Below are 140,683 nucleotides of genomic sequence, written 5' to 3' on the forward strand. Positions count from 1 at the left end.
TGCATCAAGGACTGAGGCTTCTGTATATGGATTGCTTGCTCTACCATTACCACATGCTGCACCCCTTGAAATAGCTTTTTTGCTTTTTGCCATTATTAAGATAAACTTCATCACCTAAATCATCTGTCATTAATTACTGATAAGTGAAGTGATATAAGGAAGGATTGCTTTCTGTTTACTCACAGATTTCAGTTATTTTGTTGACTCTATCCCTTTTTGCATCATCCTGTTTTGCATTTCTCCCTTTTTCATTACACTTTTTTACACATTACTTCATTTCTGGACTAATTTGTGTTGATCTTTCTGTGAGTGGGAATTACTTGGGTTGTTACAAACATCTAATGTAAATTTTGTCAGTAGGACCATTTGAAATGTATTTACTGAGGAGAAAAATGTTTAATAATTGTTTTTCTTGCTATAGCTGGTTAAAATGTCTTTTTTTGTGCACAGTAAACAACCTGTTGAGTTGGAAGTTTATGGCAAAGGCCACCTCGGGGGGGGGTTACTCCTTGCTTGACTCAGTTTGAAAGCAGAGCATTGAAACAATATCCAGAAAGGATTGAATTATTGGTTTCAGGCATTAAATTACATTAGGCTATAATGTGACCTATCACCTTGTTGGGGATGTGAAATAGTTTAGTTCAGACAGGCACAAGGAACCCGTCTCATCATATGTTTTTGTCATGAATCTCAAAATTTGTGAAAGATTTCAGAAGTAAAAAACCATGATAGACCTTTTGTTCGAAATACACATTTGCAGTGCTTAATAGTCTGTGTGCATCATTTGTAATTTGGAGTGATGTTTGAAATAACCTAACATGAAGGAATTACCCAGGTGGACTATTCAGGTTCACATAAAGCATTTGTTTGTCACGGTGTCCTCGGCCACATGTGTCTCCTGGGAGGGACCATTCCCTCAGTCTATATACAGACCCAGATTTAAACTGTGGTGATATGACTTGAACACAGATAAATGTTATCAAGAAGCAAAGTATCTTGCTGAAAACGCGAAGGTCTGATTTGCTCCATCAGTATATCTAAAATAAATAACTTGCAGGAGCCTTGCCGCAAAGGCTGACATACTCTACATGTCGGGAAAATGTTGCCTCCTTTGGTAAAGATGTGTTAAAAAAAAAAAAAGGAAAACAAATAAATATTTTATTGTAGCATCAAAATCTCAAACACTTTTTTAAATCCAACCTTTAATTTAAGTAAATTTACTGAGTGAGGAATAAAATCCCATGTTAAGAAATAATTGTTTCAGAAGTGATCAGTGGCACAGTTATTCAGACCCTTTGTGTTAATACTTCAGGCAACCCAAAAGTACAGCACAACGCATTCACAGTTACGGGCCATTGGCTGTTCTTCCTTCCATGCTCTCTAACAACAGGCCCACAGCATTATAGATCCTCCACGTGTTTGTCCTTTGTTTCACATCAAACCCACCTACAGTGTGTGTGGCCAAAAAGCTTAATCTTAGTTTCATCCGACCAAACCCCGTACTTCCATTTAAGATCTGCATAGAGTTTAGCAAACTGTACATGTGCCTGTTAATGACGGAGGGATGGAAAAGGCTTCTTCCTGGCATGCCTCCCGTATAGGCAGGATGTCTTGTAGTTGACATCTAATGACTGTGATGGAGACTCATGTCCCCAAGATGTCTCTTATTGCTGTAGTTCTTTAACCTTGAGTTATGGTGATTTATTTTTGCTTCTCTTAAAGTCGTGCTCACAATGCATGGTGGCAATATAAACTTAGGTCCTTGTTCCACCTAGTGGTCAGTGGCTGCTTGACAAGTAATATATAGAGTAAAATGCTTTCCATTACATTTACTTTAAATGGATTGTTAGGGCTTTCATGACACAGGTGATATGAAAAAAATCAATTATATCTTAACATTGGATTCTTTCCCCATTGAATAAAGGCACTCAAATCAAAGTTTGGATATTTTTCCGTTGGAGATTACTCTGCTGTGTTAAAATATTCATTTATTTTAATTCATTTTTCAAACTTATTTACCGGGGGAGGCAATAAATCTGTCTATACCCTTAATATTAATGCTTTGTGTAACTCATGATCTAAAACCACTCAGTCCACCATCTTGTACACCATTTAACATGTATGTGTTAACTTTGGTGCAGTTTAAGATGTTGGCTTGATTGTAAAACTCTAAGGTAAAAATAAAAGTGTGTTCATTAGGTTATTTATTATTGTTATTATTACAATAGTATTATCAGAAACAGAATGAAAGTTTCATTTAAATTAGAGTAAACCCAGAAGACCTAATTGCAGAATAAAATAATATTGGCACACTGGAACATTATTTTGCCTTGTGATTTGCAACCCCTTAAAGAAAGAGTCTGAAAATGATGCAAAGCTTCTAGTTTAAGTTAAATGTCTCTCTTGCCTTGTTATCTTCAGTGCTCTGCGACGTTCTGTTGTCACCATTTTTCTTAAATAATCTCAAGATGTGTTAGCAGATAGATGGCAGGCTTCTGGTAGTCATCAGCTTGCTCATTGACTATAATGGCCTAACTTAAAGACTATTACCATCATCATGATATTGTTTACATCTGTGGTTGGGACTTCACATCCCCAACATTTCCTTCATGTCAGGTTCAGTATGCACCATCCTTGAGACACTTGCAGAGACACTACTTCTTCTCAGTGCAGGCACAATGCTGGTACATAAGAGCCTACTGTCACACTTTTTAGGGAAATGAGAGCTCCCTCCTCCCCAGCCAGTGTAACCATACCCATCCCGAGCCACACACACACCACACTCTCGCAAAGGGAAGCGTCTAAAGTCACGGGAACAGTGACATAAAACACCATGTGTAATATTTTGCAACATGAGTATCATTCCAATAAAGTTTTACTTGTAAAATCTCCCTTGAACATGCGTGTCTTTACTGAATGGTGTGTGTGTGTGGGGGTGTGTGTGTTGTAGGTAAACATCCTCTGGCACAGATGCTATGGGGGAGAACGCTCCCTTGCCATTCCGTGGACTTGGTCAATTCCCGTCAGCTTTTCAGGGGTACGAAGCAGATCCATCGGCTGCAGGAAATTTCAACTACAAGTCCAGGGGTTCCTATGCAGTATGGAAAAGTCTGGAATTTGATTTCAGTATTTTCCAAGCCGGGATAAGTGTAGAAAAATACAGGTCCTTCTCCAAATATTAGCATATTGTGATAAAGTTCATTATTTTCCATAATGTCATGATGAAAATTTAACATTCATATATTTTAGATTCATTGCACACTTACTGAAATATTTCATGTCTTTTATTGTCTTAATACGGATTATTTTAGCATACAGCTCATGAAAACTCAAAATTCCTATCTCACAAAATTAGCATATTTCATCCGACCAATAAAAGAAAATGTTTTTAATACAAAAAACATCAACCTTCAAATAATCATGTACAGTTATGCACTCAATACTTGGTCGGGAATCCTTTGGTAGAAATGACTGCTTCAATGTGGCGTGGCATGGAGGCAATCAGCCTGTGGCACTGCTGAGGTCTTATGGAGGCCCAGGATGCTTCGATAGCGGCCTTTAGCTCATCCAGAGTGTTGGGTCTTGAAGTCTCTCAACGTTCTCTTCACAATATCCCACAGATTCTCTATGGGGTTCAGGTCAGGAGAGTTGGCAGGCCAATTGAGCACAGTGATACCATGGTCAGTAAATCATTTACCAGTGGTTTTGGCACTGTGAGCAGGTGCCAGGTCGTGCTGAAAAATTAAATCTTCATCTCCATAAAGCTTTTCAGCAGATGGAAGCATGAAGTGCTCCAAAATCTCCTGATAGCTAGCTGCATTGACCCTGCCCTTGATAAAACACAGTGGACCAACACCAGCAGCTGACACAGCACCCCAGACCATCACTGACTGTGGGTACTTGACACTGGACTTCTGGCATTTTGGCATTTCCTTCTCCCCAGTCTTCCTCCAGACTCTGGCACCTTGATTTCTGAATGACATGCAGAATTTGTTTTCATCCGAAAAAAGTACTTTGGACCACTGAGCAACAGTCCAGTGCTGCTTCTCTGTAGCCCAGGTCTGGGGAATGCGGCACCTGTAGCCCATTTCCTGCACACGCCTGTGCACAGTGGCTCTGGATGTTTCTACTCCAGACTCAGTCCATTGCTTCCGCAGGTCCTCCAAGGTCTGGAATCGGCCCTTCTCCACAATCTTCCTCAGGGTCCGGTCACCTCTTCTCGTTGTGCAGCGTTTTTCTGCCACACTTTTTCCTTCCCACAAACTTCCCACTGAGGTGCCTTGATACAGCACTCTGGGAACAGCCTATTCGTTCAGAAATGTCTTTCTGTGTCTTACCCTCTTGCTTGAGGGTGTCAATAGTGGCCTTCTGGACAGCAGTCAGGTCGGCAGTCTTACCCATGATTGGGATTTTGAGTGATGAACAAGGCTGGGAGTTTTAAAGGCCTCAGGAATCTTTTGCAGGTTTTTAGAGTTAACTCGTTGATTCAGATGATTAGGTTCATAGCTCGTTTAGAGACCCTTTTAATGATATGCTAATTTTGTGAGATAGGAATTTTGGGTTTTCATGAGCTGTATGCCAAAATCATCCGTATTAAGACAATAAAAGACCTGAAATATTTCAGTTAGTGTGCAATGAATCTAAAATATATGAATGTTAAATTTTCATCATGACATTATAGAAAATAATTAACTTTATCACAATATGCTAATATTTTAAGAAGGACCTGTAAGTATGGAATTAAATTAGCATTTTATGCCCTATGTCATTGTCTTAAAATTGTGTCCTTCCATTGGTCGTTCTTTGTGTAATTCTTTCATTCATTCCTGATCAACTTCATCATGTCCTTCTTCCCTTCCCCATGACCGTCTTTCTTTCCTGCCATTCTTGTTTCCTTCCTCAGGACCATCTTTCCACCCTCCCTGATGTCCTTTCCTCGTTACTTCCTTTGTTCCTTGTGGTATGTAGGATACACTCTGTGCCCTTAGTTGTATCTCACCTTGTGTCTTTTGTTCCTTCCATCTGTCCTTCCATAATTGTGCTACCTCCCTTCTTTGCTTCCTTCCTTTCTTCTTTCCTTTCCTGTGTACTGCCTCAGTTTCTTCTTGACCCTTCTATTCTTTGTTTCCTTCCTTTTTCACTTTCTTGTCTCCTCCCTATCTATACTTCCCTGGCCTTCCTTCTGTAATCTTCCTTCTCTCCTCACTCCTTCGTGCACTTTCTCCTTAGTTTCCACCTTCCTTATGGTTTCTGTTTTTTGCAGATTTCATATATTAAGCCTTTTTGCTGCAGTAATATCTGCTATAAATTCATAGTGAACTGTAGTATTTTATATTTTACAATAAAAACAAGAATGGAGACCCAGAAAGTTAAGTCTGGACTTGAAGAACTTGATATTTATATGAAAAAATGTGTAGGAACCATGTGTCAGTTGGGAACCACCAGAAGGACATTTGTAGTTGCTTTAATGCAATTCAATTCAAAAATACTTTATTAATCCCAAAGGGAAAATAAATGTTGTTGTAGTTCATATTATGAAGGTTTCTTCAAAGAGTCGTTATAGATGCTGATGGCTGTGGGCAGGAAGGATCTCCTGTAGCGCTCCGTCTTAACAGCAGATCTGAAGAAGCCTCTGACTGAAGACACTCTGTTGTTGTAGAAGAGTCTCATGAAGAGGATGCTCAGGGTTCTCCATAATGTTCTTCATTTTATGAAGGATCTGTCTTTCCACAATGATCTCCAGAGGTTCCAGAGGAGTCCCCAGAACAGAGCCAGCCTTCTTTATCAGCTTGTTGAGCTTTTTAAAGTCCCTGGTTCTGATGCTGCTTCCCCAGCAGATGATGGTAGAAGAGATCACACTCTCCACAACAGACTTATAGAAGATATGCAGCATCTTGCTGCAAACACTGAAGGACCTAAACTTCCTCAAGAAGTACAGTCTGCTCTGTCCCTTCTTGTAGATGGCTTCACAGTTGCATCTCCACTCTAGTCTGTTGTCCAGGTGAACACCGAGGTATTTATACTCCTCCACCACCTCCACTTCTCCCATGATAGAAATAGTTTTTGACTTATTCCTGTTTCTCTTAAAATCTACAATCATCTCCTTTGTTTTAGTCACGTTCAAAATGAGATGATTGTTTCCACACCATGCCACAAAGCGGTCCACCACCTTCCTGTACTCAGCTTCTTGTCCATCTCTGATCCACCCCACAACTGCAGAATCATCCAAGTATTTTTGCAGATGACAACCAATTATTAACAACCAATGATTTAAAGCAATCTGTGAGGAAATGTGGTTTTAAGTCTCCAATGAATGTTATCTACCAATAAGAGGTCATATCTCTACTGTTTCTGAGTCGGTCTGCCCCTTTTGCCAACCCCATTTCATCCCTACAAGTTGCCTTTCCAAACTCCATGTAATGTAAACAAACTATTTTGTACCAATGTACTTCCCACACCCACTTCCTGTATGATTTTCTTTGTAGTTTGATAGTCTGTGGAGACTATTCTGTATCAGTTCGTTCTTTTTCATTTTAATCCTGTTAAGCATATATTCTGCGCTTGGAAACCCTGTTTAGAAAATTTAAATATTAACTAAGTTAAAAAAAAGCCCGACCCCCAAATTAAGTTCTTCTTCGGGCCTCATACAACCTTAGGCCGACTCTGTTTCTTAAAGTCTACATCCATAAGTCCTCATGAAAATGCTTAAATACATGAGTACAGAATGGTTTCTTTACTCTTACGAAATACTGAAGGGGCAAATGGACCAGCAGGCACGTTTTGGACTTTTTGGGGTCAGTCATTCATCATCACCACCGCCTGCGGTATGAAGCCGCCTCTGCATTTCTATAAATGCTCGGTCGGATTCATCAAAACCTCTCATGGTCTCTAAAATTCACAAAGCTTCTGTGTTTCTTTGTGCTGTGATGGATCGGCTCGCTGTATATCGCCAACAAAGAGAGTACAGACACAAGGCGAGATAGTTCCGCCTTAAAAGCTGTTTGCATCTGTTTTGTGGGACGGAGGCGCCATCTTCAGTCCACCTTAAGCGCACAATGTGGCCAACGAACGCTGGCTTACCAGCCGTCTATGGCAAGCCGTTAGTGTAAATATTATATGCCTTTGACATCTCCCCTAATTGTTGTCTACTACTTTGCAGCAGCAGTAGTTAGACATTTTCCCACTTATTATTTTTGCTACATTTGTTACTTTGTGACTTAAAAGCAAAACAAAAGCACACTGCTAGTGGAATGTGTAACAGTAACAATATATACAACAATATTTCATGAAAAATAGAATTCATAGAGAATCTTATGGAGAAGTTTGAAGTATACATACACCAACTATGCCTTTGAATAATTTAGGCAATGCCAGATGTTGATTTATAGGCTTCTCGATGGTGAATTCCCAACATTTGGGTTATATTGAGACACGCCTGTGGATGCATTTTAAGGCAATACCAAGATTGTTCAGACAAGACATCAGGTAAGGAATATGGGACCCTAAAGAGTACAATTTCCAGATGTCTAAATACGCCACATTTAAGTGCTAAGTATAAACACCACGGGAATGTGTCTAGCCAACATTCAGTTCAAGAAGAAGACAGGTTCTGTATCACAGAGATAAAACTGTTTTAGTATCAACTCCACAACACATCCGAAAGACCTTGAGAAGATACTGGCTGAAACTGGTAAGAGAGCATCATCCACGGGGAAGCAAGTCTTGTACCGGCATGGGCTGAAAGACCACTCAGAGAGGAAGACGGCATCACTCTAAAAGCAACATTAAAAGCCAGATTACAGTTTTCATAGGCACTTGGATAAATACCTTAATTTTTAAGGACATTTCCTATGATCTGTCATAACTGGGGTGGAGATGCAGATCAGGAGGTTCAGACCCTTTTGGTGAGTGAAAGTTCTTTAATAATGTAAACTGAAAACTTACAGACAAAACATCAAACATGAAACAGGGTAGCAATCAGTCTGGGCATGACAACCAGTAGGAACCAGTAGTGAGCAATGAAAACCGTATTGTATAAATACTGTGGTAGGGTGGCGAATGTACCAATAAATGAGGAAGGCAAATCAGGGGGAATATGGTGACAAGGGACGTAGGACAAACTGAGAGAGAGAGGCTAATTAACACACTGATGAAGAGGGAGTTCAGGGAAGTAACAGAATCATAAGTGAACAGAAATAAGTAAATAATGGAACTACCTAAACAACATATACAGAGTGGAACCTGATCTACAAGGACATACAAACTAAAACATCTAACATGGGATTCCAAGAAAGTAATCTAAACACAAGAATGAATGATGAATCTAATTACTATGAATGAACTGAAATAACATCAACAGAAGAATGTTAGTGGAGAAAAGTATATGGCCATGATGCCAATCTTTACATTTGCAGGAAAAGTAAGATTGCAAGCCTGAGAACACCATTCTAACAGTACAGTATATGGATAGCAGCATCATGTTGTAGGGGTGTTTTGCTGCAGGAGAGGCTGGAAGAATTTGCAAAACACATGGCATCATGAGGAAAACACTATATACAAATATGAAAGCAATATCTCAAGATATCAGCTAAGGAGTTAAAGGTTGGGCCGGAAATAGGGTCTTACCAAATGGACGATCCAAAGCATGCAACGGTTTCACTGTTTTGGAGAATCATTAGAAGCCCCTCATCTCAGTTTCACTGAAAACATGTGGGGGGAGCTGAAAATGTGTCTATTTGGTCTACAAACCTGCCTCAGTTACAACAGCTCTGCCTGGAGGAATGGTCCAAACCTCCAGAAAACTAATATGCGAAGCTTGTGGAAGAACACCCAAAACATTTGACCCAAGTCATACAGTTTTAGAGGCATTTCTACTAAATACTATTGAAATTTATGTAAACCTTCAAATCTTAAGAAGGTTAACAACATTTCTAGAAATTATTTCTTTACTTATTAAAAAGAAATTATGCTGGCAAACATAACTGACCTAAAACAGGAGAAGATTAAAATGATTTAATGTCAGATAGTAAGAATAAAAGTGAGATATGTTTGGAGATATGTTGGCAGATGGATGAATTTGGAGGCTGAAGAGGGCCAAATTTCTATAAATAAAAACCTCATGAAGGGTATCACAATTATTTCAATTATTTATTTTTATCAAATACAAGCTGTTCAACTGTATTTCTATTTAAATATATAAATCTATATGTTTATTTTCTGTATAGGATGTGCAATATGATGTTTTGTTGTCTGGTCTGCCTGCACTAAATATTGTATAATATACATTTTGAATGAAAACTGTTGTGTTCTTTGAAGGGTATTTTGTTGCTTAAGTTGTTCCTAGGGCTGCACGGTGGTGCAGTTGGTAGCACTGTTACCTTGCAGCAAGAAGTTCCTGGGTTCAATTCCTGGCCAGGGGTCTTTCTGCATGGAGTTTACATGTTCTCCCTGTGCATGTGTGGGTTCTCACTGGGTACTCTGGCTTTGTCCCACAGTCCAAAGACATGCCTGTTAGGTTAATTGGTCTCTCTAAATTGCCCTTAGGTGTATGAATGAGTTTGTGTGTTTCCCTGTGATGGACTGGTGACCTGTCCAGGGTGTACCCTGCCTCTTGCCCATAGGCTGCTGGAGATAGGCACCAGCTCCCCTGCGACCCACTATGGAAGAAGTGGTATTGAAAATGACTGACTGACTTGTTCCTATTGGACAGCGGTGTCCAAAGTGATTTTGTGTGGGCCACCGACTGCAATAATGATACAAATTTGCCCCTTCTTATAGCACAGGCTATTGATGCGGATTGTGACTTTATTTTCCTTTTTTAAACTTTAATAAAAATAGTAGGCATTTTCAAAGAAAGAGTGACCCAAATCCTGTTCTTCTTGCCGAGAATAGGATACGTTTGTTTACTTTTTCTATCGAGCCCAAAAGAATTTGCTAACTGCATGTCTTTCTTTTAATAACACAAAACCCTTTTTTAAGTTTTGGATTTACAATGATTTACCCTTTCATACAAAACATCTGACTGTTTTATTTATTCAAATGAAATAATGCATGCTTCATTTTTTTGTTCTGCAGGGGAAAAAAAATCTAAATGTAGTTTGTGTGTGATTTTATAAAAAAAAAAAAAGTTTTATTGACCTACCAGCACTTTTGACTTGATGATTTTGGCCCACTTAACAAAAGGTTTGGACACCCCTGCTTTAGGATATGCAGCCTGTACAATCGCGCTGGGGGACCTACAAATAGGTGCATTTACATTTTGTTATTTGCAATGTTCAATATTGCGCCCTTTCCTCGGGAGCAAATAGGCAAATTAAATAACATTTATAAACCAGTGGATGTAAAAAAAATTAACTACCCTGACATAGTCGTCGATTAGTGTGTTAAAAAGCCTTCTTGTAGGACTTCTACTCTCACTAGTTGGACAAAGGTGCCATTAGCAGGTAAAACGCGCTATTACCTAGTGTGATTCTTAACTAGTACAGCCCAATATTAGTCTACCGAGAAATTCTGATCTCAAATGCATGGATTATTTACAACAACGGCTTGCCACAGCCTTCCGTCCTCAGTTCTCCAGCCAGAGAGGGAGGTGGGGAGGGGGGTACCGCCGCACTTTGGCTTCCCAGCTCTGACACAGCGTCATCGGTGAAACAAGCACACGCACTCTCGGGCCGAGCCCCGTCCGCTCCCACAAAGGAGAGAAGATGTCCGAGCCCAACAAGTACCGAGAGTGGATCCTGGAAACTATCGACTCGCTCCGTTCGAGGAAAGCACGTCCGGATCTGGAAAGGATTTGTCGAATGGTACGGAGGCGACACGGGTCAGACCCAGATCGAACCAGGACGGAGCTGGAAAAACTCATCCAGGAGCAGACGGTGCTCAAAGTTAGCTACAAGGGATCCATATCGTACCGAAACGCGGCCAAGGTGCAGAGGAAAAGCAGAAAAAGGAGTGAGTTCAGCGGCGACGTTGGCGCGGATGCGCCGAGGGAGCGGACCAAACCCAATCATCCGAACAACAACGGCGACAGCGCGCACAGCTTCACCGACCCAGAGGAGGGCGAGGAGGAGCCGGATCCCCGCGCTGAAACATTAACCAGCAGCCGAAACCAGAAGCTCCAGCCTTCCACCAGCCCGGGTAGCGGAAACGGGTGCCTCAGTTGTGGCGCAACAACGAGCTGCGCTGTCGAGAGCGGCTGTGGAGAGGAGAAAGCAAGTGCACCGAGAGACAAGGGATTAGGACAGCAGGGAGAGGGTGGCTGCCTGCCGCCCGGAGACAGCCACGGAACAGGAGACCAGAGTGAAGATGTTCCATCCAGCGGAGGAAAGAAGCCCGATTTATCCGGAGCTGACACTCGGAGCCAAACTTACTCTGGGAGCGACAGCCAAGCCCAGACACAGAGGCAGACCGAGTCTAGCCAGCCTAAACTTCGACTCGAAGGAGGGTGCACCAAAACAGCGCACCGCCACGCCAACTCCGAGCTGCGCGACAACCTGGCGGCTCTCTCCGAGAAAGCCCACCGAGGAGGGGGCTCCGCCGCCGCGACCCGAGGCCACATGAAGCCGCTGGGCTTGAAGGAGATTCTGGGCTACCTGAGCAGCCAGGAGCGGCTGTCGGAGGAAAAACTGACCCGAGGCAAAGTCAAAGTGGTGATGGAGAGAGAGGTGGAGAGGGGCATGTTGCGCAGGACGCGCTGCGGGAACATCACTCTTCCTCTGCGGGGGATGGAGCTGGAGGAGCCCGAGTCGTCCGCTGACAGACTTGCGAGAGGCGCACTGCAGGACAAACACGCAGTGAAAAAGGTGGGCAACTTATTATTTCTAACACGTCTGTCCCGTCTGTCGCCACAAAGCGAACAGAGCGGCGCAGCCTCGCTGGGCTCTCTCATAAATTAATGACCAGTGTTTAAAACCACACGCCTGGCACCATGACGCGCTGGGCTTAGGTTGATAAATATTTACATTATTCTTTAATTGAACCTGTCCGTAATTGAGGGTTCTCCAAACTCAGGATTATTTAGTTGGTTTTCAGTGTCGGTTAATTTTCACTTCGATGCGTATTTTTTTTTTTTGCGCTGCATCTGCCCGATCCTGTGCTTGTAGGTCGGCTTTCTGCACAAAAGGTGCGGGCTGCACGACGCTGAAGTTAGCGTCCGATTCGGTGGTTGACTAAAGGGTTATTCAACAACTTGCAGCTACTTAGCATGGTCAAACTCAAATTGTGTTCATTTATGCTCATTATATGTTCTATAAAATACGGTTTGCAGTATGTGAATATTTTAGTCAATTTGTGAATAATATAATATAAAATGCGCTTTTGGGGGTTGGGGGGGGGTTCTTAAAACAAGGCATTGTGGTTCATCTTGAAAACTATACCAGTTAGATCTAGATCAAACCTAGACTTAATTATTCTACAGTAATGTCAGATTATATAAAACTCAAACTTCAATTTGAAAATTTTTACAAAATTTACAAAAGGTTCTAAAGGCTTGGCTTGTCCTGGTGGTGTAGCTTTAACTCAATTTTAGTTTGTTTTTCTCTGCCGGGCTTTGAACATATTTTCAATTAGCTGGGGGTTTTAGGGAAAAGTCAAAAAAAAAAAGAGAATTTTTTTTTCCTGTGGCTTTTTTAGGCGAGACCATCTAAGATTGAGCTCACATTAACAAAAACTAAACCAAACCTAATTGAATTACTCCACACCAAGGACAGATTATAAAAAATATTCTGAACACTGAATCCTTTATTCAGTTTGTGAAATGTGTTCAGGCTTTTTGTTTTTTGCACTTAACATTTAGTCCATCTTAAAAAGTGACTCCACCTAGAGCAGCTAATTAATGTGGCATAGCTGGACAATGATGAATTATATAACAGCTCTAGACAGGCTTAACTTTTAATTAACGCAGTTTTTAAGATTGACCCTATCCAAGATGGCCTCAAGCTTAACGAATGCTTTGCAAATCAACTTTTTTAATTGTTAGCAAATTCAGTAACATGACATGACCGGCCACAACGGCAGAAGTCAGTTTGCGTAACAAGTGTGACATGCAAAGCAAAGAAGGCACACGCAGTGCCGAATTAATGCATGATATTTCAGAATTTGTCTGAAGAAAATGTTGCAAAGTAGAATCTGATGCAGGTGATAAAATGTTAAGGATGGTGCACAACAAGTTTGCTGGCATTTAAAGCACTGGCTGGATATGAAAAGCCTGCATGAGGACTACAACACAGAGATAAGACTTAAGTGAATGCTGCCATTTGTAAGAGTCATAGACCCCAGGTAGGGAGGTCAGAAAGCCAAGAAAAGCCATCCATCCATTTTCTATACCCGCTCCGTCCGTACAAGGTCGCGGTGGGAGCTGGTGCCTATCTCCAGCGGTCTACGGGCGCGAGGCGTGGTATACCCTGGACAGGTCACCAGTCCATCGTAAGGGTACAAGCCTTGAAATGCAAAATTTATTTTAGTTTGAATAAAGGATTCAGAAATCACAACCTTGGATTGCCTTGTATTTAGCTCCATGCATCTTCCCCACAGCATGATGCAGCCACCACCATGTTTTACTAAGGGAATAAAGTATTCAAGATTGGTTTTTTTTCTACAACGTGACATTACTGTGGAATAATTTCTTTAGGTTAGACCTGCAAACATGGTGTAGTTTTGTAAGATGGAGCCAATCTTAGGTGGTCCCAACACTGCTTCTCTGACTGAGTTTTTGCAAATTGAATACATTTTTCACAAATCACAAACTGTGTCTTATAGAACAGGCAAAGATAAAAGAATGATCTAATTCAAGGTTGACCGTGTTGAATATTTTGGACTCCCACCTAGAGCGTATCGTTAAATGCAGCGGAATGGCCCTTTAGACAGGCCGAATCAGATGCGAACTTCAGCGTTGTGCGGGCTACACGCACCGAAGAGCGGGCGGCTCCCAGGACGAGCAGCAGGAAGAGAACCGCAGCGTGCTGAGAGCTGTCCCAGTCTCTCAGCTCGTTTCCAGATTGTGTCCCGATGTCCACCCTCCAGGTTTCTCTCTGTGGGAAGTTTATTTGGAACGGAGCGCGCCGTGCGTCCGGGCAGGCCGCACGGTAGGCGACGTCTGTGGAAAACTTGAGCGGTGCCGCTGCCGCGCAGTGAGGCCGGCGGAGGGACTCAGCATCGACTTTATTGGTGTTTTTTTCTCCTCCCCTCCGTGCCTCATTAAAACCTTTCTGTGGCCCCTGACAGCGCACTCTCCTCCCCCATTTTCTCTTCCCGTGGGCGCAAACTTGACTGGACTAGAGTAGGCGGCTCGTTATTTCTAAAATGCGCCCGTTTTCGAGCGATTTCCCTCCACTTTCCTCCGATTTTTGCAAAGAGGAAATGTTTATAACTTGTATTACAGTCCTCACCTCCAGCCTGCCCGGAGAGCGAGCCTATGGAAATTGGCGGAGAGGAAGAGGAGGAACCGGGAGGAGAGAAGGAAGAGAAAGATGATGATCCCGGGAGTTCTGATGAGGACGGAGGACCTTCTCCGGTAGCCATGACAACGGATGCCGGACTTACTGAGAAAAACAGAGAAGATGCAGGTTTTCAGAGAGAGCTGAAGGAGGAGAGCCCCCAGCAGCAGCGGCAGGATGGAAAAGGTGCGTGTAGATGTTAAGCTACCTTCAGTTTGGGTTCCTTTCATGTCCTCAAATAAGGGTTTAAAAAAGTATTCATACTTCTTGAAAGTTTTCACTTGAAAGTTGCCACGTTACAGCCACAGATTTCAATGTATTTTATTGAGATTTCAGTGTGACTGACCAACATAAATAGTGAATGATTGTGAAATATAGAAGGTCTATGCGCTTCTATTCAGCCCTTCAGAGTCATCACTTTGTAGAACATTTTGCTGCAACTACAGCTCCACGTCTTTGACATTATCAGCTTTGTGCATCTAGACACAAAATCTCAGTCCAACTGGAAGGAGAAGGTCTGAGTCCTGCCACATTTTCTCTGTGGATTTAGGTCTGGACTTTGACTGGACCATTTAACAGATGGATATTATTTGTTCTAAACCATTCCAGTGTAGTTCTGATTGTATGTTTAGGGTCACTAACCCTAAAGTCATTTGCAGCCTCTAACATGTGTCCTTCTAGTATTTCCCTGTATTTAGCTCCATTCATCTCCGACCAGCCTGCCTGGCCTACTGCAGAAAGCGTCCCACAGCATGATACTGCTACCACAATTCTTTACTATGGTAATAGGTTGTTCTGGGGCATTTGCCATAGTTTTCTGCCACCAATAGAGTTTTGCATGCAGGACAAAAAGAACAAGTTTGCTGTCATCTGACCAGAGGACATTATTTTCAATCTTTTTATGTCTGCCGTGTTCTCATGACTTTCTGTCAACAGTGGCTTTCTTCCTGCCTCTTTTCCACAAAGGGCAAATTAATAGAATGCCAACTAATAATTGTCTCACCGACAGATTGTCCCGTCTGAGCAACAGATCTCTGCAGCTCCTCCAGAGTTGCCATGGGCATCTTGGCTGCTTCTCTGATCAATTTTAGAAAATGATCTACATATCGTTTTCCTTAAACTTCACAATAATTCACTACTCTGTGTTGGTCTTTCACATAAAATACATCGAAGCACATATAATGGGACATAATGTGATAAAGTACAAGAGGCACGCACACTTTTTTAAGGCAAAACAAACATTGTTTTAAAATGTTTGAATTTATGCCAAAACTTTTTTTCTCTCAGGTTTTCTTTTGAAAAGTAAACAGTATAGCTTTAAAATGTATTTCTGTATGTTTGCACTTTGAATCCATACTCTTCCTTCTTTATCTCATTCCATCTTGCTTTAGCTGCTCGTTCCTCAGGGACGTCTGGGCTTGATTTTCCTCCAGAGTCCCCGTCTCCCCCTGCTGACAGAGCCTCCTGGTCTGAGAGTAACGGTGCGTGCTTGGAGGAGGGAGCTTTTGCCTCGGATCATCTGGTGAGTGCATTCAAACAAATATCCCTCCTATTTGCTTGTATTGCTGGTGGATTATTTTTTTATGAAAACAAGGTAGCTTAGCTTATGACTTCAATCAAACCAATGTAATTTAGTGTTCAAATTATTGTGTTTTGCAACATATTGTAAAAATGTTGGTGTTGGTGTTTTTTGCAGACATGCAGGTGGAATTCAGAACTGAGAGTAACATTTGTCAGTTAAACAAGTTCAATTAATGATTAAGAGAGCTTGGTTGCTATCTTTAGTCTCTCTGCAGGAGATGAAACTTTTGGCCAAGTATTAAATGGAAATTAGGAAAAAATTACTCAGGGCAGCAGATTGCTTAACCCATTGGCTCCACGCTTGCCAGCAATCTCAGTTGGATTTAGGGTTGAACTTTGATTCAATCATTCGAACATATGATTAGCATAACAGACCAGCTTCCCTGTCACTACTTAAGAAAAGCACCTCCCAGCAATATGTTACCACCACCATGGTTTGCTGTGGAGGTGGTGTTGAAAGTAAATGGCAGCGAAATTCTGGCCTCCATAGGATTTTGCTTATAGGCCAAAAAGTTCAACTCTGGTTTGTTATGACCAGAACACCTTCTTCCACATGTTTGATAAGTCCCCTACCTGGCTTGTGGCAAACCACAAACTTCACCCCTTATGGCTGACGTTTGAAGCCTTGCAGCACCTCCAAAGCTACTATGGGGCTTTGGGTGCCAATTTGAATAAAGTTCTTATTGTCCATTCAGTTTAGGTAAACGCCCTTATATTGGTAGGTTTGCAGTGGTTCCATACTCTTTCCATGTTCAGATGATGGATTGAACAGAGCTCTCTGAGATATTTCATAACCTAACCCTGCTTTAATCTTCTCCTCAGCCTTCTGCTGTGTCCCTTCGTCTTCATGATGCTGTTTGTTCTCTAATGTTCTGAGGCCTTCTCAGAACAGCTGGATTTATACTGAGATTACATTACAAACGTCTTTAATTTAATTTACTAATAAGGTTTCTTCTGGTTTTCTTTTAATTAGAGGTTTCAGAATAAAAGGAGCTGATTCCAGTTGCAAGGCACAGTTTTTAGACTTCTCTTTGGAAAAAATTGAAAACACTATATTGTTTCCTTTTCACCATTATGCTCTACATTATGTTGGTCTTTCACATGCAATCTCAACAACATACATTGAAGTCTGTTGTTGCAATGTGACAAAAAGAGGGGAAGTTGAAGAGATATGAACTATTTTGCACAGCAGGTATAGAGTAGCTCACAATGAAGTGAATGTTTTCCTTCTTTTGTTTGGTATTTTCCTTCAATCTAGCACGTTAAAACAGAAACATTGTTGTAAGCGATACCCTAGGTGCTGCGTTGCCCCTTTTATAGAGTTGTGAAGATTTTAGGTGCTTAGAAAGATTTCCATTAGTTGGAACAAATGTAAAAATATCTCCTTGATAAAGGCTGCTAACCTCTGAGTCAGTGTGATCTGATTTTTATCTCATATAAGGTTGTTTTATGATCTTTCTAAGTCAAGCAGAGAGATCCTGTTGAATTAAGTGAGTTTATGGGTGTTTAGGAAACACTCCAGCGCTTCGCAAAGTAGGCTCCCCCACCGCTGCGCTTCATACCCAGCACATCATCATTCACACTCCCACAGCAGATGGTCTTAATGTGCTGCTGCAGTTTTGCCATCATGCAGCCACCTCCTCTTGTCCTTCAGTTCAGATGGAGGTTGTATCACTCTTGATGCTCACTTTCTCCTTGGGTTTTGTTTGACCCTTTATTTTTTCTCCGCATACAGAGCTACGCACAGCATGATGAAATAAACCTCACCGCCTCAAACTTCAGCAGTAAGATTCCTCCTCGATTATCTCAGTATCGAGTGTGCTTGTGCATGTTGCCGTTTGAATGACACCTGGCCTAATATTTCCCCTGTAGACTTGGAGTATAAAACAGAGGTTGGTGCTTCGTCCTGCATGCTCACACCCACTGCCTCCCCGAGGGACTCCAGCATCCCCGAAGAACGAGGTATTAATGACAGCAGTGGAGGGTGAGTACAGCAAAGACAGAAAAACACCCATTCATAGGTCGATAATATCTCTTGTCCGCACAGATGTTCTGTCAGATTTAGTTCTGGTTTCCGACTATGACTTTCCAAAACGACAAACTAAAGAATTTTCTTGAATTGGATGTATGTTTGGACTTACAGTATTGATGAAAAATAATATTCTTGCTTATCTTCTGCTTTCAAACGAACAATCAAAGGTTTTGGGTCAAAACTTACTGTCATCCACCTTAACAAAAACACAGTTTTGTCAGAATAAAAGCATCCTCACAGCATGATGCTGCCACAGGTGGATAATTAGGAAGACTGAGTGCTTAAAATGAATCTAAAGTTGCTTCAACAATGCTACCAGGTTATTGGATATTTTTTAATCCTTCTCAACCAACAGATTTAGTACTTTTCAGTTGAATTGTACATAAAATATGCCACATTGGAGGTGGAAAGGTGATTTCTTATAGTTTTTATGTCACTATTAAGAACATTTTTGCAGAGCTGTGTGCACCTTTAAGGTACGCTCTAACTGTACTCCAGATTTTTGGTGTAGCCTGTGAGTTTTGTAAAAGTCCAAAATGATATTCATTTTTTCCTCCCAAGGCACATGAAGTTTGACAGCACCAGTGTGAGCCTGGTGGACTGGACCGTGACTGATGTGGTCCGTTATTTCACCACCGTGGGTTTCCCCGAGCAGGCAGCTGCCTTCAGGGCCCAGGTGAGGCTGTTTTCTCCACATTCTGCCACTTGTGAGCTCCTGAGACTCTGTCTGTTGAGCTGCTGCAAGCTTCATGGATCTCCACTCACTGCTCTTCTATCTATTCACAGGAAATCGATGGAAAGTCTCTTCTCCTCATGCAACGCAATGACGTTTTGACCGGTCTGTCAATTAAACTTGGACCCGCCCTTAAGATCTACGAGCGTCACATAAAGGTTCTGCAGAAAACACACTTTGAAGACAACGACTGCTAACAGCATTCAGAAAATACACTCAGACTGTTATGTTAATATCTAAATATAGCTCAAGTATTACAAAATGCACGTGTGATATAAGATAAATACATTTTTCATCTCTGTAGAAAACCAACAAGCAAACACCGCTCAGTTTTGAGCCTTTGCAGCCTGTTTGGTCTTTGTAGAAATGCTGCTGGATTTTCTAGGAGGAGTTTTGAATGAAACAAAGCACAAATCTTGGGCAAAAAAAAAGCAGAATTTTACAACATTTTCATACACTTAGATTCAATGCAAAAATGCAAATTCTTTTATTTCAAAGAATGAAGCACTTTTCCTTGTTTTGTTTATTAATATGTGTATTGCTACTATTCCACACAGACCACAAATCACACCAATCAGCAAGAATTGCAAAATTTTAGGGTTTGTGGTGATTCTTAGGATTTTCCAAATATTCTGGAATAATCTGTGGTGCCGTAGGATTAGTTTCAGTAAGATTAAATTGTTTTATGGACATAAAATGTAACTAGAAACTAAAGTTAGAAAAGTAAATTGTACTTCTTCTTTTTTTTTCTTATCTATTTAAAAATAAATAGTATTTTGTGTTTAACTTTTTTTATAAATTATTTTCATAATTTCTTATTTTTTCAGATTTTCTTTCCAAGGGGAGAAAAGATTTGGGCGGTTTTAGGGGTTACCTATAAATGCCTACAAATCAATTGGGAACTGGTTACGATACCTAAGAATCAACTAGGAATTTGTTGAGAATTAACAGAGACTTTCTGGATTATGGAGTTCTGCACTGAAATTTCAGATGGCTCAAAAATATCAGGAAGTAAAAATCAGTTACAAATTCAGGAACTTATTGTTGGCGATTCGTGGTCTGTGTGGAATCGGGATTTAAGATTGTTAGTGTTTTCGTAATGCATCTTACGTACATTAGATTATAGGTCTGTGGTATGAGAGCTTCATGCTTGCAAGTGTAATTCTTGTTCATACAGAATAAACATAGTGGACAAAACGGAAGTTTAGATAAAAGCAGACTTGTTGCAGACCCTGAAGCTGGAGTAAATGTTGATCTTTCCTCATATGTGTTCATGTTCATTCAGAATTCAGTGCCTCTGATTTTTAGAAGTTATTCTTTGAGGGTTTTTTATGTGTTGCCTGAAGTGTCACAAGAAAAGCTGGCAATAAAAGGACCCTAATATTTTCAAACAGATTTTCCTATGGTTGGATTGGACCTTCAAGATTATGATGTATTTACTCTTTGCTGGAATCTCTGGAAAAAACTCAAACTTATAATTGGGATCTAAATTACGTTTCTATGCATTAAAAAACACTTGTTAATTGTCTTTTTATGCTGTTGCATCTTAGCTGCACAGCTCAGCGAATGAAACCATTAGACATTTCAAAAACACAAGAGAAGGCAAAAACATTTGCTGCACATTTCCTTTAACTACACAGTGCAGTCTTTCAAGTTTTTCCTCCAAATGTAAAAGTTCTTGTTGAGCCAAGATTACACAGAATATTTAATAACTCTATTTGAATCGTCAGAACTGAACGATTGCCTGGAAGCATATAGAGCAGCTGTCCATTTCCAGGCCTCAAACATTGGTGTCCTGCATGTTTTAGGTGACTTCCTGGTTTAACACTTGATTTAAATAAATGGGTCATTATCAAGCAGGTTCACTTGAATCAGCTTTCACATCTAACACATGGCCCTCAAGGATTGGATTTGGACACTACATATCTAAAGGATCAAGAGCAAATACATGAAGTCTCTGCAGCAGCAAACAGGAGAACACCTCTAGAAAAATCTATTTTTATGGACTAAGCTAGTATTTTTTGTGTTTGTTAAATTTATTGACTTTCCATGCATGCAGAAATCATCAGGAAGCAAAGAAAATGACGGTCCCACAGTTGCTAATGAGCGGCAAATAACCGAGCTGAAGTCTGCACATATTCAGCACAGTCCTTCGTCTTCGTCAGTCAGATCTTAAAACTGTCACAAGAGAAGAGTTTTGCATTTGTATTTTTTATGTTTTATGCAGATCTAGGCCTGAAACAATAAGAGTCCAACTAACTGCCATCTAAATGCATCATTAGCAGGCTTAGCATTAATGCATAGGAACATGAAACCCAACCAAAAACCTGCTGTTCGATGATAAAGACCAGTATTCATGTATTGTTCAGCTCTATTCAAATTTATCAAAATTGTTTTTTTCTGTCTTTCTTTACTGTTTATTTTACTCAAATTCAGGCTTAGTAACTAATTAAAAGATTGTTTTTAGAAGAGCTCTTTCTTATTTGGTCATGTGTTTCCATGAATGAATAAATGAATGATTTATTTAATGGGCTGCCTCATTACAGTAAAACTATTTAGTAAACTCTTTAGTAAAAAACGATCAAAGATGATCTACACAGATGTTACTGTTGCAGGGTTTAGTTGCAGCTTATGTTTGTGCTCTCAGTGCCCTCCTCCGCTTTAGTGTTGTTTTAAAGAACAACCAGATTATGTCACAAAGTAGTGAGCTTCCCTTAGTCTTATTTGATTCCAGGCATTAGTGACTGTTTCCATGTAAACATGTTGGATATTTATGAGTTGGTAGAAAAGAAATGAGTGTGTGCATGGTTGTTTGTCCTGTGTGTCTCTGTGTTGCCCTGCGTTGGACTGGTGACCTGTCCAGGGTGAACCTCACCTCTATCCCGTAGACCGCTGGAGATGGGCACCAGCTCCCCCGCGACCAGTATGGAAGAAGCCGGTATAGAAAATGGATGGATGGATGGTTCTCGTATGATGTCTGTTAAAAATATTTCTGGTCCACAAAGAAGTGATGGTGCATTTCACCAGCAAAATGCACCAACATCGGCAGAACAATCAGCTTTTAATTGTTTGAATATGTAATGAAATTGGAGAATTCTCATTAAACATGTAACATGTAAGTGAGCAAATCAAATATTATCAGCTGCATTTTTAAACCCTTTGTGACATCAAGTGAGCAGACATTCCAGGTTTTGCACTAAAACCTTCTTGCTACGTTTGTTTCCATTTTTTAACATGTTGGTTTGTTTTGGCAATAATTTTTACTGAGAGGTGTTCCCCTTTGTGCATTTGAACCGTCTCTACCTCTTGTTTTACTCATCAATATGTTTAGCTATCAAAGTGTTTTCTGTCATTTCACCCTTTTTGTTTAAATGAACCTGTTTGGAGGGAGCTGCTGTGTTTAAAAAGGTAGAAAACTGATTTTCCTGTCATTTGTTACTTGTTAAAGAACAGTTTTAGTAATAAAAGCAAAAAAATAAAGCAAACGTGTGTTGATGCTTGGTTTTTGCAGTTATTCTTGTCACCTTGCACAGCAGGCTACATGTGCATGTAAGGATTGTGTGCACAGTGCCTTGCAAAACTGTTCACAAATCATAAACATTTTCATATTTTGTCACTGTACGAACAAAATCTTCAGTGTGTGCTTTTGGGCTTTTATGTGGCAGACCAACACAAGGTAGAGCATACCTGTGAATTCAAAGAAGCATTAGACTTGGTTTTCCCAAGTTTCACTGGTAAAAATCCAAAGTGTGTGCATTTGTATCCACCTCCCACCTGAGAAAAATTATTTGTAAAAACTACTTTTCTTTCCAATTACTGCTTTATACAGACTAACAGATTTTTGGTGACTCTTTGCAAAATAGCTCCAAGTCAGTCAGATCGGATGGAGAGAGTTTGTGAACGTCAGTATTCAAGTCTTGTCACAGGTGCTATTGGACTTTGACTGAGCCGTTCTACACCAGGGGTGTCCAAACCTTTTGTCACGGGGGCCAAAATCGTCAAGTTAAAAGTACTGGAGGACCAATAACATAATTATTTTTAACAAACTAAAATCACCAAATATTATGTTTGGATAGTTTTTTTTCCCTTGTTGAACAAGAAACAATGCATGCAACATTTTAATTAAACAACTAAAGTTGTTGAATAATCTGAAAAAAAGGGATGGGTAAATTATTGTAGATAAAAAAAACTTAAAAGGATTTTGTCTCATTGAAAGAAAGGCATCCAATTTGCAATTCATTCGGGCTCAAATGAAAAAAAACTTAACAAATGTAGTCTGTTGTCAGCAATGAGAACGGGATTTGGGTTATTCTTACTTCGAAAACTGCATTTAGCAAAGTTTAAGAAAGTAATTAAAAGTAGACTGGGGTGCACCAAAGTCTGATTTTGAGCAAAAGCCGATGAATTTAGCCCAAATAAAAAATAAAAGTCTCCATCTGCATGAACCACTTGAACTGCAGTTGGGGGGCCGCAGTTTGGACACCCTTAATCTAAACCAGGCTGCATGTTTGGGGTTGTCCTGCTGACAGGTGAACCGTAAATGTTTTGGAGCATCTGACATCAATATTCCTATCAACTCTAACCAGCTTTCCTGATCTGCAGTGTTTGTTTTATTTTTATTTTTGTTTTTTGCTCCTTATGGAGTTTGGCCTGTAGGCCAAAAAGCTTAAATTCATCTGATCAGAGCACCTTTTTCCCCATGTCTATTATGCCCCCTATAGGACTGGAAGCAAACTTCAAATGGCTTTCTTTCAACAATGGATTATTTTTGCCGCTCATCCATAAAGGCCAGATTTGTTAAGAGCAGGAATAATAGTTGTCAATAGATTCTCCCACCTGAGCTGTGGAAACCTGCAGCAGCTCCAAAGTTATCATAGGTCTCTTAGATGCTTCTCCGAGTAATGCTGTCCTTGCCTGGCCTTTCAGCTTAGGTGGATGCATTTAGGTGGATGCATTTATTAATTTAAACAGATTCAATTGCTCTGTTTATTAGTTATGTGACTTTGGTTGCACTGGAGTTTATTTAGGAGTATCAGAGTGAAGAGGGCTCAGTACAACTGCTACCACATTAAATCCCGATAAAATACATTTCCGTTTGTAGTTGCAACAGGACAAAGTATGAAAATGTTAGACGGAGATAAGAACCCAACACAAGCATTCACAGGCGGCGTTTTGAGGAAGGATTCTCTGACAGTTAAGAGCAGCTGGATCTCAACAGCAGCTCCCTTCAGTCAAACAGTCGGAGGTGAAAACAGCATGCCGTGTTTTACGAATAGATGCAGCTGATTGTGGAGATGACACAAAATACAGGAGAAGAAAGATTTTATGCACAATTTATTTGGACACATGAATATTCAGCAGTTGCTGGGAGCAGCTGAGCTTGTGGTTTTGCATTTGCAGACGAGGAGCAGGGGTAGGAGGAAATATCACTCTGCAACTGCTTTGGGACACTCTCCAAGGCAAGTTCCAGGGATCCCTGCGTGCGTGGGTGCTCGTGTTGGGGGTTATAACAGGAGAAGCAGACGCACATATTTTTACCAAACAGGCAGAGTGCAGCTCCTGCAAACATGAAGAGTGAAGACAAGTGACTTTTTGGCCTCTGAAGACCTAAAGTTCACCAGAGACTGAAAAGATCACAGAAAGCTGAAAGCTTTGAAGCATAAGGGCTCAACTGCAGTGTAAAAGTGAGCTTATCTGAGATTTCAAAACAAAAGAGAGACGACATGCCAGGCCCAGAAAGAGCAGAGTGAGTAAACAGCTACATTATTTTAAACATGAAATATCAAAAATCAGATTAACATATGTTGATATTTCTTTAAGAGATCAAATTGTTCATGCTAAACTCAAAATCCTAAGATTTCTCTCTAAATGTTGACAAATTTAGATCATTTTAAGGTTTATCAAGGCAAAAAGTTGCTCTGTGGAGAGCCAAACAGGTTCTAAATACAGCTCAGAGTCACATGAAGAAATTAGATCTTAGTGTGGAGCGTGTGGTGCATGTGAAAATGTCAATGTGTCTCCTGTTTGGAAGCCTGAAGGGAGAGGATTTCTCCACTGCCATCCTGAAGCAGAAAAACAGACCAAACAGGCTCATTGTGGACGAAGCACTAAACGAAGATAGCAGCATTGTCAGCCTGCCGCAGGTGTGTTTCTGCATGAACTCAGCCAACAACAGATTAAATGTACGTAGGTGTGTTTGCACTTAGACTTGTGTGTCCACGTTAGAATAAGACTGAGGAGTTGCAGCTCTTCCGCGGGGACACCGTGGTGCTGAGAGGAAGGAAACGGCGGCAAACTGTGTGCATCGTCCTCACGGATGACACCTGTGGGGATGAGAGGATTGGGATGAACAGGGTGACGCGCAACAATCTGCGTGTTCGCCTTGGTGATGTCATCAGGTAGGTCTGATGTGCACCCTACAGTAACAATGGTATGATATGTAGAGCGCATACACGCCTTGAATTTGACCTTTCACCTATGAGATTTCTCTTTTTTTAGGCCATTTCAAATGGCCTTGCCAGACTTTAGTTGAAACCAATTCTCACTGCCACTATTTTTCAGCCAGTCTAGTAAAACGTTTTTTTCTTTCAGCTTTTCCCTTTCAGGGGCCGCCACAGCAAGCCATCTGTCTCATCTAACCCTAATTTCTGCATCTTCTCCACTCACACCCACTACCTCTTTGACTCCATCCATAAATCTCCTCTTTGGTCTTCCTCTAGGCCTCCTGCCTGGCAGTTCCAGCCTCACCATCCTTCTAGCGATGTACTCAGTATCCCTCCTCTTTACATGTCCAAAAAATCTATGTCTGGCCGCTCTGACATTATCTCCAAAACATCTAACATGAGCTGTCCTTCTGATAAACTCATTCCTGATCCTCTAAACCATACAACATTGCTGGTCTCACCACTGTCTTGTACACCTTTTCATTCTCTCTGATACACTTTTATCACACAACACACCTGACACTTTTCTCCAACCTTTCCAACCTGCTTGGACACGTTTCTTCACCTCTTCTCCACACGCACTGTTGCTCTGGACTATTATTGGACCTAAGTGCTTAAAATCCTCCACCTTCTTTATCTCTGTTCTCTTTAACCTCCCAGCTCCCATTGTGTCGCTCTCATTGACACACATGTATTCTGTCTTGCTCTGGCTAACCTTCATACCTCTCCTTTCTAGTGCAAATCTCCATCTCTCTAGATTTTCCTCCACCAGTTCCCTGCTCTCACCATAGATCACACTGTCATCTGCAAACATCAGAGTACATGGAGCCGACCCATGATGCAGATCCACTTCCACCTTGAACTCCTCTGTGACACATCAAGCACACCTCACCACTGTCTTACAGCTCTCAAACGTGTCCTGCACCACTATAACATACTTCTTGACTACTTCATACAAAACCACAGCTCACCTCTCTGCACCCTGTACTGTGGCTTCTCTAGATCTACATAAACACAATGCAGCATCCTCGGACCTCCTCTGTACTTCTCTATCAAGGAGTACTTTTTCTTTGGCATGAAATCATACTGCTTCTCTAAGATGCTCGCTTCTGATCTTAGTCTAACTTCCACTACTCTTTCTAATAACTTGTATGACTCATCAACTTTATTTATTTGTAGTTGCCATTACTCAGCAAAACATTTATTGATTTTTACAACTTTGCTCATTGTTAATGTCTTATTTGTTTGTATTAGAAATACAGAAAGCTTCATTTGACTGGTTTGACATGGTTGAACCACCAGAAGAACGTTAGTCCTGAGATAACTATTACGGCTAGAGTGATAGATTGTTGATACTTTGGGAACTGAGAAGAAGTATCTTGATGTGTAAAGGAAGTGTTTTAAAGAAAAATAGGTGAATCAGTTCATGATTTGGCTGTCTAACATGCCATAGGTGTCACATCAACCCTAGTTACCTTGTGATTGGTTGATACATGCCTTGTGACAACTCCTCCTCATGAAATCTTTTATTCCAAAAAGTTGAAGTTAAGAAAATCCAACTGCTTGATCAACCTATCAAGATTTGGTTGCATCAAATGTTTTTTTATTCCACCACATTACTGTGGTGTCAAAAGGCATTTGCCCCCTTACAGACTGCTTCTGTTTTTGCTTTATTGTCACGTTTAAATGTTTTAGATGAACAAAAGTCAGATGAAATAACCTGAGTAAATACAAAATGCATTTAAATGAATATTTAATTTATCAATGGAGAAATAAATTAACATAAGACCACTCTGGCTCTATGTGAAATGATGGTTCCAAATCTTGGTTTTATTTCCCCTTTTCATTATTTCTCTTCTAACATTAGAAACTAGAACTTGGAACCAGATCATAAAACCCTCTCTTTTAGAGTTCTGAGAGACTGAAAAATGTTTAATCAGTTAACCATTGTTGTTTTGAACGCTGGTAAATAGTAGATATTTATAAAGTTTACCAGTTCTTCAGTGTTAATTCCCTGGGTTTATAACAATTTCTTCAATCATTTTATGCTGTTTTGCTTCAGTCAGTAGAGAACAATGACTGACCCCTGCTGTGTTCTCCAAAAGCAGCAACAATTCAATTACAGAAATTAATATAATTTCACATTACTGTAAAGAAAGATAAAAACGAGATTATTTTATGTAATAAAAGTTTATGTTTTTGACGTGCCAGCATCCATGCCTGTCCTGATATCAAATATGGGAAAAAGATCCATGTTCTTCCCATTGATGACACTATTGAGGGCCTAACAGGAAACCTCTTTGATGTTTTCCTCAAGCCGTACTTTCTAGAGGCATACCGGCCTGTACACAAAGGTACGAAAACTGGACTGTACTAAAATAAAACTAGTTTCTCGAAAGGAAACAATAAATCACCCAAACTTCATGTTCTAGGTGTCTCTGAGAGCAATGTAATGTCTTGTCTTTGACATCAGGTGACATTTTCTTGGTGAGGGGGAGCATGCGAGCTGTGGAGTTCAAGGTGGTAGAGACGGACCCGAGCCCTCACTGCATTGTTGCCCCAGACACTGTCATCTACTGCGAAGGAGAGCCAATCAAAAGAGAGGTCTGTAGGAATGTGTTACATTTAGAAAGCATGGAATGATCTTGAGAAGTGTGGCACGCATTTGCATTCAGTCTCCTTTACCCTGAGAAGTGCACCTATGTGTAAATTAATTCCAACCACCCCTAGGTAGAGACGCAGCAAATATGCAAGAAGGTGTTCTGGTCACATTAGACCAAATTTGAACTTTTTGGCCAACATACAAAAGGCTGTGTCCATCCATTACATAAAATTTCCAAAACAGTGAAGTTTAAGCTTGTGATGTGACAACAGCTGGAAGAATTCAACAATAAATACTTTTTCCAAGCACTATATGTAATATTTAAATGTTTATGAACTGGTTTTAAGCCTTTTGTGAGGCTAGCAAAAATACTGGTTGCACAATATTTCGTAAATTTGAGCTCTTAAAAGAGAGCAACATAAAACAAAGCATTCTTCTGCAAACCCAATCAAAGTTTGTTATAATTTTATGTGTTTTAAGAAAATATATCTTTTTGATTGTCAGAGCAGCTTGGGTTTTCCTGCTTTCTGTGACAGGATGAAGAGGAGAATCTAAATGATGTTGGCTATGACGACATTGGAGGCTGTCGGAAGCAGCTCGCTCAGATCAAAGAGATGGTGGAGCTTCCTCTCCGGCATCCAGGACTCTTCAAGGCGATAGGAGTTAAGGTGTCCTGTCTTTCCAATTCAGCCATAAAACCACATTCTCAACAACCCTAACATCAATCACTGTTCTTTTGTTGCTCTCCGTTATCTTTCTTAGCCCCCCAGAGGCATCCTGCTTTATGGCCCTGCGGGTACAGGGAAAACCCTTGTGGCCCGAGCAGTAGCCAATGAAACTGGTGCCTTCTTCTTTCTAATTAATGGTAAGTCATTTTATTCATATTACAATGTAAAGGGCTGTAAAAATGTCTCCTTGCTCCTCGCTTTTTTAACACTTTCATGTTTCTGATCATATATATTAGATACATAAGAACTTGCTAAATCAAAAATTAACTGCAATTATCCACATTATTGGGCAGCTAAATTCAATTTCCCTAGCCACTTCAAGGCCTGAAATCACCTAAAATCTGACAAAATGAAGTAAACTTAAAACTTTCAAAAAGTAACACTAATCTAAAGAAATTCAACAACAGATGAGAAAAAAGTCACTGACATCCATTAGTCTGGAAGCGGTTAAAAAGTTGTTTCTAAGGTTTTAGGACTCCATTGAACCACAGTTGTAGACATTATCTACAATTAAAGAAAACATAAAACTGTGATGAACCGTCCCAGAGTGGCTGGCCTACCAAATTACTTCAAGAGCGTATCGATGAAACCCTCAGGAGGTCACTAAAGGATTGAACTACATGAACTTTTCTCTCCACCAGAAAATCCTGGAGAAGAACGCCCACCCATCAGTTTGTGGCCTTGTGTTCAGGCCCACTTTAGTTTGGAATAAAAAAAAAAAAGGTTTTGAAGTGGCCTAGTCAAAGCCCTGACTTAAATCCAAATGAGATCCTGCGACATGATCTTAAACAGGCCGTTAATGCTCAAAAACCCTGTACTGTGGCTGAAATAAAATAACTCAGTACACAGGGATGTAAAAACAGCTGCCAAGGAGCACCCAGGCAGTCATTAGGTTTAGACGACAGTTACTATTTCATAGAGTGGCAGCCCCCTCCTTGAACCGCCACCTTAACGTGGTGGAGGGGTTCGAGTGCTCGAACGATCCTAGAGGCTATGCTGTCTGGGGCTTAAATGCCCCTGGTAGGGTCACCCATGGCAAGCAGGCTCTAGGTAACGGGTCAGACAAAGAGCGGTTCGAGAATCCCTCATGATGACTACAGAATCGAGGCACGTGACGTCGCCCGGTACGGCGGAGCCGGGTCCCACCCTGGAGCCAAGCTTGGGGTCGAGACTCGTCGGAGAGCGCCTGGTTGCTCCTCGCGGGACCTGGCCGGGCCAAGCCCGAAGGAGAGACGCGAGACCATCCCCCAGTGGGCCCACCACCTGCAGGGGGAACCGTGAGGGCCCGGTGCAAAGAGGATTGGGCGGTGGACGACGGAGGAGACCTCGGCGGCCCGATCCCCGGATGCTTAGGCTGGCTCTAGGGACGTGGAATGTCACCTCGCTGGGAGGGAAGGAGCCTGAGCTGGTGCGGGAGGTCGAGAGATATCGACTAGAAATAGTCGGGCTCGCCTCCACGCACAGCGTCGGCTCTAGAACCCATCTCCTTGAGAGGGGCTGGACTCTCTTCTACTCTGGAGTGGCCTGCGAGGAGAGGCGGCGGGCTGGTGTGGGTTTGCTTGTTGCCCCCAAACTCAGCCGTCTCATGTTGGGGTTTACCCCAGTGGATGAGAGGGTCGCATCCCTGCACCTTCGGGTTGGGGAGAGGTCTCTGACTATCATTTTGGCCTACGGGCCAAGTGGTAGTGCGGAGTACCCGGCCTTCTTGGCGTCCCTGTTGGGGTTGCTGGATAGTGCCCCTCCTGGGAACTCCATTATTCTGCTGGGGGACTTCAACGCCCACGTGGGAAACGACAGTGACACTTGGAGAGGTGTGATTGGGAGGAATGGCCTCCCCGATCTGAATCCAAGCGGGGTTTAGTTACTGGACTTCTGTGCTAGTCACGGATTGTCCATAATGAACACCATGTTCAAACATAAGGGTGTCCATCAGTGCACTTGGCACCAGGATACCCAAGGCAGGAGGTCAATGATCGACTTTGTTGTCGTATCATCAGACCTTCGGCCGCATGTTTTGGACACTCGGGTGAAGAGAGGGGCTGAGGTGTCCACTGATCACCACCTGGTGGTGAGTTGGATCCGCTGGAGGAGGAGAAAGCCGGACATACTTGGCAGGCCCAAGCGCATAGTGAGGGTCTGCTGGGAACGTCTGGCAGAGCCCTCGGCCAGGGATGTATTCAACTCTCACCTCCGGGAGAGCTTTGACCAGATTCCGAGGGATATTGGAGACATAGAGTCCGAATGGACCATGTTCTCCACATCTATTGTCGATGCTGCTGCCCGTAGCTGTGGCCGTAAGGTCAGCGGTGCCTGTCGCGGCGGCAATCCCAGAACCCGGTGGTGGACACCGGCAGTAAGGGACGCTGTCAAGCTGAAGAAGGAGTCCTATTGGCTGTGGTTGTCTTGTGGGACTCCTGAGGCGGCTAACGGGTACCGTGGGGCCAAGCGGGCCACGGCCCGGGCTGTAGCAGAGGCAAAAACTCGGACCTGGGAGGAGTTCGGTGAGGCCATGGAGAAGGACTACCGGTTGGCCCCGAAGCGATTCTGGCAAACCGTCCGGCACCTCAGGAGGGGGAAGCAGTGCTTCGCCAACACTGTGTAGCTGCTGACCTCGACTGGGGACATTATCGGCCGGTGGAAGGAGTACTTCGAGGATCTCCTCAATCCTGCCATCACGCATTCCCTGGTGGAAACAGAGGCTGGGGACTCGGGGTTGGACTCTTTTATTACTCAGGCTGAAGTCACCGAGGTGGTTAAAAAGCTCCGTGGTGGCAAGGCTTTGGGGTTGGATGAGATCTGCCCTGAGTACCTCAAGTCTTTGGATGTTGTGGGGCTGTCATGGTTGACACGCCTCTTCAACATCGCGTGGCGGACGGGGACAGTGCCTTTGGATTGGCAGACTGGGGTGGTGGTCCCCCTTCAGAAGAAGGGTGACCGGAGGGGAGGGTGTGTTCCAACTACAGAGGATCACACTCCTCAGCCTCCCTGGTAAGGCCTACGCCAGGGTATTGGATAGGACAGTCCAGCCGATAGTCGAACCCCGGCTTCAGGAGGAGCATTGTGGTTTTCGTCCTGGCCGTGGGACACTGGACCAGCTTTATACCATCTACAGGGTACTCGAGGGTTCATGGGAGTTTGCCCAACCGGTCCCCATGTGTTTTGTAGACCTGGAGAAAGCATTCAACTGTGTCCCTCGTGATGCCCTGTGGGGGATGGTCCAGGAGTATGGAATCGGTGGCTCTTTACTAGGGGCCATCCGGTCTCTGTACAAGCGGAGCAGGAGTTTGGTTCGCATTGCCGGCACTAAGTCGGACCTGTTCCCGGTGCATGTTGGACTCCAGCAGGGATGCCCTTTGTCACCGGTCCTGTTCATAACTTTTATGGACAGGATTTCTAGGCGCAGCCAAGAGCCGGAGGGGGTCTGGTTTGGGGACCAGAGGATTTCGTCTCTTCTTTTTGCAGATGACGTGGTCCTGTTGGCCCCATCTAGCCAAGACCTACAGCATGCACTGGGGCGGTTCGCAGCCGAGTGTGAAGCGGCTGGGATGAAGATCAGCTCCTCCAAGTCCAAGGCCATGGTTCTCGACCGGAAAAGTGTGGCTTGTCCTCTTCAGGTTGGAGGGGAGTTCCTGCCTCAAGTGGAGGAGTTTAAGTATCTCGGGGTCTTGTTCACGAATGAGGGAAGAATGGAGCTGGAGATCGACCGACGGATCGGTGCGGCTGCCACAGTAATGGGGCCACTGTGCCGGTCCGTTGTGGTGAAGAGAGAGCTGAGCCGAAAAGCGAAGCTCTCGATTTACCGGTCGGTCTACGTTCCTACCCTCACCTATGGCCATGAACTTTGGGTCATGACCGAAAGAACGAGATCCCGGATACAAGTGGCTGAAATGAGCTTCCTCCGTAGGGTGGCCGGGCACTCCCCTAGAGATAGGGTGAGGAGCTCGGCTATCCGGGAGGGGCTCGGAGTAGAGCCACTGCTTCTCCACATCGAGAGGAGCCAGTTGAGGTGGCTCAGGCATCTATACCGGATGCCTCCTGGACGCCTTCCTCGGGAGGTGTTCCAGGCACGTCCCACCGGGAGGAAGCCCAGGGGACGACCCAGGACATGCTGGAGGGACTATGTCTCTCGGCTGGCCTGGGAACACCTTGGGCTCCCCCCGGAGGAGCTGGAAGAGGTGTCTGGGGAAAGGGACGTCTGGGCGTCTCTGCTGAGTCCACTGCCCCCGCGACCCGGTCCAGTGTTCCACGGCCGGGACGAAAACCACACTGCTCCTCCTGAAGCCGAGGTTCGACTATCGGCTGGACTCTCCTCTCCAATACCCTGGCGTAGGCCTTACCAGGGAGGATAAGGAGTGTGATCCCCCTGTAGTTGGAACACACCCTCTGGTCACCCTTCTTATGAACGGGGACCACCACCCCGGTCTGCCAGTCCAGAGGCACTGTCCCCGACCGCCACGCATTGTTGAAGAGGCGTGTCAACCATGACAGCCCCACAGCATCCACTGATTTGAGGTACTCAGGGTGGATCTCTTCCACCACTGAAGCCTGGGCTTTTTAACCACCTCGGTGACTTCAGCCTGGGTGATGAAAGAGTCCAACCCCGAGCCCCCAGCCTCTGTTTCCACCAGGGAATGCGTGATGGCTGGATTGAGGAGATCCTCAAAGTACTCCTTCCACCGCCCGATAATGTCCTCAGTCGAGGTCAGCAGCCTCCCACCCCCACTATAAACAGTGTTGGTGAAGCACTGCTTCCCCCTCCCGAGGCACCGGACGGTTTGCCAGAATCGCTTCGAGGCCAACCAGTAGTCCTTCTCCATAGCCTCACCGAACTCCTCCCAGGCCCGAGTTTTTGCCTCTGCCACAGCCCGGGCCGCAGTACGCTTGGCCTCACGATACCCGTCAGCCGCCTCGGGAGTCCCACAAGCCAACCACAGCCGATAGGACTCCTTCTTCAGCTTGACAGCATCCCTTACTGCCGGTGTCCACCACCGGGTTCTGGGATTGCCACCGTGACAGGCACCGCAGACCTTACGGCCACAGCTACGGGCAGCAGCATTGACAATAGATGCGGAGAACATGGTCCACTCGGACTCTATGTCTCCAACATCCCCCGGAATCTGGTCAAAGCTCTCCTGGAGGTGGGAGTTGAATACATCCCTGGCCGACGGCTCCGCCAGGCGTTCCCAGCAGATCCTCACTATGCGCTTGGGCCTGCCAAGTCTGTCCAGCTTTCTCCTCCTCCAGCAGATCCAACTCACCACCAGGTGGTGATCAGTGGACAGCTCAGCCCCTCTCTTCACCCGAGTGTCCAAAACATGCGGCCGAAGGTCTGATGATATGACAACAAAGTCGATCATTGACCTCCTGCCTTGGGTATCCTGGTGCCAAGTGCACCAATGGACACCCTTATGTTTGAACATGGTGTTCATTATGGACAATCCGTGACTAGCACAGAAGTCCAATAACAAAACACCACTCGGATTCAGATCAGGGAGGCCATTCCTCCCAATCATGCCTTTCCAGGTGTCACTGTTGTTTCCCACGTGGGCGTTGAAGTCCCCCAGCAGAATAATGGAGTCCCCGGGAGGGGCACTATCCAGCAACCCCGACAGGGACTTCAAGAAGGCCGGGTACTCCGCACTACTGCTCGGCCCATAGGCCGAAACGACAGTCAGAGACCTCTCCCCAACCCGAAGGCGCAGGGATGCAACCCTCTCATCCACTGGGGTAAACCCCAACACGAGATGGTTGAGCTGGGGGGGCAACAAGCAAACCCACACCAGCTCTCCCCGTGGGCCACTCCAGAGTAGAAGAGAGTCCAACCCCTCTCAAGGAGATGGGTTCCAGAGTCCACACTGTGCGTGGAGGTGAGCCTGACTATTTATAGCCGATATCTCTCAACCTCCCACACAAGCTCAGGCTCCTTCCCCCCCAGCGAGGTGACATTCCACGTCCCTAGAGCCACCCTAAGCATCCGGGGATCGGGCTGCTGAGGTCTCCACCTTCGTCCGCCACCCAATCCTCTTTGCACCGGTCCCTCACGGTTCCCCCTGCAGGTGGTGGGCCCACTGGGGGATGGCCTCGCATCTCTCGTTCGGGCTTGGCCGGATCCCACGAGGAACAACCCGGCCACCAGGGGGTCTTCGGCGAGTCCCGACCTCAGGCCTGGCTCCAGGGTGAGACCCCGGCTCCGCCGTACCGGGCGACGTCACGTGCCTCGATATATTAGTTCTAATGAAGTATTCTTGAACTGCTCTTTGTCTGACCCGTTACCTAGAGCCTATTTGCCATGGGAGACCCTACCAGGGGCATTTAAGCCCCAGACAACATAGCCTCTAGGATTATTTGAGCACTCAAACCCCTCCACCACGTTAAGGTGGCGGTTCAAGGAGGGAACAGAAGAAATGTGCAAGGTAAAAATCTTTTTCACAGCACGTTATTAAGAAGTACAAGAGACTATCAAACGTTACTTCAGGTAGAAGAGCGGATATTCTTATTTCTAGTTCAATACAGAAGATCTTAACATGATTCTGTCACAAGGTCCTGAGATTATGAGTAAGTTGGCAGGGGAGTCTGAAAGCAACCTGAGAAAAGCATTTGAAGAGGCAGAGAGCAACGCTCCGGCTATCATATTCATCGATGAGCTGGATGCCATCGCTCCCAAGAGAGAGAAGGTTGGCAAAGATGAGAAAGTTCAGTTATGTCATCAGAAACTGACACCCCATGCATATGCTTGCAATCTTCTGTCATTTGTTATGTAATTGTTGATGCACAGACTCACGGTGAGGTGGAGAGGCGTATCGTATCACAGCTCCTGACCCTGATGGATGGTTTGAAGCAAAGAGCTCACGTGGTTGTGATGGCAGCAACAAACCGGCCAAACAGCATTGACTCGGCTCTGAGGCGCTTCGGTCAGGACGGCCACACGTATTCACATGTGCAAAAACACACTGACATACAGATGTTTTACGGAAACCCCAATGCTCTCTAGGCAGGTTTGATCGAGAGATCGACATTGGGATCCCAGATTCGACTGGTAGACTGGAGATCCTGCAGATCCACACCAAAAATATGAAATTGGCAGATGACGTTGATTTGGAAAAGGTGAGCTGCTGCCAAGATGAGTTATGAGTGCATTAACTAATAAGATACAGAGTCTTGCAAAAGGATGTGTGCCCCTTAAACATTTCGCATTTTCAATTCAATTCAGTTTGCCATGTTACAACCAAAAACTTCAGTATAGTGTATTTTATTAAGATTTTATGAGACACAAAAACACAAAATAGAGCATACTTGAAAGATGGAATAAAAGGATATATGGTTAAAAATAAAAATCTCAAAAGGATTTGTATTTGTATGCTGCCCTTCGATGCTTTTTGGAAGGTGCAAGATTTCTGGGATATGTCTTAACTAGCTCTACCCATCCTTCCTTATCAAATAATTCAAGCTTAGTCAGATCGAATGGAGAGCACCTGTGAACATCAATTTACAGGTCCTGCCACAGATTCTCCATAGTAAGTATGTCTGAACTTTGACTGGGCCATTCTAACACATAGATATTATTTGATAGAAACCATTCCATTCTATACCTTTAGGTCTTCGTCCTGTTGGAAAGAGACTCACACACAGAGACTCAAGTCTTTTACAGCTTCTAACAGGTTTTCTTTCGGGATTGGCCTGTATTTAACTCCAAATACCTTCCATAATCTCCGACAAGCTTCCCTATCCCTGCTGAACAGAAGCATGCCTGCAGCATGACGCTGCCATCATCAGGTTTCACAGTCTGAATGGTGTATTCTGGGTGATGTGCAGGGGTAGTTTTCCTTCACATCTTGTGGTTTTTCATGTGGGTTACAACATGATTTTTTGGTCCCAGAGGCTTCCACAGGCTTGCTGTGTTCCAGACAAGTTTTGTGGCAAACTGAAAACAGGAATCTTTAGAGCTTTTTTGAACAATGCTTGCCTTTGGTCACTCTTCCTTGAAAACCAAATCTGTAAGGTGGTAAACTACAGACTTCGCCCATCTGAGCTGAGGATTTTAGCAGCTCCTTCTAACTATGAGCCTCTTGGCTTGTTCAGTAAATAATGTTCTCCTTGCCTGGTCAGTTTAGGTAGACGGCCATGTCTTGAACGTTTTGCATTTGTGTCATACTCTTTCCATTTTCAGATGACAGATTGAACAGTAGACCTATCAGATGTTTCAAGCATGGGGAATCATTTCATGGTCTGTTTGGTCTCCATGATGCTTTTTGTTCACCAATGTTCTCTAACAATCCTCTGAGGCCATCACAGAACAGCTGGATTTATTGTAAGATATAACTTCCACATAGCTGAACACTTTTTACTTATTAGACTTTTAAACGCCATTTTATTGTATTTAGGGGCATTTCTTCCTCTTCCACTTCACAGTTATGACCTCCACTGTGTTGGCATTTTCTATAAAATCCAAGTTAAACACATCAAAGTTTGGACATTGGACAACATAATATGAAAAATTTATCCATTTTGAAAAACTGCAGGCATAATGCAAAAACTTAAAAACCGTCCTTCCCCTCCTCCCATGTGCTCTCATGTGCAAACAGTGTTTACTTTTACAGGAAGCTCTAGTGAACAATTTTCAACAACATGTGTGTATACCACAGTTTGTTCCACCATTTATTTCTCAAATCTCTCGCTAAATAAAAGTAGCTTCTTCCCAGCAAGTAGCCGTTGTGCAATTTGACTACATTCAAATGATGCATTATGCATGCACTTTGTGGCAAAGCCAGCTGTATACATACTTACTTAATTACAGACAGGGTAACAAACACCTGGGTCTCAACGACCAGTGCTGATTGTGTCACGCAGTTAGCTTAGTCTTAACAATCGCAGAGGACTGAAATCTGGCATTTTTAATGTGACTCCTACAAGTAGAAATAGCAGCTGTGAACTAATGAGATGTAGGCAGAAATGATTAACTTTGCACTTAAAAATTATTGAAAATTACTAATATGTTTAAAGATTAATGACTTCTACTAACATCACAGAAGTTGTTAGCCAATAAACCGTTTACTCCAACTTTCTACGAGTGATGTTTTAATTTTGTGTTCCTGTATGGCAGATTGCTACAGAAACACATGGACACGTGGGTGCCGACCTCGGCGCTTTGTGCTCAGAAGCTGCCCTGCAAGCAATCCGCAAGAAGATGACGCTCATTGATTTGGAGGACGAAACTATCGATGCTGACCTGCTCAACTCTCTGGCTGTCACCATGGACGACTTCCAAGTTAGTAGTGTCATGCCCAGCCAGTGTCTGAGCCTGTGTTTGTGTTTTGCTTTGTCTCCCTGCAGTCTGTGTCACGCCAGTTCCTTGTTCTCCCTGATGGCCTGGTCTCATTGATTCATTGGTTTTCCCTGCTCTTCTGTCTGTATATAAGTTCCTTAGTTGCCTTTCCGTGTCTTGCTGTCGTTTTCTGGTCTGGTGTTCTGGTCAAATAACCCTGCTGTCTGGACTCTGTTTGGGCAAGAATTAAAATTCGTTTACCTTCACTCTCCGTGTTTCCTGGAGTACTTCTCTGCATTTTGGTCCTACCACAAACCTGCATTATGACAAGTAGTCAACTCCCACTCAAATACAGTGGTAACCACAAGAACCTGAGCTAGAGTAAACTGTGAAAGGCTGGAGTAATGCCTGTTCCTGCAATTTTGCTTCCAGTGAGCAGATCTCTCTTCTAATCTATTACATTTTTTAAACAATGTTTCTTCAGCCTTCCTGGGAGTTTTATCAGAGTTTAGATGCCATTTTAATCTATTTTTCATTCAGTGCCTGATCATTGTTCTATGGATTGTATGGATTATTCACATACTCAACAGACCAATGAAGCAATTTTATTTTTGGAAGTTTAGGCAACTTGATTCCATCATTCTGTGACAATGACACAATTTGTTAGACTTACTGCTATGGTCAGGTACAACGACTGGTTAGAAAAATGAAGGAGAAAGCAGCCAAAACCTCAAAAAAAGCTTTGACAGACCTTACATCTGGATGAATTTCAGAGATTACAGGAAAGTATGAATTCTTGTTAGCAAAATCTAAAAGAAATTAAGGGTGGTTTAACGGCTTTGCACAATACCGTGTAAAAGAATACTTCTAAATTGTATTTTTTATCCTTTTGGTAAAAAAATCATTGTACTACAATGTCTTTAGTGGGCACTGAGTCAAAGCAACCCATCAGCTCTGAGAGAGACAGTTGCAGAGGTTCCTCAGGTCAACTGGGAGGACATCGGTGGTCTGGATGAGGTCAAGAGAGAACTCCAAGAGCTCGTTCAGGTGCAAGAAACACTAGCAGCATACTACGATCATAACTCCCTTAAACATTACATAAAGGTTCTTTCCAATACCCCCAGTATCCAGTGGAGTACCCTGACAAGTTCCTGAAGTTTGGGATGACGCCGTCTCGTGGGGTGCTGTTCTACGGCCCTCCGGGCTGTGGAAAAACACTCCTGGCAAAGGCTATCGCTAATGAGTGTCAAGCAAACTTCGTGTCCATCAAAGGGCCTGAGATGCTTACCATGTGGTTTGGAGAGTCGGAGGCCAATGTCAGAGATGTGTTTGATAAGGTGAGTGGTTTATGATGGGAAAATAGATTCAGACATTTTTGGAGCTTTTAATGTGTAACCTGTTGGACCTTTTTCCTTCTCTCTGCAGGCCAGACAGGCAGCCCCGTGCATCTTGTTTTTTGACGAGTTGGACTCAATTGCCAAGTCCAGAGGAGGCGGGGCGGGGGACGCCGGTGGTGCCGCGGACAGAGTTATCAACCAGATTCTCACTGAGATGGATGGCATGTCGGACAAGAAGAATGTTTTTATCATCGGTGCCACAAACAGGTGCCTCTCTGTGCATGTCTGCACTGAATAATGGCAAACAGATTAAAAAAATGCTGATTTCCTTCCTCCCATCAATCCAGACCAGACATTATAGACCCAGCCATCCTGCGGCCGGGCCGTCTGGACCAACTCATCTACATCCCGCTTCCCGACAAACCCTCCCGCACAGCAATTCTTAAAGCCAACCTGCGCAAATCACCTGTTGCACGTGTAAGAAATGCAAAAACATATTTCTCAGTTGATTGATCTCCATCCCAGTTATTTGGGATGTAGCTGTCAATGATGACCAAAAATGGTACATAACTGGTGCATTAAATGTTAACTAATTTCTGTTGATGACTGCAACATGGTTAATTTTGAATCCTCATCATATGTTGTACATCAATGCCTTTCTTTTTCCTGCTGCTTCTTTTTGGGTGGGGTTCCTATCTGCAGGATGTGGATCTGGAATTCCTCTCTGGGATCACGGAGGGTTTCTCTGGAGCCGACCTGACGGAGATCTGTCAGCGGGCTTGTAAGCTGGCCATCCGGGAGGCCATCGAAGCCGAGATCAAGGCTGAGCGTCAGAGGCAGAGCAGACCAGGAATCCCCATGGTCAGACATCACTGCTGTTCCTCCATTTACCTCCACATTACACTGAATTACACTCACTCATTTAGTATTTCATCCTTTCACTTTAACAAAGATGTCACATTTCAAAGCAGTGCTAGGCTGCGTGTGCTTGGTGCAGACAGATTATGAAAGGTAAGATGTTCCCTTAAGGGCAACTGTCTGTTCTGTGACCTTCATCCTTTGGACTGGGAATCCACAGAAACGCATTTCTAACTAACCACTTCGTCTAATCCTCCACTGTGTTTTTCTTTTTGCAGGACGAAGACTTTGATCCAGTCCCAGAGATCAGGAAGGACCACTTTGAAGAGGCGATGCGCTTTGCTCGCCGCTCTGTTAGTGACAATGACATTCGCAAATACGAGATGTTTGCTCAGACTCTGCAGCAGAGCCGAGGTTTTGGGAACTTCAGGTACGCGCAGAAATCGTCACAGATAATTTGACGTTGGGTTTTTTTTTTGCTCCAGATTTCTTACTTTAGATGCTTCCTTCAGGTTTCCGTCTGCTACTGGCACCCGGTCTAGAGGTCAGGGGTCAGATTCTGGATCGGAGAGGCCGAGTCTGTATAGAGAAGAATTAGATGATGATCTCTACCACTGATGATGATGGTTCTAGTGAAGCATCTCTTTCTGTGAATGATAGAAATTACATTAAAATGTAAAATTACAAAACGTTTCCACCTTAGGGATACAGAGACTGTTTTTTAGTGTACTTTTTAGAATAAAGTTAGCAAATGAATGTTGTTGATTTGTTTTTTGCATTTTATTGCTTGTTAACTGTTAAAGCAGAAGAATAAACTGAATTTCTGTTCAGTCCTCCAATGTTTTGCATTAGGATTAATTTTCATGTATTGCACTCATATAAATACTTTGTGTGGAAATAATAAAAATAATTATGGCCTACCTCCAAACAGATGGTTATTTTTCTGTATTGATTCATAATTGATATTCACTTATATTAGAAAGATTTGTTATCCTATACAATGGGTTGCAGCATGTTGGTTCTTCAATACAAAACTTCTACAAACAAAATATCTGATTTTATTTGTGTCCAGAGATTATTATAAAAATGTGTCCATGTTTTAAAGTAAGCTAAAAAAGAAAATGAGGCACAATCAAACCTTAAAGGACCTTTTAAAACACTCAAAACTTATTTTATGTCACTATTTTGTTTTAAATGCAGTTTTTTAGAGTTTGCTGGTATTTAATTTCTCCAAGGAAAGACTGTTGGCCCTTCTGGCTCCAAGGAAAATTTAACGCATGATCAATCCACCTATGTTTGATAGTCTTTTCATTTACGTTTTCCTCACACTTCAAAGCCAAGAAAAGTAAAAAAATATATATATAAAACATAAATAAATGAAAATTTACTTTTCATTTAATTTCAAAGCAGATAAAAGAGCGTTTTGGAGCCACGTCTCTCTAAAGCAGAAAGGCACCATCATGTCTGAAATCCAAGAGAGGGACTGTCTATTGTCATAAATAGAAAACAGATTGTTTTCTAGACATAAAAGACTGTTATTAACTTTCAGCTGCTTCTGTACACTGCTTCTATGTTTTGAACAACCACTTCACGGCTTGCTAATAAGAAATATCCTGGTGGTGACACAGATGTTGGGAAAATGGGAGCGCTGGGGAACACCTGTGTGAAACTATGCCGGTCAGAGCTGGAGCAGATTTTACAACATCCCTCTGAGTTCTGCCAGATTTGTTCATGGATTTTTTAACATTTTTATCACAAATGGCCATTTGCCATTGTAGTAAATTACAGGCAGACTGTCCCTAACAGTGAGCACTTCTAAATCCCTGGGTAGCGTGCAGGTCTAAGCTACTGCTCACAGCAACCTTTCTCCTGACTTTCCCATTCTCACTCAACATATCACTGTAAAAATGTTTACTTTATAAACTAAACTTAATTTTCAGGCTTTGTTATCACTACTTTCTTTGTGTATGGGTGGTATACATCTATCAATTTTTGTTTCAGTTGGTGTCTGTCCTGCACTTGGTTTATTTTTGTCCCACTTTTTCACACATTTCTTAAGTTTGCACATTTTAATAAATGTAATAAATGTAACCAAATCCAAACACAATTGGAAAAGTTGTAGAAATTATGAAACATACCCTATAACCTCATACATCCACAGGATTATTTCCATCAGGCTTGTTTGTTTTTCACACTTTACACTTGTGATAATTGTAGATCACCAATCAGACCACTGTCTATACTCCTTTTTAATGACAGTGTAGACTGGCCAGATCTGTACCTGGAACAGCGTTGCTATCGCTTTTTTTCTTTGATGGAAAAATTATATTTAAGCTGATTGGAAATTGGAAAGTAACAACTCTTTTGCATACAAGTGCATTTCAGTCTAAATCATTTCGTATACTATAAATCAGAGGCATATGTGTCGCCTGCAGGCTCTGAGCCCAGGTAGGAAGCAGGGCCTAACCCTGTAAATTGGAGGTACATCCTTGTTCTGTTGTTTCACCTCCCAGCCCAGTAGGTGGCGGTACAGTATTTTTAGCACGCTTGATTTTTAAAGGAAACCGGAAGTAGACGCGGGAGGTTTGTGGAGGTGACCGAATGGCAGATAGTACACTATTTCTGTAAACATTTCTTTTTCTAGCGAGAAAAACATTCAGCGATAAATCTATTTTAGCCTTCGGCGAGCCAGCATCACCGTTGCTATGGGCGCTCACCTGGTCAGGCGGTATGTCACTGAAACGGACACCGAGCCGGACCCTGCCAAGAAGTTCGAGTTCGACCCGGAATTCGGCTTCGAAGAGAGGAAAGAGAGAGGTCAGTGAGCAGTGACTGGACCGGGTTTTATCTGAGCTGCAGTTTTACTTGGGTTTAGCTGTTGCTAACGTAGCCGCAGAGACACGAACGAAGCTAGCCTGTTGACTAGCTAAGTGTTACCTTGCTGCTGCTTACTTGAACAGGAGCTGCTGGAAAGCTTCAGTTGCAACACATTATAATGAACCAGAATGCATCTAGTTGTCAACTCCAGTTAAAGAGCAATGTGTTCAACTTGAATCATTAACAGTACTGGGAGCAATAGAGTACAACTCAAGTTAAAATATACAAACGCACAAACTCAGTGCGAATTAGTCATAAACAGTCACAAAGTTATTATTATCCAATAACAGTTCAAACATGTCAAATGCTCGAATAAAAGCAAAGCAATCAAAGACAGACCCAATAAGCTGTTGTAGTCAGATTTTCTAAATATGACTTAGGTTACAGAGTTTCCACACACAGCAAGTTTGCTCAACCAGTTGTCTTGTTTTGATCTTTTTCTGAGTCTGAATACGGATTTGGGAGCACAGGAATATGTTTCCCTTCTGTTTTCTAAAAGATTAAAAAAAAAAAAATCTCTAAAGACCTTTTTTAATTGATTTAGAATTAAGTTACATTATTTCACTTTTGTCACAACTTGGGTTTAAATCTGTGGTTCCTAAACTGGAACCTTTTTAAATGCTAAACTAAGGAACCTAAGGAACTGTCTCCATCATATGTAGGATTGTTGGTTATATGACATTAAACCGGTAATTAATTAATCCGGTAAAGTAAGAAAAGGTTGACATTTTCTATACATTTGTGTTCCTCAAATAACTTCTGACCTCAGTGGCCGGTTTATACTTTTTTATCTTAGTTGTTTTTATTGTTAAAACATATATTAGGTAAAATCTGTTGGGTAAAATTTGTATCACAAAAAATAAAAGTTAATTCTGTTAATGTTTAAGTAATAAAGCAAATGTAAATATACAATGTTTACTTTTTCCGCTGTGTTATACAGGTCCTTCTCCAAATATTAGCATATTGTGATAAAGTTCATTATTTTCTATAATGTCATGATGAAAATTTAACATTCATATATTTTAGATTCATTGCACACTAACTGAAATATTTCAGGTCTTTTATTGTCTTAATATGGATGATTTTGGCATACAGCTCATGAAAACCCAAAATTCCTATCTCACAAAATTAGCATATCATTAAAAGGGTCTCTAAACGAGCTATGAACCTAATCATCTGAATCAATCGAGTTAACTCTAAACACCAGCAAAAGATTCCTGAGGCCTTTAAAACTCCCAGCCTGGTTCATCACTCAAAACCCCAATCATGGGTAAGACTGCCGACCTGACTGCTGTCCAGAAGGCCACTATTGACACCCTCAAGCAAGAGGGTAAGACACAGAAAGAAATTTCTGAACGAATAGGCTGTTCCCAGAGTGCTGTATCAAGGCACCTCAGTGGGAAGTCTGTGGGAAGGAAAAAGTGTGGCACAAAACGCTGCACAACGAGAAGAGGTGACCGGACCCTGAGGAAGATTGTGGAGAAGGGCCGATTCCAGACCTTGGAGGACCTGCGGAAGCAGTGGATTGAGTCTGGAGTAGAAACATCCAGAGCCACCGTGCACAGGCATGTGCAGGAAATGGGCTACAGGTGCCGCATTCCCAGGTCAAGCCACTTTTGAACCAGAAACAGCGGCAGAAGCGCCTGACCTGGGCTACAGAGAAGCAGCATTGGACTGTTGCTCAGTGGTCCAAAGTACTTTTTTCGGATGAAAGCAAATTCTGCATGTCATTCGGAAATCAAGGTGCCAGAGTCTGGAGGAAGACTGGGGAGAAGGAAATGCCAAAATGCCAGAAGTCCAGTGTCAAGTACCCACAGTCAGTGATGGTCTGGGGTGCCGTGTCAGCTGCTGGTGTTGGTCCACTGTGTTTTATCAAGGGCAGGGTCAATGCAGCTAGCTATCAGGAGATTTTGGAGCACTTCATGCTTCCATCTGCTGAAAAGCTTTATGGAGATGAAGATTTCATTTTTCAGCACGACCTGGCACCTGCTCACAGTGCCAAAACCACTGGTAAATGGTTTACTGACCATGGTATCACTGTGCTCAATTGGCCTGCCAACTCTTCTGACCTGAACCCCATAGAGAATCTGTGGGATATTGTGAAGAGAACGTTGAGAGACTCAAGACCCAACACTCTGGATGAGCTAAAGGCCGCTATCGAAGCATCCTGGGCCTCCATAAGACCTCAGCAGTGCCACAGGCTGATTGCCTCCATGCCACGCCGCATTGAAGCAGTCATTTCTGCCAAAGGATTCCCGACCAAGTATTGAGTGCATAACTATACATGATTATTTGAAGGTTGAATATTTGTATTAAAAACACTTTTCTTTTATTGGTCGGATGAAATATGCTAATTTTGTGAGATAGGAATTTTGGGTTTTCATGAGCTGTATGCCAAAATCATCTGTATTAAGACAATAAAAGACCTGAAATATTTCAGTTAGTGTGCAATGAATCTAAAATATATGAATGTTAAATTTTCATCATGACATTATGGAAAATAATGAACTTTATCACAATATGCTAATATTTTGAGAAAGACCTGTACTGGTAAAAGTAAATGCACCCTAACAAAATAACTACAGGCAGAAAATTAATTCCCTTACAATTTGTTTATTTTATGAAGCCGGGATGTTTTTATTGCAATTTTAACCTCAACTATTGGAAGCCATACATGTTGGCACCATGTCTTCATGTGGATCTGGTTTTTACCAGGTTTCAAAACTATTACATCCAACCTGAAAGTGTACAGAACCACAACAATATTTTGCCCCTTTTCCACTGGCTCGTTTTAGGCGGCGCGGCTCTGCTCCACTCGGTTCCGCTCTCCTCGGTATGGTACTAGTTGAGTTTCCACTGACGGCTAAAGCTCCGCCTCCAGTAGCGCTGTGCTGCTTTTAACTTAGTGGTACATTGTCACATTAAAGTAATATGCGAGAAAAGATAAAAAAAGAAATAGAAAATAGAAACATCAATAAACTAAATACTAATAATGTCTGTATTATTGTATATGCAAGAATGTAATATATGTTTTTTTATGTATAAAATAATGCACCAGGATAATTACCTGGACCACAGCCCAGCCAGAACCTATAAATTAAGGCTTAGGGGGTTCTGTTGTGAGTGGTGGGGAAGAGAGAGGAGCTGCTGTCTGGATGGTGAAGCTCCAAAGTTTGCCTGAAGAAGTTAGAATTTTGGGTTTTATGAGGAAGTTTTTGTCTCAGCTATGGCAATAATGAGGACAAGGACTTTAAAGCGCGAAACCGCGGACTTTTGACCATGGTGAAGTTAGTTTTAGGTTGGATATTAGAAATTCACCCTCCGCGGATTCAGCAGGATCTTCCTCCCGTTTGATCCGAGGCAGGCAGTCTGATTACGGGCAGCTGCTCGCTGCCTCCTCCTGTGTGTGTGTCTGATCAGCTGATTTAGGATGTTATTCAATACAGCGCTCCGCCTGCCTGTAATTCAGAAAGCTGATGTCTTTCTTCTTTTCTTTCAGCCTTCAGGCTGATTTATAATTTGTAAATAGTCAAAATATTTTTCGGTTTGACCTGCATTGGCCATTGTGGTCCTTGTAGTCGCTCTTGAGTTTTATTAACTTTTTCCTGCACTACCTCCTTGAAAACCTTCTCATTTTTCCTGGTCCCATGTCCAATCAGTGAACAGCAGTCTGTTCACGTCACATGTAGTCCCTACTCAGCCCCGTTCGGACCTCCTGAGGAGCCGGGACCAAAAAAGTAGCCATTGCGGAAAAGCAATAATGGAAGCGAGTCGAGTAGGGCCAAATTGAGCCAGTGGAAAAAGGGTATTTTAGAACCCATTAATTTAGATAGTAATTTGTCTTTTCCCACTACTGTGTTCATTTTTTAATGAGCATTTATTAAATATAATAAACATTCAGCTCTAGTCAGAATGTCAATCACTGTGACTGAAAATGTGTTTCTCGTCTTCAGAGATGATTGCAACCCAGGATCAGATGAACCTGGCCCAGCTGCCTGTGGGGCAGAGAGATTACTGCGCCCACTACTTGCTGAAGCTCATGAAGTGTAAGAGGGACAACTGGCCCAACTTCCTGGCCTGCAAGCACGAGAGGCACGACTGGGACTACTGTGAGCAGCAGGAGTAAGTGTCCAGGGATGAAATTTTCAGGTTGATTAAAGGAAGACTGATGCTTTCAGCAGAACAGTTTCACTGGGGTAACAACACTGAAGGTGGCTGGTTTAAGAGAAGAAAAATCATTATTCAGATACTTTACATGCAGGACTTTTAATATCTAAACATCTACTTCATACATTATTCTCAACTACCATAAAGTAATTGGCCAACCTGTGACATCAGTTACTTTGCAGCCCTGTTCACATTTCTTTTCAGGAATTGTTTAAACTCCACTTTCTGCTCAGTAGCGGTTCTCAAGCTTCTACAAAACAGATAATTTCTTGAAGCTTCCAGTTTCCCATGTCAGTTACTTTTGAATGTACTTCATTTTATAAAGAGCCTTTTGGTTCAGCTCTAACTTTAATACAGTCGGTAGTAAATATATTTCCACTTTTGTGCTTCCTACCTTCAGTTACGTGATGCGTATGAAGGAGTACGAGAGGGAGAGGAGGCTCCAGCTGAGGAAGAAAAGGATTGAGGCCAAGGCTGAAGCTGCATGATCAAGAAACCCGCTGACTCTACTTCTATGTATATACACCTGCTATTGTTCTCATTAAACAATATTAATCAAGCTCTATGTGACCCAGAGTTGTTTTTAACTGTGTGAATAACTCCACAAAAGTAAAAAAAAAAAAAAAAAGACTTTGTTAAATCCAACATCTCACCCTAGTGTGGGATAAGTCTGGCTACAAAGAAAAATACAACCATAAGAGATTTATTCAGCATTATTTAAACCTATGGATAACATGGATCAAACAATGCAAGTTACTGGGTAAAATTTAAGGCAAGACAAAAAGAACAGCTTGATTTATTTTTTTAATAAATTACCTCAGACAACAAAACTAAATTGTCAGATTTAAGATTCTTGAGCAATTAAAGTTTAGTTTAGAGAGGATTTAATATCTGCAGATCCAGACAGAAACACCAGAAAACTGGGATGTGAGGCAATTAAAAATGGAGCTCCTGCATATTTTACAGCAGTTTTATTAGAACGCAACTCCGAGAACAGAAACTCAAAAGTAAACCAGTCAGAATAGAACCGTTTGTCTGCAATAAAAAAATTTTAACAAACTAGTGTTTTACATTTTTACTCAACACAGGAGTTTAAAGCAGGAAGGGAAACAGAGTGGAGGTCAAGGGATCAAGCTTCCAAATCCATCAGTCTAAATCTAGTGTAAGGTTTGGAGAAAGGACCGCCTCTTAGTTGATACTGGATCTAGAGGACGAAGGGCACGATGGGCGAGCGGAGGGGAGGGTAGTCGCGGAACTCCTTCAGGTAGCTGCGGTGCTTCCCTTTGGCCCAGACGGTCATCTGGATGAAACCCACCAAGGTGAAGAACGCCACCGGCAGACACTGGGTCATCAGGGTGAAGCCGAGCCAGGAGCCCAGCTGCCAGAGGAAGGAAATCAGTCATTTACCACATATTCAGATTTTAACAGAAAGAAGTGTCTATATTTCCAATGCTGAAAGAGCACTGAATAAAATCTACAGTAAACTCAGGCATCAATTAAAGCTTTTACCCCTGTGATATTTTTCTTAAGCTGCCATTAGATAAAACAGGCTGAACCTAAATAGTAATTTTGCAACATTTCTGAATAATTTGGATTTTCAAATGTAAATATGAATTGAAACCTAAAGCGTGGGCTGCTGTTTTCCAGGAATCTTGTGTTTATAAATGTACAAATTCAGATTATTCTGAGCAAGTCCAACACATACGATCCAAAAATGTTTCATTTAAAGTAACCATGAGGCATGCTGTATTGAGAGGGCAGCAGCCACCACCACAGGGTCCAGCACCCTTACTGGGTTTTATTGTACTAGCATAATTACACACTAAAAGGTTTGGAGAAAATTCAGAAAAAGTATATTTGAATGCATTGTTTTCATTAGCATTTGGGTGGTTTAACAACGTAATCGATGCTAAAATAATTATTGCCGCATTTTTCTCACAGGGTTTCAACAAATTTTCAATTTCCATATACTATACTTTTTCCAGACTCAAATGTTTTTATATTTTTAGACGTTATGTACATCTGAGTTCTCAACATTTGCCTAGTTACTGAAGCACATTACACACCTGCATTTTTATTATGTAGGAAAAATCAGGAATGGATTACCCTAGATCAAATACAGATCAGTTAAAGTCTGTGATAAGAACTAGGAATTTCACAGCTTTTTCTCTGGTCCAGGTGAAAACCCGAGAGTGAGCTCCCTACTGCTTCAAATCATTTGCAACCATATTATAAAAATCTGTACATAACAAATGCTAAATTAAGTAGAGTTTGCATATTTGCATATACAATAGATATACATTTTATTAGCAGAGCTCTGACCGCTAGCTGGCGATGACCTTCCTTCAGTACTATTCAACCAAAATTAGTGGTTTACAAAAGCCACGGTTTAAGGGTAATTTGCAAATATTAGTCTCTAAGGGATTAACCAGATCTAGTGGCCAAAGGAGCGATTAAATGGCCCTTTTTCATTCTTGAATGAGTGTGTGTTTATCTTCAGGTAAGAAAAACACAAACAATGCGTTGGACATAAACTTATGTGACGTGGTAAAACCACAAATAAAAGTCATCGTTGATGTGAATCGCTGTTAATAACCTTGATCTGATCTTTATCTTCCGGGAATGGAGTAATTCATAGATTCTGGAAACTCAAGCTATTTTCTATCCTCAGTTTTCATTTTTCCAAATCCAGATATGAAAAAAGTTACACTACAGCCTTTTCATGACTGTGTAGGAACCCCGTCCTGGCTGGTTTTTTTTTCCTTCCATCATCACATTGCTGCCTGTGAGCTTCAGGTGTTGGTCAATAAAATGGACTGAACTGATCTAGCGGTTTCCCAGTCATACCCACCACTCAAAGCGCTTTACATTAGAGACACATTCACCCAGTCACACTAACGCGCACACATTCACACGCCGATACGCAGATCTCTAGGCAACTTGAGGTTATGTGAGTAAAGTGCCTTGCCCAGGGGCACATAAACATGTAGCAGGAGGATGATTATGCACTCACATACATGATTTAAAGCCACACCGAAGAATTGCTTGTTACCTCATAGGTGTAGTTAGGACAGGAGACCAGAAGGAAGATCCAGGTGAAGGGGTTCTTGGTTGGATAGGGAATCTTCCTGGTTTTCGAGCCTGGGTTTACATGTCAAAAGGACAGGAAATTAGACACTTGAAATCGCTTTACTGATCCAGTTCTTAGTAAAAGCAGATTAAACAAGGATTTTGCTAGTTTTGTTATTAAACATGTATGTCCAGTTGAATATTTTCAAAATACTTCCATCAAAAACTTCATTATTTTCATTTGACAAAAATCTACAGTTTTTGTAGTTCAGATTTCCTGCCATCAGAAAGGTGCACAATGTGAGTGACAGATGTGTTCACCTGGTGGGCGGAGGTTCCGGAGGGCGATGTGGATGGAGAAGTTCCCGATCTGACAGAACTGTGACAGGGAGCGTTTATCGTGTTACACAAAGTTCAGTGGATGCTGAGCTAAAATGCCAGAGCTATGCTATGCGTGTAGCAACAATTAAACGAATAATAGAGAGAAATACGACCTAAATTCTGTGAACGGGTTCAGTTTTATCTTTTCATCAGTCCACTGAAATGCCCCAGTTTTGGTCCATCCACTATTCATTGGAAGGAATGGGATATTAATTCTCACCTGTAGTTGGTTTATTGAAATTTTCCTTTTTTTCCTGGGCGGGAGGAGCTTGGAGTAGAGCCACTGCTGCTCCACATTGAGAGGAGTCAGTTGAGGTGGCTCTGGCATCTGTTTCAGATGCCTCCTGGATGCCTACCCCGGGAGGTGTTCCAGGTACGTTCCACCGGGAGGAGGCCCAGGGGACGGCCCAGGAGGGACTATGTCTCTAGACTGGCTTGGGAACACCCTGTGGTTCCCCCAGAGGAGCTGGAGGTGGTGTCTGGGGAGAGGGAAGTCTGGTCGTCTCTGCTTAGTCTGCTGCCTCCACAACCCAGTCCAAGATAATTGGAAGACGGGGAATGATTGTTGCAACTCTAAGTCGTGTAAAGTTTTAAACACAAACTGTTACCGGATGCGCAAGCTTCAGTTTATTGTAGATTTTCCTAAATCTACAGAGCTACAACTCTATATACTGGCTCTGTCAAACACACACCACCAGGAATCTTTGAATTCATGTCGCCGGGTAGGTTGCAGAGAAAGCACACGCTCTTTGAAGCCATCAACAAGGTTCTGGCATAACTCAGGCTGGATGCTGGAGCTCTCTCCTTGGCAGGACCGATGGTTGGTATTATGGCACAGAGCCAGCTTTTAAGCGTAGTCCACAGATTTTCAACACTACTGACGGACCCAGTTGTATCCAAGTTTTAACCTTCTGACCCAAGCTGTCTCTCTGTCAAACACAGTAAATAAAATTAGGTAAGATGTTCAAAAACAACCACCGAGGCACACACTTTCCATGAGTTTAAAGCTTCTCCAACAGCAGTTCCTCTGTCCACAGTGTAACAAGTTTAACATCGCCACGCACTGAGAGCGGGCCGACCACACGCAGAGGCCAAACACCTTCAGCAGAAACGTTTGCTGGTCAGTTGGGACAAAGGTTGAGCCGTTTGGCCTCAATGGCGAGAAGGAGTCAAGATGAGGCTGTCGCTGTGCTTCAACCGTCAAGCATGGTGCTGGCGGCATTATGCTGAGGGTTTGCTATGCTGTCTGGGGTTACAATGTGGACCGAATGATAAACAAACAACAGATCATACAGCAGGTTAACATTAAGAAAATCAAAACCTGCTCACGTTTTTTAGTTTATTATGGCTGTATGTTGTACTTTTAATCCACTTTGAAAAATAAGAAACATTCAAATAAATCAGTGAAAGCTTGACATTAATATAACATTCATGCCAATGCTGAGTGAATGTAAGCTGCTGACCAGAACTGTGCAGACTAGAAGAAGTGCTGTGATGAGAAACATGATAATTACCAGGAATATGATGAGCGCCAGCCTGATCTGCTGTTCTCCATATGCTGAAAGAGAGATTTAACATTAGGGAAAAAAAGGGAGCTTCGTGTTTGCATGTGTAACTAAAGAACATGCCACACTGTGCCTGAATACTCACTGGGTGGTGTATATAATGGATGGTTGATATAATAAGCCATCCATGCTGCAAAGCCCCAGTAGTAGGTACAATTCTGAAACAAAGTGTGGGGGGGGGGGGACAGGGACAGTTCAAAAAACAACACTCCGATGTTTTAATATTGGGTACATTAATGTGTAGCAGGGTCAGACAGGGTTTCAGCTAATCGCACCTTGAAGATGTTCCGTAACGGCATCGTTCCATGAGAGAAGCGATGGACAAACAAGGTCTCCAGGAGCCTCTTAACGTAGTGGAAGGAGTGACACATGCAGGCGAGACTGGAAAGAGACATGGTTCCATGAAACCCATCACTCAAACCATTATCTCAGCTGAAAAGACAGCCTCTGAAGGTCATTTCCAGTTTGGCTTAGATAGAATTTGGCTTTAGAGAAATGTGTGAAATCAGATCCGTTAAGAGCAGTCCATAAATATGGACTTTGACTACAACCTACAGGCGCTGCTGCTCAGCAGAAAGCAGTCAAGGGATCAAACCCAACTAAATCTCATTAATAATCACTGTTGTACTGTTAGGTTGCCAGGTAACCAGCCTCTTCAGCTTTCAGGTCTTTTATGAAATGCTGAATGTAATCTGCTGTTTTACTGGTCGCACACCTTGGCACCTGGTCATTTGGACTCCCTCTCCAGATATTAAAAATAAAAACCCGAGAAGTACTTTCTTTTCATTTATTCCAAACAGGACTTCAATACAATTCCCCCTTCATGCTTCTTGAAGCAAAAGGTTTCCCTTTACAAACCTTTCCTGCTTCCATCTCCTGGCTGCAGCTGCATGGTCTCAACTCCTTCGCTGTTCTACATCACATTGTTCCTGTCCTATATTCCTGATGCAGCTGCTTCCTAAAGGTTTTTTCATATAAATCTCTACAACATAAGCTTATTAGTCCCCTTAGTTCTCTGCAAGAGTTGAAATGTAAAAAGGCTCAAGCTTGAAAGTATTGGATCGACACCGTTACGCAGCAGAACAACCAACATCTGCAGCTCAGGGCGCAAAATGAAAATGCAGTTAAAGTTAGAAGGTTTAATAGAAGATTGAAATGGACCAATGCAAACAAACGCAAAAAAACATACACTCCTCTGATTGCTTTAACAGAAACCTCCCCCAAGTGGCAGCAGCAGGTACTACATTTAAGGACAAGGGATTCCTAATGCTGAGAGTCTGGTGAAGGCATACTGGACACCTACTGTACAACCCAGTGTTTACTGGTGGTGAAGTCATATTTGGGCGCGTAGATGAAGGGAACCCTGAAGTAGAACAGCAGATAGATGACCAGAGGGCCGGTGTATTCTGTCAGGAAAACCTGAACAAAAAAACAACAGAAGGAATCCTAGCTTTATCCACATGGACATGGGATTTATTTTGTCTTCTATGCAGATCATCCATATGCAAACAATACTTAGAAAAATCTCAGTAAAAAGAAAAAAGTAATTCATAATTCAGTCTGAGATACATACTGTATTTTGACTTCTGCAGGATGTTCTCCTTTTTTGACTTTTTGGCAGTTGGAGAGAATAATGTGAGTCTTGACCTTTTTAAACAAACTGCAGAAAGTGATTTTTTGCCCCCATCTTGAGGTAGACTTTACTCTACACACTGAACATACATGAGGAAGAGTATAAATAACTATCCTGCAAAGGGAGATCAATAAAGAGTTTCTGCTTAATTAATTATAACACTTAAAATGATGTAAAGTGCTCCAACGCAGTTGGTTATTGGCGAAATTCTGACTCTGGACCCATCTGGTCATGTAAAGCGGGTGGAGTTGGAATGAGAGGACTAATCATGTTGTGGCAACTGAGAAGAAAAATACAACTAAATAAAAAAACAGACGTGTGAATGCCCGTATTAATCATCGTTTTAACACCACAGTCACATCTTTTAAGCACAAAGGGATCTGATCCTTTTAAATGCTTTTAAAAACGTTTTAAGGATGAATACATGTAAATTAAACACGATAAGATTCACCTGGATATGAAATAAAGCTACACATAAAATATTAAGTGGTTTAATGAGTATGATCAAACCACTTGAGGTAGAAATAACTAATTTCTACTAGATGACTGACTTCAGCTATTTAAAGAAGAATAACCTTGATTTCCATTTCTGAACAGTAACACGGTAATTATAGTTTGGTTTTTGGGTTCATAAATATGATTTCTATTGAGAAGAGGGGTGCTATACTGCTAATTTGGTCTTGATCCGATACCAATACAGATACTTTACTTGAAATGTCATGATCACCGAACAATTTTATGATTTTGCCTTTTGTGAGTTGATTATAATAATTGTTATGAAAAAAACAAAGATTTTAAGCAAATAAACATGTTTTTATTAACTAACTACATCAATATAAATGAAAGCAAAAGTATAAAAATGCTCAAATAAATCCCTAATCCATCATCTTCATCTTTGTGAATTATCTAGGTGAAATAAAATGATTATGATAATTAAGTCTGTAACTTTAATCTGCATGTAGCCTAAATAGGATTATTTTCCTTCAACAGTTAACACAAAGGGTTGTTATATTCAGCAACATTCATATTTCAGTGTTAAGGTGAATAACTTTATACAAGTGAATATTTTTGAGTTTTTCTGCACTCATCACATGTGGCAGTATCCTTATCAGCTGCAGTAAATAACGTCCCGGGCTGCTCTCGGTGCTCCCAGAGCAGGGAGAGGAGGGGCAGGCTGTGCTCGGTTGAACTCTGAAGAAATTCCAGAAAAATGGTGGAGAAGAGAATACGCAACTAAAGTATCGATCTCACCATGCTGGTATCGATCAGATACTGATACCAACTTGGTATTGATATTATCAATATTCTGGATTGATCTGCCCACCTCTACATGAGAAGGGTCTCATGAAAGTCAAACATAACTATAAAATATATACAGTTTCTATTGTTTTAGTTGGGTTTTAAGTTTTTTTTAAATTGAAAACAGAAACAGGAAACCCTTTATTACCAGTCATGCTCATGTGAACATCCTTGAAGCAGATCCACATCACCAAGACTTTTCTTTAAGCCATAAACATCTTTCCTTCACAGTGGGAACTCTCAGTATAGATGTGCCTGACCCCACCTGCATGCTCGTGTCTTTGAACATGTCAGAGCTCTTAAAGCTGATTGTGTTTTTTGAACTCACTGTGACCCAGCTGATCTGAGCTCCCAGATCTCTAAAGTAGAAGGTTGCCGTGGTTCCCACAGGAAGATGCTGCAGAACGTCCTCATCCTTCAGAGACTTCCCCTCTTAAAACACACGCATTACTGAACACTTAAATTTACGCAGAGGAATAAGTACAGAACTTCCACCATCTCCACTTTAATTAGATTGAATTCACAGTGACTTACTGGGGTCAAGGCGGATAGACTGTCTGGCTGGATACCACTGTGGATCTGAAACAGAGAGATAAATGGCTCACGGTCGTGTAAAGGCAGAATATAGAGTCGAATGTGTAAGATGCACGAAAACAGCACTTACGGCTCTTGTGGAACATAGACTTAATCTCCCCGATGGTGGCATTTGGCTCAACCTGCAAATAAACTGACAGTAAATAAACAGAGGGACCCCCACTCACACACAAAGGAGTAGATCATAATCCTGTTTCCATTTATGATGGAGGTTAGTGGTAAATTTAGCTCCGATTGTGATTAAACACCTCCTGGTGTTAGAGTTCAGACATACGGAAACACCCATCCTTATGCCATGAACTCTGCAGAAATCAACAGAAACACAACGATTCAACAAAAAAAAAAAAGAGGAGCACAAAGGTAATAGTTTTTAGTGTCCAGAAAATATTTGCAAGATGGATTTTTGGTCTGAGGGCTTGGAGTGAATATGGTGGTGAAACATTTTTTTTAAAGCAGTCCTGCCTTGTTTGTCTTTGCTGTGGATAAGCATGAAAGTCTAGGTATGCAGTTTTGCACACAGTTTACCATGCATTTGTCAACCAGCCAGAAGCAAATTTTCACACAGAAATATCATAACCTGAACAACAGAAATGCAGTATACATGTCTGTGTTAAAGCGGTAAACCCCTCATATGTTGATCTCCAGAAAAAAAACATTTGATCTGTCCTTTAATTTACTCAATCTTCTGATTCTGACCTCTCCAGGACCTCCAGGTATTTTCAGCGGGATGACGTTCCTGCAGTTGGATTGCAGAAACCACCTCTAGGGTTCCACTGCTGATCTGGAGCCGATGCCCAACTTAGAACCCGCTGGGTTTTGACTGCCAAACCTATTGGGGGGGTTTCTGATGGAGGTCCACTGATGTGGGACTTTCTATGGTCAATGCCAATATTTTAAACATATAAATAGATGAAAATCAGGTAAGCAGATGGCAAATATTTTATGATTGTGTGGAAAAAGTAGGACAAGCAATTAAATATTCAGTTTTTATTAAGAAATGTTCCCAAGTCAATCTATTGCTAAAAAATGTGTTTTTTTAGTTGGGGAGAAACACAGTCATCTCGTAACCACGTGAACTAGCCAGGTCCAAACTCAACCAGGACCACCACTTTCTGCTCGTTGAAGTATTTAGTCGGCCAACAACATGATCGCTACTCTGAGTTCATCCAACATTATTGTGGTTAGTTAAGTAGTGAAGAGGGTTGTTAATCAGCGTCAGCTGATAAATCTACAACTTGTGATTTATGAATTGAATGTTGTATTTCATTTATGCCAAACATCTCCTCTGTTCTGGTGTTTAAATGAGTTATCTGTATAAAGAGTATTATTCTACAAGTCCTGGTCTTCATCTATGATCTCTCTGGTAAACTCTAATCTGACCATAAGGCAAAGGTCCTTGCACGCTTCATATAGGGGGTAAAGTTGTACAATCCCTTTCTGTTTGTACAGGCACAGACTTTCACTTCAACAGCAGCAACAGCCTGTTGTAGGTCCTGGGATGCAATTTTAGCAGTTTGGAGATGTCTTTTGGTGTGCTTTCAGAGTACTTTCTCAGAAGGCCAGATTTGGTCTTGCTGGTAGTCGCTTTGAATGTCCTCCAGTTGGGGATGATTCCCATAGAGCGAAATGACCGATATTAAATTATTTGTAGACCTCTATAAGTTCCTGACCAGACGTATAGGCTGCTAAAATCTTCTGTCTTTATGGATCGAGCAGTTATTTTCATCTTACCTTGGAGTTTACTCTGACTTCAACAGCTGGGAGTACAGAGCACACCAAACTAAATGTCTGGTGTTTAAATAGGGAAAACCTCATTTAAAACACAGTAACAAAATTCTAATGTATCATAATTTATTCCCCACCGGATTTGGTTTTTAAACCAGATTTTACAGAAATCTTCAGTTCTTCTGTCTGTTTATATTACTTATTTAATCATTGTTAAAATTGATATTTATGTATGTTTATATGTATGTTTTTAACCTGACGGTATATTTTATTTGGGCAATAGGTTTTTCCGTAATATTGTTTTGACATGAAATGAGAATTTTGCCAATTTCTATGTGAACGAAACATGAACCAACACGCTAAAATTAACTGGTTAAAGCAGCAGCTTCTTTCCCATTTGTGCCTCTGGAGATGAGGATTCCCAGGTACAAATGAGCTCTGATACCTCCTGCTAGGGGAGAACCTGTTGATCATACTGCTTTGCTGATTATACGAGCATGTTTGTGGTCCAGAACCAATTTGCTCTTTAGCAGACAGTGTTATTTGTTTTCATTTTCCTATAACTTATAAATTATCTTTGTTGTAGCAAAAGGGAGCTTTGTCTGTGTTTATCTTTTACATTTTTTTTTTTTTTTAACTGGGCAAACCATTTTAAGACCTGGTGTATTTCAACTCTTAAAAAGAAGTCTACATATTTTTTAAATGACAATTTTATTTGACAAGTTATCAAAATTAAATCAGGTTTAAAAATGTTTAATATTTAATTTTCTGGCAGGGCATGGCACAGAGGTGGAGCAGGAGTGGCATATGTAGAGGCCACAGTCCTTAACGCAGCTTCTCTGTCCGTCGTACCTCCTGACCCGTTACTGATGAATAAAGGCCATTAGTGTCACAAAACCTTAAAACAATATACTATTTGTCTATGTTTGCTGGCATATGCTTTCTCAAGGAGCCATGTCAGAAATCAGAAAAGCTTTATTGCCAAGTACGTTTTTGGACATACAAAGAATTTGTTTTGGTGTAGTCGGTGCAATAAAATACAAATTAAACAGTATAAACATATCTACAATATAATATAAATATATGTGCACAGTTTTAAGTGAGTGAGAGTAAATATAGAGCAGTATAAGATGCGAGAGCGGTACAACAGTACAGATGATCATTGTGCAAGTAAAGCAGGAGTCCAAGCTGAGTGTTAATGTAACGCATAGAGTTGCAGGTTACAGGTGTCTTGTCAGCAAAAAAAGGGGGGGTGTGGGGGAAAGGGAGAGTGTCAAGGTGGTTTCCGGGCTTTGTTAACCAGGCTGGTGGCAGATGGGAAAAAACTGTTCTTGTGGCGTGAGGTTTTGGTCCGGATGGACCGCAGCCTCCTGCCAGAGGGGAGAGTCTCAAAGAGTCTGTGACCGGGGTGGGAGGGATCAGCCAGAATCTTCCTGCCCGCTTCAGGGTCCTGGAGGTGTACAGTTCCTGGAGCGACAGTAGACTGCAGCCAATCACCTTCTCAGCAGACCGAATGACACGCTGCAGCCTGCCCTTATCCTTGGCTGTAGCAGCGGCGTACCAGATGGTGATGGAGGAGGTGAGGATGGACTCAATGATGGCTGTGTAGAAGTGCACCATCAGTCTTTGGCAGGTTGAATTTCTTCAGCTGCCGCAGGAAGAACATCCTCTGCTGGGCTTTCTTGATGAGGGAGCTGATGTTTGGCTCCCACTTGAGATCCTGGGAGATGATGGTTCCCAGGAAGCGGAAAGATTCCACAGTGTCAATTGTGGAGTCACAGAGGGTGATGGGGGCAGGTGGTGCTGGGTTCTGCCTGAAGTCCACAACCATCTCCACTGTTTTTAGAGCGTTGAGCTCAAGGTTGTTCTGGTAGCACCAGTCCAACAGATGGTCCACCTCCCATCTATACGCGGACTCGTCACCATCAGAGATGAATCCAATCAGGGTGGTGTCGTCCGCAAACTTCAGAAGCTTGACAGACTGGTGACTGGAGGTGCAGCTGTTGGTGTACAGGGAGAAGAGCAGAGGAGAGAGAACACAGCCTTGGGGGGAACCGGAGCTGATGGTCAGGGAGTCAGAGACGTGCTTCCCCAGCCTCACGCGCTGCTTCCTGTCAGACAGGAAGTCAGTGATCCACCTGCAGGTGGAGCCGGGCACACTCAGCTGGGAGAGCTTCTCCTGGAGCAGAGCTGGGACGATGGTGTTGAAGGCAGAGCTGAAATCCACAAACGGGATCCTGGCGTAAGTTCCTGTGGAGTCCAGGTGCCGGAGGATGAAGTGAAGGGCTAGGTTGACTGCATCATCTACAGACCTGTTGGCTCTGTAGGCAAACTGCAGGGGGTCCAGGAGGGGGTCGGTGCTGTCTTTTAGGTGTGAGAGCACAAGGCGCTCAAAGGACTTCATCACCACAGAGGTCAGGGCGACGGGTCTGAAGTCATTAAGCCCTGTGATCCTTGGCTTCTTGGGAACAGGGATGATGGTGGAGGACTTGAAGCAGGCTGGCACATGACATGTCTCCAGTGAGGTGTTAAAAATGTCTGTGAAGACTGGAGACAGCTGATCAGCGCAGTGCTTCAGGCTGGCTGGTGAGACAGAATCCGGTCCAGCAGCTTTCCGGGGGTTCTGTCTCCTGAAGACTTTGTTGACGTCCCTCTCCTTGATGGAAAGAGGCGTCCAGGGCGTGGGTAGGGGGCTGGTGGGGGGGAACTTCAGGGTGGGGGTTGGAGGTGTTTATATTAGGTAAATAGTAATGACATTGTGAGTTGAATCGTGGGGTATTTTTTGCGATATCATCCACCCCTAACTCCAGTTAACAATGAAAAATCCTCCTAAAGCCCTTAACATAAAAGTAAACGGTATGATCATAGTAGACTGCACTACATTCATTTGCTTAAGTTCACCTAGCTCCAAAGTGCCTCCTAGTTTCTGAACTTGAGTCTTATTTCTAACTCAGCCGGTCAGTTTAGCTCTAATCTAGGAAGTGGGTCTCCCACAGGCCCCCGCCGTTTACATCCGAACCTGCATCCATCACATCTTTGAATCTGCCGCTCCAGAGGCGACAAGACTGCGACTGTTATCACCACAGAAACTCTGCTATCTCGACAACCGGGTATAATCTGTCCAGCGTGGCACCTTATACCCTGTAGTCCTGAGGAGCAGCCTTTTTATAAGCAGAGTTTACTTTGGCTGATGGCACCAAGAGTTGGGTTAATGAAACTCTATCCACACCCATCAATGCACTAAATCTCCCTGAGCACCAGCAGCGACAAAAATTAATCCATCTAACACATTACCAACCAACTATGGGCCAAGCGCTGAGAACTGTAAATAAGTTTGTAAAACAAGCAGCTCGTCTCCAATTAAAATGAATATAGCTGATAAAAATGTGATATCCTTTCATCCATCAGCGGCATTTCAGCAAGCTAGAGATTCACAGCTTTAAAGCTTTGAAGGCTCCATAACCTTTGCATAACTAACAGTTTAAGTGTCAAATTACTACAGTTGAATACACAGCCTGCTGACAGATCCAACCAGGCGAAAAGTAAACTCAACAAATTCAAAGCTGTTGTACTTCGGTTTTATTTTAATTGGTCAAGTTTGCCGCGTATTTCCTACTGGACATCTAGTTTTTATTGTCAAAACATTAATGAAAGGTGAACACACCTGGATCCGTTAAAAAGAGACCGAAGCAGTGCAAAAATGTTTGAACCATCTTTAGTTTATGTTTTACTACCAGGAAGCAAGATTTTCTCAAACCCTTTGATGGTGGTCTTTGCCTGTAATTGAAGGCTTCTAGAAGGTTTTTCAACATTTTTATTTTGATGTATTCTGCCTTTTTAAATAATTTTTCTGTACATTGTTTTACTTGACAGGAAAAAGGACAAAAGAAAAACATTTACAGAAGATGAAGACTATCTGAAAGACATTGATTTTAAGAAATTGGAAATACGACTAGATAAGAATAGAATCCCTCAGTCGATCATCTACTGTGTGCCACGTTTTCAGTCTGGTTTTCAGTCTGTGTTACTTTTGTTATAATGCAGTCTGGCATATAAAATTGCTTTACATTTTTCATTTCCCATTTCCAGACTTTTCTAAACTGACATTTCTAGATTTCTCCAGCAGTTTCGATAGAATTTTGGCCATTTGTGTAATCTTTATTAGTAATCTTGTAGTTTCAACAAATCACAAAACGTAAAGTTATGCATATAACTACTGTTCCCTTTCAGTCGATTCACTCAGTACAACACATGAGTATGGGATATCACGCCCTGCGTGTCCTGGCTGAAGCCACCTCTAATCACGCCTCCTAGGCAAATGATGTGATGACGACAGGTGACAGGCCCCGCCTGCACTATATACCTGTCCGTCATCATCGTCATTACTCAGTTCGATAGCCGCTATTCACCAAGGCCAGCTGAGCAGCGGGGCAGCAATGTTATGTACTTCGTTACTCTCCTTCAGGGAACAGTAGTTATATACATAACTTTACGTTCCCTTTCAGTCGACTCACTCAGTACAACACATGAGTATGGGACTCCACTCTCTCACCCGAGGTCGGCCTCCGGAGAGCAAATCTGCACCCAGATTCAGACGTCCCGGGACGTGAGTAGCTCTGATAGACAGAAAATGTATGCTGCACCACTATAAGAGGGTGTGAGATAGTTTCAGGAGAGGAAGTGAACGAGTCCCTCCCTGTCTGTTTATGTATGAAATCACAGTGGTGTTGTCTGTCCTGACCAGAACATGTTGGTTTAACAGAACCTGGCAGAAATGTTGCAGAGCCAGCAGAACCGCTAAGAGCTCCAGGTAGTTTATGTGGAGTTTGGATTGTACTAGTGTCCAAACCCCCTTCACGGCCATGCCATCGCACAACGCGCCCCACCCCCTCAGGGAGGCATCCGTGGATACCACCTTGCGAAAGGTTACTCTCCCTATTGGCGAACCTCGGCACAACAGTCCTGGTTCCCGCCAAGGGCTGAGAGCCGACATACAGGTAGTGGTTATCGTTAGCTTTCTGCTGCGGTGACGCCATGCACACAACCGGTGAGAGCGGGTCCACCGCTGGAATGGGCCCATCTTCAGTAGACCGAGCGGTACTACTGCAATCATAGATGCCATCATACCCATCAGTTGTAAGATGGTCTGGAAACGCAGTTTGTGTCCCAACTGAAACTGAGCGAGGCAGCGGTGAAACGCGGCCACTCTGTGGTCGGAAAGACGTGCCCTGCTTGTAAGGGAGCATATTTCCAGACCGAGAAATGAAAATTGCTGACTTGGGATCAGCGAACTTTTCTGAGAGTTTACCAAAAATCCTAGGGCTTGAATGTGCGACAGAACCCGAGACAGCTGCACTGTCGCCTCCTCTCTGGAACTGGCTATTAAAGCCCAGTCGTCCAGATAAGTTAAAATGCGGACCCCTGTCTCTCTGAGAGGTGCTAGCGCTGCCTCTACACATTTTGTAAATGTGCGAGGCGCTAGAGACAGACCGAAAGGCAGTACGAGGTACTCGAAGGCAAATCTCAGAAACTGTCTGTGGTCCAGGTGTATCGCTACGTGAAAGTAAGCGTCTGTCAGGTCGATCGTGGCGAACCAATCGCCCGGGCTGATAGCACTCAGAAGCTGCTTGAGTGTTAACATTTTGAACTTGTATGTTCGGAGGTATTTGTTCAGAACTCTCAAGTCCAGGATTGGACGAAGCCCGCCCCCTTTTTTCGGAACAACAAAATAACGGTTGTACCAACCTCTGTTCATGTCCGACTCGGGAACCGCACGGATAGCTCCTTTTGCCAACAGTGTATTTGGCCATTACTGCCGTGTTTACCACGCCAACAAAGTGAGGTGGTCTCCGGCGAAACTGTAAACGGTAACCCATAGCAACGGTCCTCTCCACCCAAGGACGGAGTGCGCATGCGCGCCACATATGGAGACGTGCAGCCAGGCGACTGGCCTGCGGCACTGTTGGTGGAACGGTGCTGCCCTCTCCCGACGTGCGAGAGAGGTGCAGCCTCATTTGGCTGTTGCCTGCAGCTCTTTGATTTTGACTTTTTTTCATAGAAAAAAACTGTCTTTATTGAAACATTTGGAGCATCCATACAAACATTTGGAACAACTGCAGTGCTCAGAAACACATTCAACGCACCCAAACTGGGGGCTTTTAGTGCAAATACATTTGTTGGGAAATTGTGCTTGGGAGACTGTGTGGGGGAAACGCAGCGCCTCTTGGGACTGGGATCCCGAACAACACCAGCAAAACCTCTGTTGGACGGCACCCGCCGACAACAGGCAAACATGTCTCCCTGCTCCCGAAACTCCTGAGTCCCGAGTCCCACAGCTAGGAGGACTGTGTTTTCTTCTTTTGGGACGTCGAGTCCCTCTGGAGCCCCGTAGGAGGACCTCTGCTCCAGGCCGTCTTTCGGGGAGCTTGGCCGTGGTTTTGTGGCTGTGCCGTCTGAGGGTTCAAGCTCACGGGTCGCGTCATCCTCTTCGCTGGGGGTGGCGGTGCCCGAGCTGGATTTGGGTCTCACATCTCGCCTGGGGATGATACTGCGCAGTGCTTCGGTCTGCTTTTTCCTCTGCTCGAATTTCGCCTGTATGGCGTCGAGAGATTGTCCAAACAGCCCGTCGGCTACCAGCGGTTCATCCAGGTAGACGGCTCTATCCCTATCCGGGATGTCAGAGAGCGTCAGCCACAGGTGCCTTTGGGTAACCACCGTCGATGCCATCCCTCTGCCCAGTGATAGCGCTGCACAGCGGTATACACGGAGGATGTAGTCAGCGGTGATTCTCACCTCATTCAAGAGTGGCATCACAGGACTCTCCGGCGGTGTTGCGGCTCCAAGCTCCGCCAAGCGCATAGCTTGGTATGTTTGCAGCATGGTAATGGAGATCAGGGCACGAGCGGTGGTCGCTTGAGCCTTGTAGATTTTCTCCAATTGATCAGCGGAGAACCTACAGTGCTTAGACGGAAGCGATGTTGGACCACCCACACTGTGATTTTGGGATGGGGCCAGATATGCTGCCAAAGACGGTTCCATAGGCGGAAGATTCACCAGTCCGGCTTTTTCGACGCCTTCCAGGTCCAGATACTGTCCATAACCCGGTACCGTGACGCGGGTGGACAGTGGTTTGTTCCATGAAGACGTCAACTCAGAGATAAAGTCTGGGAACATGGGTAGATGATGCTTGACTGCGGCCGGCTCCGAGGGGAGATAAAACCCCGCGAATCGCGATGGCTTCTCCGCAGGAGGTGGGGATGGCCATTCCACGTCCAGTGTATCAGCTGCACGGCGGCAAAGAGAGAAGAAAGACGTGTCGCCCGGGTCTGCTGGCGCAGCAGCGGCAGCCTGACTCGGCAGAGACTCATCCTCATCATCGGACAGACCATGAACATCCACACCGATGTCCAGTACGTCCTCTTCTCCCTGAAGGGGTTCTAGCTGAAGCTGAGACCGAGCACCTGCATTATCGGCTAACCCATCAATATACTCCATATGGTCTGCCCAGCTGGAAGCGGGGACTTCGACCGAAAAGCCGTCCTCGTCAGAATCGGATGAAACTGGGTTTCCCGCCTCGGAGAGCAGTGGGTCTCGCCGTGAGACAGCAGCCTCTCCCAGCACCTTTTAGAGGAATTTAACCCGCCTCTCCAGGGTCGAGCGACGAAGCTGGCGACAGAACGCACATGCTTCGGGCTCCGCCAACGCTCTGCGAGCGTGAACGATCCCAAGACAGACGGGACAAGCCTCATTCTGGTCCTTCTCATGAAGCGAGAAGCCGCACCCATGAGGACAGGGACGAATAGGTGACTTCTGCTTCGCTTGTGTTGGCTTTGTGCTCATCCCGAACCACAAAGCCAGACCGAACTGCTTGAAATTAGCGCTTCGCGGGCAGACACGCTTACCAGCAGGCAGCAGTGACTAACTCCAACAAAAGCAGTTGAACTAATTCCAAGTAGCCCTTTGAAAAGAGACACAGAGCTAACCAGCAGCAGCTAGCTAGCCTGACTCAAAGAGGTGTTCTTAGCGAGGTGAAGAGCGTAAGAACTGAGTAATGACGATGATGACGGACAGGTATATAGTGCAGGCGGGGCCTGTCACCTGTCGTCCTCACATCATTTGCCTAGGAGGCGTGATTAGAGGTGGCTTCAGCCAGGACACGCAGGGCGTGATATCCCATACTCATGTGTTGTACTGAGTGAATCGACTGAAAGGGAACAACATGGTGCTTAAATCGGCATCTGGTTTTTAAGAGTTTGGTGCAGTGACATTTTGTAGCCTTTTTTCGCAATTGAATTAACTCAGATTCACTCTGTTATACAATCAGCAACTGTTGTATATTCCAAATAATAGCTGGAGTATTCTTTAATAAATGCAAAGTCTTAAAAATACAATTTTAACTGTAATAACATTGGTAACTTCATTTTTAAAACTCTCTTTTAAAAAATCCCTTTTAAAGCGTTGTTCTGTGTTTTAACTAGACTCCATTTAAAGACTACAAGTCTAGTTCAACATTTTGTAGTTGACTAAAACCCAAAAATAAGTAAAACGACACTTTTTTGATTTTGTATGAGTGTGCAGCCAGTCAGAAAGTCAAAAACTACAATGCTGATGCTAAAATCAAGGTGCGGTGTCAAAACAAAGATATAGAAAGTACAGGGGTTGGACAATGAAACTGAAACACCTGTCATTTTAGTGTGGGAGGTTTCATGGCTAAATCGGACCAGCCTGGTAGCCAGTCTTCATTGATTGCACATTGAAACCAGTAAGAGCAAAGTGTGAAGGTTCAATTAGCAGGGTAAGAGCACAGTTTTGCTCAAAATATTGAAATGCACACAACATTCTGGGTGACATACCAGAGTTCAAAAGAGGACAAATTGTTGGTGCACGTCTTGCTGGCGCATCTGTGACCAAGACAGCAAGTCTTTGTGATGTATCAAGAGCCACGGTATCCAGGGTAATGTCAGCATACCACCAAGAAGGAATGTTCGGGTGCTAACCCGTATTGTATCCAAAAAACATAAAACCACGGCTGCCCAAATCACGGCAGAATTAAATGTGCACCTCAACTCTCCTGTTTCCACCAGAACTGTCCGTCGGGAGCTCCACAGGGTCAATATACACGGCCGGGTTGCTATAGCCAAATTTTTGGTCACTCATGCCAATGCCAAACATCGGTTTCAATGGTGCAAGGAGCGTAAATCTTGGGCTGTGGACAATGTGAAACATGTATTGTTCTCTGATGAGTCCACCTTTACTGTTTTCCCCACATCCAGGAGAGTTACGGTGTGGAGAAGCCCCAAAGAAGCGTACCACCCAGACTGTTGCATGCCCAGAGTGATGGTTTAGGCTGCCATATCATGGCATTCCCTTGGCCCAATACTTATGCTAGATGGGCGCGTCACTGCCAAGGACTACCGAAACCATTCTTGAGGACCATGTGCATCCAATGGTTCAAACATTGTAAAAACATTGGGAAATCTTTGGCGATCAGCAAGACACACTCAATAAAGGAGTGGTTCTGCAAGAGGGGACCACAGACCACTTCTCAGTACCTTTGCTTTCTGGCTGATGTTTTGGTCACTTTTGAATGTTGGTGGTGCTTTCACACTCGTGGTAACATGAGACGGACTCTACAACCCACACAAATGGCTCAAGTAGTGCAGCTCATCCAGGATGGCACATCAATGAGAGCTGTGGCAAGAAGGTTTGCTGTCTGTCAGTGTAAAGAGCCTGGAGGCGCTACCAGGAGACAGGCCAGTACACCAGGAGACGTGGAGGAGGCCGTAGGAGGGCAACAACCCAGCAGCAGGACCGCTACCTCCGCCTTTGTGCAAGGAAGAACAGGAGATGCACTGCCAGAGCCCTGCAAAATGACCTCCAGCAGGCCACAAATGTGCATGTGTCTGCACAAACGGTTAGAAACCGACTCCATGAGGATGGTATGAGGGGCCGACGTCCACAAATGGGGGTTGTGCTCACAGCCCAACACCGTGCGGGACGCTTGGCATTTGCCAGAGAACACCAGGATTGGCAAATTCGCCACTGGCCCCCTGTGCTCTTCACAGATGAAAGCAGGTTCACACTGAGCACATGTGACAGAGTCTAGAGACACCGTGGAGAGCGGTTTGCCCTCTGTAACATCCTTCAGCATGACCAGTTTGGCAGTGGGTCAGTAATGGTGTGGGGTGGCATTTCTTTGGAGGGCTGCACAGCCCTCCATGTGCTCGCCAGAGGTAGCCTGACTGCCATTAGGTACCGAGATGAGATCCTCAGACCCCTTGTGAGACCATATTCTGGCGCGGTTGGCCCTGGGTTCCTCCTAATGCAGGACAATGCTAGACCTCATGTGGCTGGAGTGTGTCAGCAGTTCCTGTAAGATGAAGACATTGAAGCTATGGACTGGCCCGCCCGTTCCCCAGACCTGAATCTGATTGAGCACATCTGGGACATCATGTCTTGCTCCATTCACCAAGGTTACGTTGCACCACAGACTGTCCAGGAGTTGGCGGATGCTTTAGTCCAGGTCTGGGAGGAGATCCCTCAGGAGACCATCCGCCGTCTCATCAGGAGCATGTCCAGGTGTTGTAGGGAGGTCATACAGACACGTGGAGGCCACACACAATACTGAGCCTCATTTTGACTTGTTTTAAGGACGTTACATCAAAGTTGGATCAGCCTGTAGTGTGTTTTTACACTTTAATTTTGTGTGTGACTCCAAATCCAGGCCTCCATTGGTTAATAAATTTGATTTCCATTAATGAGTTTTGTGTGATTTTGTTGTCAGCACATTCAGCTTTGTACAGAACAAAGTATTCAATGAGAATATTTCATTCATTCAGATCTAGGATGTGTTATTTGACTGTTCACTTTATTTTTTTGAGCAGTGTATAAAACAATGTAAAGATTTTGTAAGATTTTTGCCCTGAAAACGAGAAAAAGTCTGGAAAAAAGACAATCATTTTTCCATACTGCATTTATTTTCCATACTTATCCAAAATAATTTCATATTGCTCTCTAACAAACCTCAGCTGGATTTATACTGAGACTAAATTACACAGCTGAACTGAATTTTATTTAGAGACATCAAAAAGGGAACTGAATACAAATAAAAAATACACACCGCACCTTTCAGAATATTAATTGTAAAATAAAAAACCTATCATTTACCTTTCATTTCACATTTGTGCACCACTTTGTGTTGGTCCTTCACAAAAACGTGTGAATGTGGCAACGTTCAAGTAGTGTGAATACTTTTGCAAGGCACTGTAGAGTATCTGGCTAACATAACTGACCAAATACTTTATCACAAATATGTTTGTGGATATTTCAAAAACTTTTAAGTGGTACTAGATGCAAAGCTCCAACCTCACTATACATGAACATGAGTTCCACCCAAACATGCCATAGTTCGTCATCAGAAGAACTAAACCCAGCATGCAGCGGCGTCACATGAATGAAGGGTACTCCAGAGGGTGTCCCTTTTACACTGGGGGTGGGGGGATACATGCCCACTTCAGCTTCAGCAGCCCCTCCATGTTCTAGAAAACACCCATCTCACATACAGAAACGTTTTACAGTAACAGATGACCACATAGGTGCATGTGCTGCAGACAGTATGCTACAAGCACAAACAGAAGCACAAAGATGATCAATTGTACAGATATAGTTATAAAACTGATGGGTAAAACTGTTCTAGGTATCAAAGCATGACCAGGAGTGTCATCGCAATGTAAAAATCAAATAAACAAAATCAAAGATTTGAAGAACTTCTTACCTTGTCTAGGAAGCAGAGCTTGTCCTTGGTCTTGGCGTCCAGTATCTCCACCTCAAAGAAAACAACAGCCTTTTTAGCTTTTTTGGCAGGTTTGCGTTTTGCAGGGGCTTGACCCGCTGGCAGGGCAGCTGCTGCTGCGTTATTCGCCCTTTTCCCGCTGGCCTCTAACGCTAAGGCATCCATGTCTCCTTTGCTCCTCCCGCTCGTAGTTTATTCCCTTCTTATCCCCCTCAGATCTGCAGCGACCTCTCTAGATCTACACAGAGAGACGAACAGGCGAGCGAGGTGGCGCTCAGCTATGGAAATAAATCTGTCCCTTCCCCTCCGCCTCCTCTGCCCCACCCTCTTCATTCAGCTCTCCTTGCTCACCTCTCACTTCTGCTCCGAGGCTTTATTTAACAGCCGCCTAACGGCTCGAAGCACAAACATAGTCCACATGAGCGTGAACAGTTGCATACAGAGGCATGTCAAGCATCCCCAATGCCAGATTGTTTAGTGAATGCATGTTGGACAAAGGACACTTATAATTCATGCAGCTCCTTTCCTAAGATGCAGGGAATGCGTTTGGAAATGCAACTCTTCCCTAAAAACTGACCACTGTGACCCCTGACATCTCAACCTCCAGTGTAGAGGGAGGAAAGCAGAGAGGCATTATGACAAACAGCGCTTTCCTTTACCAGTCTGACCCCATCTTCTTCTCCACAGCTAAATATAAACATCTCATATCAGCTCTGCCCATCAAGCCTTCTCCCAACTGACCCCACACAGATCTGTGCAGTGATGTCATGGGTTTACTTTAATCACAATATGCCGGCGATTTTTAGAGACCAGTTACAACCCACAGGTCTGTCACTCGCACTGAAACGCCCCATCGGTTTAGAGTCAAATTAGCGAGTTGGACTCTTGATCTGTCTCAGAAATTAAGTTTAAACTTTTCCAGCTATCCTGAAGTGATAAAACTCCCGATTCTCAGGAATTTGTGGGAAAAATCCCTCGCCCGACAGCAGTGAAACTCCTCCACTTTCTCCCAGGATAAAGGGTCAGGGTAGGCTTCCAACTACTCCATCCATAACCTTAATATAAAATCCACTAAATCAAAATGCTTTCAAAGCAGCTTGTTTGTCTAAACATCCACATTAGATAGGGCCATTATTTGTAAGGTTTTGGACTGACACAAATTGTTTTAGTGTGTTACGCTAAAACAATTTAACAAGGACTCATTTAATCTAAATTAACCCTGTTTATTGAGTTCCTTTCATACATACCTTTATGTTTTTAAATCTGAATTTTGCCTGGTTAACATAAAAAAAAAAAAAGAGCCACACATAAAGCAAACAGGACACATGACACCACAGCTGTGACTTCGGGGAAACAACCCCATTCCAGTCTTTGGGCCAACTCCGCTCTACCTCCCTCCTCATCTCAGCCAAAAAAACCGCCTCCAACTGCACCGACAGTTGGAGGCGGTAAAACACTCTGGGCCGAGGACGAAGCAGGGAGATCTCCATTTTAATTGCTACGGCGGACGCGGACTGCGACTGTACCTTGGTGGTCTGATATGTTCTCCTGACTCGGAGGTAAAACCTGGTGTACTTGAAGCGATATTGCAGAGAAGTGTAGAGATAATGTGCTTTATATACAGACGTAGACATACCGTATCGAGTGGTTTGTGGGAATCACTGAAATGTCGCATTTCTCTTTGCTATCTCTCATAATTACAATAAAAGGATTGAAATGTTAATTTTAAAAAAAAGCCACACTGATATTTGACTGAAGTTTTCTGTTTAAAGCAGTCAGAAAGTTTTAACAAGAATTTATTTAACAAATCATTCAGTGTCATTTGTGCGATGTTGTTTAGCTTTCATTTTATCGATGCAAATAGTAAATAATGGAAGATTTACATTCGTTTAGGGTTTTCCTTTTAGAATATTCAATAATTTACAGAAAATATTCTAGCAGACATACTTTTTAGCATTTATAATAATGATGCACTGATCAGTTAGATTAGCAATCAATTTCCACCTATTTTCCATTGATCTGTAAGTCAAATACTGAAAAATCTGATAGTTTTTCCTGTTCATTAAATGCGCCCATCGTGAAGGTTCAAACTTTAAGTCCCTAAATGCATCAGGAATCAGCATAACTGATGCATATTGTTAATTTCTAGTCTAAAGACTTTGGATCACACCCGATGTCCATTTATTTTGGTCCTACAGTTTAGCTTAAAAGTATTCATACCTCCAGCAGTTGGTTTCTTCTGGCTGGAAGCAATATTAACTTTTAGGAGCGGCCACACCAGAGCTCTGAATCTGAGAATCTGTGGAGAGGCTCAAGATTAGGGTGATGGAAAGTAGGCCTTTCAACCTCAAAGACTTGGAGCTCGTTATTAAAGAGAAATTCCTCAAGATACCTGTGGAAAAATGCAAAAAGCTGGGCAGCAAATAAAGGCACCATTTGATTTCTCTAATTTAAATAAAAGCTATTCCATTAACTATTTAAGGGCATTAATAATAATTCGATATTTCAAATTTGGCAAAATGCATATACCTTTTTTTTTCTTTCCAAAATGATATGGTATGAATAATTTTTAATTATTGATAATTTTACACCGGTTAACTCTAACAAAATATGATAGCCTTTGACCTCTGACCAAATCAGCTAACTATGAGTGTCCTCCTGCTGGTAACCATTTATTGGAGTTGTAAACTCACAATTCCTTCAGGCAGACGATGAGCACATGAGTAGAAAACTTAATTTAAATAATCTATTATCAAAGCAGCTATGAACTGAAGCAAAATAAGTAGAAAAGTCCTTTCCTACCCAAAGAAATCAACCACAAAACCATTAAACGTCAAAAGTACAAAATTAAGGGGCAAAATGAGCTGTAAAATAAAATGATCAGATAAATTTTATTCGGTTTATTTCAAAAATACATTTTTAATCCCAATAAAGATACCTGCTTTGAAGCAGAACAGGCCTTACTTTTATAACCCTTTCAGTTATGGTTGGATTAAACACCACTACCTTGACCCTGAAGAACATGATTTTCTTTCATGGACAAAGTGTGTAACATTTAACTGTTGAGTTAAAGCAAAGTTTAGACAAATAATGTGTCGTCTATGTTAAACGTCTAGAAAGAAAGTTGGAATCAGCAGGTCAGACCTCTATGAAAGTAAACCGTCAGTATCGGCCTGATCAAGATATCTCTAATAAATACTATATTATTATAACTATAATAATCAATATGATAGCCTCATGTGATCTTATTTATGCAGCATTAAGTTATTGTTGCATTGACATTTTAGAATAAAAGCAATTAGCTCCTGCAATAAATCTTGCCATTTTGTTTTTGGTCTGTTTAAATAGACTCAAGTTAAAATTTTGCTATTAAAGCTTAATGTACCATTATATTCTAATTCTGACCCTAGCTCACTACTCTCGCTCATGTTTCTAAAGTAAATGCTATAAAATAAACTGCCTTCTTGCTTAGGAATGCTCCAGCTGTAGTTCCACATTAGCAAATCTGGCACAGAACTTCAAAATGTAGTAATTTTTTGATGCATTAAAAAACTGAAACAGTAGAATAGGGACAAATACGAGCAGTAAAGTTTGATCACCCTGATGCTTTTACAAATGAACTATTTCAAAGGCAAAACAAATGAAAACTCTGTTTAGAAGAGTCACAGATGTCTCCAACAGGGAACTTCACATTCATTTACAAGGTCGCGTTCAGCATTCCTTGACAGAACCTCAGCGATCAGGCATTACATCATGATCAGGCTGCCTAATAGGGTGTTGTTTTAACATCTTAACAGGGTGTTGCTGCCAAAACAGCCATGACCCATCAAGGTATAGATTGTGCTAGACCTCTGAAGGTGTGCAAATGGTATCTGGCAACAAGATGTTAGCAGAAGATCCTTTGGGACCTACGAGCTGGACCCGTCTGTCCAGCACATCCCAAACATGCTCAAATGGATTGAGATCCCAGGGGGCCTAAGTCAAGACCCAAAACTCTTTTGTGCTCCTCATACCATCCCTGAATCCTTTTTATTTTGTTGCAGGGCACCTTATCCTGCTGAACGGGGCCACGGCCGTCATGGAATACAGTTTTCATCCTGACTGAATTGTGGCTATGCAACAAGCTGTGATGTACTCTGTAGCCTGACACCTTTCTATCAGAACAAGAAATGTCATATCTTGTAATATTTTAGCTGCATTTGTAGTTAATGATAATGTAATTTACTGTGTATGTTAAATTCACCGTTATCCCTTTATTTATGTGAAAAACCAATGTACTGCTTACACGTAGTAGGAATAAACTGTGTTCACCACAACAACTGAATATTATTTTTCCTACAGGTTCCGAAAAGTCCATATTTGTCGACTGAAAGAAAAGGGAGCAGACCAACCAGTGGTTGTGTCAGTTTCTGCCAGACTACTTCAGATCCTGTCTGATGGGTTTAGGGTGTTTATGCAACTGTGAGCTGATGCAATTCTGCAAGCCCTAAAAGCTTCTGTAAAACCTTTGACACATTTTAATTTGAGTGATAAATTTGTAAGATTTACATTGTAAACCCGCTAAATGTTTCAGGAGGTTTAATCCTAATTTCCCCCATTTTGCACCTCTTCCGTTCAGATGATTAAATGGGCTTGTATGATTGATTAGCTCTAAATCTCGCAGACAGTGTGGATTCATTGCAAAGAGCTGAAGTTGCGCTCTTGACTCTTCACCTGTATTATTGGGTAAGACTGAGCAAGATAAGAAGCGCCATGAATCATTCCGGCCAGAGATGGCGATGCTGTCGCGAGATTCCTGCACCACGAGTGTCTGCATTGGGCTTAAATGCTCAATTAAACTGGAGAGGTACCAGAGTTAAACACACAGATATTAGAGTGCTAATGCTCCGCAGGTTTTTAGGACGATGTACGCTGCGAATTTAGACAAAACAGGCCATAAATCTTTTCAGATAACAATCCATCATAGACGGTGCTAACCGGGAGAGCTCTACACCGCTTAGTTCCACCTCTTAATCCAACTAGTGGAGTTAACAAGCAGGGAGGCGATGCAAAAACTCAGAACTAGCTCGGTTTATTCAATTTAATCCAAAAGAAGCCCGGTTTAACAATGAATGAGCACCACTTACCTCGTAGTGCTTCATCTTGGCAGTTGGTGTCTCTTCCTTAATACCTAGGATAAGTGACGGGTCAATGACCAATCAGCGTATAAACATGCGGGGGCTCAGGAAGTTGTGGGCGGATACCACAGCTCAGTTCAGCCTATTAAGGCCAACATTAGTCAGGGGAACACGCCCACATTGTCGGGTGTGGCCAATGAGATTTACGCAAATGGAAAGTGCAACGCCTTTGCTTGAGATAATAGGATTGACTTAGGGATGACTTACTTTACCAAAAGAACTATTATTTTTTGCTTACCTCATACCTCGGTGTTCACCTGGACAACAGACTAGAGTGGAGATGCAACTGTGAAGCCATCTACAAGAAGGGACAGAGCAGACTGTACTTCTTGAGGAAGTTTAGGTCCTTTGGTGTTTGCAGCAAGATGCTGCATATCTTCTATAAGTCTGTTGTGGAAAGTGTGATCTCTTCTGCCATCATCTCCTGGGGAAGCAGCATCAGAGCCAGGGACTTAAAAAAGCTCAACAAGCTGATAAAGAAGGCTGGCTCTGTTCTGGGGACTCCTCTGGAACCTCTGGAGATCATTGTGGAAAGAAGGATTATTCATAAAATGAAGAACATTATGGAGAACCCTGAGCATCCTCTTCATGAGACTGTCCTACAACAACAGAGTGTCTTCAGTCAGAGGCTTCTTCAGATCTGCTTTAAGACGGAGCGCTACAGGAAATCCTTCCTGCCCACAGCCATCAGCATCTACAACGGCTCTTTGAGGAAACCTTCATAATATGAGCTATAACAACATTTATTTTCCCTTTGGGATTAATAAAGTATTTTTGAATTGAATTGAATTATTAAGTGTTACTTTGCGTAGGCTCATCCTTTAAATATTGCATAATACTGTTAAATGCCGGTTCATGTACATTTCTTCCTCCAAAAAGTGTTTTGAAAATGAAGTTAGCCTACTATTACTAGTTCAATTTTTTGTTTATTTATTAAATAAAATAATTTCCTTAATGCTGGCTGAAGGTTAAATATATTCTAACCTTCAGTGAACCTTCTCTGAAGGTGTTTCAACATTGACAGTGTGACATTATGGTAACTATGAGGGAATGGTCTTTATAGATTCACTAGGTGTTAACTAAAACTTTCACAACGTAACGGTCAGAGAACTTTGAGAGAACCTTTGGAGAATGTAAGTTTCACAGAACCTTTGGTAAACTTTTGGGAAGTGTTCTCGAAAGGTTTCCTAAAGGTTAACTAAAACTTGTACAATGCAACCTTCAGGGAACCTTTCTATAAAGTTATTTAAAGGTTCCCTGAAGGCTACTTACAACTTTAAAGATGTAACTGTAAGACAGCCCTTAGAGAACTTTGGTGGAATGTAATCTGAAGGTCCCATGAAAGTTAAAGGACAACCAATATTTGAATCATCTTGATACATTGTTCCTTCAAGGTCCTCGAAGGAAAGAGAGAAGTAGGTTTGGGATTCAACTAACCTTTATGTTCAAATAAAGTCCTCCAAGCTTTCCTTTATTTTTGTCTTAGGAATTTTCAGAGTACACTAAATGAAGATTAAAATGATCACAGACCTCACATCTATTTTAAGACTATCAGTCGGGTCAACATGTAAACTCATGTCTAAATTGACATGTCAGAGATTTCACAATAATTCCAAAGTCTTTTCAAACTGAAAGCCTGAAAATTAAACACTAGGTCTTGAAAATACTAATAATACTAAAATACTAATAATAATTTTCAAAGGTCCCACAAGATTTTTTTCCCCAATTTATTTAGTCTGACAAGAGAATATTTCCCTTAAATTCGCGTAAGCAGAGCCAGTGAGAAGGGGGCATTAGAGCTTTTGTTTAAATTTCCACGTTGTTCAAAAAAAAAAAAAAACTCCCGACAGTACGAAAAACCTTGCAAAGCATCGTGGGAGTTAACGTTTCCCAGTGGGCGTGGCTTTGCCTGTGGCGTCACAGTGGAGATTGGTCGGGCTGAGTGTGGAGAAGTCTAGAAGTTTCCACGCTGTTTATATGGAACACGTTGGGAACTTCAACTGCCCGAGTGGAGTCGGACAACCGACCTGGCGCTGAAGCGGACAACTAAACTTTCCCGATAACTTTGAAAGAATATTTAATAATTAGTAAACAAGCGCCGCTGGATGGTCAAGATGGGCAAGGATTACTACGACATTTTGGGAATTAAGAAAGGAGCCTCAGAGGACGACATAAAGAAAGCTTATCGCAAGCAGGCTCTGAAGTACCACCCCGACAAGAACAAATCCCCAGGGGCGGAGGAGAAGTTCAAAGAAATAGCTGAAGCCTACGACGTTTTGAGCGACCCAAAGAAGAAAGACATTTATGATCGTTTTGGAGAAGAAGGTGAGCATCATCTAAAACATGCATCAAGTCAGCTCAGTAAACACGGTTATGATAGGAAAACCTTGCTAAAACCTTGGGTGAAACGTAACGAATGTTAGCATTTTAGGGTACAAACGACCGTTAATGAGAATCTGGGTCAGGACGCGTTGTGCTCGGTCTGTCCTTCATGGTGAGTTTACCTCCGGGGATTAAGGCCCAGCTTTACAGAACCAACTCAACACCTTTTCCATAATAAATCCATTGGAATCCTAACGGGAATTTGACATACCTGATGTTTGCAGGGCAGTTGGACGGTTCTGTTTATGGAAGAAGAAGCAGGATTAGCTTCGGCTACTGATACTAGCCTCCTGTTGGTTTATTTATATCTCTGCTTGATTTTCTTTATTCTTTTAACTCAAGCGCCCGTTTACACAGCGGTTCATTTAAACCGAAACGGTGAAATGATTGTCAAGAGTTGGTACCCTGTGTAGTTTCTCCTGACGTGTTGCCATGGTGACATCATGTTCACATAAACACATAGGCGGTAGCTGCTCTCACGTCGGTACAAGAGCACAGTTTTTGTTATGATGGAGGCTGGAAATCTGGCAGATCATACAGCAAGTTGTTGCTTTCAGCCACACGGTGGGTATGGAGCAGACAGTGAGTCAGAACATATTTATAGAAAACCCTTCACACAATTGAGTGAAACAGGGAGTGCTTTAAAGATGTTAAAACAAGAAGCGTGAAATTAGCAATCCCACCAAATATACCAAACTATATAAAATAATAATTATTAAACAGCTGGAAATAAATGTAGAACTATTAGCCAAAAAGACATTCAGTTATACTTAATTTACAATGAAATAAAATGATTGGTTTAGAAAGTAGATTAAAAATAACTTTCAGTGCCTCATGTTTAAAAACGGAATAGAGCCAAAGAAACAATTAAAACTTGATAAATGGATAAACAAAATGAAAATGATACAGATTTACTGAAGTTCAGCTAAAGGCCAGCATGTTGCTTTAAAAATAACTCGGCTGCCTTCAGGTATTCAGGAAGGCTGTTTTTAAAGGAATGAAGCCTCACCGTAAGTTATAGTTTCAACTCAACAAAAATCAACAAATACCTCAAGTGTCTGGAGGGCTCGTTGGGTAAAACGCAGATTACATAAATGGGATGGACTAAAATCATTAATAATAAAAAAGAAATGATAATAAAGCACCATAACATTTTTAACGCACTAAAACACACAGGTACCCAATACAGAAATGTGTAGACCTGCATCACGCAAAGTCCCTTTCTGATCCTTGTAAACATTATACGATACGGCCAAACAAAAGTTTTTTACGTAATAAGTTCTTGTATTCTGTGTTGCATGTCAAAATTAAAAAGTTCCCCAACCAATTTAAGACTTATCCTGTGTAAAACAACAATATGCTCATTACTTTGGATAAATTTGAGCAAATCTCTCTTAATCTCTTTTCCCTTTAAGCATTTATTGTCAATGCACAAAGATATTTTATTAGTTGTATTTGATGAAGTTATAATTTAATTTTTGTAAACTTGTGCGAAATTACTATAGTTTCAGTGGCTTTGTTTAAATTAGGGTGATGGTCCAATATCTGAAAGCCTTTTATGAAATCTGTGAAAATAAACCACAGCTAGTTTTATTGGTGTTATTCTTTCATGTGTGTAATCAGTAATTGCACTCAAGTATCTCAAAATTACAATTGCATTAAAAGATTAACCATTGTTCCTCCCCCTTTTTGTTGGTTTAGGTCTGAAAGGCGGAGGAGGACCAACAGGGGGCAGTGGACCTGGCACCTTCAGCTACACTTTTCAGGGAGACCCTCACGCCATCTTTGCAGAGTTTTTTGGTGGGCGTAACCCCTTTGAGCAGTTTTTTGGTGCTCGAAATGGAGGTATGGAAGAGGACATGGACACTGATGACCCATTTTCTCGATTTGGGATGGGCGGTGGCGGAATGGGTCCTGGCGGAATGGGCGGCTTCTCGCGCCCCTTCGGCCCTGGCATGGGGGGAATGGGCAGTCACACTAGCGTCGTAAAGAAGCAGCAGGACCCACCCGTGGTTCATGACCTTAAGGTGTCACTAGAAGAGGTGCTACATGGTTGCACAAAAAAAATGAAAATCTCTCGGAAAAGACTCAACCCTGATGGCCGAACGACAAGGATGGAGGAGAAAATCCTGGAGGTGCACATAAAGAGAGGCTGGAAAGAGGGCACCAAAATCACTTTTGCCAAAGAAGGGGATGAGACGCAGAGGAACATTCCAGCAGACGTGGTGTTCGTGTTGAAGGACAAACCTCATACAGTGTTCAAACGGAACGGCTCGGACGTCATTTATACTGCCAAGATCTCACTACGCGATGTAAGTCAGGATTACTTATAACTACAAAGAGCATTTTGACTCCGAAATATTTTAAATAGAACCTATACATTATTAGTATTGAGGTGAATCACATTGCTAACTGTTCCTTACTTTATTTTTTTATCCCATTAGGCCTTATGTGGTTGTACAGTCCAGGCGCCCACACTGGACGGCAGGACAGTGACGGTAACGACCACAGATATCGTACAGCCAGGGATGAAGCGATGGGTAAGCGGGGAGGGGCTACCTTACCCCAAACGACCCGATCGTCGAGGGGATTTGATAGTGGAGTACGAGGTGAAGTTCCCAGAGCGGCTCAGTCAAAATGCACGGGACACCATCGCCCAGGTTCTTCCACGATCATAAACAAGATGAACATAGCTGCTGGACTCACACTTGGCTGCCATCTTTTTACTTATAAATCAGCATGAACGTTCACAGGTCAGAACCGCATCGGACATTAAGAGTTACACTCCTGGTGTCAGATTGCCCCAAATGTACATGGATCCCAGTAGTATAAATATGACCTTTTGAGAGATTTGGATACAGTGTGCGAGTGCTGCTTTTCAGAGGCTAGATTGTAAATATGTGAGCAATGTTGTGTGGTGTTTGGTTTACTGGGTTTCTATTTTCATGAAAACTGTACAATAAATGAGAAAATACATGTGCTACTATTCTACAGAATCTTTTGCTTCTAATAGTTTTCATTGAGAAACATCTATTTTTTTGTATGAAGTAACAGCATCCAGGTTTGCAGTGGATGTTTTTCACAGATGTTTGAGACATTTTAAGTGTATAAGAACAGATTCTTTACTGAGAATGGCAGCGAAACGCTGAGGAACGACCGTCGGATGAAAGATTGTTCACTGTGTCTTCTATGATTGAAGCTTCGTTAAGAACAATAAAGAGGAACACTGGGTGCTGTTTACGCCTGAGGTCTCCTGTATGTTTTTATAACGTTAGTGTCTGCATAAAATCGAAATATTTCTATGTAAAATTATTTCCCCATAACATAAAAATTATTTTATTTCCATTTGCCCTCAGGATGACTTTCTCGTGTCGTGCTCTACCATGAAGCTATATGCAGACAATATTCAATATTTTAGAAGATTTAGAATATTATTGAAACGTTAATTTATTTCAATAACTAACTTCACCAAGTGGAATACATTAGATAGACTAATTACACATAGACTGATGATTTAAAACCTTCATTTCTGTTCATTATGATTTTCCACTTGCAGGTAATGAAAACCTGACATTTGAATTAGAATATTATTGGTTGGAGGCTAAGACTATGACTTTGTACATAAGAGCTTTATAGTGAATATTTAGTCCCATACCACCAATTTAAACATTCGTTTGCTTTACAATAAATAAAAAAATGAGCTTGACATTAATAGGTGAATATAATGAGATCCGATTCTTAGCTTTTATCTTTCAGTACTTGGATCTAGGTCCTACGAAGAAGGAATGAGGATTTTCAAAGACTTGAATATATTATTGACAGTTGTTTTCTACTCCTGTGTCTAAATGTGTATGTAAGCCACATATACCAGGTTCCACTTGAGAAAATATGACTGATCATACATTTAAACGAGTCTAAACTGTTAGGATTTGGGTTTGTTTGGTTTTTTTGGTTTTGGGTTTTTTCTTTGTTTTCCACAGTTAAGTTTTTGAATCATGTTTCTGTTTGTTTTTTCTGGTCATGCTTTAGTTTTGTTGTCTTGTTCATGTTTTGTCAAGTTTGGTTTTCGGATCTGGTTATGCTTTTGTTTCATTTTTTCTAGTTTCTGTTAGTTTGTGTTCAAGAGCCTGTGTTGCTCCAGCCACGTTTTGTTCTTCTGTCAATTAAGTTTATGCGGATCATCTGCACCTATTAATCTGTCTTCTTGTTTCACCTGGTCATAAATCCATAAATACACACCTGTTCAGTTATTCATTGCGAAATCATTTTCAAATCATGCTCATGTCTAGTTCTCAGATCATGTTCGTTTCTTGTTTTGTGGATCATGCCAAGCCTGTTTGTTCCTGCCTCTTCTGAGAGTGAGTTTTTGTTTTTTTAATAAAATCGTTTTGCACTTACCTTCATGCTGCCTGCTCGTCTGCATTCCGGGGTCCTCTAACAGAATGATTCCACCACGCATGGACCTAGCGGACAGTAGGCAGGAGAGCGCCAGGGATCGATGGGTTCAGCAGCAGATGGAGGAGGCGATGAAACATCTGCCGACCGACCTGGAGGTTCTGCCCTCTCCACTGCTGCTGGAGCAGTTGGAGCGTGAGGTGGTTCATCGCCGTTCTCCACCTGATCCCCTGGCTGCGCACTCTGGTCCGGCAGTGAAGTCTTTGCCCTCCTCCCGCCACAAGAGACGGGTCATATTTTATAGAGACAAAGCATCTAAAATGTTGCCTAAACTGCTTGATACAATCCCTCACAAAGTGTCTTATTCTCCCAACATGTAGAGTGTTACCTCTTTGGCTTAACCAATCAATAATGGTTCTACTGGTTTACCCCATTTTGCTGAAATTTGCCAAGAATGTTACCACATACCACAGTTACTCATAGCATGAAAACCTAGCTCGAATCATTTAAGGTAAACATTTCACAAATATTAGCAGTGGCCCCGACAATCTTTTGTGATGTATGGAGAACTTAATTGGTCCAGAAACAGGTGTAAAACAGGGAAACATCAGCAGTCCCTGGCAGAAATACGAGGGCTGTGAAGAAAAAAAAAAAACTGTCAAAAGTAAAAAATCACCAGAAGACTACTTCAAAGGTAACAATGTGCTTCTCACAGAATATTTCAGGACTGACGTCACAGAGGCTGCATTGGATGATGTAAACATGATCAACAAGAACTGAAGGACTAGAATACCATTTCCCAGAATGCACAAGCACACAAAAACATCTGTGTTATTGTTTGATGGATGCAAGAAACCAAAGACCAGTGTTCTTTAAAGTGATGGAAAGGCTTCCACTAATGACCCCCGAGGACAGAGACCCATCCGTGAAACATGGTGAGGGTTACTGCCAAAGCTTCTGCTTGGATTGTCTCAATGATCTCATTGTATCTTGTGACTGCAGCAGTAACATGAACTCAGAATGCCACAGAACCTTTTTGTCCTCCAATTTAAACTGATTAATTTGATGACATAACAAGAAAACATGACTGCAAAAAAAAAAACAAAGGATTTCATAAGCTTGATATAATGTCATTTGATGGAGACTGAAGGGAGGAACCTCTCAAAGTAAACAATCAAAATGGGGAGCAAAAACAACCTGAAAGGAAATGATTGAAAACAATATTGTACTTAGATGTAGACTGCAGCCACATTAGGTACACCTGTTAAATATATGTTAAGGCCGACAGCAAATGAGCCAGTCATGTGGCGGCAACATTTAGGCATCTATAAGTGAGAAAGATCAATAGGAACTTGTTGATTCACCAAACATAGACAATAAACAGATTGGAACAAGTTACCTGATGATTCTCAGTTTCTGTTGTAACATTCACATTGAATTAGCATAAACAATATGAGTCCTATCAATAGTTCAGGCTGCTGGTGGTGGTAGACTCATGTGGCGGATATTATCTTGAAAGATTTTGGGGCCCCTTAGTACCAGTTGAGCTTTGTTTCAACACCACAGCCTACCTGAGCAATGTTGCTGACCATCTCCATCCCTTCATGGCTCCATCTAGCAGGACAAAGCACCGTGTCACGAAGCTCAAATCATCTCGAAGTGGTTTCTTAGACATAATAAGTTCACAGTGTTCCAGAGGTCTCTAAAGTCACCACATCTCAATCCTATAGAGCACCGCTGGGATGAGATGGAGCAGGAGATTCTCATCATGTGGAACCAACCACTCTGCTGCAACTGTGTGATGGTCTTATGCCAGTTTGGGCCAAAATCTCTGAGCACTGTTTTCACCACTCTTTGCTTGGTACTATTAAGGTATTCTTAATAAAGTGGGCTGTATGTCTATCTGTTCCCATAATTCTTCTCACAAAAGAAATTGGTCTTTCATTCCCAAATAGATGATCCCCTTCATAGTTTATCTGATTTATTATCCTTTCATCTTTTAACAGCATTCATCAAAAAGACTGCTGTGACTTATTAGAGTAAGATCTTGACTTATTCCTGAGTTAGTAAATATGTGATAAGAAAGAACCAAAATCTTTGACAATCTCCTCATTTTGCATCAATCATTTTCTTTTAGTCTTTGGGGACTTTTTGATGAGGAGCCTGATTTGTATGTGGTTTAATGGAGCCATCACGGTTGAAACAAATAGTCCTCAGGTTGCCCTCAGATACCCGTGACATGATCTGCAGACAGACTACTTATTGAGTTTGATGGCCTCCAGCGTAATGGGATCTAGAGTTTTGGAGGCACACAAATGGCTGGGGGAGGTCGACATGAACACTGAGGACTTTATAGCCCATCACGGTCATGAGCTGGTGCTCCAACGCTGAGTGAAAGAGAAAAACTACCATGTGCTGTAGGTTTGCTGTTAGGGAGAAATAGATGCATGGTACATCAGAATCATCTCTTTTTTCTAACTGAACACAAGCTGCTGCGATCTTTTGCTACAGAATCGCTTCAGCGTGGCGTTGCTTTTCTCTTTACGGCACTCCTGTTTTTATGGCAGTAAATCAGATTACTAGTTAAAGCTGAACTTTTCCTTCGATTTACTTGGAATCAAAGAATGAGGTCTCTTCTCCTCACATTGTGTTGCTTCTCAGGTACGTTTCATCATTTTAGTCCTGCTTGCTCATACAATTTTAATTCGTGAGAGCTGACATTTTGATTTTCTACAAGCTTGTATTTAAGGAATGAAGATTTAAACTCCAAAGTTTCTCAACATATTTTACACTAAAATCACTTCAGCGTTGTCTTGAATAAATATGTTTGACCTAAACAACCAAAAACGCAAATTTACTAAACATAACTGAGTTAAATAAGTTTGAATTTGACTCAAATGTAGATGTCTTTGTCCACTGCAAAATTTCATGTTACATAACACCAATTAAGCATTTTCTATGTCAACTGACATCCACAGTTTGTTCAAGCTAGATCAAAATAGATTAGATAAAGGGCAACCCAGAAGGGACAGATGAGCGGGAGAAGAATGTCATCTAAGAAATGCTGTTTTGCATCTATTATGTTTTTGAAAATGTGTGCTGCTCTTACTCCTGTGTAGCAAAACAATAGTTTGGCACTTGCACGCTGCTGTACAGTGGTTCTGCAAATACAAAAAGAAGGTTGTTGTAGTGTTATAACTCATTATCTAAACAGTCATAATTATGAAGTGTCAGTTTTTTTGCAAATTGCACAAATACTCAATGAAAAAGAGACCGTCTTCAATATGTCTGACATTTGCTCTTTCCAAAAGATTATAAAAGAAATTGTGGAGCCATTTTTACACAATGGTTGAAACTTCTGGCTGTAAACAGAAAAGAAATACATTTAGCCTAAGACCCGTTCTCTTCCCAGCAGGATTCACCTAAGATCTGGCAACAATTAAATCCTTCAACAAAGTAATATTCAAACATTTATCCATGATCACCTTTAGCTTTAGGAATCAATCTTCAATTTTACTTTTATCCCTCCTCAAAACGTGGACATATCAAGCATTCTCGCTTAAAAGCGTGCAAGTCAGTACTTATTTTAGGCTATTAGTGCAGAAATGCTTGACTTCTATTGCAAAGTACATTTTCCAGAAGGGTGATGGGGCTGGAAATATTTTTTTCACATCTGAATAAACTTAGCAAAAACTGACATTAGAATAAATAACAATTTTCAGTGTACTAGCAAATCATTCTAAGAAGAAAAAAACTGGCATACAATCACGTCTAAAAGAGACAAATGGCCCATTTCCCTTTTAAAACAGCAAAGGAAGCTGTACTAATCTTCCATTTCATTTTTTTATATCAGAAACAAACTTCTTGGTTAAATAAAAACAATTTCACATCAAATCTGCCATGTGACTATTCATGGGCATGAATAGTTTTTGGCTTAACTATAGAATATGTGAATCCCCATAATTTGTATAATTTACACCCTCACGTACATTGTTGAAAATTCTGATCTGTATTTACAGATTAAAATAATTTTGTTTATTGTCTTAAAATCTTTTTAACAAGTAAAAATTGGCATTGCGTGTTATCAAAATGCAACATTACTTAGTTCAGGTTCTAACGCTCTAGAACTAACATTAGCTAGTTCTGGAGCATTAGAACCTGCTAGGTGTCTGTATGATTGTAGTGTTACATCACGCAGGGTTAGGCTGGGACCGGGATCTAGATTTAGGTAAACAAGTCAGAACAAGAGAGGAGAATCTCCACTGGGATAGTACTGTAGTGGTTGGTATGATTCAGATGGCAATAACAACTCATTTAACCCCTAAAAACATTCGTCTGAGATCAGTCTTGAGAGACTCATCTTACATGGGCTGACAATTCCAGGATTGTGAAAAGAGTGGTGTAGGAAGCATGAAACATTATTTTTACACATTGATTGAGTCTTCTGAGTTCCCCACCTTAGCAATAAATACATAGGTAAATAAATAAAGTCAATACAGATGAAAAGAGAAAATGTAAAGGAATCAAACACTGCCATTATGAACTGGGTAGGAGTGGCTTTAGATAAATCACAGTGGACCAACACCAGCAGATGACATGGCTCCCCGAATCATCGCTGACTTTGGAAACTTCTCATTGGACCTCATCCAAAATAGATCCTGTGCCTCTCCACTCTTCCTCCAGATTCTGGGACCTTGGTTTCCAAATGAAATACAAACTTTACTTTCATCTGAAAGGAGGATTTTTGGGCCACTGAGCAACAGTCCAGTTCTTTTTTTCCTTGGCGCATGTAAGATGCTTTTGCATCTGTGGTTCAGGAATGGCTTGACACGAGGAAGGCAATCGTCGAACCCCAGGTCCTGATAGATCTGTGCATGGTGGTTCTTCAAGCTCTGATTCTACACCTTGTGAGACTCCTCCAAACTCTTGACTAGGCTTTGTTCCACAATTCTCTCTAGATATATGTTTCTTGTACACTTTTCTTTGCCACATTTTTCCATCTTGTCAACTTTCTAGTAATATACTTGGATAGGTTTCTTTAGCCATTTGTGGCTTACCCTGCTTGTGGAGTCAGTCAGTAGCTGTCTGCTGGACAGCTGTGAAGTCAGCGGTCTTCCTCATGATTCTGTATGCCATTGCATAACATTTCTTTTTCAAAAAGGTTTTCTTATTGGTCTTATGTAATATTTTTCTGAGAAACTGAATTTTGGGTTTTCTTTAGCTGTAAATCATCTTTATATTAACAGAAACAAATAGAAATCTGTATAATTTGAGTTTCACAATTTAAAATAAATGTTTGAATATTTACACTTTTTGATAACACAAATTTATTGAGATAGACCTGTACTTGATAAAATCAACTTTCCAGGTAAAACCAAAATAACTTAAAGTATATTTCCATATACAAAAAACACAGTTTGTATATCCTTTACTTTGTGATACCTGTTATGTGCGGAGACGAAAATAAATACTTACTCATCATCTTCAAGAATCCTGTGTTTCATCCTGCAGTTATGCGACTAGATGCCTCAGAGGTTCTGGAAGCCAGCGGCCATGTTGGAGGAAATGTCTCCATCCAGTGTTTTCGAAACTGGTCTCCAGTCAACATTTCAGAGCTCCACAGTGTGCATTTCTGCAAAGATGTCTGCTCTGTTGAAAACACCATCATTCAGATGGAGATGACGAGCTCTGCTGTGACAAGGAATGGGAAATACAGCATGGAGCTGGATAGAGGAGACGGGGTCTTTACTGTGAAAATAAACCAGCTGAGAAAAGCCGATGCAGGGAGTTATCTCTGTGGAATGAGGAGACTCTTTAATGTCACGTACCAGGAAGTTAGTCTAAAAGTGGTAGATGGTAAGTTTTGGGGATAGGTAAATAATAAATGCATTGTTGGTGTTATCACAAAATGTAATTAGATTAACAAACTCCTCTGTTAGGATGCTATGTGACACATTAACCCAAAGCGGTTCATAACTGCCGAGGAGCAGGAAAACGGATCCTAGTTTTCTATGAAAGGTATATTGTGAATTTGTATTCAGTCTTGTCTAATTTGATATTTTAAAATGAATCCAAGGCAACCAAATGAATAAACAAGGTCCATCTGTGTGTAGTTCAATCTCAGTATATATCCAGCTGTTTTGTTAAGGCCTCAGAGGTTTGATAGTGATCATTAGTGAACAAACAGCATCATGAAGACCAATGATCGTAGCAGACAGCTGAGGGATGAAATCAAGGCAAAGTTTAAAGCTGGGCAAGGTTAAAATCATGCACAATTTTTCTTCCATTTCACAGTACGAATGTGTCCTAATATTTTACATTGATTCCCAATAAAATATGTTTTTGGTTGTAACATGACAAAATGGGAAAAGTATAAGGGGTCTGAATACTTTTGCGAGACATTGTATGAAGCAACTGAATTGCTGAAATGTTTGTGAGATTATTTTCCCAAATAAGTTCAGGTTTCATGCTGTTTACAAGCTAGCAACAACACCAAAGCTCAGACAAATCAGCGTTGACACTGAGCTACAGGCAACATTTTAGTATAACTGGAAATGGCTTCAGCATAAAGTTAAGCCCAAAATTATTTGTACCTTTAACATATATTGATTTAAAAAAAATTTTATTCAACAAAATAGTTTGTTGAAGAAATGGGACTGGCATCTTCTAAAAGACAATAACATTTAAAAAGCATAATTTAACTGTTTACTTTTAAAAATTAAAAGATGTTGAAAATTATTTATACCTTTCTTGATAATCAATTGAAAGATCATTGGCATTACAACAATCAAACCCCAGATATTTACTGACCATCTTTTTGCATGGCTTCAATTGCAATTTGATGATTTTTGTTTAGTGATGAGCTCCAAATCTTTGAAATCGGAAGGTCTACCTGCCATGACCCTAATCTTTGGCTCCCTCCACAGATTCTCTATCAGACTCAGGTCGGGACTGGCTGGGCCACTCCCAAACATCTGTATTACTTCCAGCCAGAAGAGACGTGTTAAAATAATGGATTAGTTCCAACCTAAATTTGGCAGGGGTAGGAATAATGTTTGGCCTAGTGTTTAGCTAGCAAAACTTAAAACCAACATCTGTCAAACTCATTTTGGAGTCATTCTTTCAGCTTCATAAATCTCAAGGTCTTGACTGACTTGAAAGAGTCTAACAAAGTAATCACTGATATCTGTGTGTACATTAGGCTTTATCTTGTGGTTTCTTGGTTTTGGATTTTTTTTTTGTTCTTAACTATAAGTTAAAGTGTCATATAACCCAGCCCTATGTAGAGATATTGTCTCTTAACAGTCATGCAGTGTCTTGGTCTCTCAAAGCTTCCATTGTTCCTGCTGGATCCCCTCCATCCCCTAATGCCACCCAGCAGATGCAACTAAACACTCCCAGAGGCAGCTTTCCATCAAGCACCGAAGCATCTAAAGTGACAGTCAAGCTGACACCTTCAGAGAGGAAGAGAAGACAGAAAGAAGCAAACAACTTTACAGGTATAAGAGCAAACCTCAAAACATTAATGGGCAGCCTTTCAAATACTCAGTTTTATAAGAATGTTTGTTTGGTTCCTAAAATGTTATTGCTTCAACTGGAAGCTTGAGGCTCTTTGAATAAAATGCAGCATGCAATAAGATGACATCCATGGATAATGGAGATGAGTCATAAATTACACAGATTGAGAATTTAAGAAATTGTTATTATCAGTAGTAGTGGTAATAGTAACAGAAGTAATTTATAAACTTAAGAAAGGAAGAGTAATATCAGAAAATATATAAAAAAAAACAGTGCCTTAAAGACATTAAAAGAAAGGATTTATACTAGTATAAAATGGATAAAAGAGACTGGTATTTCATGGTCTGTTGAGTTAATTTTTTCTGTGCAGTCCATTCATAGCTATAGGACCAATTCACAAAAAACTCTTACAACACTTTTACAACACAAACAAGTAAAATTATTTTCCAAATGTATAGAAAGTTATTTTTATTGCATATATAAACGCAACCATTTTTGCACCAAACTGCTTCACACAGTTACAAAGTTATGAATTTAGTATTGCATAGCATAGAAAATAAAAAAATTATAATCAAATTACAGTGGGGAGAACACGTATTTGAGACACTGCTGATTTTGCAGGTTTTCCCACTTGCAAAGCATGTAGAAGTCTTTAATTTTTATTATAGGGACTCTTCAACTGTGAGTGATGGAATCTAAAACAAAAATCCAAAAATTACATTGTATGATTTTTTTAAGTAATTAACATTTATTTTATTGAATGACATAAGTATTTGATCCATCGGAAAAACAAAACTTAATATTTGGTACAGAAACCTTTGTTTGCAATTACAGATATCAGACGTTTCCTGTAGTTTTTTTTTTTTTAAGATATTTTTTTCAGCACTAGTGGCCTTTATTTTCTCTTTTTTTTTTGACAGTAGGCAGACAGGAAAGAGGGGTAGAGAGAGGGGGAGACATTTGGCAAATATCGCCGGGTCTGTGACTCGAACCCGGGACGGCCGCTTCGAGGACTGTAGCCTCTGTATATGGTCGCACGCTTAACCCCAATACCATCAGCGCCGCGCCCTTCCTGTAGTTCTTGATGAGGTTTGCACACACTACAGCAGGGATTTTGGACCACTCTTTCATGCAGATCTTCTTCAGATCCTTCAGGTTTCGGGGCTGTTGCTGGACAATACAGACTTTCAGCTCCCTCCAAAGATTTCCGACTGGGTTCAGGTCTGCAGACTGGTTGAGCCACTCCAGGACCTTCAGATGCTTCTTACAGATCCTCTGTTTAGTTGCCCTGGCTGTGTGCTTCGGGGCATTGCCATGCTGGAAGACCCAGCCATGACCCATTTCAGTGCCCTTTCTGAGGGAAGGAGGTTGTTGGCTAAGATCTCCAGATACATGGCCTCATCCATCCTCCCCTCAACACGGTGCATTCGTCCTGTCCCCTTCGCTGAAAAGTATCCCCAAAGAATGATGTTTAAGTAGCTAAAACCAATTAAAAACGCATTCAAATAATTCACAGAGATTATCTAACGCTACAAGCAGAAGCATCAAAACCGTGTTTGTGAAAATATGCATTTAAAAGGTATTTAAAAGAGAATGAGTTTGTTAAACTCATTTCCTCAGAAATATTGTTCCAAAGATCTAATTGGTACATAAAAAAACTCAGTCAACCATAGGTTTGAGCCGAGGCTGTAGTACGGTAAGAAGGGCTGGCCGAGGACCTGGTCTTCACCCAGAGACATATGCTGTTGGAAGATCTGAAATAACTTATGTCCAAAACAAGAGCGGTCCTCCAAGCCATCAATAAAATCTTAAACTTAATATTAAAATTAACATGCAGCCAAAGAAAATATGTCAAAATAGCAGAAATTTTTTTTATTCTTTTGGCTTTAGTAAGAACACTAGCTGCAGCATTTTAAACCAAGTTTAGTTTATGTAAGCTTTGCTGGCCAAGGGCAATTTGAAATTAGTTCCAATAATTTAAACTAGAGGAGACAAAGAATCACTTATGACTCTATATCTCTGTGGAATAAAATTTAACAGACCTTTAGTTGCTTGTGTTTGTGCCTTGCTACGTTTCTTCAGCCCCATTAGCATGACTGAATAGCTGAACTTATATGCTTACTTAAGCTGGGGATATGTTTTAGTAGTTTTGGCCTAACTTTAAAGACAGAGGGGTCAGATGTGTTGTGTGCGGGATTTATTGAATTTAGTAAAGACAACACCAGTTTAATCCATATTTGGTTGGAGGGGGATTTGTGAAATCCAGCATTACTATTTTGGCAACCATTTCCTTAGATAGCAAATCTTTTACCAATAAACACAGCTGAACTTGACGGCATTGTTCAATAACTAGGGTCATATGGACCTTTGAATCTCTTTATATGATTGGAGTGATTTGACCATCTATTTCTGTATATAAATTGAATCTGTTTGTATTGTAAAATGCCTTGAGAGGACATTTGTCACAAATCAGAGCTCTATAAATAAAATGTATAAAGTGACCCCAAGATATTCATTCAAAGCTTTCTTCTTTAAACCGTTAATGGGGTTTAAAGAGACAAACAGCTGTGTATCATTTATACAGCAATAAACATTTCTGTGGCTGGCAAACTGTTAGGGCAACCTGTAAAAACCCAAACATCAGAAGGCCCAACATACACCCCTGAGGTACAACACTTTTTTAAATTTTTGTAATATGACTGTGACCTGGCAGTCTTACCACACTGTTACACATTTAAACCCTTGAGTATTGTGCTACAAATAAATGTCCTACTTTCTCATTTCAGTAGTAAATCCCTACTTTTAACAAAATGCAATACAAGGCAAAAATAAGTACAATACTAAAGTAAAGTTGTAACTCTGGAAAAGAACATTCACAGCATATTTCAGTGTCACTTCTATGAAGAATAATAATGAAACATGTCAAGGTAGGCTGGAGAATCAACATTTTCAACTAATGAAATAAAATTAAATAGATCGGCTACTAATCCTATTGCAATTTTGATGTGGAATCTTGCTTATTCAAGTACAAGTGTATAAAAATTCTAACAACCAGCAGTCTATGTTGTCTGCAGACATGATGGTAGTCATAATCGTCTCTGGAAGCCTGGCTTTTCTGGTTTGTGCCATCATCCCTCTTATATTCTACAGACACTGGCGGATTATGGCAGGTGAGGTTTTCACATGTTCAGAACTGCAACAACTTGCTGCTTACAATATTTAAATTACTCTTTATATTTGTTTGTTTGATTCAGGTCAGAACAAACTGACAGCAAACAAAAACAAGGTAAAGTTTGTTTGTTTTTAAGAAAATTGAGAAACAAAAGACAAATGTTGATGTTATAATTATTCTCAGGATGCCTGCTGTCAGGAAAACGTAGAGACTGCTTCCACTCAGGTTTCAGTGGGGGTTCAGATATCAGAAGAAGAGGATCATCTAGAATCTGGTGCAGATGATAATCTTCAGTACACTGCGGTTTCCGAGGGTCTGGATCCCAAAACCCTCGAATGAACAGGAATTACTCGGTCTCTGTGCAGCTTTTTATTGTGAAAGCCGCTCATTTTATTTTCAGTAAAATAATAAACTCTCTGTGAATCTCTGTGAATATTTCTGTTTTCCACATGTTGCTGGTATTGTAGACTTTGCATAGTGGTAGCTGAGCCATAGAACCTTTTGAGAACTACACATAGAAGCATACTACACAGTACATATGTATATACTGTATATTGCTTGAAATGAAAGTACCACCATTACACACTGATTCAAGCAAGGTTGCTAAAAGGACCAGCAGAGGGCACCACAAGCGTGTGATATAATTTAGCCTATCTGCTTTAAAATATAATCAAATAAGAAATGTAGTTAACTGTGGAACCATATAATTCAAACAGTTAAACATAACTATTTAGAAACTTTGACTGCCATGCCAGGAAAGATGCTTCTATCAGATTCACCAGGTTCTGAAGTTTAAATCTAACAAAATAAATGGAACGTTGACAATCATACAGTTGTTTGTTCTTCCACATGTTGAATTTGCTTTATGTGAATTAATTACTTGGTAAGGAAGTAAGGAAATCAGACTTAAACTAAGAAATGTATCCTCTGTTTCTAAAGGAATGTGTACCCTAAAGCTATAAACTACTAATGGAAAACACTTTTTATAATTTAACAAACTACTAACACTTCAGAAGGCTTATTATTTTGCTTAAGATATCTTACCCACGCTGACTTGCTTCGTACTCCATCTCTGCCACCTGCTTTTAATCTAACACCAAAGGTTTTCTCTCTTTTAACATAATGGGACGAGAAGAACTGTCTGAAGCAGTTTCTGGTCTCGAAACCAGTTCACCAGCAGCTCTTGCATTAATGCTGGCCGAACCCTTCCTTCTGAGCCTCCATCAGCATGTTCTTCACACATAACTGAACACATACTCACTCTGTGTTGAAACATTGGGGTGCGCTGCTCTCCATGGACTGAACATGCAAACAAGCAATATAAAACTTCTTTGGCGAGGAACTCAGAGAACATTTTCTAATTTAAGTGCAATGTGTTTTTCAACATCCATCCTCTTCTCTACCCACTTATTCCAGTCAAGGGTCAATCTTTGGCTGTTGGCTTTTTCCTTTTTCCAACAATGTATTTATTAATTTAGTAGACTCAGTGTAAGCATACCCCTGTTAAATACCAGGTTTTTGTAATCTGGAAAAATGAGCATGATACATTTTTTTTTTCATCATATAATGAGACATTTATCCTGTCTAATCAAAGTGAAAAACTGTGTGCGTGTGTGTATGGGTGTTAAAAGGCAAGGCGAGGCAAGTTTATTTATATAGCACATTTCAGTTTCAACAAGACAATTCAAAGTGCTGTACATGAAAAATAGAAAAAGACACATAATAGGAAAAGTACATTGCAGTGGCACAAAGGTAATTAAATAATTAAAGAGAATAAAAAATGAATAATTAAAAAGATGATGATAAAAAAATTTAAAACTTAAAAATTAATGATAAAATGATCGATATGAAAATGAGAGGAAAGTTGGACTGAAAACGTAACTAATAATGTTTAGATGGCACAGTCAAAGGCCACTCTAAACAAATAAGTATCATGATTTCAGTCTTTTCGGTGGACCAAAGATGCGGGACGAGCCGAGATGGTTGGCGAGATGATCTTTCTTTATTGCTGAGCAACTTACAAGTGCCGGTGCTGGCTTAACTGGCGATCCAGAAAACAAAGTTCACAAATCCAGGTTACAGGATCGCAGAAATAAGCTTCACACGTATAAGTCAAATGGGTAGCAAAATATGACTAACGACTTAAACTTAAATACAGACAAAAGGTGGACATGAAACAATAGGGCAAGTAATTAGGGTAAACAGACACAGGTGTGGACGGACAGGCAAAGAGGCTGAGACGTAGGTAAACCAATTAGGAGTAACAGAAACAAGAGGAGCTAGACAAGGACAAACAATAAACAACCCACAGAAACCAGAACACAGATCTAAGAACAGAAATATGAAGTACAGGGCAGGAAATGAACTTCAAACTTAAAAACAGGAGAAACAGATCTAAACAGACAATTATCAAACCCATAAGAACGCAGAACAACGCAGAAGTAGACAAATCAAAAAGAAACCCAAAAACACACCTGAAGCATAGAAACTAAAACTACCATCACCAGAAGTAACAGAAAAAACACCTAACTAAATGAACGGAAACAAACACCAAACCAAAACTCCACATCATGACAATAAGTGTTTAATCTTGATTTGAAGCAACTTAGGGTTTCTGCGCTTTTACAGTTTTCTGGGAGTTTTTTTCCAGATTAGTGGAGCATAAGAACTAAAAGCTACTTCTCCATGTTTGTTTCTGGTTCTAGGTATGCAGAGTAGATTTTAGCGAGAAGACCTGAGAGGTCCGGCTGGTTGATACACTGACAACAAGTCTGTAATGTATTTTGGTGCTAAGTCATTCAGTGATCTATAGACTAACAGAAATATTTTAAAGTCTATTCTCTGAGCTACAGGGAGCCAGTGTAGGGACTTTAGAACTGAGGTGATGTGCTCCACTTTCTTAGTTCTAATGAGGACACGGGCAGCAGCATTCTGGATCAACTGCAGGTGTCTGATCAACTTTTTAGGCAGACCTGTGAAGACACCATTGCAGTAATCAATTCTACTAAAGATGAACGTATGAATTAGTTTTTCAAGGCCCTGCTGAGACATTAGTCCTTTAATCCTGGAGATGTTCTTTAGGTGATAAAAGGCTGACCTTGTTACTGTCTTTATGTGTCTCTGAAGGTTCAGGTCTGAGTCCATCAATACACCCAGATTTCAAGATTTTTATTAACTGAAGCGGTGTGCTAACTTTTAAACGCTCTTCCTTTGGTCCAAAAAAAATTATTACTTCAGTTTGTTTTGATTTAGCTGAAGAAAAGTTTGGCACATCCATGCATTGATTTCTTCTAAGCATTTATCAAGCGCTTCAATGGGTTCATAGTCACCTGGTGACATTGTAATCTATAGCTGTGTGTCATCTGCATAGCAATGATAACTTAAGTTGTTTATTACAATCTGAGTTAGGGGGAGCATGTAGATATTGAATATGAGGGGCCCTAAGATGGACCCTTGGGGAACGCCACATGTGATGTTTTGGACTCTGATGTAAAGTTACCTACTGACACAAAAAAGTCCCTGTCCTTCAAGTAGGATTTAAACCAGTTGAATGCTGTTCCAGAAAGGCCGACCCAGTTTTCCAGGCACTCTAATAAAATGAAGTGATCAACAGTGTCAAATGCTGCACTTAGGTCCAATAATACCAGCACTGTGGTTCTTCCACAGTTTGCATTTATACGGATGTCATTGAACACCTTGACAAGGGCAGTCTCTGACAGTCGCCTGACTGGAAGATATCAAAGCGGTTGGCTTTTTCAGCTTTTTCAAGTAATTGTTCTGATCAAGGGGAGGTTTGAGATACGCCTGTAGTTCTGCAGTAGCAGCTTGTCCAAGTTGCTCTTGGATGTTATAGTGAACCTGGAGTCCAGTCTTTCACAACCTGTGTTTAGCTTTTCGACACTCCTTTTTTTCACTTCTGACTGGTGGAGCACTTCTCCACGGAGACATTTTCTTCCCAGAAACGACTTTCACTTTAATTGGAGCAATTGAATCAATGATGTCCGAGATTTTAGAATGAAAGTTATCTACCAGCTCATCTACAGTGTTACAGGGCAAAGTGGAGGTAGAAGAGTAAATCTGGTTAAAGGTTTCAGCAGCACCGTCCTTAAAGATGCATTTTCTTATCATGTCTCTTTGGCAAACTGAGTCATTGCAGATGATGCTTTTAAAAACAACAGAAAAGTGGTCAGATAGGGCAACATCAGTTACAGACACCTTGGAAATGTTCAGACCCTTAGTGATGATCAAGTCCAAAATATGTTTGTGCGTTTTCTGTTTAACATGTTGAGTCAAACCAAAATTTCTAAGAGTGTCACATAGATCTATTGTACTTCTGTCTTCAGGATTGTCCATGTGAATGTTGAAGTCTCCCACAATAATTAAACAGTCATAATCAACACATATCACAGATAAAAGCTCATTAAAATCACCAATAAAGTTTGTTTTGGACTTAGGAGGCCTGTAAATATTCAAGAACATGGTTCAGACCGGGCTCTTTACCTGGAGAGCCAAATATTCAAAGAGTGAAATTTGCCGCGAAATAGCTTTTTACACTTTAGTGGATCTTTAAACAAAGTGGACACCCCTCCACCTTTTCTTTGTTGTCTGGTCTCACAAAGAAAATTGTAGATCAGACATGTCGACTCTATCAGAACGGGTGGTTCATTAATTCATGTAACCATGTTTCTGTTAAAAACATAACTGTCAGGGTCTATGAGTTTGCTGTTTGTTTGTGTTTGCCTGCCATTTATTCTGCTTGGTCACTAGATGGTGTTGGAGCTCACAGGTGCAGAGGTGACAGGTGTTTCGCATTGGCTAATTACCTGGAGGTGTATTTAGGCTGGAAGCTGCCAGCACTTCGACACCTGAGTGTTAGCCATCAGTGGCTAAAAAACTCTCGCCAAACTTAAGCTTGGCGAGAGTTAACCTTGTAGCCTTCTTGTGAGCCTTGACTAACTCAAGTGTACCCTCCTCCTCAGGTTGTTTCCAGACCTGGCTGAGTTCAAGTTTGTTTCAAGACTCTGCTTAAAGAGTGTTCTCTGGTTTTCGGGCAAGGACCATCTCCTGACTTCCAGACTAAGATTCAAGTCTCCAGTAACTTCCTCCGGACAGAAGATCAAGCTGGCAGCTTCCTGGCTCTTTGACCATCTGGTTAAAGTCACAAGCGAACCCTGTCCACCCTCCAACGAGCTCTCATGTGAGTACCTCCAACCTGTGCTCCACACCATCATCCCACACTCCTCACACAATCCTGGATCAGAGCTTCTGAAGATCAATCTTCAAGTGTCTAACCCCTGGAGACACCTACCTCCTCTGAACAGCTCCTGTGTTGTGCTCCCAGACCCCGCACTTCTCATCCCTGTGGCGGTTCAACTTCCACTCCCAGTAAGCATAGTCACCAGCTGGCTTGACAATAACTGTTTATTTCCTCTGGTCTTACCTTCTCTCCCATCTTCTGTGGAGTTGGTGATTTCCCGGTCCAGGATCTCAAACAAATACCACTCCTGTGAAAATAAAACTTTAAAACTTTCTGTAAATCTCCTGAGTGTGTTTCTGCGTGTGGGTCAGATCAATAACAAAAACTATTACAATAACATCAAGATTGTGGTCAGTAATGAAGTCATTGATTACAAATAATTTTCCTGACAGAGTTCTAATGTTCAATAAAGCCAGTTTATATGACTTAGTGGCAGATATTTACGTGACAGTTTATGACTTAAGTTTGACTGTTTATTACTGTCTCTTATCCTTTTAGCTTTGTTCTTTCTATCACTTATAAGTACAGATATTTTGCAACCATATCCCATCAGGAGGCCAAGTTTTTTTCTGGACATTTCTGATTGAGTTACCACTGGGACCCAGACTGTACCACAGAAGTTATTTGAAGGTCCTGATTTGAAGGAGATAGATTAGAAGGTGGTGGGGCTCTGCGGCTTCTGGAAGATGTTGGTTTAGTAGCAGGGCCTGGGCCATTGGGGTGTTGAATGGAGAAGATGTCAGAGTCATTTTGGTCCCAGTCTTAAAATCTTCTTTCATGTTGTCTGTGAAATCCAGTAAAGCAAATACTGGGCTCAGTGGAGAGTGGGTAGAGTTCTATGCAGTCTGGCCCGTTGTCTGGGGTGAGAGGGCTGTAACATGGGGTTTGGTCTGGGTCGGAGTTTGGAGGGAGGGGGGTTTAACGGGGGGTCCACTTCTCCTGTGGAATTTGGTGGGGAGACCTTTTGTGATGAACTTTCTGTCTCAGCCAACTGCCTAGTTATCTCTATCTCTGCTGGAGCTGTTGGTAGCAGCCTTATCACTGTTGTTGATACTCCCTGTTGTCTGCTGAAGGTCCAGGCTGCTGGCAGATTATTTATTGAATAGAAGAGATTAGATGTGAGACTTCTGGCTCCCGGCTTGTTCAAGTAGAAACCATCTTGCTTGAAAAGGTGTCTTTTTTCCCTAAAAGTTATTAAAGTTGTCGATGACGTTCACAGATGTAGTAGCGCATGCTTTTTTCAACCATTTCTTAATCATCAGAAGTCTCGAAAAAAACTTATGTCCACAGAAGATCGGTACAAAGGGTCCGCTGAGGGACACCTTGATATTAGACCTCCAACTTTATTCAGCAGATGCATGAAATCCTCTTTCAATACTTCAGATTTTTTTTCTTCTGTGATTGACAAAATATTCTCTGAGATATCGGACACCAGGTTACTGGTACCAATAATAACTTCTTTGTTTTTCTTGTTGCAGAAGTTTTTAATCCCATTCACAGCTGTGCTATTGGGGTCCATGGCCCAGTGGGGTGCTCTTGCCGGTGGCTTTATTCTCGGTGTTCTGTTTACTGGCTGTGTCGCTGAGCTGGCTGTCACTGTTTGGGATCACAGGCAAAGTTGAATTATCGCTGTACCCCATATTAACCTCAACATTCACTTCTAGTCGATGGATATTCATCTCCAATACAGCCGATTTCTGTAAAATTTGTTGAAGTTCTCTGTGGCGAAGGAAGGCATCTTGTGCTGGTTAGCTGGCGTCGACTTGTCCTTCTTTCAGGTTCGGGGAAGAGAAGCATCTGAGCAGGGAGAGAGGCAGAAGTTTAAGTAAAACACACACTACTTTGTTGAATTATCTTTTGATTTGTTTTTGGCATTCAGGCTTCTTTGGTAGGAATCCGTCCACTCCACGGTGCAAAAGTTCTGCTGCCACTGCCATGTTTCAGAGTACGCATAGTTGGTGATGCTCAGTGTTGTCCCACGCGGTTTTGTGGATTTTAGCCTGGCCTGGGTGTTCTTCTCCAACCCCACCCTGTGGCTAAGACATATGAAGGAGATGCAGGAGAATGTTGTCACATGTATAGGGGTTGGACAATGAAACTGAAACACCTGTCATTTTAGTGTGGGAGGTTTCATGGCTAAATTGGACCAGCCTGGTAGCCAGTCTTCATTGATTGCACATTGCACCAGTAAGAGCAGAGTGCGAAGGTTCAATTAGCAGGGTAAGAGCACAGTTTTGCTCACAATATTGAAATGCACACAACATTATGGGTGACATACCAGAGTTCAAAAGAGGACAAATTGTTGGTGCACGTCTTGCTGGCGCATCTGTGACCAAGACAGCAAGTCTTTGTGATGTATCAAGAGCCACGGTATCCAGGGTAATGTCAGCATACCACCAAGAAGGACCAACCACATCCAACAGGATTAACTGTGGACGCAAGAGGAAGCTGTCTGAAAGGAATGTTCGGGTGCAAACCCGGATTGTATCAAAAAAACATAAAACCACGGCTGCCCAAATCACAGCAGAATTAAATGTGCACCTCAACTCTCCTGTTTCCACCAGAACTGTCCGTCGGGAGCTCCACAGGGTCAATATACACGGCCGGACTGCTATAGCCAAACCTTTGGTCACTCATGCCAATGCCAAACGTCGGTTTCAATGGTGCAAGGAGTGCAAATCTTGGGCTGTGGACAATGTGAAACATGTATTGTTCTCTGATGAGTCCACCTTTAGTGTTTTCCCCACGTCCGGGAGAGTTATGGTGTGGAGAAGCCCCAAAGAAGCGTACCACCCAGACTGTTGCATGCCCTCAGTGATGGTTTGGGCTGCCATATCATGGCATTCCCTTGGCCCAATACTTGTGCTAGATGGGCGCCTCACTGCCAAGGACTACCGAACCATTCTTGAGGACCATGTGCATCCAATGGTTCAAACATTGTATCCTGAAGGCGGTGCCGTGTATCAGGATGACAATGCACCAATACACACAGCAAGACTGGTGAAAGATTGGTTTGATGAACATGAAAGTGAAGTTGAACATCTCCAATGGCCTGCACAGTCACCAGATCTAAATATTATTGAGCCACTTTGGGGTGTTTTGGGGGAGCGAGTCAGGCAACGTTTTCCTCCACCAGTATCACGTAGTGACCTGGCCACTATCCTGCAAGAAGAATGGCTTAAAATCCCTCTGACCACTGTACAGGACTTGTATATGTCATTCCCAAGACGAATTTACGCTGTATTGGCCACAAATGGAGGCCCTACACCATACTAATAAATTATTGTGGTCTAAAACCAGGTGCTTCAGTTTCATTGTCCAACCCCTGTAGAACACAATCAGTCCTTGTTGGTAATTCCTGAAGCTCCTTTAGTGTTGCTGTTGACCTTCTGCCACCAGTTTCGGTCTTGTCTATTCAAAAATTGTGAACAAATGCCCAGTTTTAGTCATGCCACATTTATCCCTTTCCCCCAATTACTGATGACTGTTTTCACTGCTCCATAAGGTATAGTGCTTTGGATTTCTTTGCATTCATCTCCTGACTGAAACCTTAACTTGATGTAATTTTAATGCTTTTGTAACCCCTCCTCAAATTCTGGCTTTTTCTAAAAGATATATTTGAGCAAATGTCAGGAAGATCCCACTACTACAGCTGAACTTTCTTTTTCCAGGTTTTTCAGATTCAATACAGTTAATGGTATAAACTCAAGAAGCCTGAATGCTGAACATGAATCAGAAGATATGTTGGCAAAGTATACATTTAAAGGTGTCCACAGTTATGTAACCGTATTATTGCACATTTAGATTTTTTTACATTTCCCTTACCAACAGATTTTGTTTTTAGCTGAGTAAATTTCACATTATGTGTAAAAACGTCTTTGAATTATTTATTATGAGCTTGTATCTTGACATCACAAAGCCCTGGTATTTTACCCGGGGTGTATACACTTCAGAAAGCTATTGTATACACTAAAACAAAGATTACATTGAGTCAACCATGAAACTCATATAATTATTTATTCATGTCATTTTTACATGGCATTCAACGTACACATTTTGACAGTCTGACAAATGCATATAGGCTAATTCATACTTCTGACACTGAAGTAAAGAGCAAAGTTAAGCAGATTTGGGATTTTTATTTCCAGTTTGCTTGATTAATTGCTCTGGTGGTGTTTACTCCTTGTTTCATTATTTGTTTCAGAGGTTTTTAGTCTACCTTCAAACCTGTCTTGATATCATCTGTTCTTCATTTATTTCCTTTCTTTATTTGTTTTATTTCTTCTAGTTTACTTTCTGTTTCTGTCACAGCAATCCCCATGCCTTTGAATACCACAAACATTATACAGGTTCCTTATTTTATGCAGAACATTGTCACTGAGCCCACGCTCTCCTTCGTTTTTAGCAGAAACAACAACAGAAATTGCCCCCTGGGGATTTCTATTTTGGTGATAGATACAACCAGTTATTCAACCTATCAGAAAATTGTACGTTGTTTCTAGGTTAATTAAATGTGTCTACTGCATGTATGCTACTCAAACAAAATTTAAGTGTACAATGTTAAATCTGCCCATTAGCCATCAATCACATTTAAGATCTATGGACTGAAAACCCCATTGTATATATTTAAGCCCCCAGACTCTTCATTATTTTCAATTATGCTAGTGTGTTTATTTTTGAGTCATAAATACTGGGATTAAAATCAATCCGTTGTTAGCAAAGTTTGCCTTTTGTTCAATAAAAGAGAACAATGGGCAGATACTGTATGTTTAACATTTAGTTTTCGAGACATGATTTTACACTCAACTCAAATTATACTAGTGTTCACCCACAGCTACTTTATCATATACACCAGTATACAAAACATTTTTTGTTAAGCTAAAATGATTTCTCTTTAAGCAAACTGACATCCATAATCACTGTAGCGGTATCTTTTTCCATGATTTCCAATTCGTTTCTTCCACATTTCACAAACTTTATGAAGTAAAAGATTTACCGTACTTGCAAGTTTAGAGAGTAAAACAACGACACAGCTAACCTGCTACTTACAGTTGATTAGAGCTCTTTTAATTTCCAGCAGCAAAGTATTTACTAACTCTGTCATGTATTTAGTATCTGGTTTAAAGTGTGCAACATCACTACAGTGGCAGTGGTATGCTGCAATTTCAGCAGCAATTAACTGTGTTCGGGGAAAACTGAGCAACAATGAGGACCATTTCTGTCTTCTGCTTTCTTAATACAGGTATGTTTAGGTGTAATACATGCAGAAATTTTAAGATTTTGGTAAATTTTGATGGTAATTCATTTTAAAATGCCAAAATGATATCTAATTTGATGTTAAACAATTGTTACAGTTATATTGACACTGGGTGCTGAGATCAACATTGAGGCAACTGAAGGGGGGAAAGTCTCATTTAAGTGCTCTCACAAACTGGCAAGTAACAACATGAAGTACTTATGCAAAGATCCCTGCAAAGCTGAAGACATATTGGTTAATGTATCACCTGGTGAGACAGCAAACTCTGGAAGGATAAATCTGCTGGACTATGGGGATGGCTCCTTCACTGTTAACATCACGAATCTTCAGATGTCAGACTCACACATGTACTGGTGCGCAGTCATCAGGTCTTTGCATAATACCTACACATCAATAAACCTTACAGTACTTAAAGGTATGTATATCTTCAGTTTTAGCCAGATGCATTGATGTGTTTTTATCTATCACTGCTTGTTGTTAGCGGGGAATTTATTTGCAAGTCTATGTGTATGAGCTCATATCCACTGGGCTGCCCTGCAAAGTCTTAAATCATCTTCCCGACAACTCAGATGGGTACCTGCTGGATGAACTTAGATTTTAAAAACACTGTGGAGCAGAACGTGGTGGCTCCTTTAAATTCTTCAGTTTGTCTGAACAGAAATCTGTCTCAACCAGTCTCATATTCAGTTGTAAAGCTACGCAAAACCAGCTCAGATTAACAAATTCTTTATCTATCCACGGGAACGATTCAGTCCCACACTTAAGGAAGCGAAGAGATTCTAGATGTTTATCAAACTTAAGTTTTATTTCATCAATCAAATTAATTACATCAAACATTGTATTTTACTACTACGATCTATTACCTAATTGTATAACTGAGAGAGAGAAGTACACACACACCTCACCTCTCTCTCAGAACCAAATTTGGAACATGGTACGTGAAAGCATGAAATCTTTACACACTGCAGTCGTTCCAGCCAGTATATCAGACTGGTTGCGTGTATCTCCAGGCTCTGGGCTTTAAAAGTCTTGTTAACTCCCAGTTAGGATCAGTCTGGAACTGAATTAATGAAAAAAAGATACCTTGCTGGTTAAGCTGACGCTTGTCTCCTCATTTGATATCCCATTACAAAATGCAAACAAAAACAAATGAATGCCACCAAATGTGACTGGTTGATCAGGTAACACTGTTTAAATTGGGCAGAACCTCTGTATGGATTCTTTTAAATAATTTTTCCATCAGAATAGCTACCAGGTGCCGTCTTCTGGGGGCAGAGACGGCACCGGGCACTGATCACCCAGGCAGAACATAACTTTATATAATTGGAACAAAATCATGCAAACAAACCAATAATCAGGTTCATTCAATCAACTTTTGGACCTATTCTTCACACATTAAAGAAACTGACAGGATCAACCAATATAATCACTGCATTCATAAATATTTCAGGAATAAGAACGATTTCACATTCAAAATTAACATGTAGTTATCATTTTAAAATTAGTGTTCATGAATTTCTAAATGAGCAAAAATAAGATCGTTCATATTTAAAGTCTACCAACAGACGTTTAGGCAGTTTTATTTGAGCATGAATGAGGTGCCAGATTGTGAAAACACGACATTTAGGACTAAAATATTGCATCAGACCAATAAAAAACATTAAAAAACAACAGAAATGTGAGCTAAATAAAAAGTATGTTTAATACTTGCTTAATGGTTGTTATTTTCTAAAGGTATATATATATATATATACCTTTAGCAAACGTATATATATATATGTATATATATATATATATACGTTTGCTAAAGTATAAAAGCACAAATAATCTTAAAACCTTCTTCTTAACAGCATTTAAAGCAACCTTTCCACCCACTGTTTCTTCCTTCTGGTTTCCGAATGTCACCAACTCAACACCGATGACAACCAGTATGGGAACAAATACAACAGGAAACATCCTAAAAGGTAGGAATGCATTTTTCCTTAAAAGTTAAAACATACCTAACCTAATTCATTATCTATGCTTACAGAGAAAAAAGGGACCACTGCAAAGGACATTAGCATCAATCTCAGTGGGTATTTCTGTTGACATCTGGTATTCAAAGTGTGCATGAAAACGATCAGATAAGTTTTTTTATCTTGCATCTGCTCAGGCACCATGCTGTATGCTGCCGCTGGGACCACTGCCACTCTCATAATCTTCTTACTGGCTACATACTTCAGGAACCGCAGAGGAGCTTCAAAACCTCAGCTTCATGTTTGCCCCGACAACAGAGACTCCAGGAATAAGGTCAGGATGTCTCCTCCCATCACTTGTAACTTGCTTGAGCAACAGACTCGTTCAAAACAGCAAACTAATGTGAGTTGAGACCAGCTACTTTCTTTTACTGGTTTCAGAACATATGAAATGGGTTTTTCTAAAAGCAACATCTTTCTGTCTCTTTTTATTTTGTCCAAATATGTGACAGTTTTTGCGTAGGGGTGTTGTACAGCCACATCCACTGTCAGTGTCAAATGGGTGTTGAAGTTGGGGGAATCCTTTGACATTTAGGAAACATGTATACTTGTTTACTCCATATCTAATGGAGTGAGCAATCATTACTACAGTTAAACACCCATGTAACACGTCTGCTCGGGTGTTACCCTTGGGGAACAGTTTGACATTTTAGAAAAACAAATCAGTCTCTCAATCTCTCACTCACTCCCACGACAACAGAGGTTTGCGTCACAAACTTGGCCTTGAAGCACAACCTATAATAGGCTTAAACTGAATGTAACATTCATTTTTGCATCTTTTCCTTTTTAATTTGGTCAGCCTTGTTGCTCCTTGATAGTTGTCAATTTCTATGTCTGAGTGTGAAAGAAAAAAGCGAGCCGTGAACTGAGCACTAGAGTATATCCCGAAACAAAAGTAGGGATAATTGTGAACTGTAGTGATCATAGTATAGTCATAATAGAATCTTATTTAGCAATTTGTCCTCTGATGAGGAGGAAGTCATCCAAAATGAGTGGAGACTTAACAAACTGGCATCATACCAAAAGATTGAAAACCATTCTGTAGTGTGTCAGGTGTACCTTTAATTAATCACATTGGTGAATGACTGCTTTTAACAAAAACTGTAGTTTAAAACATTAAAATTCTTTCAACATTTAGGTTAGACGTTACAATTCCTGCACTGGTTCTGACCAGTATTGTTGGTCTGTTGACCAAGGCACTCCTGTTTCTAGAAACAACTTCGCCACCTGAATAGCCAGTAGATTAGTGAGCCATGCAGTGGCATGCAGTTCTCATTTCGCTATGTCCATGTTTTTCTTGTGATGGTAAAATTGCTCTACAGTCACACAGCAAATTTTGAAGAAACAATAAATTGGACTGCAGTTGGTGTTTGTACAACAACACGTCTGACCCTAAAAAGTCCCTTTAGGCCAGACCCACAACCGCCGTGGTTGGAAGTGAAGTTAAAATATTCACATGGTAGTTGCAGTGAGTCATTCTCTTCTTCATTTGGCTCGGGCACAGAGAAATTATGGTGATCTGTTATCCAGTTAGTTAAGAAAGTGATCTGTGGTCTTGAGCAGAGGTTTGACATGGACACAAAAAGTTAAAAAGAAAAACCCTGTGCAAGTCTTCAGAACACATTTTCTTACCTTATGGTCAGATGAGCTATTGCAGACGAAAGACGAGGATCGTAAAAAAAACTGTGGTCGTGTCTCTAAATCTGTGGTCTTGAGGTAGGTTCAAGGATGGTTGATGTTAGCGTCTTGAGACCAAAAACACCCTGCAATAAATATCTGACAGATACTTAGAATGAACAGGTTTGTTTCCTCCTTCCATCTGAATAGAACCGCAAGTCGTTTTTTTGATCCTGAGACAACTGTTTTGAGATTTCCTTACACTATAAGTGTGAGGAGATCTGTCCTCTGCACCTCATTATTTTCATCAAGCTCTGCCTCTTTCTAAAAAAGTGCTCACTCCATCCTGTTTCTGCATCATCAAAAACCGACCAGTCATTCTACATATCTCAATAAAAAAAAAAAAATCATTTTTGTGAAGAAAACAATTTGTTCCATGATGACTGTGAGGGATTTCCAGACAGCACTGTTACAAACCATCCATTTATGGAAGTTCATCTCTGGTTAAAAGGGATCTTTTGGTTTTGTCATTTTCAGTACAGTTTTGACCCACATACAGAGAACACTCAGAAGTAAAAGTTTTATGGATTTTATTGTCAACAAAGTAATCAGGGCCGAGGACTGGAAACACCAACTGTATGGGAAGGAAGAAGAATGGACTGGTGAACAAACGAATAATATGAAACAACTGATTACTTAGATCTGAGAAATGGCTTACTAAATTGCTGTAGCTTGAACCGCCAGGGGTAGAGAGATCCAGAATCTTAACTTGCGAAGAGAGATCGTTCAGTTGTCTTTTAGTTGTGGTCTTGGTGCCAACCAATTGGAGCTCAGGTGCCGATGCTTGTGATGGAGGATGGAACAGGGTACGATTATGCCTTGGTCCTAGATTTGAAGGAAACAGGAAGCTGCCAGCTTGGTCCGTGTCCAAAAGGTAGTGAGAGAAATCCACAAGAAGGTAGATCCGAAACTCAGTAGTTGATTATCCAGATGCTCAGAGAAACTCTGGAACAAAGTCAGAACTCAGCAAGGTAAACAAAGCCTCAAGTAAAAACCTGCGTGGGAACAAAATACAAAGTTACTTGAAGTGCATGAACGAAGCAAAAAATCAGTAGAGGCTGAGCTTGTTACCACTAAGGCAAACACTCTGGTGTTGAAATGCTGGCAGCCTCCCTCTTCAGGACTCCTCCATGCAATCAGCAGATAGGAAACACCTGTCATCCAGCGCACCTGAGAACTCCAGCACCAACTGGGACACTGAATGGTTATGCAGACAAGTACACTAAACACACACACACACACACACACACACACACACAGACTCAGACTCTGACAGGTTTTAGAAAAGTGTGTTTTTAAATTACCTATTTTCTTAAAAAAACAAAAAAAAAACAGTGGAAAGACAAATTGCAATTTATTTATTTGGTCCCACTTTTTCAGGTTTTCTGGCTGTACGTATGTAGTTGTGATATTTATATTTTACTTTTTAAACATGTTTCCGTTTGTGGGTTCATTCGTTCAGGATTGTTATGAAGCAAAGAAACCGAAAACAGGAAGAGCATTCTTGACGCTGTTGGGTCCACGCATAAAAGAAGCTCACTGAGTATGCTACATCTTATTTAATAATTCATACAGTTGGAACGTATTGGTAACTAAGAAAGATGCACTAACTCGTAGTTATTGCCTGGTCTTTCAAATATCCTGGAAATATTTGCACATAAACAAACATGACTGAGTTTTGCCGTGAACAGACGTGGAGACTCTTTTACTGCATTAAAAGTAACTTTGCGCTATGAATGAGTTAACATGAAAACTGTGAGCAAAACTAAATGGGAGAAACACATTTCACCAGGGAGACACATAACTGTAGTAGTGGAAATGAAATCTACTGTAAATAAGTGGCTCAATTCCAGATTTAAAAACAAAACAAATCTACTGAAAAATAAACCTTATAAATGATGGTAGTGCTTGTTAAGACACTTCCTATGGCTCGTTCTTTCTGTTCCCATCTCACCTGACAACTATTGTTACACATGCAGAAAATAACCTATATTCATTCAATAAAGCAGAGCAGTAATCCTTTAATTGCACATCCTAAATAAGCCAGGCTTCACTTTATGGACATGAAACGTAATGGGTTTGCAACAAATAAGCAGTGCTTAGAAAAAGCAATTAATAAGTAATTTATAATCAAACATCTCATCAGTCTTAAGTTTTCTCAGTAGTCTCAAATGACTCTGAAGAAGTAAATAATTTTCCCTAATTAGAAAAACCACCATATTGTATACTTTAAATAAAGGAACGCGATTAGTTAATTACAAAATTCACAATTCAGCTTAAATTGAATGGTTATATTACAACTAGTTTTAAAAAACAAAGAAACAAAAATGAACAAACACAAAACTAACAACTACGTCAAGAGAAATCTTTAGGTCTAGAAGAACTGAAAATAACTGTTCAGAGGATCATTAGTTGATCAAAGATCTGATTTTCTGAAATTCTATCAATGTCAAGAAATAACATTTCTTGACATTGATAGAAGCACAACCAGTTCCTGCTTACACATCACCTCAACTATTCACAGCATCCTCTGTTGCAGTTGCAACAAGAAGGTCATAGCAGAGATGGTGGACAAAAGTCTGACAAATGCTCATAAAATGCCAGACATGATAATCTCCAAAATGGTAAGATATTGAATGCCAGAAAATATTCATATGTACCTGTGTGCCCAAGACAGGTTGGGTCAGGTTGTGTCTACAAACGCAAGCCAAATTAAAAGGTATAGAGAAAAAATATTGCAACCAATTATTTTCCCTGACTTGTCATCAGCCACGTATGGAAATTGTTCCTTTTTATGTCATCTGACACTCAACACGGAGGAGTTTAGTAAAAGTTTGTTCATGGGAGATGAAATCTGCGGTATGCTGCTGTGCCCACGCTTTTTTGCACATAAACAGGATTCAGATTCAGTTTCTTTCTTCTAAGAGGTCCTTCAGCAAAACAGAACTTTAGTGAAGTTGCAATATACTTAAAAATATGCAAAACCAAAGAGGTCACTAACTCAGTGCTACAAATTGCATTTGTATGCATTTTTTAAAAATACATATATAATTAGTTTTCAAACATTTTGGTCTTTGGTTCAAAAAGTGTGGTCGTTTTTTTTTCAAATGTAGCATTTAAACATCACCTGACTAGGTAATTCATAACTTCAATGCAAAAATAAATAAGTGGAAATAATAGCCCCATCACACTATTGTGTAACTTAGGTTTTAATAGCATACAAAGATACGGAGCTTGAAGTAAACACTGCCAAAGTATCACCTTTCTATGCATTTGAGACTGCAGCATAGGTAATTGTTTATCTTTCTAAACCCGATCTTTTTTACATGTCAGAAAATGTGCTATATAAAGATGTGCTATATACCCCACATATGGGCCATTTATATATATGCTACTCAAATGTCAAGTGGTTTCAGCTATGCCAGCATATGCCACAACGTAATATCAGTTTACAGTTTTTAAACCAGAGAGCCTGCTCATTTATTTTTCTTCTTTTTTCAGGTTACTGAAAGTAAATGTGACAAAGGAGTAAAGAGTGATAAAAAGTCATCTGAGGGCATTTCAGCCAGTATTGACCCCCTACGCCAGTATCCGAAAGCATCTACAGGTCCAGGATTTGAATGCCCTGTTTTAATTTATGAAAATCTTCCTTTCTCTGGTGGTGCTTCTGGTTCAAGACGTTCACCTGCAGATCAGCAAAACATCGACGATATAAACAACCGGATCTACATCACACCATTGCCTTCTGCAGTATCAGAAAGAGCAGCTGGCAGCTTTGACAGAAAACACACAACTGACCCGTCGAGAGGAGAGACGGCCAACCGTATAAACAGCGTCTCTCAATCTGTCTCCACAGAACCGCCTTCCAGGTCGCATTGGTTTGGTTTAGATGTGTCAGAAATAAATCACGTTTAGAATGCTAATTCAGTACTTTTTATTAATAGTAATGTCACTATAAACAATATTTATGTGGGCGTACACTATACCTCTGCTTTTAATGTTAGTTATGAACCCTACTAACAAAAGACCTACTAAAAGCTTTAAAGAAATTTAGAAAGCAGAGAAAAAAGTGTAAATAAAAAAGTTAATTTCATGGTATACTTGGTTTTGTATAGTGCTTCAAAGATAATATTCTAACAATGCAATTAAAGAAACAAAAAGCACTTTCCATAAACACTCCATGTACGTGATTTATGAAGCTGAAACATGATGTTTTTGTCACAACAAGCTGCTCATTTATAAATGCTTCAGGCCTTATAGCAAATTATGTGGCTATTGACATATAAATGTGCTGTATATCTTTACATTGATAAATGTTTACATCAACTGTCAAATAGTGTACATACGTTGTCTGGGCTGTTGTTTATTGTCCTTGACTGTGTAAACTCATCATAAAAAGAGTAAAGTAGACATATTACCTTACTACGTTATTCTATTTTACTAACTTTGCATAAGCAAGCTTTGGAAATATCCTTTTGTTTATAACTTTGACTTTAACTTGACTAAATTTATTTGTTAAATGTATAGCATATAGCTTTGACACCATTATCTTTCCTTTTCTGATTTTGTGAATTCCCTATACTTTTAATAATTATTAATAAAAGGGAAAATTGTTAGGGTGTGGTTTTATTTAAGCATTCACTGGTCTCTATCTACTATCTTTAACTAGCTCCGCACATCTATGTTAGAATTATGATTATTGATTAATTAATATTTATCAAGAATTATAATTGAAAATCATAATTTGAGAAAAATTAATTCCTTAACCAAAAATCATTATTTATTAATTGAAACCAGAGATGTCCTCTGGTCTTGTCATTTGTGGCTCAAAGCCCTTGATAATTACAATTGTTAAATTCTCAGTAATAATTGATAACTATTACTAGATGTTACTGTTTAATCAACCGTTTCACCCCAGGTGGAGGATCTTTGACCATATTTTGACTGACATATCACTCTTGCTCAAAATAAACACCAACGCTCTCTCTTTATCCACGTGAATATTTATTAAATCAACGGCCCTAATACACCACGCTCTTCCGATTCATTAATCTTCACCTAATCAAACATGCAAAGTTCTACATAAAAGGGTAAAATATCAAACAAAACAAAACAAAACAAAACAAAACAAAACAAAATGTGTATGAAAATCCAACCAGCAAGTATGGCAACAAGTGATGATATGGTGCTGAGCAGAGCTTTGGGAGAAGCCCCACTGAGATGTAGCTCAGTGCAACACACCCCACAGGGTCATAAAACTTCCCCCCCAAAGTTGGAAGCTCAGTGAATAAAGGACAATAAAACTTTTGGCGGCAAACCAGTAACAAGCAACACGCAGGATGCAGACAAAGAGATGGTGAGTTTCCACCATAAAATTCTAACAGTCCAACTTTAAAATGTACCCTGAGCTTGCTCTCAGGTGTTAAAACAACACAGCAAAACACACACAGCTTGAAAAGCACAGCGGCCTTCAGATGTCCAACAGCAATCAAAGTTTCAATGAAATATTGCATGCACATACAATTTAGAACACTACTAGAACAATAAGTGGCGATTCTAAATCGCCCTAAAATCCTACTCTATCCTGCCCAAGCTATTTCTAAAAAAGAAAAAGAAAATAACACGGTATTACTTGATGTTGTCTCCTCTGAGCAGAATGAGAGAGAAGGAGGGGGAAACGTTTCCACGCGTCCGTGGATAACTCAGGAGAGCAGTCAGCTTCGTCCTCTGGCCTCCTTGGTGAAAAGGAACAATATGACGGACCGTCAACAGTCGACTGGAACAAAAACAAGGATGGTGATTCTGTCTCCTTGAACCCTCCGTGTTTTTTTTTTCTTCTGTTACGTGTGAAACTCACATCTTCAATCGGTAAAGTGACATTTCTGGCCTTCGTATTCCAGAAACTTCTTTCATGAATTTCTTCTCGTTGGCCAACGGGGGAGAATGAATGAAAGTCCACGTGGGATTTCTGCTCCAGAGTGCTGCGCCCCAGATGCTGGTCCGGTATACAACTTGGAAGCAAAGCGGAAAGGTCTCAGAGTATGTTATATAGCCCACTGTGACATCAGAGCTGCGACGCCCCCGTCCTATCAGCCGCGGTGACCGCTGGGATTTGTAGTAGCAGACTATACTGGGGTACAAAATGGCAGATGACGCTGAACAACATAGTGGCGTCCAGCAACGTACAAATGGTCCAATATTCAGCAAACAAATGGTCCAACACCTACAAAGTGCAGATCTTACAGATTACAAGGTCGTGCCACATCATCTAAATTTAATTTAGGTCCAGACTAGGCCACTGTAAATTTACTCTCCTCATGGAGGGGAGGGTGTGCTCGGGGGCACGGCGTGGTCCCGTGACTTCCGCCACGTAGCCTGTGACAGCTCAGAGGGGACTTGAGGTGCACGGATGGCCTGGGGGTCTCTGACGGCGCCATAGGGGGACAAAACCAGGGGGTGAGGTGTTGTCTGTGTGGGTGCTCGGGCCACATCCAGGAGTGATGGGCCCACGTCTGGTGGTCTATGACTCCCAGAGGCTTGTTGGGCTGATTGAGGGTTGCACTGGGCTCGGCTTGGTATCCCTCTTTCTAGACCTTTCTGGGACTGTCCCCCCAGAGTATAATACAATGTGCCCTTAATACCTTTTCCCTCCAGGTTCCAACAGCTGCGGTGAGTTGGTGCCTGCCTCACATGTAGGGGGCTCTGGGGGTGTCTACCTCTGCTGAGCGGGTGGTCTTGCTGCTAGGGGTTGGTGCTGTTCTTGGGCCACTGGGGGGACCGGCTCCCAGGCTTGGCCTGCCTGGCTAGGGGTGGCAATATGGCTCCATGCCCTGCGTCTCGCGCTGTGCCTCTTTGACCTGGGGTGATGCGTTATGTTTGGCTGCCTGGGACTGCTGCTGCTTTCGGAGCTGGGTCTACCTGCCCTTTGCTGCTCTTTGGTGCGGTGGATTACAGGCCTTCTACCGTTCTCACCAAACTTACAACGTCCAGGTGACAAGCTTGCGCTCACACACACCCACTCAACAAAAACACCCTTATTTCTGCACGTATGCTCACCCACCCACGTACCAACACACAGTTACTCAAATGGTTGATGGTCATGCTAACACAGGTTACTATGACATTAATGAGGCCTGTCTACGCTGATGCTGGATTGAATCCGGATTAATAAAGTTAATATGTATACTGTTTTAAGATATCTTGTTTTGTAGAGCAAAACTACCCTGGCAAACGAAGCCAACCATCTGCTCCATATGGTATGCCTAAAAAGCAACAACAGGACACATGACCTTTTTTCCCCTGAGCTTCTGAGAGTTGGACTTGCTAGAAATGTTTCTCATGGGCCAAGTTGGTTTAGACTTCATAAATACCATAATTATTTGAAACTGCTTTTTTTCTATCTTTGCCTGATACCAGAATTTATGTGATGATCTTAAACATTTGTGACAAAAAAGAAAACTGAAGAAATCTGGAAGAACCTTTTTTGTCGTTTCTGGTGTTTGTATACAGTATTTAATAGGACTGTAATGGGATTTTGAAACATGGAACCTGATGAAGTTAAATGTCTATATTTCTCAACAAAGCCAAGTCTGTTTCGTGAAGTGCTATTTTGTACTCTTATGTTGAAGTATGAAAGGAACATCTTATCAGTAAATAAATAAAACAAATGAAGCCTCACTCCAAGCTCGCCTCAAACAATTGGCGACTCTATAATTTTGTTGTTTTTGGGTACATAATTTGGTTTTCATGGATCAGTGATAAGGGTAACTGTACTGTTGGTGAAAAAATATTTCTATTTCATGAAAAAAAAGTTGCAGATTTAATTAGTGAGAGATTTTTTCTTCTAATTGGCAGCTCTGGCTTCGGTATTAGGTATACAACTCTTTGGATATAGTTACAGTAACTGAAACAATTAAAAACAGATACCAAGGCCATATTTTGACATAGCGAAGCACTTCAATCAAAAACTGACATATTCTGACAAAATGCCCCTATGTCTCTGTTGGTGAAAAATAAAACAAAATAAAACATTCATCATTCATCAACATCAGCCTTTACATCCCAAAGGACTCAGGCATTTCAGTTTGAATGTTTTAGTTTTATGTGTAAACCTGTTTTTGCATGAAAGAGGAAGTTCACACACAGGACCAGAGAAGCACCTGACTCAAGCTTTAGCACAGAAGGTTTTCCCTCCTGGTTGGGGTGGATGTGCGACGGTGTCTGTGTGAATTGATGCTGAACTGGAAATGGTTGGAGAAATGCGAATTGTTTGGAGGACATCTCTAGCTGTTGTCATTACTTTCCTACAAATCCAAGGTGAGCTTTTTCCTTTACATTTAGGCTTTTTTGCTCAGGATTTCAGACACTGATTAAACCTGAAAAAACATATCTGGAAGCTTTTTTCACTTATTTATTTACTGCTCTGATTAACTGATATAAGCTCAATAAAAGTGTTGTTTCTTTTCAGCTCTGGTCTGTGACAAACCCACAGTTGTTTCTGGCACTGAGGGTCAGACGTTTGACTTCAGATGTGAATATCCAAACAACTGGAACAATAAATCAAAGTACTTCTGCTGTTTTGACATTAAGAAGTCCTTTGCTCGGCTCGTTCGAACTTCGAACCACAACGAGTGGACAACAGCAGGACCTGTCTCTCTTTACGACAATGCTACAGCAAGCTTTTTCATTGTCAGGGTGGATAAACTCTCTTTAAACGACAGCGGGATGTACTGGTGGGGTGCTGATGGCAGTGATCACATCAAAATGATAGATCTGAACGTCTCGCGAGGTATAGTTTAAAGCCCCGGAACACAACAGAACATTTGACCGTAAATTATGCTCATTTCAGAATGTGAAACAACAATTCTTCTGCTTGTAACATGTTTAGTTAGGTTCCAGAAGTGAATCTGGGTAATAATCACTGTGAACCTGCTGTGGTCTAGAAATGACAGGTCAAAGGTCCTGTAAACAAGAACAAGGCATACTTAGTTTCCATAACATCTTCTGCTTTTTGGAGGTTTCAATTTCCAGAAATTGACTATTTTACAGAATGAAGTGCAAAAGTGTAAGACTTACAGGGATAAAGTTTTAAACAAATATGATTTTTGCTTGATAGATGTGCAAAGCTGGTAGAGAGATATCCCAAATAAAACTTCAGCTTTAGCAGCAGCGAACAGGGCTTCTTCAAATTGTTGCCTGGCTGGGGGAGCAGCTGTAAAACTTGCGACCCATGTTTGGAGGCCTTTGTCCTCGATGCAGGCCATCACAGGTTTGTGTTCTGGCCCTTTGACCTTTGCTGCATGTCTTCCCTTGTCTCTCCACCCCTTTTCTGTCAGCTCACAGTCAAAAAATATGAAAATAAAGGCCACTAGTGCCACATGACAAAATTGTTGCCCGAAGGTTAATGAATATAAATGCATGCAAGCCTTTCAAACTTTTACTTATAAATGTTTAAAGTCTTGTATCATTTTCCTTCCACTCCTTAATGACACAGAACTTTGTGCTGGTCTATTACATAAAGTCCCACTAACACACATTGAGGTTTGGGATCGTAACCTGACACTATGTGAAAATCATGATAATAGTAATTTGTCCTTCAGTGTAAACATGTTCACCTTGTTTGTTCTACTTTCTCTCTAAAGTGAGGCTTTTAAACAGAACTGCTAAAAAAGTCTGAAGCTCTGAAGCATTTTGCAGTGAAGCAATTTATCATAACACTTCAAACCTTTAACTTATGAATATGAAATAATGTTCTTGAGAATTGTTTTTCATTATGTGAAGTTCTACTCTTTAAAAAAAATAACACAAATCTCAAATCAACCTGAAAACAACATACAATCAAGTAATATATAAGCTGCTCTGCAATTACTTAACACATTGTGGCATTTTCCAGTGAATAAAATTCCTGCCTCCACCATGGATGTAGCAGTTCCCAGTGAGTATTCGGCTTATCACCCACTATGACAGATTATTTTATCGTTTTGTCCATTGTATTGTTATTATTATTGTTTTAGTATTGCTTTTATGTTCTTCTTTTACACATCGTTTTTATATTTTCTTATATATCCTGCACTTTGGTCAATATTTTTCTGTTTTAAAGTGCTCTATGAATAAATTTGGCTGGGAGTCTTTCGTGTTTCCTGTTGGCGTGTAAACATCAGACCTGATTTTGTGTCTGTCGTTCTCTCGTACAGAGGTCACCCTGCAGCTGTTCCTGACTGTGATATTGTGCATAGGGGCCATGATGTTTGTGTGTCTGTTCACAATATGCCTTCTTCTGGCTGCGAAGAAGAGAAGATCTACCCCACAACAGAGAAGAGAGGTTGGTTTGCACCAAAAAAGACACTCAAGTATATAGGCCTCAAGTTCAAAACCTGGAGTAACTTCTCTTCATATTCAACAAAAACGGTTTTGTTTGAACCGTTTCTGATAAAGGTTTACAGAGGTCATCAAATGTAAACTACCCCCCTTACCTAAACTAAAAAAGTGTCAATCAACTGTGCTGTGTTTGTGCTTCTCTGTGCAGCTTGATTTGTTGTTGGTGTCATCATAATTTTAAAGATGTTAGAGTTTAAAGATCATCCAAAGGTGTGTCTGTGAGCTGTGAGTAATAGAAAATCTCATTGTTGATAACACTGGTTAGTGAAATGGAAACCTCAGCCAACCTGATAGGAACAATATTGTGGGCTTAGTCTGGTGGTTTAGGTCCTACCTTTCAAGTGTGTATGGGTTCATGCTTTTTGTTTCCATCTCTTCTGAACTCACATGGGGGGCTCTTTTCTTTTCTTTTCTCATTGTACATTCTGCAGCTTGGTCCTTTTTACTAAAAATATAGCATTTCCTTTCATTTTATGTATTGAATGTCATGTTTGCCTTCTACTAAAGCACAGCGGTGGGGCTTTTCCATCCCTTAGAGGGTTGCCTTGTGGAATTCAAATTTTCTGAATTTAGAAGAGAGCAGACTGAAGTCATGTTGTTTAGACCAGATGGTTCTAGAAGGTGTATTTGCATTGATTTTTCCTCCTTGACAACATAAAACCCCTATTATAATCATTTAAGCATAGCCATTGGAACAGATTTCATCCAGGGTGTGCTGCAGCAACACATACCCTATGTATGTCATAAAATTAGGGAAGCAAATAAAAAATAAATTAAGTGATCATCCTCCACTGCATTAAGATAACCCCAGAAGATCAAAGGAATAAAAATCTCTGTTTGATGTGTACGTACATGTTGCACGTGAATCCCTAGTCTTAGCTTGTGAAGCATCAAGAGTTCAAACCGCACAGATTTTTTTGTAACTGTTTTCGGTGTTCTTACTTACTATATGCTTCTTCAATAAGTCTGTTCAAATACTTCACAACTTGATTCAGTTTTAAAATAATCACTGGGATGATGTTTATGCAAATTGTGGGTAATTTCAATGCAACAGATAACAGCTGGAAACCTCTGTGTGTGTTAGCATGTGGCTGCTGCAGGCATCCTTGCAATGCGGTAAAACACTACATTACTTTATCAGATTTACAGTGGGCGAGAGAGAAGCAGCATTGTCATAACACTTTAATAGCTCAGTTAGACTTAATTCATTTGACCAATTCTCTCCATGGCTCTAAACTGTCTAACTGATGAGATCAGGCTGAGAGGAGGAGACTTTTATTTCCAAATCAGACTGTGGTGCATGGGTTGAGTAGGCGAGAACTAACTCAGAGGTGAAGGTGGGTTGGACAAAAATGTTGCACTTATTTCTGATATGTAATTTTGTTTGCTAGTTAAAAAAGTATGAGGAAAATTAATAATATAAAGGTCTACATTTCTCTGACTACATGGAATGATCAGATATTTGGGGGTCAAGTTAGTTTAGTTTTTTTTTGTCGATTTTTGTTTGCATAACCTGAAAGTGCCTGTCATCTGTAATCCACTAGAGGGTGCTGCACCTCTATGCCCCTACTTCCCACAGCCTTGAACTCAGAAACGCAGCAGTCAAGTCCAGTTTGTTCCAGTTGAGGCTTTTGTCAGAAATAAAGCCTGTTCTTTTAAAATACTTGAGGCAGAAATACACGTGTTTATTAGATTTTGTCTGGATTACTGTAATTCAATTCAATTCAATTCAGTTTTATTTATATAGCGCCAATTCACAACACATGTTGTCTCAAGGCACTTCACAACAGTCAGGTTCATACAGGGGTTGGACAATGAAACTGAAACACCTGTCATTTTAGTGTGGGAGGTTTCATGGCTAAATTGGACCAGCCTGGTAGCCAGTCTTCATTGATTGCACATTGCACCAGTAAGAGCAGAGTGTGAAGGTTCAATTAGCAGGGTAAGAGCACAGTTTTGCTCAAAATATTGAAATGCACACAACATTATGGGTGACATACCAGAGTTCAAAAGAGGACAAATTGTTGGTGCACGTCTTGCTGGCACATCTGTGACCAAGACAGCAAGTCTTTGTGATGTATCAAGAGCCACGGTATCCAGGGTAATGTCAGCATACCATCAAGAAGGTCGAACCACATCCAACAAGATTAACTGGGGACGCAAGAGGAAGCTGTCTGAAAGGGAGGTTCGGGTGCTAACCCGGATTGTATCCAAAAAACATAAAACCACGGCTGACTAAATCACGGCAGAATTAAATGTGCACCTCAACTCTCCTGTTTCCACCAGAACTCTCCGTCGGGAGCTCCACAGGGTCAATATACACGGCCGGACTGCTACAGCCAAAACTTTGGTCACTCATGCCAATGCCAAACGTCGGTTTCAATGGTGCAAGGAGCGCAAATCTTGGGCTGTGGACAATGTGAAACATGTATTGTTCTCTGATGAGTCCACCTTTACTGTTTTCCCCACATTCAGGAGAGTTACGGTGTGGAGAAACCCCAAAGAAGAGTACCACCCAGACTGTTGCTTGCCCAGAGTGAAGCATGGGGGTGGATCAGTGATGGTTTGGGCTGCCATATCATGGCATTCCCGTGGCCCAATACTTTTGCTAGATGGGCACGTCACTGCCAAGGACTACCGAACCATTCTTGAGGACCATGTGCATCCAATGGTTCAAACATTGTATCCTGAAGGCGGTGCCGTGTATCAGGATGACAATGCACCAATACACACAGCAAGACTGGTGAAAGATTGGTTTGATGAACATGAAAGTGAAGTTGAACATCTCCCATGGCCTGCACAGTCACCAGATCTAAATATTATTGAGCCACTTTGGGGTGTTTTGGAGGAGCGAGTCAGGAAACGTTTTCCTCCACCAGTATCACGTAGTGACCTGGCCACTATCCTGCAAGAAGAATGGCTTAAAATCCCTCTGACCACTGTGCAGGACTTGTATATGTCATTCCCAAGACGAATTGACAATGTATTGGCCGCAAAAGGAGGCCCTACACCATACTAATAAATTATTGTGGTCTAAAACCAGGCGTCTCAGTTTCATTGTCCAACCCCTGTACATACATTCCAATTAATCCTAATCATTGAACAGTGCAGTCGGACGATTCCCCTCTCCAGAAAAGTGTCACAGGCAGATACAGAGCCAGGCCAGGTGTAGCTTCTAGAAATAGAAAAGAGAGAGAACAAAGTTAAAAGCTGAAATAACAGCAAATAATGCAAAATTGGTGAGTAGTGTGAGATTGTAGCGAAGAGGGTGAAAGTGGTCGTTATGTCCTCCAGCAGCCTAAGCCTATAGCAGCATAACTACAGAGATAGTTTCAGTTCAGATTATTTAGTTGAACGGCGCTTATTTACAACAATGTCGTCTCAAGGCACCCCACAAAGGGTCCCACTGATGGTCATTGTTATACTAAAAACCACAAGGATTGGGATACCTCCCTCTGTCAGACTGATTATCAAGTCACTGACTGGATGCAATCTGCTGGGTTTTCTTAGATAGAAAAACTTTTATTCAATTTGAATAAAAAGCTAACTCCGACTGTACTGTTCAATTGTTAGGATTAATTGGAATGTATGTACTTGACTGATGTGAAGTGCCTTGAGACAACATGTGTTGTGAATTGGCGCTATATAAATAAAACTGAATTGAATTGAATTATAACCATTGGAAAAGAGAAGGGGTCATAGAGGTAGCAGAAATGGAGGGTGTGTTTGCACCTCAACCATAACTGAGCCAGTTTAGGTTAAACCTGACTCCCCCTTACTCCATGCAACAGGGAGGGAGGAAGGCTCCCTCCTGATAAACTAAGCCACTCTAACTATAAGCTTTATCAAAAAGGAAAGTTTTAAGCCTAGCCTTAAAAGTAGACAGGGTGTCCGCCTCACGGACCAAAACCGGGAGCTGGTTCCACAGGAGAGGAGCCTGATAACTAAAGGATCTGCCTCCCATTCTACTTCTAGAGACTCTAGGAACCACCAGTAAACCTGCAGTCTGAGAACGAAGTGCTCTGTTTGGAACGTATGGAACAATCAAATCTCTGATGTATGATTGGAGCTAGATCATTAAGGGCTTTATATGAGAGGAGGAGAATTTTAAATTCTATTCTGGACTTAACAGGGAGCCAATGAAGGGAAGCTAAAATAGGAGAAATATGATCTCTCTTTTTAATTTTCATCAGAAATCTTGCTGCAGCATTTTGAATCAGCTGAAGGCTTTAACAGCATTTTGTGGACATCTTGATAGTGAAGAATTACAATAGTCCAGCCTTGAAGTAACAAATGCATGGACTAGTTTTTCAGCGTCACTCCTGGATAGGATATTTCCAATTTTGGCAATGTTCCGGAGATGAAAGAAGGAAATCCTAGAAACCTGTTTAATATGGGATTTAAATGACATGTCCTGGTCAAAAATAACACCAAGGTTTTTTACTTTATTACCGGAGGTCAATTTAATGCCATCCAGGTTAAGTGATTGACTAAGCAGTTTCCTTTTTAAAGACTCCGGTCCAAAGACGACAACTTCTGTCTTGTCTGAATTTAGAAGCAAAAAATTTAAAGTCAAGTTTTTATATCTTCAAGACATGCTTGTAGTCTATCTAACTGGTTGGGCTCATCAGGATTTATGGACAAGTAAAGCTGAGTATCATCAGTGTAACAGTGAAAATGTATCCCATGCTGCCTGATAATTTTACCTATTGGAAGCATATATATAGTAAAGAGAATTGGCCCAAGTACTGAACCCTGTGGTACTCCACAATGAACCCTGTAGTTTAAAGATGACTTATCATTTACATGAACAAACTGGAATCTGTCAGACAGATAAGATTTAAACCAGCCTAGAGCTGTTCCCCTGATCCCTACAGCATATTCCAGCCTTTTTAAGAGAATATTATGGTTCACTGTATCAAATGCAGCACTGAGATCTAACAGAACCAGAACAGACACAAGTCCATTATCTGAGGCCATAAGAATATCATTAGTGACTTTCAGCAGAGCTGTTTCAGTGCTATGATGAGCTCTGAAGCCTGACTGAAACTCTTCAAACAGGTCATTGCGGTGTAAATGCTCACACATTTGATTAGCAACTATTTTCTCAAGAATTTTAGATAAGAATGGAAGATTGGATATAGGTCTGTAATTTTTCAAGTCATCTCGATCAAGCGAAGGTTTCTTAAGTAAAGGATTAATTACAGCTAACTTAAAAGCTTGTGGTACATATCCATTTACTAAAGATAGATTAATCATATCTAAAATGGGGCTGGTAATCAGAGGGAACACTTCCTTAAATAATTTGGTTGGGATTGGGTCTAACATACAAGTTGAAGGTTTAGATGAAGCTAATATTTCTGATAACTCAGGAAGCTTCACAGGATCAAAACAGTCCAAACACAAATCAGGTTCTGCAGTCATTTCCAATGTTGTCTCACTTGCTGAGGATGAAGTAATCATCTTCGGGAGTATGTCAAAGATTTTCTTTTTAATAGAATCAATTTTATTTAAGCAGAATCCCATAAAGTCATGGCTGCTAAGAGCTAAGGGAATGGATGGCTCAACAGAGCTATGACTCTGTGTAAGTTTAGCAACTGTACTAAAGAGAAACCTAGGATTATTCTTGTTCTCTTCTATTAATGATGAGAAATAAGCTGTTCTAGCTTGGCAAAGTGTCTTTTTACACAACAGTAGGCTATTTTTCCAGATTAAGCAGGAATCCTCTAGGTGTGTAGAGCGCCATTTTCTCTCCAATTTTCTAACTTTGTGCTTTAAAGTACGCAGCTCTGAATTAAACCAAGGAGCCAGTCTCCTATGAATAATTACCTTCTTTTTCAAGGGGGCTGCATTGTCTATTGCATCACGCAATGATGAAGAAACACTATGAACAAAAGAATCAATTTGTGAAGGGGCAGAAACAGAATTATTGCCCTCCATTGTGCTTTTCAGTGATAATGAGGAAATTAAAAGTGGGACAGATTCTTTAAAGGTTGTTACAGCATTGCCTGATAATGATCTACTATAATGAAATTTCTTTCAGTTGTGGAGTACTCGGTTAAATTAAACTCAAAGGTTATTAAGAAATGGTCAGACAGGACAGGGTTATGAGAGAATATTGTTATGTCTTTACAATCAATGCCATATGTCAGCACAAGGTCCAGAGAATGAAGACAAAGGTGGGTAGGTTTGTTAATGTTTTGAGCAAAGCCAATTGAGTCTAAGATAGCATTAAACGCTATATTTAGGCTATCACTTTCAGCGTCAACATGAATGTTAAAATCCCCCACTATAATAACTTTATCTGTATTTAACACTAAATCAGATAAAAGGTCTGAAAACTGATCTAAAAATTGAGAGTAAGGGCCTGGTGGACTGTACAAAACAACAAACAGAAGTGGTTTTAGTGCTTTGCAATTTGGATGAGGAAAACTAAGGATTAAATATTCAAAAGAGTTGTAGCTATTGATTGGTCTGGAACTAGTCAATAAATCGGACTGAAAGATGGTTGCTACTCCTCTTCCTCGCCCAGTATTTCGAGGAATGTGAAAATTTAAATAATTAGTAGGAGTTGACTCATTTATAGTAACATAATCCTCTTGCTGCAGCCAGGTTTCTGTGAGGCAAAATAATGCTTTCCTTGTTGGGTGTAGTCAGGCTGCTACAACTGCTGTTGCCACTCGACCTTTAGCTGATACAACTCAACGAGAGAGAGCAGTATTTCAGTGGCGGCTACTTCTCTTTCCTGTTTATTCAAATATATAGTTATTTTAAGTCTCTTCATAGACTTGCTCTATTTAATCAGATCAAACGACTGTAACCACATGTGACATCATGTTCCTTCAGGCTAACAGACCACTTGGTTTTAGTTGTTTCAAATACACAATGTAAACTCAGACGTAGAAGAGCTTTTAGCTTTTATATATTTTATCAAGTTGAAAGAGGCATAAATGACCAGAGTCTATTGGTAAAATATGATTTAATTTCAGGACTTTCGTTGACATCTTTGATTTGTCCTCCCCACAGGCATCATCTGACTATGAGACAATGATGCCCACTGCGAGAGCTGCAGAACCCCGCTGCAGGCATTCACATCCAGACTGTGCCGATCTCTCAGCTTTACATCGGCCACCTTCTGACCTCTACTCCTGCTTCACAGAGGAGCACCAGGAGTCTATCATCTCTTGCAGCCTCAGTGAATACGTTGATGTAGACGTACCGGGACGCCTCTGCCAATGCCGCCATTTGGATCAGAGCCGGCTGGAAGACCATGTTTATCACAGTCCTCACGGAAGCAGCAGCCCCAAACAACGAGCTCCGAAAGAGCTGATTTTCCACTCCAGGAAAGTGTGATGCAACTGGGCATGGGCTGGTTATTGGTATTAATAGTATCAGTTTAAAGTGGCTATAATAAGAAACAAGGAAAAGCACAGAAGTGACTGGAGTTCTCTCTGACTGTATTGAACATAATGTAACACAGTCCTGTCCATCCCCCACCTATAGCTGCACAGTGCCGGTCAGCTAGCTTATATTTTGTCTCAAATAAAGACTGCATGGCAGAACTGCAAAATGGTTTATTATTTGACACAATAAGCACTTAAAATCTACTAACTTTAACCCGGATTTATTTTATAGTTAAGCTTCACACAAAGTAACAAGAAATACAAATAAATAACTGTAAATATGTAAGTTAGCTGCAGTTTGCTTTTTCTTTTTAATAAAGGCAACCATATAGTGTCTTACAATTTTTTTCCATATTTTTTATGTTTCACAACATGTAACCATGTTGTAAAAGTGAGGTATTTTTAGGCAACATTATCATTCAATCAGAATCTCATACCCGCCAGACCCTACATGCAGCAGATGAATGATTAGCGACTGTGAACTTGTTGCAATGTATGCATTTCCTTCTTAAAATACCTGATACAATATTTGCATCTTATAAATCGTTGTCATTACCGTGGTGTAGTTTCTCAGGACATGACAATCTGATGTTAAACAGAATTGTTCCTGGACTTATCTTGTTTCACCTCTCATCCAAAAGGCTTCTTCAGTTCTAACATGGATTGGAAGAATCAGACTTGGAAGTTGTAGTCAGAACAAGGACACTAATAGGGCTGTTAAAGTTACTAATGGCATCGTTAAGATCACATTGGTCGCTGGTCTCATCCCATATTCGGTTCAATGTTTGGCTTGTTGTCACTTGAAAATCCAAACATGTCGATAAAGATGCTTACATGAGAATTGTTTTGGTCACACGTCTCACCTTGAGACATTTGACCAAAACAGCATCGTGACTTTACTGCTCCATCAGTGACCTTAGTGGCCCTATTGGTGTGATTGCACTGATAATACATTATAGAAATGACACTTCCTTGTTCAGAACTAACCCTTTGGATTATGGGTGAAACATCTTCAAGAAAGAAGGGATGAAGTCCAGGTATCTTCCATTTAAAAACTTAGTTGAGTTGGCACTAAAAATAAATCTTAAGATCTAAAAGCAACTTTAAATAGGGATTTAGTGTTTTTAGTTTAAGCAATGATATACCAAAATGAATAAATACAGAACAAGGCTGTTTTTGGGCTGGAAGCTAACAGAAGCACAGAATAAGGCCAAATACACTGCCTGGCCAAAACTCAAGTCCCCACCAAAGACAAAGGTCGCACACTCTAATATTTAGTTTAGCTTTGATTACAGCACACATTCACTGTGGCTTTGTTTTGATAAGCTTCTGCAATGTCATAAGATTTATTTCCACCCAGTGTTGCATTAATTTTTGTGAGAATGATGTCTCATGCTCCCTGAATCACTCTTTCACAGTTAGAGCCCGATGAATCCTGACATTGTCATCAGGGAAGAAAAAATCCATTGATGGAATAACCTGGTCATTCAGTATATTCAGGTAGTCAGCTGACCTCATTCTTTGAACACATACTGTTGCTGAACCCAGACCTGACCACCTGCAGCAACCCCAGATCATAGCACTGCTCCCACAAGCTTGTACAGTAGGCACTAGGCATGATGGGTGCATCACTTCACCTGCCTCTCTTCTTACCCTGATGCGCCCATCACTCTGGAACCGGGTAAATCTGGACTCATCAGACCAAATGAACTTCTTCCATTGCTCTAGAGTCCAATCTTTATGTTCCCTAGCAAATTGAAGCCTTTGTTCCAGTTAACCTCACTGATTAGTGATTTTCTTAAGGATACACAGCTGTTCAGTCCCTTGAGTTCCCTTCTCATTGTGCGTGTGAATATGCTCTTAATTTCACTATTAAACATAGCCCCAGTTCTACTGTTGTTTTTCTTTGATTTGATTTGGTCAATGTTTAAGAGATCGCCGATCACAATCTTTCAGCATCTTTTTCCAATTACATTTCTTCATCGAAGACAATCCTTCCAGTTTTTAATAATGCGTTTCACAGTTGTTAACCCAATTTTAGTAGTTTCTGCAACCTACTTAGATGTTTTCTCTGCTTGATGCATGTCAATGACTTGACATCTTTTCACAGGATGTGTCTTTCAACATGGTTGTTTAAGAAATGGGAAGCTACTCTTATCAGCTGATGTTAAATAATAATAATAATAATCCCCTATGCAGTAATTATCCAATAGGAGGCTCATACCTGTCTGCTTTGTTAAACCCAGGTTCCGAATCTTTTGGCCAGGCAGTGTATGAGAACAATTTTCAAACCAACCTTATTGTGGTCAAAGAGATGTTTTACTCTCGACCTTACTGGGATCAGCTAAGTTTTATTTTTAAACCAGTCACCAGTTCACTGCAACATGTTCTGTGTGTAAAACGGGCCATACCATGTCATGTAGAACCTGTTTGCTCACGTGTGATCCCCAACATAACACAGATCTGCAACATGGCATTTGGCATTTTATCCATGCCAAAGGCTGTAGCATTTCCTCTGGTTTTAGAAGCTTTTCATGACTTTGGTTTGCTTGCTAATTTAAAAGGACCACCATGTACATTTACCCATTGAGGCTATGTTGGATCCCTTTCTCACTTGTCCTGTGTCTCATAATGCTTATAAAATACCTTTTTGCTAAATAAAACAAGTTTCGTGTTGTGCAGGCCAATGACATCTTTAGCACTTACTGTGAGAAAGAAAGGAGGATCTGTTTTATAATTTTAGAAAGAAAACGGGTCAGAAGAGGGAAGTGGAACAACAAAAAGGAACCTATGCAAGAACAAAAGTATCTTTGCAGACACATTTCATGAATCTTGGTGTCTGGGTCAAGAAAACTGACACAGACGTGCAAATCACCTGAAAATCATGAAGAGGAGTTTTGCCCTTGCTTTTGTCTTCATTCTGGAAGGTAAATTCACTAAGATTAATTGTTTCTTCCTCTTTTATAGTGTTATAGCGGTTGAACGTTCTCTATTTTAGACAGACCAGTCATACTTCATGACAGAGTGTAAAGCAACAATTTTTATGGGTCTTTAATAAAGAACACATATAAATGTGTGTCGTGATCTACAAATCTAGTCTCTTTTTTCTCTAATTCTGTAAAATATATTCACCTTTGAACAATGACTGTCTTGAAGCTGTTATTGTGAATGTACAGATGTATCTCTTCAATGGAGCAGCTTGCAGCTATGAAAAAATATGCCACAGAAAGAAAAAATCCCTAAATTATCACATATTTGACTAAAATAATTGCTTTCTTTCACCTTAAATATTTGCTGTTATGATGTAAAACCGTCTCTACATTTACTGGCAGCCCCTGCAAAGATGTGTCAATACTTAAAATAAATCCATGTTTTACTGCAGTATCATAATCCAGTGATTCCCCACAAGGGGTATTCGTATCCCTAGTGGTACGTAAGCACTTTGCAGGGGGTACGTGGAAACGTACCTTTTATCAACCAAAAGCGCAAAAAACACAGTAAAGCAACTACAGATGGGAAAGAGTAAAGCAGGGGTGTCTCTCCGCTCCGAGAGAGAGAGAGAAAAGTAACAGCTGTTTCCACTCTGCTGATCAATCAAAGTTTCAATCAAAGACAAGCAAGCTCAGATGTCATGTTGAGAAATAACAGATTGGTCTGTGGCTACTGCTCGGAGGAAACTTGACAAGCTCGATCCAGTTTTCTTTTGACTTACTGGACAAACTTGCTTTCATATTGGAAACGGCGGAATAAGGCATAAACTGGTATGTGAATGGTTCGGATGGAAGGACAGGCAGGAGAAGGGGAAGATATGGATTTTGAGGGATGGACACCGGTAGATAGGGGGAGAGGAAGAGGACGTGGGAAAAAGGAGGAAGGAGGGATGTTTGAAAGTCAGGGTAACAAGCGAGAGTTGGAAGGAAGCAGCTCGGATGAAGAGAGAATAGTTAGAACAAAAATACTGAAGGAAGAATTTTAAATAATAATAAAATTAAGGAATGAGGATGAGCACAATAACTTAAGCCCGATAGTGATTTCTAGAGAAATAAAAAAGAAAATAGGAGAGGTAGAAATGGTGAAAGTATTAAGAGATGGAAACTTATTAGTGACGTGTAAAATGAAGAACTAAATATGAAGGCTCTACATGTAGAAACCATTGGGAAAAAACTGGTTGTAAAGAAAAAGATCTTAGGAGAAAATAAATCAGTCCGGGGGGTGATTTTTGGTATCCCTCAGGATGAAGATTTAGAGAAAATAAAAAGAAGCATTACTGGTGCAAATGTGAACTCACTGAAAAGATTATCAAAAACTGTTAACGGAGAAAGAGTAGGAAATCTGTCAGTGATGATTGAATTTGCAGAAACAATCTTGCCAGAAAACATAAAAATAGGATTCTTGAGCTTCCAAGTAAGACCATACATCCCTCCACCACTTAGATGTTACAAATGCCAGAGATATGGACACAGAGCAGCAGTTTGCAAAGGAAAGCAGAGGTGTTCAAAGTGTGGAGAAGATCACAAGATAGAAGACTGTAAAGAACTTTTGTTAAGTGTTCTGTTGCTGATTATTTATCATAAAACTTGCTGCTTCAACCTGGAAAGCAGGCAAGGAAATCTGCGGTTTTTAAAAGTGCAGAATTTCCTTTAGATGGCAGCACTTCCTGTCCTGCGAGTAGCAGCACGGCTAACTCTCCTATTCCTGGTACATATGGCGAAGGTAGAAGTATAAAGATTCTGACCGACCTGGCTGTCGGAGGTGAAATGATTCCCATGGCTAGAGTGGTAATCAATCAATCAATAATTCAGACAGACTGATTGATCGATAGATAAAGAAAGACAATATATAAAGATTAAAAGATGTGATAGAGACAGAAAGATGGATAAATAGGCAATGATGATTTAACTGGAAATGAGAGCCAGTTAACACAGATAAAGAAAAAAAAATTATATATAAATACAGCAGGTAAAAGATGAACAAAGAACATTTCAGGTTTTTTTTTTCCTTAGGAAAGTTCTGTTGAATATTTAGAGAGCTTAAACAGGCTGCAGTCAGGGGAAACGATGGACCAGGCCTTGCCTTTATACATATATATCTATCTATATATAGATAGATATGTATAATCCTAGGGGACAAACTGGAGGGGGTATCCGTGCGATAGCAAAATGGCTCAGCGGGTACACAATTAGACTTGCAGGAGGACTGCTTATCATTTTACCTTCAGGTCGGCACTACAGAGCGCTATTTGCAAAAACTAGCCACCACGAGGAGGTTTGCTGCATGGTGGAGCAGTTTGTAGAACTGTTGCCTTGTAGCAAGAAGGCCCTAGGTTTGACTACTGGCTGGGGGTCTTTCTGAATGGAGTTTGCATGTTCTCCCCGTGCTTGCGTGGGTTCTCACCAGGTACTACGGCTTCCTCCCACAGTCCTAAAACATGACTGTTAGGTAAATTGGTCTCTCTCAATGGCTGTGCATTGTTATTTGTCCTGTTTGTATCTGTGTTGCCCTGAAATATATATATATATATATATATATATATATATATATATATATATATAGATATATATCTATGTATAGATATATATATATGTAAATAGAGGAAGTGGGAAATAGAAATCAAACAACTTCTTAAAGTTTTTCCCACTGAATAAATGTACTCAATTTCAATGTTGGATTTTAGTATAATTTTCAGTGTGAGATTTTGCTGCTGTTACAAAAGTCAACCTTTTTAAATTTAATTAATTAATTTATTTTATTTCAGAGTCTGTTCAACATATGCATTTAGGCGTCTAAAACTAAATTTTGTTCATGCTGCTCTTATTGTCTGTTTTCTTCTGTTAAGGGTTTTTTCCGACTGAAGCCATGTCAGTAACAGGAACTGCGGGGAAACCAATCACAATAAAATGCTCTCATTCTTATGCCACCACAAATGTCAAATATTTCTGCAAGGGAGCATGCAGTTATGAAGACGTCTTGATAAAAAGCAACGATGTGAACCGAGACCAAAATGGGAAGTACTGTATAAAAGATGAAGGGAACACATTCAGTGTGACAATATCAAACCTGGAAATGAGTGATGAAGGAATTTACTGGTGCGGCATTGAGAGAGCTGGGGTTGACACGTATAACAAAGTGAAACTCTGTGTAGTTGGTGAGTGAACTTGCTATTGTATGAGAAGTATTAATGATGCCATAATCACCACTTCTTGTAAAGATAAAAATATTTGCTCTGTTTCCTTTTTCTTTACAAATCAGTTCAGGAAGTTTGTCTGAAAGGGTTGGTTAACTCAGAAAAATATGTGAAGGAACCCAGACAGCCAAGACCGTTTTACAGAAAATACTACAGCACATACCAAATACACTAATTATATGCAATAGTCCCATCAAGGTGGGGCTTTAGGGAGAGGGGGCAATACCTACCCCCAACTGGCTCCACCAGAGGAGTAATCTTAAGTGCATAATAGATTTTATTAACTTCAAATAGGAGGCATGCATTCGTTAGTTTTTGTCGTGCAACCTTTGAAAATCTGTCACTCACTTATGGCCCTTACCCCTTCCTTTATATATGATGACAGCAAATTAAAACTCCAGAAACGTTGTGGCTATTTTTTGGGTGTGTCCCCCATTCCAGATTCTCAGAAGCTCCTGTCTGGCCACCCCTTTGCAAACTTGCAAGATGTGCCCCTGACTACACGAAGGAGCAAGAAAACCTGACAAAGTTTCTTTTTGATCTCTGAAACAGGAATTCCAGGCGGCAGCCTACAGACATTGCATCCTAGTAAGCATTTCCTGTTTTGTGTAGATTTACACATTATTTGTGGGAAAAAAAGTCCTCATCAGTTTATCATTGCTGATTACTGTTTTTAATTGTAATTGTGTTTTCCAGAAAAGCTCCTGTATGTTGGAACAGGTGTTGGTGTAGCTGTGCTGGCTCTGGCGATCGTCCTTTTGTTATTCTTCAAACTTAGAAAAAGGAACGTCAGCACGTCACAAGGTAAAACAATTATACTATCACAGTTAATTTACCAGATGATGATGCAAAGTGAAGTTGAGAATTTTTATATGTTCAAATGTATTCAATATAACTGTAATGTGAAAGTTTTCTAGCCTTGCAGCTAATACTCAGTTGAATTTAGGATTTAATTTGCACAGGGTATTATGAAAACACTGATCTAAACCATTCTATTGTAGCTCTGGCGGTATGTTGAGGGTTGTAGTCCTGCTGGAAGGTGAACCTCTGCCTTAGTCAAGTCTTTTATAGGCTCTAACAGGTTTTCTTCTAGGATTGCCCTGTACCTCATCCATCTTCACATCAAAGCTGACCAGCTTCCTCCCTCACAACAAGATGCTGCCACCACTATGTTTTACTCAATGAATGGTGTGTTCAGGGTCATGTGCAGTTTTCTGGCACACAATGTTTTTCATTTAGGCCAGAAGGTTTGATATTGTTCTCATCTGACCAGAGCGCCCTCTTCCACTGTTGGATAAGAGCAAGTGACTAAAGACATGTCAAGACTTTGAAAGCAACCACTATGTCTCTAATATACTTGTTCCCTATGCTGGAACTGCAAACGTCCAAGGTCTTATTTTATAAATAAAAGCTTATTCTGGGTAGATTTTATAAACTGAAAAGAAGCAAATACACTGTCAGCAGCAAGCACTAATACATTTCTTTATTGTCATTTGTTTACATTTGTAAAGATAACAGTGTGAGAAAAATATAAAATGACGTTGAATTGTAAGTTTATCTTTTTTACAATCAATAATTATATGGTTTTTAGAGTGATCATTTGTGTCACCGTCTATTAAGGAAAGGACGATGACGTTAAATATGCGACGCCTTCATCAACCCAGAAAATAACTCCACAGGCCAATGGCACTTCATCGGTCAATGAGGAGCAAGGACCAAACTGCAGAATAACCATGGAGCCAACAGAAGTTCTGTACTCCAACATCGCTTCAGAGCCTAAAGTCCAGTCAGATGAGCTTTTTTACGCCACAATCGGCGCCAGCAAACACCCAACCTGCAGCCCAGTCCCGACTCAACCTGAACTAACCACATACTCGTCTGTTCAACCCAAATATGCAGCCTCCATCAGGTGAAAAGCTTACAGTCTGCTTTGTGCATGTTGGGATTTACCTTTAAAACTTAGACAAAGATAACTTATCTCTGCAGCTTTTAACATTTACATCTTAGACTGTGAGAAAATTATATTGTATGATTATAACAGTTATTTTTAGGTTTATTCTTGTGTTTTTATTTGATGAGACTAAAAACAGAAACGGAGGCAATGATCTGAAAGAAAGGCTTCAGTGCATCCTTTTACATCCTAACCTCCATTGTTATTGATTATTGTATGAGGTGGTTGTTATGTGAGCTTAAAAGCATCAAAAATGATCAGGGTAACTGATTATAAATAAAAAAAATTTTGTATTAAATAAAAAATTTTAAGTTGATGACTCTGATACTGATGATTTAATTCTGTTTTCAGGGCTATGATTACTATTATTATTTTTTTTTACTTCATGTTATTCATCTTGTCTTCCTTGACATAAAATGATGTAAAAAATATCAAATAAAAATGGCAGCAGAACAGATTCGGATAATTGTTTTATGCAAAGTCGTTTGTGAAACAATTACTCCTTGGGTCCCTTTGACCCAAATAAGATATTTTAGATCAACATATTTTTTTCAACTTTTTAAAGTTATTTTAACCATTAGTGTTGATTGTACATAACTATATTTTCAGAGTTTTAAACTCATTCAAATGTTAACTTTTAACAATCAATCTTTTCATTATTGGCGAGTGTAGACATTTGGCAGCAATTAATCCTAGTCATTTTTATTTGTTTTTTCAACGTCGTTAAAACGTCTTCACAAAGAGAGGTTTTCTGCACCCCTCCAGTGCTGATTGGTAGATTTAAAATACAAGAAAAAACAAGTGCTTAATTGTCACGGGGTGTGGTGGACTGGAGCAATGAATGAACTTATTTATTGAATGAAAACGAGGAACACGGCAGTCACAGGCAGGAGAAAACAACGTGAAAACTAAGAGAATAACGGCAGATTCCCGCGGCAAGCAAAGCTTAAAATACTGAGGGATGAAAGGAGAAGAGACATGTGACTGCAGGAGTGAGTCATCTGGGGGACATGAGGAACAGGTGAGGAGAGCTGGGGGAGAAAAGAATAGTGAGCAGGAGCAGACAGAGGAATACAGGGAAGGAAATCTAACACAGAGAATAATACAAAATGAAAATAAGAACGAACTAAGAAGCTAAACTACAAAAAATGAACTAAAACAGCAGCAACTAGAGAACATAAATAACAGCGACAAGTGAAGGACAACAGATCAGAAGGAAACAACTGAAACACCTGAGGATCACGACAGTAAGGAACATGAAATTCCAGAGGGAAGTTTAGCACAAAATAATAAATATTATAAAAATGGAAAAAAATAAGATGGAGAGTCTTTTTTCCTGCTCTCGGTGGAGGTGGACGCTTTTTCTCTGTCTCCCGCACCCCTCCCATATCTGCCCTGCTTCAGCTCTGTGTCTTGTCTTTTTTTTGGAGCCTCTTTTTGCACATCTTCCAAATTCTTCCAAATTATGGATTTGGTCAGCTGGTCTCTCAAAGCAATTGATCAAAATTTCTCGACGAGAAGACAAGGGTCGGGAGAGCCAACTTGCCCGGACGGGACATTTTTCTCCGGATACACAATGGACTCCTGGCAGAAGTGGAGGGTTGTGTGTTTGTCGATAATGTCAGTCGAGGATGTGGAAGATGTGAATATAATTGGATGTTTGATATCAGGATTAACTTGTTAATCTTTGATTAACAAGTTAAAAGATGTATGATTGAAATGTGGTTAAGAACTGAGAATTAGAGGAAAAACATTAAGGTTTGACATTCTCAATCAGCTATATATGAAAGAAATATAACATTAATCATTTGTAAAGCATGACTAAAAAGAATGAAGTGATGGTTTTGCAACTGTGTTTTAAAGTAAATGCTGAAAGCTGAAGAATGGAATGTGTAATATTGTGTAAATTTAAAACTGAGCAGATTAGGGAAAGAAATGTAGGATGACTAGGAGTGACGAGAGCCAGCTGCATGCTGACAGCAACGGGAGGATGCGACTACAGACCAGCGTGGCTATTTTTGGCATCTCCAAGGCTGAGAAACAGAATCAGTAGGTCACAATGACCATGACTAAAGTATTGAGCAATAATCAAGAAGCTGAGCTGAATAGGTTGCGCAATAACTAGTAAGTCTAATAAGTGCCTGACCGGTGAAGGCATCAAGCGCTATAAAAACAATGCTGAGAGCAGAAACGGGGTTGTTTCCTCGCAGAAGACCAGCGAACAAGATCGGACGGAGAAAATAAGCTTGGATGTAAAAGGAACAGAGACACAGCCCCACTGATGGACTGCATTAAAAAGAGGATCAACCCGTGTGCCCAGAAAGGACTGTGCCTCAAAATTAAGAATCTGATTTCATCTAAAGCCTTTTTATCCAGACAACAGAAGTGAACTTGATCGGTGAACAGCTGATTGCTCTAAGTTTCAGGCTTCTAGAAGTCCTGAATCAACCTTATTTATGTCTCCGGGTTTCCTTCAACACTTCAGCCTCTGGAAACTACTGTCTTCGGAGACAAATAACCACAAAGTTCCTGTTTAACCATCAAAGCCTGAAGCATCAGTGCCTGCCACTTAAAGGAAGAAGACTGAAGATTAAGTCGTATTCCCTTCAAGAAACCACTTGTTGTTACCAGAAGAATTTTTCTCCATCAGGTGCATGGATGAGCCTCCATCTTCAAAGCCTCTTCAAACCCTCTAGTTTCAGCATCAGGGAAAGACAGGTTGAGTTGATTGATTCATTTCTATTATTGAAATTATTATGTGTTGCCGAATTCAAGCTGTTACTGACCCCTGCAAAAGCATTACTAATTAAAGAAAGCATATAAAATTCTAGTTAAATCGTGGACATTCAATTATTTGAGTCACCATATTGTTGGTTTTTCATTGGTGGTAAAAAGTCTTGTTGCCTGGTTCTAAGATATTTTAGGAGGTTTTTATAGTTTGCCTTAGTCAAGCTTGTTAAAATAGCGCCCTTGGGGCTCGTGCTGAGCTACTAAAATCAACCTAGCCCATATACCAAGAGTCAGTTCTAAATTAGGGGGGGTTAACTCAGAGTAGAACTGTCCATTTTATTTCTGACTTCCTTGGCAGAAAAGCAGTATCACGGACCGTCAACAGTTGACTGGAACAAAAACAAGGGCGGCAATTCCGTCTCCTTGAAACCTCCGCGTTTTTTTTGGTTACGTGTTAAATCCATGTCCTTCATCGCTAAAGTTGAAAACTTACAAGCCTTCTTATTCCTGTAAGCTTAATTTGCTTAGTTTTCTCGTTGGCCAACGGGGGAGAATGAATGAAAGTCACGTGGGATTTTCTTCTCCAGAGTGATGCTCCAGTTGCGTGGTAACGGCGTCTCGGTTTCCAGCGTGAAAAGCGCCTCATTAAAGGGCTCACCTTACTATATAGCCCACTGTGACGTCAGAACTGGGACGCCCCGTCCTATCACACGCGGTACACCCAGGGATTTGTAGTAGCGGACTATCCTGGGGTACAAAATGGCCGATAACGCCAGAAGGCCTGGTGGCGTCCAGCAACGTGCAAATGGTCCAATATTCAGCAAAACATGGTCCAACACGGCAAATGTTAAAAACTCCGCCAGTCAACTCTGAATGAAGCAGTGAAGTGGTTCACACGTCATCGGGGACGTCACATGAAGCAAGCTCCGGCCCACTGCTTCACCATAACTACCCTGTTGAGTTTGAAGCGAGCTTTGAAGCTCCGGTGTTAGGGGTAACATCACTACTGTGCTCCTTCTCAGGTGACTTCCTAGTCCTGGCTCCAAGCTGCTGTGACTCATTTGTGCTGGCTTCAAGCTCCAGTCAGCCCCCAGCCAAAATCAAGACTTCAATCCTTCAAGAATTATTGTGGATCAAGTTCCAGTGGAAAGCCCAAGCCCTTCGACTCCTAGGATCTCATGCAAGCGAACCCTGCTCACCGTCCACCTGTAACTTTACGTCAAGTCTCAAGAAACTCCTCCAGGTATTCTGTCTTACTGAGAACCGTTGTGTGAGAATCCAACTACATTGTGCTAACCTGCCTCTTCTTCAGAGAGCCCACTCCCTCAGCCCACAACATTTCCTTCATCAGTAAGCAAGAACTTATTCTCATTCTCTGCAATTCTACTTCAAACCCCAAGAGTAACTCACCTGATCTCCCTTTCCACACAGCTTTGTGAATCCAGTCCTGGTTCCAGTTCCATATCCATTACCTGTCAAAATAAACTTGTTAAATTTTTCTCCTGCCTCCTAAGTGTCATTCTGCATGTGGGTCAAATCAGTTATGAAAACCATGACATTTTTAATCATTTCCTTGTAATAAAACAATGTTTCATTTATTTTCTCCATAAAGCACTTGGCTACATTTCAAGTTTCCATAACCCATTTACTTTAGATGATGCCAAAATGTTTCAATATGTCTTTACTAGATGATACACGTCCATCTTCTTGTTAAACGGTCAAAAACCTGTTCTCCTCTGTCCCATCTCAACACACCTGAGCACCACTGAACCAGTATTAAATGGGTGTGTAGACAGTGACGGGTAGCGTTTCTAATCCCTCTTGTGTTGCAATAACACCAGCAACATAAAATGGCTCCAACAGCCTGTTTAATCTGAACTAGTGAGGAGAAATTTGAGCACCTCATCCTTTTCAGTTTGAATTGTCATGAATGCAATGGTGATGATATTTATTAAGATCACTGTCTGGTTGGAATCATGGCAGTCTTAGTCAAAAAGCAAGATCCTAGAAATACATTTATTTATTTTAATTATGCTGAGAGTATTTGAAACATTTGATTAAAACTGATTCTCTGAATATGTTTCTTCTTTCATGAACCTGTTCTGTTTTACTGTCATCTTTCCAGCCCTTCATTCCACTTATGAAGAAACATTTTCATTTGACCTGCCAGAAATAAGAAATAAAACATTTTACAGCCCAGTCTGTTGTTCTCCACTGATCAAATGAGTCTCTACTATTAGACACTTTTTGTGGAGAAAAGTGTTATAACTTGAATTAAATGCTTTGATTGTGACTGAGGTAAAGGGCCAGATATTTTCACATTATGGTGCAAATCCAAGTAGAAGCTCACAGAAAGGGCTGCTACTGTTTTCTGTCATGGCCAGGCAGCTTAACCTTACCTGTAGCTCAGGTGAAAGTTAATTCTCTGTTCTTCGTTCCTCATCATGACCCTGATGATGTTCATTAGTGAACCTCCACCTCAGCTGTAGCTTCCAATTAGCCCATTCTGAGCCAATATTCAGGTTTTACTGCTAACTTCAGCCTGGGTTAAGCTGCGCTGCTTCCACCTGTTCCTGGGTGCACACACACCAGGCTTCCCACTCTCTGGTTGGCTCCGCGGCTTCTCTAAAATGAGCCGTCTCTCCTATTTTTGCCCTGTTCGAGGCGAAGTCTACTGTCATTTAGGGGCTTAATGCATGTTTTTAACAGAAATGTACTTGTTAATGTCTTCTTTGGTGAGATCTATTCAGAAAACATCCCGGGCTTCAGTCTCGGGGTCTGATGTGCCTGCTACAGGATATGTGTCACTTTAAAGTGGGACAGAACTCTAACATAATTTATCATAATGTCAGTTTTTTACATCACAAAAACCTGTCATTTTAATGTTGAGGTGTTCACTTTTCATATTCACTGGATGTGTGGACTAATCAGGAACCACAGAGGCAGTTGATGTTCTGATGTATTTGAGTTTTGTCTGTTAGTGCACAACACATCCACATATGATACAAAATACATGAACACACCGTTATAATTCAAACATGTTTCTTCATAAATGTAACTTGAGCTTTGAGCTCAGGTTTATTTAATAATTCAAGTTAATTTAATAATTAAGCTTTGTTTCATCCATTTTGATAATAAGATGTGACTACCATTCGAGTTGTTCGACGTTTAATACTTATATATTTAAATATTAATATTGTAAAAAATACAGGCAATAAAACTTAATATGTGAGTCTGGAAAGTATGGAATTTCACATCAAAAAATGTGTAACCTGTCCAATGACTGGCCATTAAATTATCAGACTTAGGAGTGAATTTTCTGAGATTTCTCTTACTGTACAATGATGGGCTTTTACATTGCTTGAAAATGATTTTATAACTTTTCTCAGATTGATGGGCAGCATCAACTGTTTCTGTAAGGTCATTGCTTATGTCTTTCATTTCCTTTTAAGGAAGCAATTTTATTATACAAGACAAGCAAAAGCCCATCATTATACAGTAAGAAAAGTCCCAGAAAATTCCCTCCAAAGTCTGATAATGTAATGGTCAGAGTCTGCTGATTTTCCCTGTGCTTTTAAGTCTAAGCTGAAACCTATCTGTTCAAGGAGAATTGTATGTCATTTAATTTGACCAGCTTTAAACAGCATTGCCTCACAGACTGCTATTTTAATAATTACTTAATAGTGTCGCTCCTATCTATCTGCACTTATTCATTTGCAAGTTTGGTTGATAATTTTTATTCTGGTAATATTTATCTCTCAGTTTTATTGGGCTAAGCGCTAGGAATTTGATTTATGTTTTCAAAAGTGCTAGATATATAAATTCAATTGCAATTTTCAATCGTCATTGAGTCGACCCTGTATACTCAAGTATTTTAGAGACATTTGTGCAATTCATTGTGATCAGCTGTTGCTTGTAGAAACAAAATGTCCAAAAAAGGACCTATTCTCTGGCTTATCAAAATTATAATTTTTTTCTATTAAAGAGGGGATGATGATATTCTTTTTTACCTGCACTTTATTGTGCATTATAAAACTCAGGTTTAAACAATATGGCAACTAACAAAAGAAAGTATTTCCTCATGGAAATGAATTTTTAAATGATAACATTTTTGACAAAAGATAAACAAGATACCTGAAACCCAATTGAAAGAACCAAAACAAATACACCAAGGCATGCAATTAGTTTAACTGTAAAAAAATAAAACAACTGTAAAACTCCTGAGGCTGTTCAGAGTCTGGTGCCACAGATTTTCACATATTTACAGGCACAGCAAAGTATCTGCATGTGGTTTCTTTCTAATGGCAGCATACACTTCCCAGAGTTCCTGAACACTTCATGGCTGTAAATCCACTATCCCATAAAGTCTGCAACCGGAGAGCAAGATGTTGAGACGTATCTTGTAATAGCAGTTACACAACAATAAGTTGCAGGCTCTATACAAATGGATGGGGCTGATGCTCCATGTACCCTCTCTATTGGGATACGTGGGAAAAAGGGTCCCCTGACCTTTGACCTTCCTCATTTTAAATCCACAAGCAATTTGAAGTGTTCATTCTTTATGTATGCAGGGAAAGTTAAAATTCTTACAGCATGTTCCAGAGAAAACACAAAAGACACCTGACTACACTATTCTCCATGCTTTGCAATGGTACTGTAGAGAGTTGTCTCTGCTGGAGCATGTGCTGCACCTTCGGCACTGATGTTTGAGGTGCAAGATCCATTTTTATTATTATCAGTACCAGTGGACCTGTCTCCCTTGATATTGATGCTGGTGTAGTGCAGGTCCTCTGCAGGTGGGTTTACTGTGGAATAATGAGAGCAGACTGTGTTCGCTTGTTTGTTCTGCATCTGGATTTCTTCATATTGGTGATCTCCATCATTTCTCTGGAGAACAGAACAACAATTAGGAAGAATGAGTGTGGTGATGAGATAGATGCATCTGTTGTTATTACAAGTGAACAAGACACACATACAGACCTCTGTGATTTGTACAGTGTTTGTCTTCTGCTCTGATGCTCCCTCTGAAGCACAACTCACTAGACAGAGAATGTTTAAGTATAGCTACAAGATATTTTTTGTTTTAACATCTGTTATGTCTGTGCAATTAACTTGTCACAAAGTCAGTTCTTATACATTGGCACAGAATCTCTATTTTAAGTTACCAAACAAAAAACAAAAAACAAAACAAAAACGTGTTTATCAAACTGGAAATAAATTAGAGTACTGTGTTACTATTGGAGATTCTTGTAATAATGTGGTTATACAGCCACACCTTACCTTGTCTGTTGAAGAGTTTCCGTCTGCACAGTATGAGTACAACTATAACCACCACTATCAAGACAGCACACACAATACCAGCGATCGGGCCTGCAAACAAAAGAAACGGCAACAACAAAGTATTAATGCTTCCGCCTCTCTGCCTGCTCAGACGTTTTTCTCCTAAGCTCCCTGCTTGCTTGCATTCTTTTACTCCTAACTTTTTATCTCTTAGCCAAAATTACGGAAATATTGGACTAAAACTACTTCTTACCAGCGACTCCCAAGGATTATTATTATTATTTCATTTATTTTTTTAAAGGACTTTGATGTTTTTATAATTGAACTAGAAAGAAGGACAAGTTGACGCCAGCTAATCAGCACAAAATGCCTCCCTTCACCACAGAGGACTTCGACAAACTTTTACACAAATTGGCTGCTGTGGAGTTGAAAATCCACCGACTAGAAGTGAATGTGGAGGTGAATATGGGGTACAACGATGATTCAACTCTGCCTGTGATCCCAAACAGTGTCAGCCAGCTCAACAACTCAGCCGGCAATCAGAACATTGAGAATAAACCTACCGGCAGACGCCCTGGCATGTTTTAGGTGCATGCCCAAAAAATCAAGGTGGACGACTCCCTGGAAGATCTCAGCAATTAAATAAATTGGAATGGCCGGAATTACAGAGAAATGTCCCCGTTTCCCCTGGGAAAAGGAGACTTCAACAGCGAGCTACTGTCACAACAACTGATAGGAGTGAGACAGCTGGAAATAATGGAGTTCCCCTCCAAAACAGACTTGCTCCACTACAGAATGA

At 41.0% G+C, this 140,683-nt stretch overlaps 10 protein-coding genes and 2 long non-coding RNA genes across 22 annotated transcripts in view; 9 read left to right on the forward strand and 3 right to left on the reverse strand.

The window, feature by feature from the left end:
• The first annotated feature begins 9,883 nt into the window (after positions 1–9,883).
• On the forward strand, positions 9,884–22,273 carry samd1b (sterile alpha motif domain containing 1b). Of its 2 annotated transcripts, XM_047366881.1 has the most exons (8): positions 9,884–11,801; positions 14,378–14,618; positions 15,824–15,954; positions 17,749–17,797; positions 17,886–17,997; positions 18,607–18,721; positions 18,832–18,936; positions 20,838–22,273. In XM_047366881.1, exons 1-8 carry the CDS (start codon positions 10,704–10,706, stop codon positions 20,952–20,954), a joined length of 1,968 nt encoding a protein of 655 aa, XP_047222837.1. In that variant the 5' UTR covers positions 9,884–10,703; the 3' UTR covers positions 20,955–22,273. The 2 variants fall into 2 exon arrangements, with proteins under 2 accessions (XP_047222837.1, XP_047222838.1); XM_047366882.1 differs by having other exon boundaries at positions 9,887–11,801; positions 18,832–22,273.
• Positions 22,274–24,330: 2,057 nt separating this feature from the next.
• zgc:136908 (Transitional endoplasmic reticulum ATPase) lies at positions 24,331–40,936 on the forward strand. Of its 2 annotated transcripts, XM_047364554.1 has the most exons (18): positions 24,331–24,524; positions 24,810–24,921; positions 25,004–25,176; positions 27,433–27,575; positions 27,695–27,825; positions 28,360–28,491; positions 28,586–28,688; positions 35,092–35,225; positions 35,327–35,462; positions 35,543–35,655; positions 37,652–37,816; positions 38,738–38,860; positions 38,938–39,150; positions 39,239–39,417; positions 39,498–39,627; positions 39,853–40,011; positions 40,287–40,438; positions 40,521–40,936. In XM_047364554.1, exons 1-18 carry the CDS (start codon positions 24,502–24,504, stop codon positions 40,624–40,626), a joined length of 2,427 nt encoding a protein of 808 aa, XP_047220510.1. In that variant the 5' UTR covers positions 24,331–24,501; the 3' UTR covers positions 40,627–40,936. The 2 variants fall into 2 exon arrangements, with proteins under 2 accessions (XP_047220510.1, XP_047220511.1); XM_047364555.1 differs by lacking the exons at positions 24,331–24,524; positions 24,810–24,921; positions 27,433–27,575 and having other exon boundaries at positions 25,046–25,176.
• A 1,618-nt stretch (positions 40,937–42,554) lies between these two features.
• Positions 42,555–47,612, forward strand: ndufb7 (NADH:ubiquinone oxidoreductase subunit B7). Its single transcript, XM_047365015.1, has 3 exons — positions 42,555–42,825; positions 46,839–47,007; positions 47,453–47,612. The coding sequence occupies exons 1-3, from the start codon at positions 42,714–42,716 to the stop codon at positions 47,538–47,540; spliced, it is 369 nt and encodes a 122-aa protein (XP_047220971.1). The 5' UTR covers positions 42,555–42,713; the 3' UTR covers positions 47,541–47,612.
• Positions 47,613–47,843: 231 nt separating this feature from the next.
• tecrb (trans-2,3-enoyl-CoA reductase b) lies at positions 47,844–77,100 on the reverse strand. Of its 3 annotated transcripts, none has more exons than XM_047365014.1 (12): positions 76,880–77,100; positions 69,092–69,142; positions 55,664–55,715; positions 55,534–55,578; positions 55,328–55,431; positions 53,371–53,486; positions 52,343–52,448; positions 52,153–52,225; positions 52,017–52,060; positions 50,443–50,500; positions 50,105–50,193; positions 47,844–48,430 (listed from the first exon to the last, which is right to left on the reverse strand). In XM_047365014.1, the coding sequence occupies exons 3-12, from the start codon at positions 55,677–55,679 to the stop codon at positions 48,257–48,259; spliced, it is 825 nt and encodes a 274-aa protein (XP_047220970.1). In that variant the 5' UTR covers positions 55,680–55,715; positions 69,092–69,142; positions 76,880–77,100; the 3' UTR covers positions 47,844–48,256. The 3 variants fall into 3 exon arrangements, with proteins under 3 accessions (XP_047220970.1, XP_047220968.1, XP_047220967.1); XM_047365012.1 differs by lacking the exon at positions 76,880–77,100 and adding an exon at positions 74,236–74,321; XM_047365011.1 differs by lacking the exon at positions 76,880–77,100 and having other exon boundaries at positions 69,092–69,360.
• On the forward strand, positions 69,485–73,425 carry LOC124868156. Its single transcript, XR_007038253.1, has 2 exons — positions 69,485–70,668; positions 73,153–73,425. It is a non-coding gene; the product is annotated as an uncharacterized LOC124868156 (long non-coding RNA).
• dnajb1b (DnaJ heat shock protein family (Hsp40) member B1b) lies at positions 76,195–79,908 on the forward strand. Its single transcript, XM_047365010.1, has 3 exons — positions 76,195–76,611; positions 78,370–78,980; positions 79,113–79,908. The coding sequence occupies exons 1-3, from the start codon at positions 76,392–76,394 to the stop codon at positions 79,344–79,346; spliced, it is 1,065 nt and encodes a 354-aa protein (XP_047220966.1). The 5' UTR covers positions 76,195–76,391; the 3' UTR covers positions 79,347–79,908.
• Positions 79,909–83,467: 3,559 nt separating this feature from the next.
• Positions 83,468–92,581, forward strand: LOC124868892 (CMRF35-like molecule 8). Of its 2 annotated transcripts, none has more exons than XM_047366525.1 (6): positions 83,468–83,724; positions 86,575–86,919; positions 88,377–88,562; positions 91,656–91,751; positions 91,836–91,867; positions 91,937–92,581. In XM_047366525.1, exons 1-6 carry the CDS (start codon positions 83,688–83,690, stop codon positions 92,090–92,092), a joined length of 852 nt encoding a protein of 283 aa, XP_047222481.1. In that variant the 5' UTR covers positions 83,468–83,687; the 3' UTR covers positions 92,093–92,581. The 2 variants fall into 2 exon arrangements, with proteins under 2 accessions (XP_047222481.1, XP_047222482.1); XM_047366526.1 differs by having other exon boundaries at positions 88,395–88,562.
• A 4,574-nt stretch (positions 92,582–97,155) lies between these two features.
• On the reverse strand, positions 97,156–107,408 carry LOC124868036. The gene is made up of 3 exons (XR_007038228.1): positions 106,618–107,408; positions 105,915–106,533; positions 97,156–98,807 (listed from the first exon to the last, which is right to left on the reverse strand). It is a non-coding gene; the product is annotated as an uncharacterized LOC124868036 (long non-coding RNA).
• Positions 102,189–110,569, forward strand: LOC124868035. Of its 4 annotated transcripts, XM_047364804.1 has the most exons (7): positions 102,189–102,252; positions 102,365–102,682; positions 104,118–104,231; positions 104,297–104,338; positions 104,420–104,556; positions 107,422–107,502; positions 109,461–110,569. In XM_047364804.1, the coding sequence occupies exons 1-6, from the start codon at positions 102,216–102,218 to the stop codon at positions 107,500–107,502; spliced, it is 729 nt and encodes a 242-aa protein (XP_047220760.1). In that variant the 5' UTR covers positions 102,189–102,215; the 3' UTR covers positions 109,461–110,569. The 4 variants fall into 4 exon arrangements, with proteins under 4 accessions (XP_047220760.1, XP_047220757.1, XP_047220759.1 ...); XM_047364801.1 differs by lacking the exon at positions 107,422–107,502 and having other exon boundaries at positions 104,420–104,625; XM_047364803.1 differs by lacking the exon at positions 107,422–107,502.
• Positions 110,570–111,927: 1,358 nt separating this feature from the next.
• LOC124868967 lies at positions 111,928–124,247 on the forward strand. Its single transcript, XM_047366634.1, has 5 exons — positions 111,928–114,275; positions 114,427–114,747; positions 115,852–115,893; positions 116,153–116,280; positions 123,363–124,247. The coding sequence occupies exons 1-5, from the start codon at positions 114,206–114,208 to the stop codon at positions 123,687–123,689; spliced, it is 888 nt and encodes a 295-aa protein (XP_047222590.1). The 5' UTR covers positions 111,928–114,205; the 3' UTR covers positions 123,690–124,247.
• A 1,788-nt stretch (positions 124,248–126,035) lies between these two features.
• Positions 126,036–132,331, forward strand: LOC124868968 (CMRF35-like molecule 1). 2 transcript variants are annotated; one of them, XM_047366635.1, is made up of 5 exons: positions 126,036–126,666; positions 129,576–129,884; positions 130,476–130,511; positions 130,620–130,727; positions 131,544–132,331. In XM_047366635.1, the coding sequence occupies exons 1-5, from the start codon at positions 126,624–126,626 to the stop codon at positions 131,834–131,836; spliced, it is 789 nt and encodes a 262-aa protein (XP_047222591.1). In that variant the 5' UTR covers positions 126,036–126,623; the 3' UTR covers positions 131,837–132,331. The 2 variants fall into 2 exon arrangements, with proteins under 2 accessions (XP_047222591.1, XP_047222592.1); XM_047366636.1 differs by lacking the exon at positions 126,036–126,666 and adding an exon at positions 127,334–127,500.
• A 4,948-nt stretch (positions 132,332–137,279) lies between these two features.
• Positions 137,280–140,683, reverse strand: part of LOC124868966 (CMRF35-like molecule 8) — a 20,109-nt gene continuing 16,705 nt past the window's right edge. For both annotated transcript variants that reach the window (XM_047366633.1, XM_047366632.1), the window contains exons 6-8: positions 139,885–139,974; positions 139,585–139,643; positions 137,280–139,491 (exon numbers count right to left, since the gene is read on the reverse strand). In XM_047366633.1, coding sequence (XP_047222589.1) covers positions 139,234–139,491; positions 139,585–139,643; positions 139,885–139,974 — 407 coding nt within the window. In that variant the 3' untranslated portion in view covers positions 137,280–139,233. The remainder of the gene's footprint in view (positions 139,492–139,584; positions 139,644–139,884; positions 139,975–140,683) is intronic.

This window comes from Girardinichthys multiradiatus, chromosome 5, assembly GCF_021462225.1.
Source record: "Girardinichthys multiradiatus isolate DD_20200921_A chromosome 5, DD_fGirMul_XY1, whole genome shotgun sequence".
In the NCBI taxonomy this organism is placed as follows: domain Eukaryota; kingdom Metazoa; phylum Chordata; class Actinopteri; order Cyprinodontiformes; family Goodeidae; genus Girardinichthys; species Girardinichthys multiradiatus.

What these genes read in the sequence shown, in the direction of transcription:
- samd1b (XM_047366881.1), top strand. Translation starts at nt 10,704, where the DNA reads ATGTCCGAGCCCAACAAGTACCGAGAGTGGATCCTGGAAACTATCGAC. An exon ending in GCAGCGGCAGGATGGAAAAG is followed by an intron (nt 14,619 to 15,823) that starts GTGCGTGTAGAT and finishes ATCTTGCTTTAG; the next exon opens with CTGCTCGTTCCTCAGGGACG. An exon ending in ATTAATGACAGCAGTGGAGG is followed by an intron (nt 17,998 to 18,606) that starts GTGAGTACAGCA and finishes TTTCCTCCCAAG; the next exon opens with GCACATGAAGTTTGACAGCA.
- zgc:136908 (XM_047364554.1), top strand. Translation starts at nt 24,502, where the DNA reads ATGCCAGGCCCAGAAAGAGCAGA. An exon ending in ATCATCGGTGCCACAAACAG is followed by an intron (nt 39,418 to 39,497) that starts GTGCCTCTCTGT and finishes CCATCAATCCAG; the next exon opens with ACCAGACATTATAGACCCAG. An exon ending in GCAAATCACCTGTTGCACGT is followed by an intron (nt 39,628 to 39,852) that starts GTAAGAAATGCA and finishes TCCTATCTGCAG; the next exon opens with GATGTGGATCTGGAATTCCT.
- ndufb7 (XM_047365015.1), top strand. Translation starts at nt 42,714, where the DNA reads ATGGGCGCTCACCTGGTCAGGCGGTATGTCACTGAAACGGACACCGAG. An exon ending in CGAAGAGAGGAAAGAGAGAG is followed by an intron (nt 42,826 to 46,838) that starts GTCAGTGAGCAG and finishes TCTCGTCTTCAG; the next exon opens with AGATGATTGCAACCCAGGAT. An exon ending in GACTACTGTGAGCAGCAGGA is followed by an intron (nt 47,008 to 47,452) that starts GTAAGTGTCCAG and finishes TCCTACCTTCAG; the next exon opens with TTACGTGATGCGTATGAAGG.
- tecrb (XM_047365011.1), bottom strand. Translation starts at nt 69,274, where the DNA reads ATGGATGCCTTAGCGTTAGAGGCCAGCGGGAAAAGGGCGAATAACGCA. An exon ending in GTCTATCCGCCTTGACCCCA is followed by an intron (nt 55,432 to 55,533) that starts GTAAGTCACTGT and finishes GTGTGTTTTAAG; the next exon opens with AGGGGAAGTCTCTGAAGGAT. An exon ending in GTCCTAACTACACCTATGAG is followed by an intron (nt 48,431 to 50,104) that starts GTAACAAGCAAT and finishes TTCCTCTGGCAG; the next exon opens with CTGGGCTCCTGGCTCGGCTT.
- dnajb1b (XM_047365010.1), top strand. Translation starts at nt 76,392, where the DNA reads ATGGTCAAGATGGGCAAGGATTACTACGACATTTTGGGAATTAAGAAA. An exon ending in TGATCGTTTTGGAGAAGAAG is followed by an intron (nt 76,612 to 78,369) that starts GTGAGCATCATC and finishes TTGTTGGTTTAG; the next exon opens with GTCTGAAAGGCGGAGGAGGA. An exon ending in CCAAGATCTCACTACGCGAT is followed by an intron (nt 78,981 to 79,112) that starts GTAAGTCAGGAT and finishes TTATCCCATTAG; the next exon opens with GCCTTATGTGGTTGTACAGT.
- LOC124868892 (XM_047366525.1), top strand. Translation starts at nt 83,688, where the DNA reads ATGAGGTCTCTTCTCCTCACATTGTGTTGCTTCTCAG. An exon ending in CACATTGTGTTGCTTCTCAG is followed by an intron (nt 83,725 to 86,574) that starts GTACGTTTCATC and finishes TTCATCCTGCAG; the next exon opens with TTATGCGACTAGATGCCTCA. An exon ending in TAGTCTAAAAGTGGTAGATG is followed by an intron (nt 86,920 to 88,376) that starts GTAAGTTTTGGG and finishes ACAGTCATGCAG; the next exon opens with TGTCTTGGTCTCTCAAAGCT.
- LOC124868035 (XM_047364801.1), top strand. Translation starts at nt 102,216, where the DNA reads ATGAGGACCATTTCTGTCTTCTGCTTTCTTAATACAG. An exon ending in GGACATTAGCATCAATCTCA is followed by an intron (nt 104,339 to 104,419) that starts GTGGGTATTTCT and finishes GCATCTGCTCAG; the next exon opens with GCACCATGCTGTATGCTGCC. An exon ending in GTTCAAAACAGCAAACTAAT is followed by an intron (nt 104,626 to 109,460) that starts GTGAGTTGAGAC and finishes TTCTTTTTTCAG; the next exon opens with GTTACTGAAAGTAAATGTGA.
- LOC124868967 (XM_047366634.1), top strand. Translation starts at nt 114,206, where the DNA reads ATGGTTGGAGAAATGCGAATTGTTTGGAGGACATCTCTAGCTGTTGTC. An exon ending in TACTTTCCTACAAATCCAAG is followed by an intron (nt 114,276 to 114,426) that starts GTGAGCTTTTTC and finishes GTTTCTTTTCAG; the next exon opens with CTCTGGTCTGTGACAAACCC. An exon ending in AGATCTGAACGTCTCGCGAG is followed by an intron (nt 114,748 to 115,851) that starts GTATAGTTTAAA and finishes GGCATTTTCCAG; the next exon opens with TGAATAAAATTCCTGCCTCC.
- LOC124868968 (XM_047366635.1), top strand. Translation starts at nt 126,624, where the DNA reads ATGAAGAGGAGTTTTGCCCTTGCTTTTGTCTTCATTCTGGAAG. An exon ending in TTTTGTCTTCATTCTGGAAG is followed by an intron (nt 126,667 to 129,575) that starts GTAAATTCACTA and finishes TCTTCTGTTAAG; the next exon opens with GGTTTTTTCCGACTGAAGCC. An exon ending in AGTGAAACTCTGTGTAGTTG is followed by an intron (nt 129,885 to 130,475) that starts GTGAGTGAACTT and finishes TCTCTGAAACAG; the next exon opens with GAATTCCAGGCGGCAGCCTA.